This window comes from Gobius niger, assembly GCF_951799975.1.
Source record: "Gobius niger genome assembly, chromosome: 13".
Taxonomy (NCBI): Eukaryota; Metazoa; Chordata; class Actinopteri; order Gobiiformes; family Gobiidae; genus Gobius; species Gobius niger.
In genome coordinates this window covers 1,918,661-2,032,699 of record NC_136864.1, presented here as the reverse complement: position 1 = coordinate 2,032,699, position 114,039 = coordinate 1,918,661, and the positions used below count along the sequence as shown (strand labels likewise).

General features: G+C 44.1%; 3 protein-coding genes across 3 annotated transcripts; 2 read left to right on the top strand and 1 right to left on the bottom strand.

Moving 5' to 3' along the window:
* Positions 1 to 3,335: 3,335 nt before the first annotated feature.
* dnase2 (deoxyribonuclease II, lysosomal) lies at positions 3,336 to 14,278 on the top strand (the record flags this gene model as incomplete). Its single annotated transcript, XM_079570046.1, has 6 exons — positions 3,336 to 3,480; positions 5,906 to 6,113; positions 6,199 to 6,280; positions 6,568 to 6,732; positions 13,617 to 13,841; positions 13,917 to 14,278. The coding sequence occupies exons 1-6, from the start codon at positions 3,380 to 3,382 to the stop codon at positions 14,276 to 14,278; spliced, it is 1,143 nt and encodes a 380-aa protein (XP_079426172.1). The 5' UTR covers positions 3,336 to 3,379.
* A 5,629-nt stretch (positions 14,279 to 19,907) lies between these two features.
* rgl2 (ral guanine nucleotide dissociation stimulator-like 2) lies at positions 19,908 to 68,137 on the bottom strand. The gene is made up of 20 exons (XM_079569335.1): positions 67,818 to 68,137; positions 57,431 to 57,599; positions 43,843 to 43,887; positions 40,001 to 40,084; positions 39,077 to 39,240; positions 37,968 to 38,024; positions 37,670 to 37,851; positions 36,694 to 36,800; positions 36,288 to 36,503; positions 34,829 to 34,932; positions 33,503 to 33,587; positions 31,683 to 31,742; positions 30,613 to 30,699; positions 30,508 to 30,540; positions 26,737 to 26,858; positions 26,583 to 26,669; positions 23,059 to 23,152; positions 22,705 to 22,929; positions 22,060 to 22,174; positions 19,908 to 20,209 (listed from the first exon to the last, which is right to left on the bottom strand). The coding sequence occupies exons 2-20, from the start codon at positions 57,593 to 57,595 to the stop codon at positions 20,028 to 20,030; spliced, it is 2,214 nt and encodes a 737-aa protein (XP_079425461.1). The 5' UTR covers positions 57,596 to 57,599; positions 67,818 to 68,137; the 3' UTR covers positions 19,908 to 20,027.
* Positions 68,138 to 83,497: 15,360 nt separating this feature from the next.
* On the top strand, positions 83,498 to 108,283 carry phf1 (PHD finger protein 1). The gene is made up of 14 exons (XM_079569336.1): positions 83,498 to 83,651; positions 85,306 to 85,387; positions 87,170 to 87,256; positions 87,737 to 87,831; positions 88,053 to 88,201; positions 91,425 to 91,520; positions 92,365 to 92,433; positions 94,887 to 95,010; positions 97,237 to 97,304; positions 99,026 to 99,157; positions 99,406 to 99,484; positions 105,851 to 105,981; positions 106,050 to 106,136; positions 107,888 to 108,283. The coding sequence occupies exons 1-14, from the start codon at positions 83,574 to 83,576 to the stop codon at positions 108,219 to 108,221; spliced, it is 1,611 nt and encodes a 536-aa protein (XP_079425462.1). The 5' UTR covers positions 83,498 to 83,573; the 3' UTR covers positions 108,222 to 108,283.
* Positions 108,284 to 114,039: the final 5,756 nt, after the last annotated feature.

The following is a 114,039-nucleotide window of genomic DNA, read 5'->3' as shown; positions in this document are numbered from 1 at the left end:
TCATGCAGTTCTTATGTTTGAAGAGTTTCGTGGCGCTAGGCTAATGCAAGGCTAGTGCATGTCTATGGTATCAGCTAGCCTGCATTAAAAACAGTGTGACCCGCTCCACAGAGCACCTGAGGCAAATGAAGCCTAGGCATTAATCCAACCTGGGAGACTAATTTCAGCATCAACAAACCTCCAGCCAATGATCGCTTCCGTGAGGGCCACACCTCCACCTCAGCCCATCAGCGTCGGAGCCACACCTTCGCAGCAGCCAATCATCGCCCTCGGTCCCGCTTTTAAGCCTCCAGCAATCATGGATCATTCGCTTTCCAGCTGCGCTGCGACCCGCCTCCGCCCCTTCTCCACCTCTTCCGCCTTCGGCTTCTACCTGCTACATCTTCACGGGTCTCCACACCACCACCAGTGTCCAGGCCCCGGGGGAGACATCCCTAACTCTAGGCGTTCGTCCATTCGGACATCAATGCATACAGCGATGTCTACCCTGCAAAAAGTATTTAACTAGATCAGTAGAAACATCTCAATTTGAGCACAATAATCCAAATTGTAGTTGTTTTGTCTAGTTAAGATGTTGTTGGGCATTTGTCCTAGATTATTTCACTTGCTCTGAGATGTTTCTGACTCGTTTCGATACATTTCGTCCTTATTTCAGGTCATTTTCTTTGCCAATTGACGATATGGCTATGCTAGTTCCTCTGACCTGGACTTGTGAGCGCCAGTACTTCCTGTCTGTATTCTTTTCCTGGAATAACAATCATATTTTCTAAAGATTACGTTGTGGGCAGGGAGTTCCTGGTAGATGATCATTTACTGTGTGTTCAAATCTTAATGTAGGATGTAATGAGTTCAGAGGAGACACCTGTGATCATAAAGGATTGATAGTTTGTCTTTAAGGTACAGGCTAACATGCTATAACAATGGAATAAATATAAATACAGATAAAAAAAATAAAAAATGACAGTGGGACAAGATGGTTTATATGCAGATTAGTTTATATTTGAGGCGCTATTTCAAATTTTACAATGCATGAAATTAATGTTAGCCTTTAGCCTCAAGGCAAACTCACTGATCCTTATAAACATAGACGTTTCCTCCGCTGAAATATTCACACTGTGCAGCAACTCGTTCACCTGCAGGAAGTGATCATCTACCAGGAACTCACTGTCCACCACGGAATCTCTAGAAAATACGAAGATTCGAACGGGTCTAAGCTAATCTTAATGGAAATTAATACAAACAGGAAGTAGAAACACCCACAACTTCAGCTCAGAGGAACTAGCGTAGCCACATTGTGCAACAAGCCAATGGGGAAAGAAAATTGGTCTTATCTCATTGGCAGTTTCACTTTCTTATTTCAAGCGAGATTTACCCTAGAACTGGTCTGAAATGTCCTCAAACAAGCAAAGTAAACTGGGTCCGAGCAGGAAAAGTGTCTAAATGAGTGAAAACCGCTCAAAACAAGAAACATTTCCTCAATTCCAGTCTTTTAAGCCAATGCTTGATATTTACTTTTTGAACTGCCGGGGTCTGATCGGCAAAACAAAATACATGTCAATAAATCTTCCTAATTGCCGCTTTTGTCTGTCTGAGTCTATCCAGGTTGAACCAGACTAACCATATAAATGTCTGTGTCCATAGAATCATTTTAACCATTTTGCATTTACAATAACTTATATTTGAGCAGCATCAGCTTCGTGGTTGTATAAGCTACGCTGCGGCGGAGTGATCTGCGAGAAAATAGTCCCTCAAAATGCGATAATTCGTGTGATGCAGGTCAGTTATATTCCAAACATGATTCTTTATATGGTTAGTCCGGTGTTATAAGTGATTTGCCTCAGGTGCTCTGTGGGGCGGGTCACACTGTTTTTAATGCAGGCTAGCTGATACCATAGAGATGCACTAGCCTTGCACTAGCCTAGCGCCACGAAACTCTTCAAATATAAGAACTGCATGAATTACAAAAAAATGTCTCCAGGTATCAGCAACACTCTGGATAACGAGGATAACGAGGAAATGAGGCCCTATGTCAGAGATCCTGAAATATCCCTTTAAGGTCACACGAGGACGCGGCGTTTCTGCTGATGAGGCGTTTCCTTCATCACATGATCTGACACCGTTTCATCTGGTCAACACACAACATGCAGACGTCAGCGTGAGGGGGGGTTAAGTGTGTGTGTGTGTGTGTGTGTGTGTGGGGGGGGGGGGGGTCATGTGGTCACGTGTGGTTCTTTATAGGTGAGGATCGTGACTGAGTTTCATTGACCACAGGTAAAAACAAACACGAAAAAGCAATAAACCAATAAATAAACAGATAAAAAAAACAGCTACTTTCACAACAACAAAAGAATCCAGAGTCAAACCTGAGAAACATGGCGGATACATCATCAGTGAGGGCTTAAAGGGGGGGTATTCTGCAAAATGGACTTTTTCAAGCTTTCCATCATGTTATTCTGTCACTCCCTCATTAAAAACATGGCTGAAGTGTTGCCTTGGCACATTCTCGTATTTCTGAGTAATCTGTAAAAACTCTGATGGCGGCCATTTTAGGGATAGGTTTGCCTGAGTCCTCCTAGGAACGCCCCCACCTCCTGGAGACGCCTCCGAGCCGAGTGACCAACCACTGCTCCTCAGCAGAACCCCCTCCCCACTGATGCCACAGACAGCGTGTGGAGGGGGCGTGTCTAAAGGCTCAGAGGTTCTTAAAGCGACAGAGGCCTATTTCAAGACATTCACTACAGCCATTTTGAGAGAAACATTTTATACAAGGCAGTTCTTCTAATTTACTGCATTTACAGACCAACAGAAGGTTTGTCATCATTGTAGTGTGCTATAGACTGGTGCTGTGGGACTGAAAAAAGCACAATACCCCCTCTTTAAAGTCGGGGTCAGTCAAAGGAAGTACTCAGTTACATTTACTCAAGTTACTTTGAAGAAACTCTTGAAGTAGTTTTATCATATGACAGTATTTACTTTACTTGTACTCGAGTCTGTGCATGAGTTCAAAGTAACATCTTATACTTTGTTGTTTTTGGTTCAGAGTTTTTTTTTTTCATCCTTAAATGAACCAGCTTCATGAAGGAGGCGTCAGTTACAGAGAAGCACCATGACGTCACAGCGCACACCTCACGTGACCACAACAGGGAAGTGAAGCCACAATGAAAACAAGTTAGTTCCTGGTTTATTGGAGGAGGATCCGCGTCAGTTTTGCTCCGCGCGGACCCGCAGCTCCTGCTCGGCCTCGCGGAGTTTTTATTCCGACTTCTTTTCGGGTCAAAGTATCGCGTGACTCCGAAGTACCGACAGAAGTGACCGTAAGTGTTTCCTCCGTGTCCGTGTCGCGCCCTGGTCACGTGTTCAGACAAACTCTCTTCTGCAGATGTCGGAGCTGCTTCTTCTTCTGCTGCTGCTGCTGCTGCCACCAGGGGGCGCCACATCTCCCGTCAGCTGCTACAATGACCGCGGGGCCCCCGTGGACTGGTTAGTACTGTAGTCACGGGGCTCTTTACTGGAGCCGATCATTTTAAAGATTAATATAGATGTTAAAAACTCCAGCCAGAAAACTCACAGTATCCAAGACGCCGTCGATGAAAGGCACTTTTTAACCTCTTAACTCCCGCCTGAACCGAGAGGATCTTTTTCCTCATCACATTTTTTTTTCCATTATTTTTTTGTGGGTATTCAACTCATTTATGTAATTTTTTGTCATTTTTTTGTCCATTTTTTTCATTTTTTGGTCCAATTTTTTATCAAATTTTTATCACATTTTTGTCACATTTTTGTATTTTTTTTTGTCACATTTTGTCATTTTTTTTATCACATTTTTGACATTTTTTGTTTACATTTTTGTCATTTTTTGTCAAATTTTTATCAAACTTTAGTCACATTTTTGTCATTTTTTTATCACATTTTTGTCATTTTTTTTGTCATTTTTTGGTCAAATTTTTATCACATTTTTGTCACATTTTTGTAATTTTTTTTGATCACATTTTTGTCATTTTTTGTCACATTTTTGTCATTTTTTGATCACATTTTTGTCATTTTTTGTCACATTTTTGTCATTTTTTTATCACATTTTTGTCATTTTTTGTCAAATTTTAATCAATTTTTTGGTCACATTTTTGTCATTTTTTGTTCACATTTTTGTCATTTTTTTGTCATTTTTTTGTCAAATTTTTATCACATTTTTGTATTTTTTTTTGTCACATTTTGTCACATTTTTGTCATTTTTGTCATTTTTTGGTCAAATTTTTATCACATTTTTGTCACATTTTTGTCATTTTTCGTCCATTTTTTGTCAATTACTTGTGACATTTTTGCCACTTTTTGGTCAAAGTTTTCTCACTTTTTTGTCACATTTCCATCATTGTTTTCGTCTCAGTTTTGTCGCCATTTTCTCACCTTTTTTCCAGAAGCTTTTGGATTGGGGTAAAGCCAAACTGGAGAAAATGTGCTCGGTTCAGGTGGGAGTTAAGGGGTTAATAATGTAAATCATCTAAAATACTGTGTTTGTGATTCAAGTGTAATAAAAGAGGCTGTACTGATCACTTTTAGTGCCTTTAGCTTTGACTTTCGAGCAGAAGCTTCACTTGTGGCTCCGTTGTTGACCGGCCTTGGCGTAACCGAGGGCACGCTTGTTTTGGACGCCGCCCCCTCCCAGGAAGTTGCTGTGTGTTAATTCCAACAATTCCAAATAAAAACAGTAGCCTATACATTTTATAATATTACACTCCTCCTTTTTTTCTTGTAGAGATGGTCTGGTCTGGACTCTGCTACCTGGACAATTACAGGAGCTTCCTCTGGGGGCGCTGTTCAGTCCTCTGACACTAGGGCCGTCAGCATTATAATGCATTAACCTCTTAACTCCCGCCTGAACCGAGAGCATTTTCTCCAGTTCAGCTTTACCCAAATCCTGTAGGCCAGTGTAACGCCTCATTTGAAAGCTAAGACCTGCAAAACTAATTGATCTTTTTCCTCACGTCATCAGATTTTTTTTCATCACTTTTTTTGTTGGTCTCATTTTTGTCAAATTTTCATGACTTTTTCGTGACTTTTCGCATTTTTTTTGTCAAATTCTTATCACTTTTTTGTCCATTTTTTGTCACTTTTTCATAAATTTTGGGGATTTTTTTTGTCCCTTTTTTTCACATTTTCGTCAATATATTCAAATTTTTTTGTCAAATTCTTATCACTTTTTTGTCAATTTTTTGTCACTTTTTCGCCAATATATTCTAAATTTTTTGTCAAATTTTTCGTCAAATTTTTGTCATTTTTTGTCAAATTTTGTCATTTTTTTGTCCATTTTTTGTCACTTTTTCGTCAAAATTTTCTCACTTTTTTGTAAATTTTTTGTAAATTTTTGTCATTTTTTTGTACATTTTTTGTACGTTTTTTGTCACTTTTTCATCAATTTATGGGATTTTTTTTGTCAATTTTTTGTCCCTTTTTTTCACTTTTTCGTCAAATTATTCACATTTTTTTGTCAATTTTTTGTCAATTTTTGTCTTTTTTTTGTACATTTTTGTAAAAAAAATTCTCACTTTTTTCACATTTTCATCCTTGTTTTCGTCTCAGTTTTGTTGCCATTTTCACACCTTTTTTTCCAGAAGCTTTTGGATTGGGGTAAAGCTGGAGAACATGTGCTCGGTTCAGGTGGGAGTCAAGGGGTTAAGGCAGGACGATGTGTTCTGGTGTCTCCACAAAGTCCTCAGCTCATTTTCTGCTATATTAGATTTTGGATTTGTTATTACCAGAGTATCAGAGGAGGGAACAGCGCCCCCAGAGGAAGCTCCTGTAATTGTCCGGGGAGCAGATACCAGTGACACACAACACAAACCATGAAGGGCTTGTTCTGTGGGCGTGATTATTTGGAATAATTACTGACTGTACTGCAATTAATGCGCAGGTTCTATGTGTACAAACTGCCCCGTGCGGCCGGCGGGGGCCCGATGGCGCGGGGCCCGATGGCGGGGGGCCCGATGGCGGGGGGCCCGGAGGAGGGGCTGAGGTACCTGCTGCTGGAGCCGGGCAGCGAGGCCTGGGCAGACGGGGCAGTGAGCATCAACGACACGAGCGGAGCCGTGGGCAGGACGCTGGCACCGGTTTACTCTCAGGTATCAGAGGAAACGACAGGAACGATTGGAGGAAATACAAAGTCTGGATTTTATATTTGTGATTATTATAATATTGTTTTTTCAGAGCTCAGACGTGGCTTTTGTTTTTTACAACGACCAGAGTCCAGAGGAGCCGCGAGCGGGACGGTCCTCTGGACACACTAAAGGTACAAAACTACAGTAACTTACACAGTTATTATATTATATCTAAGGTTACAGACACTGCACTAATAACCAACTACAACAACATATACAGTGTGACACTCCCGCTTTGTAGGGGATTCACTACATCAGTGATAAAAACAAGAACACAGGGAGATACACACAGTAACTCTATTCACTGAGTCTGTTTCTCAACATGACCTGAACTCAATGAACACACTGCCCTCTCCCAACCTCCCTCCATCCTTCTCTCCTCTCTCTCCCCCCCCCCTCTCTCCCCCCTCCCTCTCAGGAGCGGTGGTGGTGAATAAAACCCAGGGCTTGTGGCTGGTCCACAGCACGCCTCACTTCCCTCCCCCGCGGGAGGCCGGACACTTCTCGTACCCGGACACTGGACTCGTCAACGGGCAGAACTTCCTGTGCGTCACCTTCCCCCTGGAGCGCTTCCTCGCCATCGGTAAAACGCCGCCGCCACACGAGACGCTACAGAGAGGAGTGTAACCATGACGACAGGGCAGCGTTTAGTCTGCGATAGTGCGGGACGACTTAGTGACTCGTGTTACCGAGATGACAGAGGACTCACCAGTGTTACGGCAACATTCGTGAGTCCTCTGGTGTCACCACTCAATGACTTTAATTATGCATTTTTTTCAAAAAGTTACTCAAGCACATGCTCAAAGAAATGAGCCGCATTAGACGGTTCTAACGCCCGACACAGTGTTGTTCCTCCTGCATTATAACGTCTAACGCGGCTCCTCGTTGTTTAATCCGCTTATACCAGGGTCCCACAAACGTAACATTTATAATCAATGTGTTTTTCATTGACTAAACTCACTAAATCTGCCAGACTACGGGACTATTTTGTGTGGGTTATTAGCCGGTCACTGAAGGCTGGTCTCAGAGCGAGTCATTCTCCGCAGCTATTACGAGGATCTCAGTCAGGCTCAACGACACAACATCAGCACAGAATCACAACACAACAGGACTAACCCGGAAACACTTTTCCCTGGAAGTAAACACCGATATGCGGAGCGACATCCCAGTGATTTAACTACCGGACTACGTGTGCGGTTATACCAAAATACCGTAAATGGTCTAATATCGGCCGGGGCCTTTATTTACTCCAGGGCATCTGGGACCAGGCCTTTATTGGAACCAGGCCACAATTAGAGACAGGCCTTTATTTCTCTTTCAGCAAAACTGACGACCAGGAAAACGAAGAAAAACGAGATTTGTGTCCATTTGCACCTAAAATAATAGGTTCATTTATTAATTAACATTTCAAACCCTCTCCCAGCGGCTGGAACATTGACGCCTTTTATTTTGTCGGGACAACAGGAAGTGTTTCGTTGCTGTTAGCGGAGCTTTGACATCAGTGTCACTGCAGGTTTCTGTTTCGTTTTTACCGCGGACCGGATTATTTGTTGTTATCTTGTGTAAAAGGCGAGTTTAGACGGAGCGTTTGTGTTTGTGATCGATCATGAGACTGACCCGAGAGAAGACGAGACGCTCGCGCTGATGGGAGGAGTTATTTTGAGGCGTGGGACTGACCTGCACACGGAGCAGCTGGACGTGCTTTGAAGACGCGATGGAGACTTTATTAAAACCCTGGAGGGTCACAACATGTGTTGTTTGTCCTGTTTCTACAAATAGAGATTGACAGACCACGTGATTGACGCGCATTGCATTGTGGGTACGAGTGGCGGCGAATTCAAAACAATACGTCTAGCGCTTGCTTTTCGCGCACCGATAGCCATTCATTCAGCGGCAAACTCCAAATAAACTTTTAAATGACAAAAAATAATAATGTACAAGACGAAGGACAACACCGCAGGCCCATACAAAGACAAACTTGACGAAAATGCGAAAAAACGGTACGAAGAAAAGGTGAAAGCAGTGAAAGGGCTAGATCCGTATGAACATAAAGAATGGACTAAAGACGTTAGCATACTACCGAACTTTCAACACGCACACATATATAATTATATGATTTTGAGTGTTAGTGCGTACACCCACGAAATATTTAGCAACTTCAAAGCCCTGCAACAGGCCCAGGTCCAGTTCACCGATGGATGGGTACAGGACCTCGAGATGTTTCGAGTGGACCATAAAACCATCGTGCGTTCGAAGGTAAGTTCACCAGTCAGTCGCTAATTATCCTCATGTACATCATAGACCTCCATAAAAAAAAATCAATAACATTTATATAGGTTATGTTTTGTAATGTCTTAATCAACATCACGGAATTACATGGCAATATCAAAGCAATAGCATGGTAAAAGAAAATTTAGTTGCTATGTATGGATATGTCTACAACGTTATTCTGTAGTTCTGTGAGGAATCCCTCAATTTAAGGTTCCAATTTATCTTATTTGATAAACTCTGCATACCCTCTCTACAGGAAATGCACATTCTTTTCCTATTAAAATCTAAAATAAAATCAAAGACTAACATGAGAATAACATTGTAGACACAGCCCCCTACATTTTTTGCAGCTATGTAATGATCTCCCATGCATAACTTCTAAAATAACAGAGTAAAATGTGTAGAAGAGCTGCAATGATATTCTTTAAATTGTTACTCAATTTGATAGCTCAATTTGAAATGAAAAGCACACAAGTGCATACCTTCTAGTGCAGATTTTACCTGTCATAGGCCCATTCAGTGTTGTTAGGTGTTTTGCTACTGTAGTACCTGATGGATAATTAACCTGTGATAAATTATGGCTCTATTACTACTCTATTTTCTGAAATATGTTTTTCTACATTGACTGTTTCAGGTGAATCACTCCATGCGCCTCAGCCAAAAGCCTCTTCTGCCCTGGGTGATCCTGAAATCTACTGGGGAGGTGGAGAGTGCCCATTGCACATGCATGGCTGGTGTGGCTGAGAAGTGTGTACATGTGGCAGCTCTCTTGTACAAAATTGACACTGCAGTGCGTCTACGAGGGAATGTCACACCCACAGATGTTCAGGCTTACTGGATAATGCCCTCAAATGTGAACAAAGTACAAGGAGTCCCAGGCCACACCATCGACTACACAACCAGTGCAGCAAGGAAACGGGCACTGGACCAGTCCATCAGTGAAGGACAAACTGAGAGCTCACCACCCAGCATCCGGACTCGCATTGGTGGCGGACCAATAAATAAGAGCACACTGGCAGAATTAAAACCTCTCACAGATATTATGCATGCACACAGGTCAGGACTCTGCTCTGTTATGGAGGAGTTCTGCCACCAGTATGCAGACCCTGTCCAGCCTCGTATCCTCCCGAAATCACTCCTCCGTCTCTATGACCCACAGATGAGGGGCAGTGAACTGTCTGCTCTTCTTCAGCACAGTGAGCATCTAAAACATCATGTTGCTGTGTCAGATGCAGAGGCAGAAGCACTTGAAGAGAAAACCAGGGAGCAGCACAAATCTGAATTCTGGCACACAGCACGAGCAGGAAGGATCACCGCATCAAACATGCACGCCGTCGTGTCCACCTCTATGGCCAAGCCTGCATTATCGACAGTGAAGAAGGTGTGTTATCCACAAAAGCAGCCACGTCAACTGTCGGACACTGAACCAGAGCCAATAAAATGGGGAAAAGTAAATGAAGACACCGCAAGAGAATGCTACATCTCACAGAGTAAGCTGCAGCACAGAGAACTCAAAGTGAAGAACTGTGGCTTCATCATCAACCCATCATTCCCTGAATTGGGTGCGACCCCTGATGCTCTTGTTAACTGTGAGTGCTGTGGAAAAGGCTGTGTGGAGATCAAGTGTCCATATAAGCACCGCGATCACGACCTTCTGCAGGCCTGTGAAGACAACAAGTTTTGTTTGCATTTAACAGATGGAATTGTGGAATTAAAGCAGACACACATGTACTATAAGCAAGTCCAAACACAAATCTTTGTTACTAATTCACAATTCTGTGATTTTGTTTTGTGGACAACCAAAACCTGTGTAATCACACGAGTCATGCCAGATGTGAACCTCTGGGGTAAACTTTTACCAGTGGCTCAGGATTTTTTTTACAACGTTGTTCTGCCTGAGCTTTTAGCCCATCATTACACTCATCCAGTGCCCAGTATTTCACAAGTAGAGCCTTCTGCAGAGCTTGCAGCCTCAATCAAAAGAAAGAAAAAAGCAAGTTGAGTAAATTTAGTTCTAGTAACAATCCTTTACATGGTTTTGATCATTGCAGGTCCAGTTTTATATTACTGTTTTTTGTTGTTTTAGAGAGAACCCAATTTTGCTCTGATGTTCCTTTGCCTTTTTCATTGCTGAAGTTAGGTTCAGAAATCTTTTTTGCTTTTACTTGAAGCAATTTAGTTAAGGTTGCAAATATGCTTCTTGTTCCTTTATTGAGCACTTTATTGCTTTAGCATGTTACCTATGTTGAGCATAATTGAAATTAATTTGGTGTTATATGTTTTTGAAATCAGTGTTGGGGAGAACACTTAGAAATTGTATGTAGTTGCTGAATACTGAATATTTGCCTTAAAATCTATTGTGTACTGTATTCTGATTACTTTGGATAATTTTAGAACATCACATTGATTGATTAAAAAAAAACTAGAAAAAAAACAAACAAATGTAGAATGATTGTTGTAAACACATGGAAGAAAGTCTTTCTGCAAATGCACAGGAGCATATCACAGCGTCATGTGACACGTGCAGTGTTTGTATAAACTGTGGCAAAAGGCGCTTTAGATCTTCATTTTACGAGGAAAAGGTTGTCATTAAAAGTTCTTCAGCTCTTAATACATGTATTAAGTTGTTTGTTCAGTTCATTGTATTACAACACGCTTTGATTCATTTTATTTGGCATACTTTATCATAATTTGATTCTGAATTTGTTGTCTCTATTTCCAAATGTTGCCACTTCATTCATGATACCATCTAGTCGTTACATCTTATATAAAAAAGAGCCAGCGTTAATTTCATTCTGCTTTATTTCCGGCTTTATGGAGCAAATGATCAATGATTAACAGAATTTCATACTGGACAGCCGATATTCATTGCTTCAATACAACACTCGGGCACATATTAGTGAGTGCACACGCAACAGTCACTATTTTATCTAACAGAGTCATGCCTTCACCCTCACAGGGCACCACTAAACATACACGTATAGTGTCATTTAGTATGGTGTACTTAGAGCGTATACAGCCAATTACCCGCTCGACATGGATCCTTACATGAGCTAGTTTTCGTGTCGCCTCCACATCTTTTGCTTCCAATTGACTGCGGCCCCGGGTAAATGCTGGGATTTTTAAAGTGGCACCCATTAGGGCAACACTCTCCTTAATATCAAATCCCCTGTCAGCGAGCACTATGTCTCCAGGTGATAGCTTTTGGAGAAAGCCAGATTTTTCAGCAATACGTTTGTCACTAGAACGCCCTCCCCATCCATTCGAAATAAAAGAGATGGTCCCTTGTGGTGTGATGCCTATGAGATATTTCATAGTGTACCTACTTTTGTAGTTGGAATATGTCTCTGCCTTGGCACGTAGATTTTGTGCTCGCTCTATAAAAAGTTCAAAACAGTCAATGATAACTGTGACACGGTCACCAAACATCTCAACATACTGGTGTGGCATGCTGGCCTGTATGCAATGTCTCATTGGCCAGTGCACCAAAGGGCTGAGGTGAGCATAAAGTACATGTATAGTATTGTTAAACACAGTGGATGTAGTTGTTCGGCTTATATCAAAGAGGTGTGCAATGTGCTCTAGAGGCAGATTCAGCCGTAAGCGCATGAGAGTCAACAAGAGCATCTGAAAATGAGAAATCTTTCGGTCTGTGTTTGGTAAGCTGGGACGAATTTGCATCAGCACACCCATTAGCAGAGCAAAAGATGGGAGCCCTGTGTAGAACTTCACTTTTGAGTCATTGTCTTTAAAAAATTCATCGTCCAGTTTCTTTTTGGACAGTTCCTCCTTCAATTTTCGGTTTTCTTCCTGCAGGTGCGCGATTTCCTTTAGCCTGAGCGAACACATCCTACATTCTTGCTGCTCCTCATCGTTGTTTGGACTGATCTGCTCTGGTTCCATTTCCACTGCAGTTTCAGCAATGTTTGTTGCTAAAAACACAAAACAAAATTGAAGACATTATTAGTTATGCATAAACAGACGACAAGGACCGTCTACAGGCAGCCTAAATGGGTTAAATATGATTTAATTAACAGGACTTGATATTAACATTGTACAAGTAATAAAACACTGGTATATTTGTACTTTGGATAGGAAACATGTTAACATGGCAAGCCACTTTGACCAGTGCAGTTTGAAAGTGCTAGGTTCTGATTTTGAAATACATTATTTAAAAACATAAGCATGAAGGCTAGCTACAGAGGCTATTGAGGAAAAAAGGTTTGTCAACTCAAGTAAATACAAAAGGCAAAGTAGAATAGCTTCAAGTAGAATAACAATACAGAGCAAAACATTTACCTGCATTATCCACCTCTGTTAGTGGTCCAGCGTTATGAAGAACTGATGATGGCAGTTTTTTTGCTCTTGCTCTCCCACTTAACCTGTCGAATCTCGCTGTGGTAGCTGCTTTAACTTCAGTATGGCCAAGGTTCAGAGAGGGTGCCCAGTCTGGATCGCATTGTAGCATTTTGTAGGCAGGTTTGCCTACAAACAACAAGGATTTAAGCCAACAAAACGTTCAGTTAACAAATACACAAATTATTAAACTAATCATGCAATAACTACAATAAATATTAACCTACCTTTGTGGAAATGCTTGGAGCACACCAACATGTGAGCGGGAGTGTTTTTGAAAGTAATATTTGGTCTCCGTATGGCTGCAATCCATGCTATCCGTCGCCTCTTTGTGACTTCAGAAACGTGGCTTGAGCAATTTTTCTTCCATGAGGGGATTCGATAAAACCCGATCTGTCCGTTTATTGGTCTCCCATGGCTGTCGTGCGACCGGCTATGGCAGTTAATAACACAACAACTTCTAGCCATTCTTTCTATACCTGCTTTTACGCCGTGTTTACTTGACGATAGCCTTCTGAGTCCGCGCGCTAGCCACTTCTACCTATAATCCTTTGCGGTTTTTAAGCGGAAGTGACGTAACATTTTCATTCTCTATAGTCAATCGGCCTCTGTCAGAGACCCGGCCGCTAATGGAATACAGGCCAGTATTAGAGAATTCACGGTAATGCACGGTTTGCACCCGCCAGCCAATCAGAATCGAGTATTCACCCAGACCATGGTATAAATGTAAAAGAAATGTTTCATGGTTCTAGATGACATATTTTAGTGTCAGTATCGAACACCGAGCTCACGTGTGTGTGTGTTTTTGTGTGTTTGTGTGTGTTTGTGTGTGTGTTTCAGGAGAGCAGCTGCAGATAAACCAGCCGCACGTGTTCGACTGCCGGGTCCCGGAGGCGCTGGCGTCGCTGCTGCCGACTCTGAGCGCGCTCTGCCACAAGCTCCGCCCCTCGCCCTTCACAGCCCCGCCCCCTCTGCCCGAGTCCGTGTCCAACCGCAGCGTGACCCTGAGCTCCGCCGGGGGCACGGAGTTCATCAGCTTCGCCAAAGGAGCCGCCTTCAGCGACGGTACGACCCCCCCACAGCGTCTTTACATCCACACGCCACACAAACTAACCCCCCCCCTCTCCCGTGTGCCCGCAGACCTGTACCACTCCTGGGTGGCGCCGGCGCTCGGGACGCCGCTCCTGGTGCAGTTCTGGGTGCGCTCCACGGGGGTGCTGCCCTCCGACTGCGCGGGCGCCTGGAGCGTCCTGAACATCCGGCGCCTCAGCCCCGCCGGCCACGCCTTCAGCACCAGCCTGGACCACTCCAAGTGGGCGGCCAGTCCGGGGGGGGCGCAGGCGGGCGGGGGCTGGGTCTGCGTGGGCGACATCAACCGGAACGAGGCGGAGGAGCGGCGCGGGGGGGGCACGGTGTGTCAGAGGGACCCCCGCGTGTGGAAGGCCTACAGGAGCGCCGCGCTGCAGTGCCAGGACTGTGGGGGGGGCACTACCACCTGCTGACTGTGGGGGGCACTACTACCTGCTGACTGTGGGGGGAGCACTACCACCTGCTGACTGTGGGGGGGGCACTACCACCTGCTGACTGTGGGGGGGGCACTACCACCTGCTGACTGTGGGGGGAGCACTACTACCTGCTGACTGTGGGGGGCACTACCACCTGCTGACTGTGGGGGGAGCACTACCACCTGCTGACTGTGGGGGGAGCACTACCACCTGCTGACTGTGGGGGGAGCACTACCACCTGCTGACTGTGGGGGGGGCACTACCACCTGCTGACTGTGGGGGGGGCACTATCACTGCTGACTGTGGGGGGAGCACTACTACCTGCTGACTGTGGGGGGCACTACCACCTGCTGACTGTGGGGGGAGCACTACCACCTGCTGACTGTGGGGGGAGCACTACCACCTGCTGACTGAGGGGGGAGCACTACCACCTGCTGACTGTGGGGGGGGCACTATCACTGCTGACTGTGGGGGGTGCACTACCACCTGCTGACTGTGGGGGGAGCACTACCACCTGCTGACTGTGGGGGGTGCACTACCACCTGCTGACTGTGGGGGGTGCACTACCACCTGCTGACTGTGGGGGGAGCACTACCACCTGCTGACTGTGGGGGGTGCACTACCACCTGCTGACTGTGGGGGGTGCACTACCACCTGCTGACTGTGGGGGGTGCACTACCACCTGCTGACTGTGTTATTGTTGCTTTTCTGTCACATTTTTTGTTGTGTTTTCATCCCCGTTTCCGTAATGTGACAAAAAATAACAAAAAATGACAAAAAAATGACAAAAAAGTGACAAAAATGTGACAAAAATGTGACAAAAATGTGATAAAAAATGTGATAAAAAAAATTAAAAAAAAATTGACAAAAAATTACAAAAATGTGAGAAAAATGTGATAAAAAATGTGACAAAAAATAACAAAAATGTGATAAAAAATGTACGAAAAAATGACAAAAATGTGACAAAAATTGGACAAAAATGTGACAAAAAATGTCAAAAATGTGATTAAAAAATGACAAAAAAATGACAAAAAAATGACAAAAAAATGACAAAAAAGTGACAAAAATGTGACAAAAATGTGACAAAAATGTGATAAAAAATGTGATAAAAAAAATTACAAAAAATTGACAAAAAATTACAAAAATGTGACAAAAATGTGATAAAAAATGTGACAAAAAATGACAAAAATGTGATAAAAAATGTACGAAAAAATGACAAAAATGTGACAAAAATTGGACAAAAATGTGACAAAAAATGTCAAAAATGTGATTAAAAAATGACAAAAAAAATGACAAAAAATTGACAAAATGTGACAAAAATGTGCCAAAAGTTGATGAAAAAATGACAAAAATGTGACAAAAAATGACCAAAAAATGCCTGACTGTGGGGGGTGCACTATCACTGCTGACTGTGTTATTGTTGCTTTTCTGTCACATTTTTTGTTGTGTTTTCATCCCCGTTTCCGTAATGTGACAAAAAATAACAAAAATTTGACAAAATAATGACAAAATAACGACAAAAAAATGACCAAAAAATGACAAAAAAATGACAAAAATGTGACAAAAATGTGACAAAAAATGTCAAAAATGTGATTAAAAAATGACAAAAAAATGACAAAAAATTGACAAAATGTGACAAAAATGTGACAAAAGTTGATGAAAAAATGACAAAAATGTGACAAAAAATGACCAAAAAATGCCTGACTGTGGGGGGTGCACTATCACTGCTGACTGTGTTATTGTTGCTTTTCTGTCACATTTTTTGTTGTGTTTTCATCCCCGTTTCCGTAATGTGACAAAAAATAACAAAAATTTGACAAAATAATGACAAAATAACGACAAAAAAATGACCAAAAAATGACAAAAAAATGACAAAAATGTGACAAAAATGTGACAAAAATGTGATAAAAAATGTGATAAAAAATGTGATAAAAAAATTACAAAAAATTGACAAAAAATTACAAAAATGTGACAAAAATGTGATAAAAAATGTGACAAAAAATGACAAAAATGTGATAAAAAATGTACGAAAAAATGACAAAAATGTGACAAAAATTGGACAAAAATGTGACAAAAAATGTCAAAAATGTGATTAAAAAATGACAAAAAATGACAAAAAAAATGACAAAAAATTGACAAAATGTGACAAAAATGTGCCAAAAGTTGATGAAAAAATGAAAAAAATGTGACAAAAAATGACCAAAAAATGCCTGACTGTGGGGGGTGCACTATCACTGCTATCTGTGTTATTGTTGCTTTTTTTAAATTTATGTTTATTTGAATAGGGACAAGTATGTCACATAATCTCATGTTACAAACTACAACATTTTAGCCAAAGCTAATTCTCAATGTCTTGTATTTTCTGGCACATTTTTTGTTGTGTTTTCATCCTCGTTTCCGTCACTATTTAGATACTTTTTTCAAGCAGCTTTCAGATTTGGGTAAAGCCACACTGGAGAACATGTGGGGGGGAATCAGCACAGGACTCGGGGCAGTTGTGTAAAATAAAAGGACATTTATTTCTGCAAAAATAAGAGCTTCTTTCTGTAGTGCATAAATAATCCGGAGACTCCACTGAAGTCCTCGCTCTGACCCGCCCACTCAGGCGGCCTCGGCCAATCACAGGCTTTCACAGGCACCGAGCCGTCCAGTCAGAGCTCACCGGACTCCGGCGTGACGAGGGTGGGACGCAGAGTCTGTGAAGCATCCAGATCTGTGACCTTTAACCTGGTCCAGACGACTGCTTCGAGAGCCGGAGGAGTTCATTTCGACATTCAGACAAATGGTGGAGGTAGATGTTCGGGCGACTGAAGAGCCTCAGGATCTTTGGGGACGGGATGATGATGATGATGATGATGATGATGAAGCGATATTTTAGCAAACCAGAAATATATCAAAATGTGCTGAAAACATTTACATTTAAAGATGCACCGATACCACTTTATCTAAAACCGATACGAGTACTTTGATTTAACCTCTTAACTCCCGCCTGAACCGAGAGTTTTCCTCACGTCATCAGATTTTTTTCCATCATTTTTTTGGGGGGGTATTCAACTCATTTTAGTAACTTTTTTTGTCATTTTTTGTCACATTTTTGTCATTTTTTCATCAATTTTTTTCATCACATTTTTGTCTTTTTTTTGGGTCATTTTTTGTCAAATATTTATCATATTTTTGTCATTTTTTTGTCATATTTTTGTCAATTTTTTTACCAAATTTTTGTCCTTTTTTTCCGTCAATTTTTTGTCACATTTTTGTCATTTTTTTGTTATTTTTTTAATCAAATTTATGTCATTTTTTTGGTCACATTTTGTCAAATTTTTATCACATTTTCATCAATTTTTCGTCACTTTTTTGTCACATTTATATTGTTTTCGTCTCAGTTTTTTTGCTATTTCCTCACCTTTTTTCCAGAAGCTTTTGGATTAGGGTAAAGCCAAACTGGAGAAAATGTGCTCGGTTCAGGTGGGAGTTAAGGGGTTAATCACTTGCCGATACCGATACGAGTACAAGGCATTTACTTCAACAAACTTTCTGAAGTGAATAGAGGGTTTATAGACTGACTTGGTTTGTAATTAGTTAATTTACTCATTTACATTTCCTTGAGTAAAGTCGCGACACTTTTAATTGAAGTTATATCAGAATTGACGCAATTTTTTATTTTTCATTCAATATAATTTATAATTTGTCTCTGTCCATCACAGACAGAAAAGCTCGTGTCCTAAAGCTCCTCAATGCCTGAGCTTTATTCATTTATGTGTTTTTATTTAACAATAGTATTGAGATGTTACTTTTTACTGCAGATAAATGGTCTCTTTTCTCCTTTACTTCAGCTCCGTGTGGATTTTCTCCTGTGTTTATAGAAACGTATCCAGTAGCTTCAGCATTTTGGCTCAATATAAACATGCTGTATCTCTTTATATTGGATTTTCAGAGGACTTTTTAGTCGATAGGTTAGTTTTTCAGATAAATAAGCCTCTGGGCATAAAACGGTGCCAGAATCGCCAAAACTGTTAGCTGCGAGTTAGCAACGTTAGCATCATTAGCCTGTATGTTGTAAACACTGCAGACATTTAGCTCTGGTTAAATCCAGCTCAGACTCTGGTTTAGGGAGCGTCGTCTGTAATAAAGTCAGCTCTATGTGGATTATTGTCTTTACACTAAAGAATTCTCCAGTTTGTTGTTATTTTCTCTCATTTTTAGGAGCGCCGGACACATGTCAGGGGGTATCGGGACCTCATGAATGAGCACGAGTATGAGTACAAGCCTGTGGTATCGGTGCATCCATATTTACATCGCTTCGTCACTCATATAGTCATTGGCCTGAACAGACAAAAGGCCATTTCCAATAATAGGCGGCGTTCACGATTTAGAATGTGATGATGTCATAATGTCAGGTGGAGGGCGGGGCCAATACAACTCTATGGGAGAAATGCAGTTTTTGTAAGAAATCTCCAAAACAAAAACAGACAAATATTCTTCCTCTTCAGTATTTGATCTGATCGGATTCACAAACCTGTGATATTATTTTATCTGAAAGTCTTTTCTATTGAACAACATCACGCTCATATTGTCACACATTGTCACCACTTTTTGACATTTTTCGGAGAAAATAATTGGACATTAGTTCACATGTGCCGAGAGAGCAGACAATGAACTGTGTGACAGTTTGTGTTTCATGTAATGACTGAGATATGAGCCAAAGAACAAAGACACAAAAATATGCATTTTGTCAGTTACCACCGTTACCATAGTTACCGTCAGCTGCTCCACCTCAATGTTAAACTATGGCTCTTTAGATTGTTGTGATGTCACGTGAACGCCACCTATTCCCCCCCCCATTTCTTTCTCCCATATTTCTCCCCAATCATTTGCCTTCACACTTTTTTTCCTCATTTGTTCCCATTTTTTTCCTCTCCAAACCCCCCCATATTTTGCCCCATTTTTTCTGTATTTTCCCCCCCCCAATTTCGCCCATAATTTCAGATTTTCTTAATTCTTTCCTGTTTTCTCACCCCTCCCCTTATTTTGCCATTTCTCCCAATTTTTTTCTTCCATTTTTACCCAGTCTTCCCCCATTTTTTTCTCTCAATTTGTCCCTTTTTTTAATTTCATTAGTACAATTTTCCCTCATTTCTTGACAACATCTTCCAAACAGCTGTTTCAGTGGTTCTCAACCTGGGGGTTGGGAGACAAATTTGGGGGTTCGCCAGATCATTCAGATAAAATATACATATTTTCATTAGCAAATAATCTAATATTTTATTGTAGCATTTGTTTTTTGCTATTTTACCAGACGGCCATTATTTGTCAGCAGTTTGATGATTTTTCATTTTAGCCGTTTGTTTTTTTTCTTTGTTTTTTAAGAATTATTTAGGCTAATTTCTCACGGCGTGACCCGGCGTGACGGCGGAATAATCAAAGGAAAAAGCGACAATAAAACACACAAACCAAAACAGCACAAACAGCACAAGTCACAAGAGTCACGTTTCTCTGAAGGTCTCCTCGTCTTCACGGCCGCCTGTGTCGCCCATTCTCTCCCATTTGTCTGAGAGAAATAAACTTCCTGCTTCATTTCAGCTTTTTAAAAACACTTTCTGAGTTCTAAAAAAGGACCGAGGCCCAGGTTTGAAACAGAAAAAGCCTGAACAAAGCAGAATATCGGACGTTTCCTTCGCCAAAGTCTCTTCCCTCGGTTGAAAGTGCAGTAGGAGAGGCCCCTCACTAGCGCCCCCCTGTGCCCGGGTCAGAACAGCGTCCGCACCAGGCGTCGCCCCTTGGCTTTGATCCGGGGGAAGGTGGCGCTGGTCTCCGTGCTGATTGGCTGAGAGCCCAGAGGCTTGGTCCCGCCCTTTTTCCTCAACAGGAAGTCCACGCTGGAGGAGGTCATGGCGTAGAAGACGTTTCCTGACGCCGGGATCAGCAGCTCTGAGAGGACGAGAGGAAGAGGAGGGGCTTAAGTCTGGTTAATCCAATCAGCTGGAGCTCCTGGAGAACCTTAGAGGAGGGGCTAAAGTCTGGTTAATCCAATCAGCTGGAGAACCTTAGAGGAGGGGCTAAAGTCTGGTTAATCCAATCAGCTGGAGCTCCTGGATAACCTTAGAGGAGGGGCTAAAGTCTGGTTAATCCAATCAGCTGGAGCTCCTGGAGAACCTTAGAGGAGGGGCTAAAGTCCGGTTAATCCAATCAGCTGGAGCTCCTGGAGAACCTTAGAGGAGGGGCTAAAGTCTGGTTAATCCAATCAACTGGAGCTCCTGGAGAACCTTAGAGGAGGGGCTAAAGTCTGGTTAATCCAATCAGCTGGAGAACCTTAGAGGAGGGGCTAAAGTCTGGTTGATCCAATGAGCTGGAGCTCCTGGAGAACCTTAGAGGAGGGGCTAAAGTCTGGTTAATCCAATCATTTTAAGCGCCTGGTGAACCTTAGAGGAGGGGCTAAAGTCTGGTTAATCCAATCAGCTGGAGCTCCTGGAGAACCTTAGAGGAGGGGCTTAAGTCTGGTTAATCCAATCAGCTGGAGCTCCTGGAGAACCTTAGAGGAGGGGCTAAAGTCTGGTTAATCCAATCATTTTAAGCGCCTGGTGAACCTTAGAGGAGGGGCTAAAGTCTGGTTAATCCAATCAGCTGGAGAACCTTAGAGGAGGGGCTAAAGTCTGGTTAATCCAATCATTTTAAGCGCCTGGTGAACCTTAGAGGAGGGGCTAAAGTCCGGTTAATCCAATCAGCTGGAGCTCCTGGAGAACCTTAGAGGAGGGGCTTAAGTCTGGTTAATCCAATCAGCTGGAGCTCCTGGAGAACCTTAGAGGAGGGGCTAAAGTCTGGTTGATCCAATCAGCTGGAGCTCACAATATATTTAATCATAATTTCAATAATGTTCATTTTTATCAAAAAGTCCTGATATATTATAACATGGGGACTGTATAAAGAAGGGGGGTCGGGGTGGAAACTATTCTTTTATTGCTGCTCACTGCCCCACAGAAACAATTACTTTAGACTTAAAGGGACTAGATGCAAGTTGGCCATGTTATACTCACTACTGCCACCTCAGGTCCTACGTGTAACTGCAGCTTTAGAGGCAGTTGTGGTGAACAGGTCTGAGCTCATTCTACACATTAGGACATGGCTGAAACATGTAGGAGGAGGAAAATACTTAGTTTCAACATTTTTAAACTCTATATTGTCCCTTTAATGGTTTACTCTTCACCATTTATATTTAGTGGTTCAGTGGTTAGCACATGTGCTTCACAGCTAGAAGGTCCCAGGTTCTATTCCCACCTGGACTCTCTGTGTGGAGTATCATGTTCTCCCTGTGTCTGCGTAGGTTTACTCCGGGTACTCCGGTTTCCCCCACCACTAAAACATGTACAATAGGTTCTCCTCTGACACCAGGACTGCCCTGAAAAACATTCTTAATCTCAGTGGGACTTTCCTGCTTAAATGGTCTCAACTTATAAAGCGCTTTTCCACCCACATTAGGCATTAAGGATCCACTCACCCATTCATACTCTCATTCATACACCAATGTACGCAGACACTGGGGGCAATGTGGGTGAAGTGTCTTGCCCAAGGACACAACGACAGTGTGCACTTTCAGGAGGTGGGATTCGAACCCCCGACCTTCCGATCATGAGACGACCCGCTCTACCATCTGCGCCACTGTCGCCCACTGTTGTTCTTATGCAACCATGAAGCACAGAGCCGCACTCTGATTGGCCGAGAGCCACCCGGGGGCGTGTCCCCTGCTCTCCAGTATCTCTTAAACGTGTGTGTTGTGGACGTACCTTTCCCGTCCGGCAGCAGCTGCAGCAGCTCGTATCCAGGCGCCTCAGTCGGGTCCTGGTTGTGTTTGTCTAAGGCACTGCTGATCACGGCCGGAGTCTTATCGTTACTGGTCACCTGCAGGACACCACACTGGTCACACACAACAAGTCACACACTGGTCACACACACTGGTCACACACACTGGTCACACATAACTGTACAGAATATGTCTTTACATTCAGGTTCTGACGCTGGTGGAAAGTGACTTAGTTCTTTCTGCTCAAATAAATTATACAAAATGTTTCTGGTTCTGTTTCTATGACTCATAATTTACTATATAAACAGAATTGTTCTCTATAAGTTCACTTTACAAACACTTTTAAGTCCTTTTAAGTCGATTCATATGGAGGACCGTGGCTGCCAAAACAATAAATATATACATAAATAAATAAATAAATTTAAAAAAGATACAATTTGCAAAGAAATGCATGCAATTATGAGAATAAGTGCATTTATTTCTGTATTTATTTATTTATATATTTATTTCTGTATATATTTATTGTTTTGGCAGCCACGGTCCTCCATAGCTTCATCCCTCACTAAAGAGCTGCTCTCGGCCCCGCCCCCCCTCCAGCCCCGCCCCCCCTCCAGAAGCACAGAAGTACCAGGATGCTGCGGTACAGGTTCCCGTCCTGCAGCTCCATGCGGATGCGGATGATGCGCATGTCGGCCCCCGAGCCCTGGGGGCCCCCGGGGGGGTTGTTCCCGCACGAGGCCGAGCGGCGGTGAGACTTGGCCGGAGAGGACGGGGTCAGCACGGCCGGGCCGGGGTCCGAGCAGGGCGGGGAGGAGTCCACGTCCAGGCAGGACACTGACGGGGAGCGCATGTGCTGCGGGACAGACGGGACAGACGGGACAGACGGGATCAGGTTTATCACTCAGGATCAGATCCACCACCACCACCACCACCACGCCCCCCCACAAACCCTCCTGCACGCTTCATCACTCAGGGGTCTTACCTTGGTGAGTTTGGTGAGCAGGTTGTTGACCGGGGAGGTGAAGTCGAACATGCTGTCGGAGTCGGCGGTCAGGCTGGAGCGGGAGCTGCTCAGGCTGAGGAAACACGTCATGGACACGTTTAAGCCACATGGATCCATCACTTTACTCAGATCAAATGCTGACTTTAGCTCTGCTGCTCGTGCTGTATTAGCCTACGGGTTTAATCGTGATCTTTCCAATTACTACGGTTTGTATCGGGCTGTTTATCCTCCAAACTCCATCTGCTCACGCTCACGCTGAAACGAGTGGAAACCACAAATAAAAAGCTGCTCCCGGCTCTGAAGAGTCATCGAAGCGACGCTGCTGAGCCGACCGTCAGAGCGGACGTGTGGCCAGTGTTGGAGGAAACGTATTATAAACAGTGACTTTAAAACGGTAATATGTTCTATATTAGAGAGTGTGAGGCGTTTGTACAACATTTTACTCTTTCAAAAATTAAGCTACTTTGAGTTTCTTTTGGCAAAACATAAACTGAAATTAGTCATAATGTCACAAAAGCTCAGTGATTCTGTGTAAGTCATTAGTAATTTTGCAACAATGATTACAAAAGTACAACAACTGTACATAATATACAAAATTTACAACTTTTTCATTAACTGAGGAATATTACATATTACACAAAATGATATTATATTCGTCATTGCAATTGAAGTAACTCGAGGTACAAGTGCATTTAAATGATTTGTATTGAAACGAAAAACTCCAAATAAAATGCACCAGATCCTGCTGGACACCAGTGTTCATTCTGACGACATATTTTTATTTAGTTTCAAGATGAAAATGTTTTTCAATTTTAATCAAGATTTACTTAAAAAAAAAAAAAAAAAACGTCAATTTTAGTCTTGTTTTAGTCGACTAAATTTAAAGGGGGGTATTATGCAAAATGGACTTTTTCAAGTTTTCCATCATGTTATTCTGTCATTCCCTCATTAAAAACATGCCTGAAGTGTTGCCTTGGCACATTCACGTATTTCTGAGTAATCTGTAAAAACTCTGATGGCGGCCATTTTAGGGATAGGTTTGCCTGAGTCCTCCTAGGAACGCCCCCACCTCCTGGAGACGCCTCCGAGCTTTCGTCACCAGCCGAGTAACCAACCACTGCTCCTCAGCAGAACCCCCTCCCCACTGATGCCACAGACAGCGTGTGGAGGGGGCGTGTCTAAAGGCTCAGAGGTTCTTAAAGAGACAGAGGCCTATTTCAAGACATTCACTACAGCCATTTTGAGAGAGACATTTTATACAAGGCAGTTATTCTAATTTACTGCATTTACAGACCAACAGAAGGTTCCGTCATCATTGTAGTGTGATATAGACTGGTGCTGTGGGACTGACAAAAGCAGAATACCCCCACTTTAAAACAAATTTAGTGGACTTTGCATTTATAGTATTCATTATAATCATGTTTAATCCTCTGCTTCACGGAGCTGCTCCTTTGACAGAGGATTTACATGTTACAGACGGTCAGTGGAAGTTTGGAAGGTTTTATCTCTCCTAAAATATTTAGTCTTATTTCAGTCGACTAAAATATCTGGACATTTTAGTCACAGTTTTAGTCTCATGAGAAACTTTTAATTTAGTTTAAATCACAAAAATATCACTTTGACTAAATTAAGACTAAACATTTTAGTCGGCGAGATTAACGCTGTCAGTGAATGAGATCTGCAAAACACGAGAACGAGGCAAAGGGAAGGAGCAGCAAATCTGTGACTGCACTTTTGTTCAGTGGTTTTATTACTATTTTCAGTTTATGTTTTGCCAAAAGTAACTCAATGCAACTCAGCAACATTTGTGAAACAGTAATAATGTAACACAAACATATTACAATTGTAGCTACTAATATAGAAAATATTTAAATTTTAAAGTAACTTTCCCAACACTGAGCCTTATGGTGACACCAGACATTTATTAAATGTATTTAATGATATTCTTCATATAAAGTCACTATAGCTGCTGTAAATAAAGTGCTGCTGAACAGAGTCGGTGCTTTTATTCTTGCCGTGTTGGACCAGAACCAGAACTCCCCGTGTGTTTGTGAAGCTTTGATACTAACACTGGAGTGGATTAGATCTAACTCTCCTCCACAGTCTGGTTTTACATCCTTAATAAATCACAATATTTATGATAAAGAACTCACTTCTGGAAAAAAGCTGTGAAAATAGCAACAAAACTGAGACGAAAACAATGATGGAAATGTGACAAAAAAGTGACGAAAAATTGATGAAAAAGTGGCAAAAATGTCACAAGAAATTTAAAAAAAAAAATGACAAAAATGTGACAAAAAAATGATAAAAAATTGATAAAAAATGGGGAAAAAATGACAAAAATGTGATAAAAATTTGACAAAGCATTTACAAAAATTGGACAGAAAATTACAAAAAAATTGCAAAAATTTGACAAAACTGTGATAAAAAAACTGACGAAAAAATGACAAAAATTAGACAAAAAAAAATTACGAAAATGTGATACAAATGTGACAAAAAATGTGACAAAAAATGTGACAAAAAATGTGACAAAAAATGACAAAAAAATGTGACAAAAAAGTTACAAAAATGAGTTGAATACCCAACAAAAAAGTGACGAAAAATTGATAAAAAAAGTGGCAAAAAAATGACAAAAATGTGACCAAAAAATGATAAAAATTTGATAAAAAATTGATGAAAAAATTATAAAAATGTGACAAAAAATGGAAAAAAATGAAAAAAAATGTGATAAAAATTTGTCAAAGCATTTACAAAAATTGGACAGAAAATTACAAAAAAATTGCAAAAATGTGACAAAACTGTGATAAAAAAATGACGAAAAAATGACAAAAATGAGACAAATTTTTTTTTACAAAAATGTGATAAAAATTTGACAAAAAATGACAAAAAAATGATTTTTAAAAATGTGACAAAAAAGTTACAAAAATGATTTGAATACCCGACAAAAAAGTGACGAAAATTGATAAAAAAGTGGCAAAAAATGACAAAAATGTGACAAAAAAATTATAAAAAATTGATAAAAAATTGATGAAAAAATTACAAAAATGTGACAAAAAATGACAAAAAAATTGCAAAAATGTGACAAAACTGTGATAAAAAAACAGACGAAAAAATGACAAAAATGTGATAAAAATTTGACAAAAAAATTGACAAAAAATTGACAAAAAAAATGATTTTAAAAAAATGTGACAAAAATGATTAAAAAAAATGTGACAAAAAAGTTACAAAAATGAGTTGAATACCCGACAAAAAAATTATGGAAAAAAAATCTGATGACATGAGGAAAAAGATCCTCTCGGTTCAGGCGGGAGTTAAGAGGTTAAACTGAATTGAACTTCTCACAGAGTCGGTGCTTTTATTGTTGCCGTGTTGGGCCAGAACCAGAACTCCCCGTGTGTTTGTGAAGCTTTGATACTAACACTGGAGTGGATTAGATCTAACTCTCCTCCACAGTCTGGTTTTACATCCTTAATAAATCACAATATTCATGATAAAGAACTCACTCCGAACACTGTGTGATGATGACGGTGGGCGTGGCTCCGCGAGAGCTGGGTTCACTCGGCGCTTCGATCTCATTGGAGAGTCTGTAACTGCAGCCACACTGGTCACACACGTGTATTCACTGAAACGTACAGATGACGTGTGTGGGATAGAAACCTGTCTGCCTCCGAGAGCGCGGGGACGCTGTGGTACCAGCGCTGGAACACCTGGTCCTTCACGAAAAAGCAGTTCTTACAGGACGACTGGAGGAGCCGGATCTGAGCCAGGACCTCGAACTCCTGCCCAGAGAGAGAGCGAGGTCAGAACGAGATCGAGGTCAGAACGAGACCGAGGTCAGAGAGAAACCGAGGTCAGAGAGAGACCGAGGTCAGAACGAGAGCGAGGTCAGAACGAGAGCGAGGTCAGAGAGAAACCGAGGTCAGAGAGAGACCGAGGTCAGAACGAGAGCGAGGTCAGAACGAGAGCGAGGTCAGAGAGAGAGCGAGGTCAGAACGAGAGCGAGGTCAGAACGAGACCGAGGTCAGAACGAGAGCGAGGTCAGAACGAGACCGAGGTCAGAACGAGAGCGAGGTCAGAACGAGACCGAGGTCAGAGAGAGACCGAGGTCAGAACGAGACCGAGGTCAGAACGAGACCGAGGTCAGAACGAGAGCGAGGTCAGAACGAGACCGAGGTCAGAACGAGAGCGAGGTCAGAACGAGACCGAGGTCAGAGAGAGACCGAGGTCAGAACGAGACCGAGGTCAGAACGAGACCGAGGTCAGAACGAGAGCGAGGTCAGAACGAGACCGAGGTCAGAACGAGAGCGAGGTCAGAACGAGAGCGAGGTCAGAGAGAAACCGAGGTCAGAGAGAGACCGAGGTCAGAACGAGACCGAGGTCAGAACGAGAGCGAGGTCAGAACGAGACCGAGGTCAGAACGAGAGCGAGGTCAGAGAGAGAGCGAGGTCAGAACGAGAGCGAGGTCAGAACGAGAGCGAGGTCAGAACGAGAGCGAGGTCAGAACGAGAGCGAGGTCAGAGAGAAACCGAGGTCAGAGAGAGACCGAGGTCAGAACGAGAGCGAGGTCAGAACGAGAGCGAGGTCAGAGAGAGAGCGAGGTCAGAACGAGAGCGAGGTCAGAACGAGACCGAGGTCAGAACGAGAGCGAGGTCAGAACGAGACCGAGGTCAGAACGAGAGCGAGGTCAGAACGAGACCGAGGTCAGAGAGAGACCGAGGTCAGAACGAGACCGAGGTCAGAACGAGACCGAGGTCAGAACGAGAGCGAGGTCAGAACGAGACCGAGGTCAGAACGAGAGCGAGGTCAGAACGAGACCGAGGTCAGAGAGAGACCGAGGTCAGAACGAGACCGAGGTCAGAACGAGACCGAGGTCAGAACGAGAGCGAGGTCAGAACGAGACCGAGGTCAGAACGAGAGCGAGGTCAGAACGAGAGCGAGGTCAGAGAGAAACCGAGGTCAGAGAGAGACCGAGGTCAGAACGAGACCGAGGTCAGAACGAGAGCGAGGTCAGAACGAGACCGAGGTCAGAACGAGAGCGAGGTCAGAGAGAGAGCGAGGTCAGAACGAGAGCGAGGTCAGAACGAGAGCGAGGTCAGAACGAGAGCGAGGTCAGAACGAGAGCGAGGTCAGAACGAGAGCGAGGTCAGAACGAGAGCGAGGTCAGAACGAGACCGAGGTCAGAACGAGAGCGAGGTCAGAACGAGACCGAGGTCAGAACGAGAGCGAGGTCAGAACGAGACCGAGGTCAGAACGAGAGCGAGGTCAGAACGAGACCGAGGTCAGAACGAGAGCGAGGTCAGAACGAGACCGAGGTCAGAGAGAGACCGAGGTCAGAACGAGAGCGAGGTCAGAACGAGACCGAGGTCAGAACGAGAGCGAGGTCAGAACGAGAGCGAGGTCAGAACGAGAGCGAGGTCAGAACGAGACCGAGGTCAGAGAGAGAGCGAGGTCAGAACGAGACCGAGGTCAGAGAGAGACCGAGGTCAGAACGAGAGCGAGGTCAGAACGAGACCGAGGTCAGAGAGAAACCGAGGTCAGAACGAGACCGAGGTCAGAACGAGAGCGAGGTCAGAACGAGAGCGAGGTCAGAACGAGAGCGAGGTCAGAACGAGAGCGAGGTCAGAGAGAGAGCGAGGTCAGAACGAGACCGAGGTCAGAACGAGACCGAGGTCAGAACGAGAGCGAGGTCAGAACGAGAGCGAGGTCAGAACGAGAGCGAGGTCAGAACGAGAGCGAGGTCAGAGAGAAACCGAGGTCAGAACGAGACCGAGGTCAGAACGAGACCGAGGTCAGAACGAGAGCGAGGTCAGAACGAGAGCGAGGTCAGAGAGAGAGCGAGGTCAGAACGAGAGCGAGGTCAGAACGAGAGCGAGGTCAGAACGAGAGCGAGGTCAGAACAAGAGCGAGGTCAGAACGAGAGCGAGGTCAGAACGAGAGCGAGGTCAGAACGAGACCGAGGTCAGAACGAGAGCGAGGTCAGAACGAGACCGAGGTCAGAACGAGAGCGAGGTCAGAACGAGACCGAGGTCAGAGAGAGACCGAGGTCAGAACGAGACCGAGGTCAGAACGAGACCGAGGTCAGAACGAGACCGAGGTCAGAACGAGAGCGAGGTCAGAACGAGACCGAGGTCAGAACGAGAGCGAGGTCAGAACGAGACCGAGGTCAGAACGAGACCGAGGTCAGAGAGAGAGCGAGGTCAGAACGAGACCGAGGTCAGAGAGAGACCGAGGTCAGAGAGAGACCGAGGTCAGAGAGAAACCGAGGTCAGAACGAGACCGAGGTCAGAACGAGACCGAGGTCAGAACGAGACCGAGGTCAGAACGAGACCTCCCAGAACACTGTGTTTACCGTAAATGCTCTAATATATATTATTTACTCCAGGGCATCTGGGACCAGGCCTTTATTGGAACCAGGCCACAATTAGAGACAGGCCTTTATTTCTATTTGAGCAAAACGGACGACCAGGAAAACGAAGAAAAACAACATTTGTGTCCATTTGCACCTAAAATATTAGGTTCATTTATTAATTAACATTTCAAACCCTCTCCCAGCGGCTGGAACATTGACGCCTTTTATTTTGTCGGGACAACAGGAAGTGTTTCGTTGCTGTTAGCGGAACATTGGCGCAGTAATCGTCACTTTACTGCGGAGATGCCAAACTACTCCTGGTATTACTACGCCTTACAATATAGTCCCCCCTTTTATCCGCTTAGAAAATCCACATTGTTTAACTTTGTGCAATTATACTTTGTAGTGTAACACTTCACGTAACCATATTTAAATAGGGAAAACGTGGAAGAGCTTGGTAGTTTCTATCTTGACCTGTTTTGGAGCTATAGAGGAGAGAGGGAGAGGCTAAATGCTAACGCCGTCTGCGCTGTGTTTACGTGACTGAAGGCATGGGGGAAGATCAGACAGGTCCTAAAGAACTCGTCAAAGCTCAGGTAAGAACATATCTCAGTATGGAAAAACGGTGGCCTGTTCCTTTAAGAGAATAATGACTTGTTCCTTTGGTGATAAGATGTTTTATCTGATCTGAGACCAGACCAAATCTACTCAAACTTTAGATTGAATCTCTTAATTCAAGTAGGTTTCTGTCATTTCTTCCTTAAAATGATTATTATTTTTCCAGTGCACTTTCTACAAATGCCAGAGTTGTGCATAATATGACCTAATTGGGTGTATTAACAGTATTTCTCACATTTAACCCTAAAAATGTTAAAGTACTTTCTGATTTGTGTCATAATGTTTCTCAAAATCATCTTGAGGGCCAGAGGTTCTGTGCTGGAGGGCCGGATTAGGCACGTGGGCCTGACGTTGCCCACCCCTGCTTTACAGTAACATCCGATCACAAAGGCCCCGATTTGGTTCCCCTCCGAGCGCTCAGTGGGGACATCGTGCAGTCTCAAAATGAAAGTCAAACTCACCCGTCTCCTCTTGTCGAAGTTCACGTATCCATTCTGTGATGGAGACACAGCGTTAGGTCGGACGTGACGAGTGTGGGGGAGGGGTGTGAGCGGGAGCGGACTCACCTCCAGCCGGTCCTTCACCGCCGTGTCCAGCATCGTGAGGTCGGTCAGGAAGAGCCCCAGGTACGGCACCGTTCCCTGGGCAGAGGACTGGACAACACGGCCCCGGTCAGTCACACAGTCACACAATTACTGAAGGACTGCGCTCGTTAAAGCTGATTAACCCCTTAACTCCCACCTGAACCGAGCACTTTAACTCCAGTATGGCTTTACCCCAGGAAAAAGACGGTGAAAATAGCAACAAAACAGACGAAAACAATGATGGAAATGTGACAAAAAAGTGACGAAAAATTTATGAATAAGTGGCAAAAATGTCACAAGAAATTGGCAAAAAAATAACAAAAAAATAACAAAAAAATGACGAAAAATGTGACAAAAAATGACCAAAAAATTGACAAAAAAATTGACGAAAAAATGACAAAAATGTGACAAAAAATGAAAACAGGCAAAAATTTGACAAAAATGTGACAATTTTTTTTTTAAATTGTATTTAAAAAATTGATGAAAAAATGAAATAAAAATGAAAAAAAAAGGTGACCAAAATGACCAAAATATAACAAAAAATGGACAATAAAAAATGACAAAAATGTGACAAAAAAGATACAAAATTTATTAAAAAATTGATGAAAAAATGACAAAAATTTGACAAAAAATGACATTTTTTGTTACAAAAACTACAAAAAAGTGACAAAAATGACAAAAATGTTAAAAAAAAATTACGAAAAAATGAAAAAAAAAAAATAATGAAAAAAAATATATTTTAAAAATGTGACAAAAATGTGATAAAAAATTGACGAAAAAATGACAAAAAAGTTACAAAAGTGAGTTGAATACCCAACAAAAAAATGAGGAAAAAGATCCTCTCGGTTCAGGCGGGAGTTAAGAGGTTAAACTGAACTGAACTCACATTTGTAGGTGTAACTTCTGACAGCTTTTATTCTGTCTGTTTATATTGTCGTTAAATCAAGAATCTGATCTAGTTTTTTTATTGTGAGAGCGAAACATTCATGGTCCTTCAGCTCATCTAATGTTTGCCTCTAAATTACAGAGTCAGTCGTCGGTGCTTCACTTACTTTGGAAGTAAACTTGTTGTTCAGTCTGTTGTCGAGGTTTGCAAACTTGGATGTGCCTTCCTGCAAAATAAAAGAGGTTTTTACACGGCCTGTTTCCCAAAGCCCAGATGCCCAGAGTTTCAGGGCCTGGAGACTCGAGGGGGAGACTCGAGGGGGAGACTCGAGGGGGAGGCTCGAGGGGGAGGCTCGAGGGGGAGACTCGAGGGGGAGACTCGAGGGGGGGACTCGAGGGGGAGGCTCGAGGGGGAGACTCGAGGGGGGGACTCGAGGGGGGGACTCGAGGGGGAGGCTCGAGGGGGAGACTCGAGGGGGAGACTCGAGGGGGAGACTCGAGGGGGAGACTCGAGGGGGGGACTCGAGGGGGAGGCTCGAGGGGGAGACTCGAGGGGGGGACTCGAGGGGGGGACTCGAGGGGGAGGCTCGAGGGGGAGACTCGAGGGGGAGACTCGAGGGGGAGACTCGAGGGGGGGACTCGAGGGGGAGGCTCGAGGGGGAGACTCGAGGGGGGGACTCGAGGGGGGGACTCGAGGGGGAGGCTCGAGGGGGAGACTCGAGGGGGAGACTCGAGGGGGAGACTCGAGGGGGGGACTCGAGGGGGGGACTCGAGGGGGAGGCTCGAGGGGGAGACTCGAGGGGGAGACTCGAGGGGGAGACTCGAGGGGGGGACTCGAGGGGGGGACTCGAGGGGGAGACTCGAGGGGGAGACTCGAGGGGGAGACTCGAGGGGGAGACTCGAGTGGTCACAGAGATGGGAAAACGAACAGTGGCATGGAGACTTTAAATCTGTCTCTTTTCACATTTCAATCCAGTTCACCTTAACCTCTAAACTCCCGCCTGAACCGAGAGCTTTTTCTCCAGTTCAGCTTTACCCAAATCCTGTAGGCCAGTGTAACGCCTCATTTGAAAGCTAAGACCTACAAAACTCATCACGTCATCAGATTTTGTTTCCATCATGTTTTGGGGGGGGGGGGGGGTTTCAACTAATTTTTGTAACTTTAAAAAAAAAAAATGTTTGTCAAATAGTACATTTTTTGCCACTTTTTGTCACATGTTCATCATTTTTTTGTCAATTTTTTGTGAATTTTTCATCATTTTTTGTCACTTTCTGTCATTTTTTGTCAATTTTTTTGTCAATTTTTTGTCACATTTTTGCCTCTTTTTCATCATTTTTTCGTCAATTTTTTGTAATTTTTTTAGCATTTTTTGTCATTTTCTGACACTTTTTTTGTCATTTTTTGTCAATTTTTTTGTCAGTTTTTTGTCAGTTTCTGACACTTTTTTTTGTCATTTTTTGTCATTTTTTTGTCATTTTTTTGTCAATTTTTTGTCAGTTTTTTGTCAATTTTTTTGGTCATTTTTTGTGACTTTTTGCCTCTTTTTCATCATTTTTTCGTCCATTTTTTGTAAATTTTTTATCATTTTTTTTTCACTTTCTGACACTTTTTTTTGTCAATTTTTGACACTTTTTTATCAAATAGTACATTTTTTGTCACTTTTTGTCACATTTTTTGTCACATTTTTGCCACTTTCATAATTTTTTTGTCCATTTCTTGTCAGTTTTCTGTCAGTTTTTTGTCTAAGTTTTCTCACTTTTTTGTCACATCTTCATCATTGTTTTCGTCTCAGTTCTGTCACTATTTTCACACCTTTTTTCCAGGAGCTTTTGGATTGGGGTAAAGCCAAACTAGAGAAAATGGGCTCGGTTCAGGTGGGAGTTAAGGGGTTAAAGAGACTCTTCACCCTGACTCCACACTCCTCACTCTAAGCCCACACTCCTCACTCTAACCCCACACTCCTCACTCTAAGCCCACACTCCTCACCTCCTTGAGAAGCTCTCGGCTCTGGGAGTAGTTGTCCTTGTCGGAGAAGATCTCTGCCAGCTCCTCGTACTTCCTCACAGACTCTCTGTCCCCAACAGCACAAACACAAACACAAACACAAACACAAACACAAACACAAACACAAACACAAACACAAACACACACACAAACGTCATTTCAACAAAACCACAGACACAGAGACCTGGTATTCATGGTGCGTTCCAGGTAACCGGTAAATCAAACTGGTAATTACAACCTGTAAACTCTGAAACCTGAAGATGCTACGAGTTCGTATACGAGATGAAGACAGTAACGGCGCCCCCCAGTGGAGGAGCAGCTCATGATAAAACAGTAACAAAACCACTGCGATATGTGATATGTCGTATGTTTTTAATTATATCTGGTTTGGAGAAACTTTCATAACACGTTAGCATCGCATGAGCTAGCTGTTGTAGCATTAGCCGTTTTGCTACATACGAGTTTAATCACCTGGAACCATTAGAGTCTTTCTGTTGATGTTTTCTGTTCTGCTTTTATCTAAAGCACTTTGGTCTGCCAAGTGATAACCTCTAAACTCCCGCCTGAACCGAGAGGATCTTTTTCCTCACATCATCAGATTTTTTCCCCATAAGTTTTTTGTTGGGTATTCAACTCATTTTTGTAACTTTATTTGTCATTTTTTTGTCACATTTTTGTCATTTTTTTGTCATTTTTTTGTCCATTTTTTTTCAAATTTGGGTCCTTTTTTTGTTATATTTTGTCAAATTTTGTCCATTTCTCGTGACATTTTTGTGACATTTTTGACACTTTTTCATCCATTTCTGATGGATGAAAAAGTGGCAAAAATGTCACAAAAATGTCACAAGAAATTGACAAAAAATGACAAAAAATATGACAAAAATGTGATAAAAATTTGACAAAAAAATTACCAAAATGTAACAAAAAACGACAAAAATGTGATGAAAAATTGACGAAAAATTAGAAAAAAAAATAGACAAATGTGACAAAAAATGTCAAAAAAATGACAAAAAATGTGACCAAAATGTGATAAAAAATGTGACAAAAAATGACCCAAAAAATGACAAATAAAGTTACTAAAATGAGTTGAATACCCAACAGTCTGATGACGTGAGGAAAAAGATCCTCTCGGTTCAGGCAGGAGTTAAGAGGTTAAAAGATGCTGTTGCTCTAAGGCCATTTTGTCACTAAAGTGATATTTTTCTGGCTAAAAGGAACTGCAGGCTGTAGATGTGCATAATGATTCTGTGTCATTAATACACTGTGACTGTCTGAGGAGGGGGGGAAGTGTCTTGCCCAAAGGCACACCTGTCAGTGTGCTGCCAGCTCCTCCTCAGTCTGTGGATGGGGTTGCTCTGCAGCGCCGACACGATGGCGTACAGCGAGGAGAAGTTCTTCCTCGCGCGGCACTCCTGTCACACACACGGGGAGTTAAAGAGTCATAACACACACACACACTGGTACTGCTGTCTTAGTGAGGACACTCATAGATGTAATGTATTACCCTGACCAGGGACGTGCACAGATAGAGCCCAGGTGGTGCTCAAGCACCTGCCCCTTTGCCGTGTGCCCTTATAAGTGCCCTTCTCAAGACCTGTTTTTTTTCTCCCCAATATTAATTATTATTTCTTTTATTGTTGCTAGATATTTGCCCTACTGAGCCAACTGCCCTACTGTGCTGAAAATACAGTTTTAATGTTCAGCAACTTCATATCACGCTTCATTCCTCCTCCGCCTCTCGAGCCGGGGCGGCGCTGACGCTCCTGATCCCAGAAGGGCAGCTGTGCTGTCCCCGTGTTTCCCCTGTTTGAGACGATGGTGCAGCCCATCTCTGTGAGACGCGGGAGTAAAGTAAACTGAGTAAATTCAATAACTTTATGAACGAGCCGGAGCGACATGACTGGATTATTAAGGGGAAAGGAAACGAAAGGGCCGTCAGTGCGAGGACGTCAGCGCTGCGCGTGTCGAGACCGTCAGGACAAAGTCACCGGTAACAAGTCAGTAACTTTAGCAGTTCTGTTTTGTCGCGCTATAAAATGTTCTGAAAATGAGCTGTAGGGCCTGGGCTGAGCGTAGACCAGGTCCAGAGCAGTGTGAGCTGAGCTGACAGAGGAGAGAGGAGGAGAGAGAAGGGTGAGGAGGAGAGAGAAGGTGAGGAGGTGCCTGGGTTCTGGGCACTGTTGTCTGTGGGAGGAGCACAGGATTATTGTTATTTAAGGTATTTTTTGACATGGACAAAGCAATGATATTGACAAGTCAGATGTTTTAAGTGTAGGCTATAGTACCTTTGCATCATTCATTTGTATTTGTGCTAGACTTAAGTGCAGAGCCTTGTGATAGTCTTACATCGTCCTCTAAAGAACATCTAGTTTATCTTTAGGTCCACATAATTGGACATTTTATATTGCCGTCTTAATCAATGGTCTTTTAGTGTCACTAGTTACAGAAAAATCACCTTTTTTTTTCGGCGGTTGTGCCCTTTTGTCTTGGTTGAGCACCTGCCCCTCAAAATGTCTGTGCACGCCACTGACCCTGACCCTAAGGTTAAGGCCTAACCTTAAAGCTAACCCTGATCTAAACCCAATAAAACCACATCTTGACCCGCAAACAGTCCTTCAAATAAGTGAGGACCACCCAAAATGTCCCCTCTTTACAAAAGTCCTCACTCTGTTGGTTAAAAACTCAAACTGGTCCTCACAGTGTCGTAATTACAAGCACACACACACACACACACACACACACCTCACACACACACACACACACACACCTCCGCCACGCTGATCCACTTCTCCAGCAGGCGCGCCCTCTGGTGGCTGCGCAGGCGCGTGTTCCACAGGCAGGAGGCCAGCACGGTGGTGGCCAGTCTGTTGAACTGTCGGACCGTGGCCCGGACTGACCAGCACTGGCCCTCGCGGCCCTTCTTATCCCGCTGGGACCACAGCGAGCCCAGGCAGTGGTAGGGCACCAGGCGCACAAACAGCTTCTGCCAGAGACACAGAGTCAGAAAACTGATTCTTCAGAGGAGGAGGAGGAGGAGAGGAGAGGAGGAGGAGGAGAGAGTTCAATAAAGCACTGATAGTTTTGAAGTTGCTGACAAAGCCTGTCCAAAACCATCCGTGTAAGAGGAAGCAGAGCTGCTGAGGGTTAGCATTAGCCGTTAGCATCAGACTCACGGTCTCGATGCGCGTCAGCTGCTCGGCGACGACCGCGGTGGGGAAGGCGAGGATCAGGGTGGGCTCAAACTTGTCGTCGTCCGGCGACGGGCTCTGGGCCGAGTCGTCTGTGGAGCACGGACATGTTTGACCGCTGGGATCAGAGGTTTGGACAAGGAGGTCTTTAACCTCTTAACTCCCGCCTGAACCGAGAGCATCCTTTTCCTCACGTCATCACATTTTTTTTCCATCATTTTTTTGTTGGGTATTCAACTCATTTTTGTAACTTTTTTTTGTCATTTTTTTGGTAATTTTTTGTCATTTTATGTCAATTTTTTCACATTTTTTGTCACATTTTTATCACATTTTTGTAATTTTTTTGTCACATTTTTGTTATTTTTTTTGTCACATTTTTATGACATTTTAGGTCATTTTTTGGTGAAATTTTTGTAACTTTTTTGTCATTTTTTGTCACAGTTTTGTGATTTTTTTGTAATTTTTTAATCATTTTTTGTCACATTTTTATAATTTTTTTGTCATTTTTTTGTCATTTTTTGTCATTTTAAGTCAATTTTTTCACATTTTTTGGTCACATTTTTATAACTTTTTTGTCATTTTTTGTCACATTTTTGTGATTTTTTTGTAATTTTTTAATCATTTTTTGTCACATTTTTGTAATTTTTTTCAATTTTTTTTGTCAATTTTTTTTGTAATTTTTTTGTCATTTTTTTGTCTATTTTTGTCACATTTTTGTCATTTTTTGTGATTTTTTTGTCTCATTTTATCACATTTTTGTCATTGTTTTTCGTCACTTTTTTGTCACATTTCCATCATTGTTTTCGTCTCAGTTTTGTTGCTATTTTCACACCTTTTCTCCAGAAGCTTTTGGATTGGGGTAAAGCCAAACTGGAGAAAACGTGCTCGGTTCAGGTGGGAGTTAAGGGGTGAATAATCTGCCCTTGTCCTGAAGCCTCCCTCTCCGCAGTGGGACTCGTACCTGGGCGTGTGGGGGGCAGCAGGCTCCTCTCGCTCAGGTCCTCCGCCACCCGCAGGAGTCGGGCCCTCAGCTCCGGGCCCGGCAGCAGAGGGGCCAGGCGCAGCAGGCGGGACGGCTCCTGCAGACCGGAGAAGTCCTCGGGATACTCGGTCAGCCAGGTGGTGAAGACGCTGCTCACTGCCCTGACGGCGCCGGACAGAAATAAAATCCGAAAATTGGTTGTGGGAATGTGGGAAAAAAGCCCCTTGAGGTTCGGTTTCCGCTGTGGTTAAAACTGAAAAGGTTAATGGTAACTCACCTGTTGAAGGCCTGTCTGATGGGGCTGTTCTCACCACTGCCTGGGGGGTCCTCCAGCCTGCACACAGCTCACCGTCACACAGAGAAGCAACAACAACTTCCTGTGCCCAAAGTGTCTGGATGTAAATGCTGGACCCGTTAAACAATTCACCTCCATTAACCTCTTACCACCCGCCTGAACCGAATGCATTCTGTCCTCTTTAGCTGTTATATAGGCCTGTGGAACACCTCATTTGAAAGCTAAGACCCACAAAACTGATCTTTTTCCTCACGTTGTTGCTGTGTTGTGTAAACTTTTTCAAGTTTTTTTTTCTTTCTTTTTTTTCAATTTTTGTCACATTTTTGTTGAATTTTTGTTGAATTTTTGTTGAATTTTTGTTGAATTTTTGTTGAATTTTTGTCATTTTTTGTTGAATTTTTGTTGAATTTTTGTTGAATTTTTGTCACATTTTTGTCACATTTTTGTTGAATTTTTGTCATATTTTTGTTGAATTTTTGTCACATTTTTGTTGATTTTTTGTCATTTTTTGTTGAATTTTTGTCACATTTTTGTTGAATTTTTGTCATATTTTTGTTGAATTTTTGTCATTTTTTGTTGAATTTTTGTCACATTTTTGTTGAATTTTTGTCGCATTTTTGTTGAATTTTTGTCACATTTTTGTTGAATTTTTGTCACATTTTTGTTGATTTTTTGTCATTTTTTGTTGAATTTTTGTCACATTTTTGTTGAATTTTTGTTGAATTTTTGTCATATTTTTGTTGAATTTTTGTCATATTTTTGTTGAATTTTTGTCATATTTTTGTTGAATTTTTGTCATATTTTTGTTGAATTTTTGTCACATTTTTGTTGAATTTTTGTCATATTTTTGTTGAATTTTTGTCATATTTTTGTTGAATTTTTGTTGATTTTTTGTTGATTTTTTGTCATTTTTTGTTGAGTTTACATCCTTGTTTTCTTCTCATTTTTTGTGGCTTTTTTGGTGCTTTTTTCCCAAGAAGCTTTTTGATCAAGAAGCTGGGAAGAAAATGGGATCCGTTCAGGTGGGAGTTAAGAGGTTAAACACCTCCCTCCCCTTCTCAGTGATATGTGTGTGGTCAGTGAGGTGGTACCGGTCCGTGAGGATGTCCAGGACTCTCTGGGTGGAGATGAAGGAGCGGTAGGTGCAGAGGAAGATGGCGATGAAGGACGAGTCTCCGGTGACGAAGCAGTGGAGCAGGTGGAGCACCAGCTTCTCATCGGTCCCGGCCTTTACCACCTGAGACCTGGCTCTGGTCTGCACAAAGACAAAAGACAAAAAAGTGACCAAAAAATGACAAAAAATGTGACAAAAAATGTGACAAAAAATGACAAAAAAGTGACGAAAAAATGACAAAAAATGACAAAAAATAACCAAAAAAATGCTGCAAAAAATTGTTAAAAAAAAGACAAAAAAAATGACAAAAAAGTGACAAAAAATGACAAAAAATGGATGAAAAAAAGACAAAAAAAGACAAAAAATGACCCAAAAAAATGCGGCAAAAAATGGATAAAAAATGACCCAAAAAATTACTAAAAATGTGAAAAAAACAACAAAAAATGACAAAAAAATAACAAAAAATGACAAAAAATTGATAAAAAACAACAAAAAATGACAAAAAATAACAAAAAATGACAAAAAAATTATAAAAAAACGACAAAAAATGACTAAAAAAATGACTAAAAAATTGATTAAAAAAAGGACAAAAAAGTAACAAAATGAGTTGAAACCCCCCGCCCAAAAAAAGATGGAAAAAAATCTGACGACGTGAGGAAAAAGATGCATTTACATGAGTTTTGTAGATCTTAGCTTTCAAATGAGGTGTTACACTGGCCTACAGGATTTGGGTAAAGCTGAACTGGAGAAAATGCTCTCGGTTCAGGCGGGAGTTAAGAGGTTAAACCACAGACTCACAGACGCTTCACTGGGAACTCGAAACAATCAAAACTGAAACTCACGGGTTTTAATAAAAATCACCGAACAATCACAACTCTCCAAATGAAAAACAGGGTCTTACCCGGGGGCTGTAGGGGGCGCTCTGCTGCGTCTTCTCCACCACCGAGTAGATGATTCCATCGTCCTCCTCCTCCACCACCGTCGACTGGCAATGAGACAACAGCACAGTTAAACCTGATGCCCTGCAGGCTCCGCACAGTGAAGAACAAAACCAACATGACGAACAAACCCAGAGACAAAGGGCAGCCCTGTCTGAACCAAACAGCTGAAGTTATAATACTTTTATCAGTCTTCAAACAGTGAAATAACTCTGCAGTCCAGTATATACGGATATTTAAAGAGTGGATGATTTTTGTAGGTATTTGGTAATATAATCAAACTGCACACTTTACAACGTGAAAAGACCTGGAATCACAAAAGAACATGGACACTTAATAGTGAAGTGACGTTCATGACTGAGCGGTTTGAACCAGATCTCAATCAATTTTGATTTCAGTCAGTTTTACCCAGAATTCCCCTGAACAAACACAAGACTCAGCCCAACGGCGGAGCCACAAGTGAACGCCTCTAAAGCTAAAGGAAATGAAAATGATTTGTCAGAGTTCCCGCCTGCTGCATTATAAAATCCTTCGGGACAGTAATAAAGTTGAACCTTGAACCTGTTTTTATTGGATTTGATTCACAAACACGCTTTAATATATATTTATATTAAAGCAACCTAAAAGTCCAGTGATCTTTGTTGAATATTTTGATATAACTGATCATTGATCTGTAACATCATGACAAGATAATAATATTAAATGGAGAAAAGAGAGAAAGACACTTTTAAGAAAGTCTCCATATGGGTTAATATCGGATATCGGCAGATCCTCAAACCCTCAGTATCGGGATCGGTGCATCTCTAATTTTGTCTTTATTTCAGATTCATTTCCTTTCCAATGGGGTAAAACTGCACTTGTCCGTTTGACTTTCTTATGTTGAGATGAACCTAAGAACCAGTGAAAACCGCTCAAACCTGGATTCACATGATCAGTTCTTACTTTAAACTGATGCTGATGTTTTACTTTCTGTATCTGTGTTTTAGTTTAGCATCAATATCATTTATTATTCTAAATAATGAGGCTGAGAGTTTCCCTGTGGAATCAAACACCATCGATTCAGTTCAGTTAAAACGCCGATAAACTCCCTCGTCATTAATTATGAACAGGCGTCTCAGACACGCGGCCCGGGGGCCAAATGCGGCCCGCGAGGTAATGACTTATGTAGCAAGACGAGCGGTGATGGCGACTTAAAAACAATATCAGACAAAATAAACAACTGTTAACATAAATATTGACACTGGAGAGAAGCTCCTTCAGGCAAAGCAGGTTTGTTTATGATGGACACAGGCAGAGTCCAGGCTTAGCAAACATACACGTTTTATTTACTGTATATTTCGTTTCAATAAATGATTTTCTGTATTGGTTGTTAAAGGTTCAGTTGGTCCACAGGTTTACACTTTCACAGACATTTCATGTACGACCACAAACTGCAGTGAGTGAACCACGAAAGACAAGGCAACAACATACAGGACAGGCCCGTCATGGCACCAGCGCGGGCCAGACCACCGTCTGCCACAGGGCACAACACACGGGGGGGCACAACAAACGGGGGGGGCACAACACACGGGGGGGGCACAACACACGGGGGGGGCACAACAAACGGGGGGGGCACAGCACATGGGGGGCACAACACACGGGGGGGCCATGACAGCAGACGCACACCCTCCCTGCCCATGGAGCATCTGGGGCTACATCGTGGAACAGTTACCATGCGGAGCTTTTTTTTTTAATTGAAAAATATACAAAATTAACATAAACAAGGCTCGAGGCTCAGGTGTGCAAGGCTTCAGTTTCCAGTGTAAACAAAAATACAGAAAAATATAAAAATAAATAGTTTTACAGTGCAAATTCATTACATAGAACTTTGGTCTTCAGGCAATAATTCAAGGAGGTCACATAAGAGGACATTAGTGATTCAAATACAACAAGTACCACGCGGAGCTGTCCGGAAGAGCGAGGAACGCACCGACACCGGCGGGACCAGGAAGTGAGTGACGTCACAGAACGAAGGAGTGAGTGCATTGCACTTATGTACCCGCGGCGCCACCAGCTGGCGGGAGGAGGTGCAACAGGTGCCATGCCACACTTATTTATATTATTTACGGCCCGTCGGTAAATTGCATTAAACACGTTAGAACTACATTTCCCATGATGCACCGCGCGGTAGCGTCAACGCTGCTGCGGACGCGAGAATGACAACATCAGACGGGGAAGGAGACGCGGCGCTGCTGCAGACGACTTAACAACTTTATTCAACAGAGAAACAGACTGAGAGAGAGGAGCTTCTGAACCAGGAGGAGACTCAGAACATGAGGAGAAACTTCAGTTGTTCATCTAAACATGTGCTGGAAAAGTTAGAGCAGCAGCAGAAAGACAAAAAACACCTTTACCAGATTTACCTTTAGGACTTTGCAAAGCGAACACTTTGTATTAGTGTTTAAAAGGACACACCAGTAAAGTGAGGAGCCTTTTCTCTCAGAGCTGCATTATCAGGTCAGTGAATTTAACCTTTATGACACATGTGAACACATGATCCATAGTTACAACTACAGAATATGGAAACGTATAGAAATACTGCAAATAATTACAGCAACATTGACAGCATGACCTTCCACCAGAGCCCCAGTTAACGGGGATTGTGTGCTCCCAAAATGTAGAAAATCTTTTGGACAGTGGAGCTTCTCCTTCAGAGGGGCTGTACTGTGGAACTCTCTCCCTACGGCTCTGAAACTGCAGACGGACGTCACCATCTTCACCAGAGGCTTAAGCAGTGGCTCAAATCGGCCCAAAGGTGTTCACATGTGTAAAATGTGCCTTATCTAGTTTAATAATCTGTTTTATTGTAACCGTGTTTAATAATGTGTTGTATTTTTAAATCCTAAAAGCCCCCTACGGACAGGTGTTGAAAATGAGCACATGTGCTTTAACACTTTAAACAATGCATCTGGTTCGTCCAATGTAATTGCTATGTCCATGTTAAATAAATAAATAAATGAAAATAAAATAAAAAAAGCCCCATCAATTCAAGGTCAGAGGTCAGTGACTCCACATTATTTACATGAGGTGAATCTGAGCTGATCTCAGACACTCCAGAGTCTGGACAAGAGTCCGAGTCAACACATTCATGGATGTGTTTATTATATGACGGGTCATTGAAAATGAACACAGTAAAAATGTGTTTAAAACAAGTTTGAAGCTGATGTTTTTGCTGGTGCTCATGATCTGCTCCAGCCCCTGCTCGGGCTTTTCTTCACTACATTAAAATGACATTTGTTGTACATTGTGGAAACTGGCCCTGACTGAAACATCACTGATGCTGAACCAAAATGGGATTCATTACAAAAAAACTAATTGTCTAAGTCTGTGATTTCAAATGTAGAAGCTCAGCAAATGTTTGGCTGATTGGAAACCTCGAGAAGCTTAAACATGTGCAGATGTACAGTCTGTTTAAGTTATAATATAGCAAACAATAAAAAGTTGCTAAATCATAATTGTTTAATATAAAAGGCTTCGTCTGTTGCCCCCGACCAACACTGGGTTTTTGGCCCCGGGTCCAGATGAGTTTGAGACGCCTGATAATGAAAGACTCGTCAGAGAAGCTTCACGTTTTCAGCTCGTTTTAGGGCCTCATCGTGTGGACTTTACATTTGACTCTGTTAGAAGAAAGTGCAATATTCACATAAAAACCACTGAAGCTAAATATACATGTTCACTTCCTGGTTTTGTTTTTAAAAGCTGTAGATTGAGTGTGAAACGACACCATGGGGCGTGGATGTGGTTAAGTGTGAGCGTGTGGTCGTACCAGGTCCAGGGGGCAGTACCACGTGGTCTTCATGGGGGAGTCCGTCTGTGGAAAAACACACGCCGGGTCAGTCACAGACGGGTTAAACCACTTCCTGAAGCCTCTGTGACGCTGCTGTGACATTAAACACGGAGTGACTGTTTTCCGGTGACTCTTTTATGTGAGAGTAATAGAATACAGTTACTTTCCTGAAAGTACATGGCAGCCGTCGCCCGTTACATTTAAGATTCATATTGCACAACATTATTAACCTCTTAACTCCCGCCTGAACCGAGAGGATCTTTTTCCTCACGTCATCAGATTATTTTTTTTTCCATCATTTTTTTGTTGGGTATTCAACTCATTTTTGTAACTTTTTCTGTCATTTTTTTGTAATTTTTTTTATCACATTTTTGTAATTTTTTTTGGTCACATTATTTATTTATTTTTAAATCAAATTATTGTCTTTTTTTTTTGAATTTTTGTCAAATTTTTACCACATTTGGTCAAATTTTTGTCATTTTTTGTTAGCCTGGCTAACACCAGACTAAAATCACAAGTGATATTTAGTCTGGGGACCACCAATTCATTTTCTCGTAGGAGAGGTGTGGTTTACGATCGTCCATACTCGTTTATTGGGCGATACGAAAAAGAAAAAAAAAGTCTCATGCGTCTGCACGTAGCCATGGCCAATCGTATCATCGTATGAGATGACGTATGACGTACCCGCTGTAAACTTTTGAATATAAACTATTTAGAACAAGGTCTAAAGCTTGATCAAAAAATACCATCGTGTCTGCTGCTGTCATGTTGGATCCGTAAATAAACTTTTTTTTTTTTATCCGTAAATAAACTACAAGCTTCCATATATCGAATAGCGCGTCATCGTCTTGCCGTCCCTCCTCGCTCTGTGATTGGTTCCCAAATCCACCGGAGATGTCGGCCATGGTCCCCAGGCTGTTGTGCAGTTCGAAATAATTCGAGCGCACACAGCAGCATGGTGTCAGCCAGGTTAATTTTTTGTCACATTTTTGTCATTTGTTTGTCATTTTTTTGTCATCTTTTTTTTGTCACATTTTCATCAATTTTCTGTCAATTTCTTGTGACATTTTTGCCACTTTTTCATCATTGTTTTCGTCTCAGTTTTGTTGCTATTTTCCAGAAGCTTTTGGATTGGGGTAAAGCCAAAGAAAATGTGTTCGGTTCAGGTGGGAGTGAAGGAGTTAAAGCTGAAATAACCTGTGAAAAGTAATATTATGATGTTCATGTTCAGGGGCGGATCTAGAGGGGTGGCACGGGGTAAGTAAAGGTCTTGCCCCCCCCCCAGCCAGGTTTTGTCCTTGTCTGTAACTGTAGCCATCAGCCAAGTACCAACTCCTGAGGCCCCAAGATGATGCTTTTATCCTTGATTTCTTTTCTAGATCCGCCCCTGTTCATGAGTGTGAATCCTGCAGCTGAAAATGCAGAGAGAAGTTAAACCTTTTATTACAATGATTTTTCATGAACATGTTTAAACCACATAAAGTAATGTCCACGTGGTCCTCTGGGGGAAACATGGGAAACTCCCCGACTTCTGCACCTGACTTGGAAATCAGATGATTTGTTTTATTATCGTCTAAAGCAGGGGTGCCCAAAGTGGGAAACAATTCTGTTGACACTTTCAAAATAATCTAATGTAGCATTTTCTTTGAGTTAACGAATGAGGTAAAGTTACTGTAGGTTCTGTAGATACAGGTGTGTTTTTTTGCACTAAATTGCTACAATTGTTGATTTTGTTTTAATAAAATTAGTCTTTTGCCGTAGTTACCATTTGTTTTAATATAGCATGTTATTTGCATGATAATAAGCTGCACTAACACACTTCATATAGAATGATTTTTTTTTACACATGTGTCCACACTGGTCAATGAGCCGCTCTGTCCACAAACGTTACACAGTTACAAACGCATTTAAAGAACCTTCAGCCACTGGAAATAAACATAAACAAAATGGTGGCTATAGGTGTGTTTACATTTATAAAAGTATTGCATTATATTATTCTCTAGACCTGCTGCAGCGGCTCCTCCGTGTTCAGCAGCGACTCAAACATTTAATCTTCATTTTAGTCAAAGCGATATTTTTGTGAACTAAATTGGACTAAAACATGAAACTAAAACTATGACTGACTTTATTTGGTCGGGACAGTGCAGGTTAATGAACATACATGGGTCTCATGCATGTAAACAAGCCACACCAGACTGTAGAACAAAGACTCCAACCAAGACCCAGACCTGAACCAAGACTCGAACCAAGCCCCAGACCAAGACCTGAACCAAGACCCAGACCATAACCAAGACCCGAACCAAGACCCAGACCATAACCAAGACCTGAACCAAGATCAAGACCCAGAGCGAGCGTCAATGTTTTCATCTGCAGGGATAAATCTTATTCATCCTGGCCTATTGTACATGTTTTTAGTGGTATAAAGCCTACGCAGACACGGGGAGAACATGCAAACTCCACACAGAAAGGCTCTGTCCAGGTGGAAATCGAACCCGGGACCTTCCATGCCCCAAGACTAAATAAAAAGACACATTAAAAAAAGAATCATTATTAACCCCTTAACTCCCACCTGAACCGAGCACATTTTCTCCAGTTTGGCTTTACCCCAATCCAAAAGCTTCTGGAAAAAAGGTGTGAAAATAGCAACAAAACTGAGACGAAAACAATGATGGAAATGTGACAAAAAAGTGAGAAAACATTGACAAAAAAGTGACAAAAAAAGGACAAAAAATTGACAAAAAATTGACAAAAAATTGACAAAAAAATGACAAAAAATGATGAAAAAGTGGTGAAAATGTCACAAAATGTCACAAAAAACAGACAAAAAATGACAAAAAATGATGAAATAATGATGAAAAATGGACAAAAAAATGACAAAAAAATTGACCAAAAGGACAAATGTGACAAAAAGTGACAAAAAATTTACAAAAAAGTTACAAAATGAGTTGAAAACCCCCCAAAAAATGATGGAAAAAAAATCTGATGACGTGAGGAAAAAGATCCATTTGGATGAGTTTTATAGATCTTAGCTTTCAAATGAGCTGTTACACTGGCCTACAGGATTTGGGTAAAGCTGACCTGGAGAAAATGCTCTCGGTTCAGGCGGGAGTTAAGAGGTTAAAAGGGGATTTTGTTGTTGTCGTTGTCCCAAACCCTGATGGTCAGCAGGAAAAGCCCTCTCCGCCAAAAAGTGACAAAAATTCAACAAAAAAAGTGACAAAAATTCTACAAAAATGTGGCAAAAACTCAACCAAAAAGTGACAAAAATTCAACCAAAAAGTGACAAAAATTCAACAAAAAAGTGACAAAAACTCAACCAAAAAGTGACAAAAATTCAACAAAAAAGTGACAAAAATTCAACCAAAAAGTGACAAAAACTCAACAAAAAAGTGACAAAAATTCAACCAAAAACTGACAAAAATTCAACAAAAAACTGACAAAAAATCAACAAAAATGTCACAAAAAAGAAAAAAAAGAAAAGGTGACACAACACAGCAACAACGCGAGGAAAAATATCAGTTTTGTGGGTCTTAGCTTTCAAATGAGGTGTTACACAGACCTATAGAATGACCAAAGAGGACAGAATGCATTTGGGTTAGGATGGTCCTGATGGTCAGCAGGAAAAGCCCTCGCCGCCGCAGCCACGTAAACGCCGCGGCGCCCGTCGCTGGAGCCCGAAGCGTCCGTCCTAAACCAGTTCCTCAGGCCTGGTCCTGGACCTGCTGCGACATGTGCAGCTGCTACTGGCCTCTGCACGGCCCCACCCTCTGCACTCAAACCCTGCAGATCCTCCTCACCTCTCCTCCCGCGGGGCCCCCTCCTGCGCCCGCCGCTGCCCGCCGCTGCCCCGCGCCCGTCGGCCCTCAGCTCGGCCGCGCTGTGGCGAGCTGTGGCGAGCAGTTCCGTTCGGTCGCTGTCGTCTAACAGCGCTCAGGGGAACAGAAAAACAAACCTGAAGAGAGAGATAAGGGAGAGCGAGAGGGAGAGCGCAGGCCTGGCCCCTCCCCCACAGCGCTCCAAGCCCCGCCCACTGAAACAGGATCGCTCAGGTGCACCCACAGGTAACACAACACCGGGCGCCGTGGCAACAGGAGCAAAGTCCCGTAAACACCGCGGCTTCTGCAGTCCCTCAGCGTCAGTGCAAAGGCTGCAGGACAAAACATGTACAATAGGATGAACGAGTGTGTTTGAGAGAGTGCATGAGGACAACGGGTTGTTCATTAACCTGTCCCGACACAATAAAGCAATAAACTAAACGAATATACACAGGGCACAAGTAAAGACAAAGGGACTAAAGTTTAGGCCGTTTTCGTTCCACTCTTTAACCCCTTAACTCCCGCCTGAACCGAGCACATTTTCTCCAGTTTGGCTTTACCCCAATCCAAAAGCTTCTGGAAAAAAGCCACAAAACAGCCACAAAAAATGAGAAGAAAACAAGGATGTAAACGCAACAAAAATGTGACAAAAATGTGACAAAAATTCAACAAAAATGTGACAAAAATTCAACAAAAATGTGACAAAAAATCAACAAAAATGTGCCAAAAATTCAACAAAAAGTGACAAAAATTCAACAAAAATGTGACAAAAATTCAAAACAAAAATGTGACAAAAATTCAACAAAAAGTGACAAAAATTCAACAAAAATGTGACAAAAACTCAACAAAAATGTGACAAAAACTCAACAAAAAGTGACAAAAATTCAACAAAAATGTGACAAAAATTCAACAAAAATGTGACAAAAATTCAACAAAAAGTGACAAAAATTCAACAAAAATGTGACAAAAATTCAACAAAAACGTGACAAAAATTCAACAAAAACGTGACAAAAATTCAACAAAAATGTGACAAAAATTCAACAAAAATGTGACAAAAATTCAACAAAAATGTGACAAAAATTCAACAAAAATGTGACAAAAATTCAACAAAAATGTGACAAAAATTCAACAAAAAAGTGACAAAAATTCAACAAAAATGTGACAAAAATTCAACAAAAATGTGACAAAAATTCAACAAAAATGTGACAAAAATTCAACAAAAATGTGACAAAAATTCAACAAAAATGTGACAAAAATTCAACAAAAATTCAACAAAAAATCTACAAAAATTCAACAAAAATTCAACAAAAATTCAACAAAAATTCAACAAAAATGTGACAAAAAGTGACAAAAATTCAACAAAAATTCAACAAAAATTCAACAAAAATTCAACAAAAATTCAACAAAAAGTGACAAAAAACAAAAAAAAGTGACAAAAACTCAACAAAAAATGAAGAAAACTCAACAAAAAGTGACAAAAATTCAACAAAAATGTGACAAAAATTCAACAAAAATGTCACAAAAACTGAACAAAAATGTCACAAAAATGTTTAAAAAAAAAGAAAAGAAAAAAAAACATACAAAAGGTGACAAAATGTTAACCTGCTCTGTCCTGATACAATAAAGCAATAAACTAAACGAATATACACAGGGCACAAGTAAAGACAAAGGGACTAAAGTTCAGGTCGTTTTCCACTCATTAACCACATCATGTTGAGTTAATGAAATGTGATTAATCCTCATATTCAGTCAGTTTAACACTTCAAACCTCTGTAATCACCACACATATACATGCATGTACTTTTATATTTATAACCTATTTTACACTTTTTACAGTGAAAACTACATCCTGACTAAACTAAATCACTTAAAGGTCCTATATCAGCAAATCGACTTTTTGGAGCTTTCAAACATGTTGTTGCTGTTTCCTTCCTTAATTTATAAAACAGTATTTCTCAGTATTTCTGTTGTAAGAAAGAAACAAAGAAAAAATAAATAAAAAGGAAGTGCCTGAGGCGTCTGTGCTGCCCCTGAGGAGTAAACAAACACACTGTGGAGAAGGAGCTCTTTCTAACCTACTCTGGACACGCCTGTTCTGTGTGTTAGCGTGTGTGTGTGTGTGTGTGTGTTAGCTTGTGTGTTAGCGCGGGTGTTAGCATGTGTGTTAGCGTGTGTGCTAGAGTGTGTGTTAGCGTGTGTGTTAGCATGTGTGTTAGCATGTGTGTTAGCGTGTGTGTTAGCATGTGTGTTAGCATGTGTGTTAGCGCGTGTGTGTTAGCGCGGGTGCTAGCATGTGTGTTAGCGTGTGTGTTAGCGTGTGTGTTAGCGCGTGTGTGTTAGCGCGGGTGCTAGCATGTGTGTTAGCATGTGTTAGCGTGTGTGTTAGCGCGTGTGTTAGCGCATGTGTGTTAGCGCGGGTGCTAGCATGTGTGTTAGCGTGTGTGTTAGCGCGTGTGTGTTAGCGCGGGTGCTAACATGTGTGTTAGCGTGTGTTAGCGTGTATGTTAGCGCGTGGGTGTTAGCGTGTGTGCTAGCATGTGTGTTAGCGTGTGTGTTAGCGTGTGTTAGCGCGTGTGCTAGCGCGGGTGTTAGCGCGGGTTTTAGTGTGTGTTAGTGCGTGTGTGTGTGTTACCGTGTGTATTAGCGTGTGTGTTAGCATGTGTATTAGCGCGTGTGTTAGCGCGCGTGTTAGCGTGTGTGTTAGCATGTGTGCTAGCATGTGTGTTAGCGTGTGTGCTAGCATGTGTGTTAGCGTGTGTTAGCGTGTGTGCTAGCATGTGTGTTAGCGTGTGTTAGCGTGCTTGTTAGCATGTGTGTTAGCATGTGTTAGCGTGTTAGCGTGTGTGTTAGCCATTTATGAAGCTGTGTTGCAGATGTCAACTCCTTATAACTGCATCATGAAGTAACTTCTCTTATTGCTGTGATATTTATATTTCTTTTACTGCTAAAGTTGTATGAGCAGCGAGAGGGGGCGGAGTCAACTGAATCAAAGCGTTGTGTCTTCCGGGTTTGAAAAATACCCCCAGAAAATACTTATATAAAAAAATAACAAAAATAGTACTCCATAGTGGTAGAGGAACAATATATCATATCGATGCCTTTACTTTACTTTGAGATGGATAAAATATCAGGATACAGATAAATAAAAGTTGACATTTGTGTGTGTTTGACCTTGTCGTGACCCGGCGGCTGCATCACTGGTTATTTTGACGCCTTGACTTTCGGTCACAATGGCCTCTAATGCGGATCAGCCCCGCCCTGGGCCATTAAACCCCCCCTGCTCCCACAGACTCTGAGACTTACACCAGCAGAGCGGAGAGATCTGAGTTCTACATTTGACCTGAGCTCGACCCCTCGTTCTGAAGTGAATATAAACGTATCTGATCTTTCTGTAAACGGTTTGATCCTCCGTCCCTGCAGGAAATGCTTCAGCTTCTTCAGGAGGAAGCGTCGCCCTGTTGTTGTGAAATAAAACAACATTTCGTAACAAACTGTCGTCACGTTTTGTGCTAAATCTGGAAACTTCACATCATATTTCAACACTTCATAAAACACGGCCTCAGATTTACTGCAGCAAAATGTGGTTTCATAACAAAGAGGAGAAGATTTTACATAATACGGCTCTCGACACCCACTGGAGATGCATTAGTGACATCAGAGGCAGGTTCTTTATGGAGAAACTGGCCTGATGTTTAGCAGAAGCTTTATGAAGTCCAAGAAGTCACCAGACAGGTCCAGGATAACGTTATGGAGAAGTTTAAAGCTGGGTTAGGTTAGAAAAACATCTGTCTGTGAACAGCTTAACCCCTTAACTCCCACCTGAACGGATCCCGTTTTCTCCAGTTTGACTTTACCCTAATCAAAAAGATTCTTGGGAAAAACACCAAAACAGCCACAAAAAATGAGAAGAAAACAAGGATGTAAACGCGACAAAAATGTGACAAAAACGCAACAAAAATGTGACAAAAATTAAACAAAAATGTGACAAAAATTCAACAAAAATGTGACAAAAAATCAACAAAAATGTGACAAAAATGCAACAAAAATGTGACAAAAAATTCAACAAAAATGTGACAAAAATTCAACAAAAATGTGACAAAAACTCAACAAAAATGTGACAAAAATTCAACAAAAATGTAACAAAAACTCAACAAAAATGTGACAAAAATTCAACAAAAATGTGACAAAAAATCATCAAAAATGTGACAAAAATTCAACAAAAATGTGACAAAAACTCAACAAAAATGTGACAAAAATTCAACAAAAATGTGACAAAAATTCAACAAAAAGTGAAAAAATTAAACAAAAATGTGACAAAAATTCAACAAAAATGTGACAAAAATTCAACAAAAATGTGACAAAAATTCAACAAAAATGTAACAAAAACTCAACAAAAATGTGACAAAAATTCAACAAAAAGTGAAAAAAATTCAACAAAAATGTGACAAAAAATCAACAAAAACGTGACAAAAAATCAACAAAAACGTGACAAAAATTCAACAAAAATGTGACAAAAACTCAACAAAAATTTGACTAAAATAAAAAAAATACAAAAAACACAAAAGGTGACACAACACAGCAACAACGCGAGGAAAAAGATCAGTTTTGTGGGTCTTAGCTTTCAAATGAGGTGTTACACAGGCCTATATAATGGCCAAAGAGGACAGAAGGCAGATATCTTAAGTTTTCTACGATGTATGGAGTATTACTACAAAGTTGCGGGATGTGCAGTAATATCCGCAAAAGAAAAAAGCCTTCATGAAAAACACTGGTCCAGAGTGGGTATCTAGGAGAGATATGTGATTTTGTTGTTTTTATTTTTTATCTGTATAAAATGCAAAGCACTCCATTAGAAATGCATCTGATGATTTTTCGGTTTTGTCCGTTTGTACGGCAACTACTACTTATTTACCAGTAGTTATAATTTCCCCCCTTTCCCCGGTTAATATATTTCAAAATGTAGTCTGAATGTTTTTTGTATTTTCTTCTTTTTTTTTGTTTTTTTTTGTTTTTATGCTTTGTTAATGTCAATTGTCCTGTCCTGTCATGTATGGTTTTAAGTTGGAAAAAAAAAACACTCACACAACATAAAGAGAAGTGAAAGCTGTAAAGTCGAGGGTCAGCGTATTATGGGATTGAAACAAACACATTCATCTTAAAATCATGAATGCGGTCAGATACAGACAGTCGCTCACACTCAGAGCTCATGAAAACAATCGACATTTCAGGGCGGATCTTTTTCCTCACGTTAGCAGATTTTTTTCCATCATTTTTTAATATAATATATATATATATATTTTATATATATACATAAAGCACCAGGTCTGGCAGGAGAACAGCGGCTCAGGTGCTTGGAGAGCCCCCCCTCCCCTGTTCAAATGTGCCCCCCCACCTCCGAATCGCTTCTGACGCCAGTGAGCGGTATATCGCAAAACCGCGGGAATGTGTTGATTACCGCCCGCGGAATGAAAAAATCCAAACCGGCACAGCCCTAACGACAGCAGGTTAACAAAACAAGGGCACCGCGATAAATGTGGTTTGTGAGAGACAGCGCGAGGATTCAGTGGTTCAGATCTGAGCCCAGTGAGGATCTCGCATCTCTGTCCCGCTGTATTCGCCGTCACACGGATTACCATGACAGGGCCCTTCTCGCTCTCTCACTCTCCTCCCTTTTCCACCAGGCTGGTGCCGGTGCTGGTTCTGGGCCAGTTCCAGTTTCAGAACCGGCTCTTTCGTTTTCCACTGAAAAAAACTCTGGCTCTTGGTTCCAATATCTGGTGCCGGTTGGGAACCAATTAAAAGCTGGACCAAGAAACGGGCACCAGTGATGTCAGCGGCTGGGGGCGTGGCTCTCTCCTCCAACAAACAATCAATATTAGTTAGTTTGTGCTTGTAACTTTCTGGAGAAGCCGAAACAGTCTCTGTGGAGGAAACTGTTGTTTTGCTTTATGCTCTTCAGCTAAAACAAGAGTTAGAAAGAAGAAATCAAAATGTTAACGGCTGCTGTGACTGAAACATAAACTTATTTTTCTGTATTTTATAACCAGATGTGACTGTAGTAAGATGTTACTATACATGTTTTATGTTGACTTCCCAAAGCGTTGCTATGACAATAGGCACAGCTCTCATTTTGGTGGAAAACCAAGTCAGTCTGGAACCAACCCGGCACCAGAACCAGCTCTGAACCAGCACCTTGGTGGAAAAGCCCGCTCTGTTCCTGCTCTTCCTCAGGGTTTTCCTCATGAGTGTCGGGAGCGATTTCTAAAAGGATGAGCCCGAAAGCGGCTAAAACCTTCCCCCCGACGCGGCCCTGGAGACGCGTGTTCTCGCCGAGCCCGTGATGTCGCCCGTGATGTCGCCCGTGATGTCGCCCGTGATGTCGCCCGTGACGTCGCCCGTGATGTCGCCCGTGACGTCGCCCGTGATGTCGCCCGTGACGTCGCCCGTGATGTCGCCCGTGATGTGACGTCGCCCGTGATGTCGCCCGTGATGTTGCCCGTGACGTCGCTCGTGATGTCGCCCGTGATGTCGCCCGTGACGTCGCCCGTGATGTCGCCCGTGATGTCGCCCGTGATGTCGCCCGTGATGTCGCCCGTGACGTCGCCCGTGATGTCGCCCGTGACGTCGCCCGTGACGTCGCCCGTGATGTCGCCCGTGATGTCGCCCGTGATGTTGCCCGTGATGTCGCCCGTGATGTCGCCCGTGACGTCGCCCGTGACGTCGCCCGTGATGTCGCCCGTGACGTCGCCCGTGATGTCGCCCGTGATGTCGCCCGTGATGTTGCCCGTGATGTTGCCCGTGACGTCGCCCGTGATGTCGCCCGTGATGTCGCCCGTGACGTCGCCCGTGATGTCGCCCGTGATGTTGCCCGTGATGTCGCCCGTGACGTCGCCCGTGATGTCGCCCGTGACGTCGCCCGTGATGTCGCCCGTGATGTCGCCCGTGATGTTGCCCGTGATGTTGCCCGTGACGTCGCCCGTGATGTTGCCCGTGATGTCGCCCGTGATGTTGCCCGTGACGTCGCCCGTGATGTTGCCCGTGATGTCGCCCGTGACGTCGCCCGTGACGTCGCCCGTGACGTCGCCCGTGATGTCGCCCGTGATGTTGCCCGTGATGTCGCCCGTGATGTCGCCCGTGATGTTGCCCGTGATGTCGCCCGTGATGTCGCCCGTGATGTTGCCCGTGATGTCGCCCGTGATGTCGCCCGTGATGTTGCCCGTGACGTCGCCCGTGATGTCGCCCGTGATGTCGCCCGTGACGTCGCCCGTGATGTCGCCCGTGATGTTGCCCGTGATGTCGCCCGTGACGTCGCCCGTGACGTCGCCCGTGATGTTGCCCGTGACGTCGCCCGTGACGTCGCCCGTGATGTCGCCCGTGATGTCGCCCGTGATGTCGCCCGTGACGTCGCCCGTGATGTCGCCCGTGACGTCGCCCGTGATGTTGCCCGTGATGTCGCCCGTGACGTCGCCCGTGATGTCGCCCGTGATGTCGCCCGTGATGTCGCCCGTGATGTCGCCCGTGATGTCGCCCGTGATGTCGCCCGTGATGTCGCCCGTGATGTTGCCCGTGATGTCGCCCGTGATGTCGCCCGTGATGTTGCCCGTGATGTCGCCCGTGACGTCGCCCGTGATGTCGCCCGTGATGTCGCCCGTGATGTCGCCCGTGATGTCGCCCGTGATGTCGCCCGTGATGTCGCCCGTGATGTCGCCCGTGATGTCGCCCGTGACGTCGCCCGTGATGTCGCCCGTGATGTCGCCCGTGACGTCGCCCGTGATGTCGCCCGTGACGTCACCTGTGATGTCGCCCGTGACGTCGCCCGTGATGTCGCCCGTGACGTCGCCCGTGATGTCGCCCGTGACGTCGCCCGTGATGTCGCCCGTGATGTGACGTCGCCCGTGATGTCGCCCGTGATGTCGCCCGTGACGTCGCCCGTGATGTCGCCCGTGATGTCGCCCGTGATGTCGCCCGTGACGTCGCCCGTGATGTCGCCCGTGACGTCGCCCGTGATGTCGCCCGTGATGTGACGTCGCCCGTGACGTCGCCCGTGATGTCGCCCGTGACGTCGCCCGTGATGTCGCCCGTGATGTCGCCCGTGATGTCGCCCGTGATGTCGCCCGTGATGTCGCCCGTGATGTCGCCCGTGATGTCGCCCGTGATGTCGCTCGTGATGTCACCTGTGATGGCGCCCGTGGAGCCTGTGGGAGCTCCTCACTTCCTGCTAAAGGAACTGGACGGTGCAGGAAGAGCTCACAAACACAGGAAGCTCTCACTCATTCTCACACTTCCACACACACAACACACACAACACCCAACGCCAACGCCACCAGCACAAAGTGTTCCTGCCTCATGCCCTGGTGATGACTCGCCTTTCAAACCTTTGGGATAAATATCTATGTAGAGATATCAGTTTGAAAGGTTTCCAGCAAATTACTGACATACATATGAGGAGGAAATATAGGTATCGCTTTATATTCAGAGGTGCTCATTCAGTGGTAATAAGGCATTAATAAACATTATTACTGCCTCAGAAATATCCCAAATATCGACCCGATACGTGACATCATCACAAAAAGCAGTTTTTGCCGCTGGAACATCTGCACGTGTTGCAGAAGAGTTCAGTTGCTCTGAGCAGAGCCTTGACATTTCAGCCTGATATCGTGGCTCTGTTTCCTCACTGAATAAGAGCCGCGGGGGAGACAGAGCCACTGCAGTCAATAATAATAATGTTAATAAGTTTAGCTAGCAGCTAACTTACACAACTACACCATAAGTAACATATACAAAAAAGTCGTTTTTCACATTTTTCTGATAAAAATACAGGGTACATACACTAAAATGGCCACAATTTTTTTTCGCGATATTTCCAGCAGAGCAGACCCTCCAATTATTGGTCCTTAGGGTCAAAGTTAAGAGAAAAAACACAAATAAAACATATATCAGACCTTGTCAGGTTCAACCCAATTTAAAGAGCTTTTAAGAGTTTGGGTCCCTGACTAATAAGAACTGACCCGGCAGAGCCAGAGCTCCACATGGTGGTGTTGGTGCACCAACCCCCCCCCCGGGGCTGTATCTACCCGGGACCTTCTCTCTGTGAAGCTCGAGTGCTAACCACCGTGCCGTCGGTGCTTTAGCCTCAGCCGTGGCCCCCCCTTTGTTTTGTTATAAATATATTCCTCCTCTGTCATCGCAGCACATTCAGCCTCAGTCTGGAGGAAATAACGTCCGTATATATAAACTCACTCGTCTCACTCGTTATAACACCATCATTACGATCACGTTACTCTCTGTGAAATGTGCTGTATAAACATGACCTGCCTATAGGCGGCGCTACAGCTCACACTTGACACTTAAAGGAAAAATCTATGTGATTTTCTCCTTCATCTCGTCCAGTTTTCTTTCTCCTGTTAAAACGAGCTCTTTCTTCTCGTTCTCTGTAACGGCTCAAGCTGAAGGACTATTTACAGACCCGGCTGTTTAAAGGACACACCTCTTCCTTCCTCTTCTCTCTCCGGCCGCTCTGTCTCTCCTTCCTCTGGAGGCGAGTGATTAACTGTTGTGACTGGACCATTATAACTGTTCTGTATTTACTATTCAAACATTTACTATGACGTTAAAAGACAAGGATGAAAACCCTCTTTCTCCCGTCTCTCCTTCTCTTTGTAATGAATTCGTCTGCAGCGACGTCGATATCGAGGTCGATGTCGTGTCTGTATCTTGATGCTGATTGGGTGACGGCGGCTGCAGACTCTCACCTGTGCGCTCTCCTCTTCCACCGCGCTCTCCTCTTCCGCCGCGCTCCGTCCTGATTGGCTGCCGGGGGCGTCCGGCGACAGCGGCCTGTAGCCAATGAGAGGCACCGTGTATGACTCCACCCCCGGGAGGTCGGAGCCGCCGGTGAACAGGTTCCTGGGCAACATGGGGCTCCTGAAGACAAACGGAGAGACAGTTTCTTTTATATTTCTATATTGATATTCAGTATCGGTATCGGCAGCCGATCCAGGTCTTTTGAAATGATCGGATCGGATTTAATGACTGGATCAGGTCAGATCACCCAAAAGACTGTCCTGAATCTGCAGCGGCTCCGGCAGCAGGTTCACCACAGCGCTGCTATCGCTAATGCTATCGCTAATGCTAGCGCTAATGCTATCGCTAATGCTATCGCTAATGCTATCGCGCATGCTATCGCTAATGGTATCACTAATGCTATCGCTAATGCTATCGTGCATGCCATCGCTAATGCTATCGCTAATGCTATCGCTAATACTATCGTTAATGCTATTGCTAATGCTATCGTGCATGCCATCGCTAATGCTATCGCTAATGCTATTGTTAATGCTATCGCTAATGCTGTCGCGCATGCAATCGCTAATGGTATCACTAATGCTATCGCTAATGGTATCACTAATGCTTTCGCTAATGCTATCCCTAATGCTTTTGCTAATCCTCACACTAATGCTATCACTAATGCTATCGCGCATGCTATCGCTAATGCTATCACTAATGCTATCACTAATGCTATCGCTAATCCTCTCACTAATCCTCTCGCTAATGCTATCGCTAATGCTATCACTAATGCTATCACTAATGCTATCGCTAATCCTCTCACTAATCCTCACACTAATGCTATCGCGCATGCTATCGCTAATGCTATCACTAATGCTATCACTAATGCTAACGCTCATCCTCTCGCTAATGCTATCGCGCATGCTATCGCTAATGCTATCACTAATGCTATCACTAATGCTATCGCTCATCCTCTCGCTAATGCTATCGCGCATGCTATCGCTAATGCTATCACTAATGCTATCGCTAATCCTCTCACTAATCCTCTCGCTAATGATATCGCTAATGCTATCGCTAATGCTATCGCTAATGCTATCACTAATGCTATCACTAATCCTCTCGCTAATGCTATCGCTAATGCTATCGCTAATGCTTTCGCTAACCCTCTCGCTAATGCTATCCATAGTAATGCTAATGACGCTAACGACGCTAACTGTGAAGAGTGAAGGCTACAGTACGGCAGAAGTGTGACATATTTCACAGTATTCATAAACTGTTCTGTGGTTTCTTTATCATGTTTATGTGATAAGATGATGTTTAATGTCCATCACATGAGTATCTGTGACTCAGACCCATGAAAAGCCCAAACTTTAACGTGATTTAGCATTTAGCATGTAACTCGGAGGACACTTTTAGACGCTAATTTGTATCTAAAATTAATTATTCAAAAGTCTGTACGTTTATTAATGATTTCTAACGAGGCTTTGGCCCCTCCCCTAAATGTGGTCGATGGATCGACAAAAGCTGAAAACATCTGAATCGTTCATAGTTTGAGATGTTTGGTGGCTAATGCTAACGGCTATAGGGAAAATACACTGAGGAGGCGAATGGAACCTGGAAAGTATACCGGAGTAGCTTCTTTGCTAACTGTCCGCATGCGTAAGGCTTGAATGACGCTTCTCTACTTACGTTGTGAAGAGCCGTATAATAATGTGTAATAACGTGTACCTTGTACATACACCATGAAATAATGTGTATTAGTACTTTGGAGGTACATAAAGTAAGTTAGTTCTTCTCTTGTTCTGTTGTTGTACAAAAATTGCCAAGGACTCTGTTTTTGTAAGGTTTGCACTTCGGCATCTTGTGGAACTGGTGAATGAATGAATGCGTTTTTATTTTTCTTGTCTGTTTTTATGTATCTGTTTTTGTGTATCTTGTGCTGCAAAACTAATTACCACATCGGGGACATGAAATAAAGTGAAGTGAAGTAATAATAATAACATAACTCGAACCCTAAGCCCCAACCTTAGCTCACCTTAGCCAACCTTAGCTCATCTTAGCTCACCTTAGCTCACCTTAGCTCACCTTAGCCAACCTTAGCAAACCTTAGCTAACCTTAGCTAACCTTACCTAACCTTACCTAACCTTACCTAACCTTAGCTCACCTTAGCTCACCTTAGCTCACCTTAGCTAACCTTAGCTAACCTTACCTAACCTTACCTAACCTTAGCAAACCTTAGCTAACCTTAGCAAACCTTACCTAACCTTAGCTAACCTTACCTAACCTTACCTAACCTTAGCAAACCTTAGCTAACCTTAGCAAACCTTACCTAACCTTAGCTAACCTTACCTAACCTTAGCTCACCTTAGCTAACCTTACCTAACCTTAGCAAACCTTAGCTAACCTTAGCTAACCTTACCTAACCTTACCTAACCTTAGCAAACCTTAGCTAACCTTAGCAAACCTTACCTAACCTTAGCTAACCTTACCTAACCTTAGCTAACCTTAGCTAACCTTACCTAACCTTAGCTAACCTTACCTAACCTTAGCAAACCTTAGCTAACCTTACCTAACCTTACCTAACCTTAGCAAACCTTACCTAACCTTAGCTCACCTTACCTAACCTTACCTAACCTTAGCAAACCTTACCTAACCTTAGCTCACCTTAGCTAACCTTACCTAACCTTAGCAAACCTTAGCTAACCTTAGCTAACCTTACCTAACCTTACCTAACCTTAGCAAACCTTAGCTAACCTTAGCAAACCTTACCTAACCTTAGCTAACCTTACCTAACCTTAGCTAACCTTAGCTAACCTTACCTAACCTTACCTAACCTTACCTAACCTTAGCAAACCTTAGCTAACCTTAGCTAACCTTACCTAACCTTACCTAACCTTAGCAAACCTTAGCTAACCTTACCTAACCTTAGCAAACCTTAGCTAACCTTACCTAACCTTACCTAACCTTAGCAAACCTTAGCTAACCTTAGCTAACCTTACCTAACCTTACCTAACCTTAGCAAACCTTAGCTAACCTTAGCAAACCTTACCTAACCTTAGCTAACCTTACCTAACCTTAGCTAACCTTAGCTAACCTTACCTAACCTTACCTAACCTTACCTAACCTTACCTAACCTTAGCTAACCTTAGCTAACCTTACCTAACCTTACCTAACCTTAGCAAACCTTAGCTAACCTTACCTAACCTTAGCAAACCTTAGCTAACCTTACCTAACCTTACCTAACCTTAGCAAACCTTAGCTAACCTTACCTAACCTTACCTAACCTTAGCAAACCTTACCTAACCTTAGCTAACCTTACCTAACCTTAGCTAACCTTACCTAACCTTACCTAACCTTACCTAACCTTACCTAACCTTAGCAAACCTTAGCTAACCTTAGCTAACCTTAGCTAACCTTACCTAACCTTTGCAAACCTTACCTAACCTTACCTAACCTTAGCAAACCTTAGCTAACCTTAGCTAACCTTAGCTAACCTTACCTAACCTTACCTAACCTTAGCTAACCTTAGCTAACCTTAGCTAACCTTAGCTAACCTTAGCTAACCTTACCTAACCTTACCTAACCTTAGCAAACCTTAGCTAACCTTAGCAAACCTTACCTAACCTTAGCAAACCTTAGCTAACCTTAGCTAACCTTAGCTAACCTTACCTAACCTTACCTAACCTTACCTAACCTTAGCTAACCTTAGCTAACCTTACCTAACCTTACCTAACCTTACCTAACCTTACCTAACCTTAGCTAACCTTAGCTAACCTTACCTAACCTTACCTAACCTTAGCAAACCTTAGCTAACCTTACCTAACCTTAGCAAACCTTAGCTAACCTTACCTAACCTTACCTAACCTTAGCAAACCTTAGCTAACCTTACCTAACCTTACCTAACCTTAGCAAACCTTACCTAACCTTAGCTAACCTTACCTAACCTTAGCTAACCTTACCTAACCTTACCTAACCTTACCTAACCTTACCTAACCTTAGCAAACCTTAGCTAACCTTAGCTAACCTTAGCTAACCTTACCTAACCTTAGCAAACCTTAGCTAACCTTACCTAACCTTAGCAAACCTTAGCTAACCTTAGCTAACCTTAGCTAACCTTACCTAACCTTACCTAACCTTAGCTAACCTTAGCTAACCTTAGCTAACCTTAGCTAACCTTACCTAACCTTACCTAACCTTAGCAAACCTTAGCTAACCTTAGCAAACCTTACCTAACCTTAGCTAACCTTACCTAACCTTAGCTCACCTTAGCCAACCTTAGCAAACCTTAGATCACCTTAGCAAACCTTAGCTAACCTTAGCAAACCTTACCTAACCTTAGCTCACCTTAGCTAACCTGAAAGCATCTGAATCGTTCATAGTTTGAGATGTTTGGTGGCTAATGCTAACGGCTATAGGGAAAATACACTGAGGAGGCTAATGGAACCTGAAAAGTATACTGGAGTAGCTTCTTTGCTAACTGTCTGCATGCGTAGGATTGAATGACGCTTCTCCTTTTTATTTCTATGGCTAATGATATTGCTAATGCTATAGCTAATGCTATCGCTCATGCTATTGCTCATGCTATCGCTAAAACAGAATAATGGCAGAGAAAAGATCCTTGTTTCCTTTGCAGTTTTCACTCTGCAGAATCGATGAGCGCGCTCTCATAGGTACGAACTATAGCATCGCTAAAATGTCTTCTTTTTCGGTCCCCAATAGTGTCAGGACAAAAGGAAACGAAGCCGTGTGCACAAAGACAAACACGTGAAGGTCAGAAAGACAAACCCGTGTTCAACAATGACTTCACGAGGCCAAAAGGTTTAAAGGAAAGTCCATTAGAGCGAGGAACTTCTGGAGCCTGACCCACTTCCTGTTTGGCTTCAGGAAGCAGGAAGCTGTAATTCTGTGGGCCTGAGTCCGGTTTGTTCAGTCGAGCGAGGCTCATTTGCCTGAAACATTGGCCCTGGTCCCGGAGCAGAGACATTTGCATATCTCTGTCCCCTTTGCACCAGCGCCGGCCCGGGCAGAGGCGTCGCCACCGAACGGGGGGTGGAGGCGGGGCCAGACTCCACTGAGGCCCCGTTTGTCCAGGTTTATTCACATCGTTTCAGAGTCAGCACTAGCGTCAGATCGATGGTGGAGGGGGCGGACGTGAGCGGCTGATCGGTTTAAAAAGTCACGTATCGCAGCGTCTGCAAACTGCGGGAAACAGGCTCAAAACTGATCAATATCAACTGTAAAGAAATGACATCGTTAAAGCAAATTCTACAACTGCTCCGTCAGTTTAACCCGTCAACTCCCACCTGAACCGAGCACATTTTCTCCAGTTTGGCTTTACCCCAATCAGAAAGCTTCTGGAAAAAAGGTGGGAAAATAGCGACAAAACTGAGACAAAAACAATGATGAAGATGTGACATAAAAGTGACGAAGAAATGACAAAAAATGTGACAAAAAAAGGACAAAAGATGTGACAAAAACATCACAAAAAAATGACCCAAAAAAATCCCTGTCTACACGACCGTCGATTTTCCAAAAATTAAAATATTAAGAGTTTAGCGTCAGCGCAAAAGCGAATCAGCGATGTAGCAATTCGTGACCATAAAATGTTTGATTTCAATCCAAAAAGAAGACTTGATGTTGAAGAAAAGGCAAAGGTACAAGGCTGTGACATCATTCACTTCCTGACTATAGAAACTCCGTATCCCAAGAACCATTGCCACATCGCGCCCGCTGGTCAAGGCAACCAGGTTTTCAGCAAACACGGCCAGTTTCTGTTACTTTGCAGACATAAGATCTATATTATTTCACTGTTAAACAATCTGAATCTGCTAATGGGAATGAAAATGATGGTGGTTCGTTTAGTTGGATCGTTGGGAACAGTTTTTTGATCCATCTGACGTTTTTCTTACTCTCAGTGTTAGATCTGGATAAAACGTCAACTCTCCGCCTGCATTATGTTTGAATACATTGTTTATAATATGTTTTCTACATTACAATATATAAACACGTGTGGGAACGTGAAGCTCCACCAATCAAAAGCCTCGTAGTAGATCATGGGACTCCCGAGCATCCTGGGTAATGTAGTTCTAGGACGAAGGCTCGCAGTTAAACTAGATGGATCTCAGACGTGCTTTTTTCACCTGCGTCTGACTTTGCGGTCGCTTTAGAACCACAGAGCTGGATTCAGCCCGAGAGTTAAAGACTTTATTCCAAATCAATACGGTCTCAAAGCAAGGGGGGAGTTTTACTTACGGACCGGAGAGGAGGCGGGACTGTGGAGCTCTATAACGTGTACCTTGTACATACACCATGAAATAAGTAAGGATTAAACAACGAGGAGCCGTCCATTAGACGGTTATAATGCACGACGCGGAGTCAAGAACACCACGACGCGCAGCGGAGTGGTGTTACTCCGCGAAGTTATTTACCTTTTACGCTGTTTAACCTGAAGCTAGCTAGCTAGCTCAACCAGCTCAACTGTTTATGGAAACAGCTGCGGTGGAGTCGCTCACACCTGGGCCCCCCCAACTGAAACTTTTATGTTTGACTTTACTAATCCAGACAAATATGCTTCAATGCAGGATCATTTTATGTACGCCTGAAAATGATGAATAGCCTTAACCGTTTCCAATAGAAATGTAAAGCTCATATGTTATTAACAGTAGCTAACCTAGCTGCTCACTCTCCTCTACAAACATTTAGCAAACACTAAATCCATCTCATACGTTCTTGTCAGTCACTAATTACGCCTTTATCTGATTCAGCTGTGTCATGCGTTGCTATGGCGACGCCACAGCGGAGTGACATCCCAGTGATTTAACTACCGGACTACGTGTGCGGTTACACCAAAATAATGCACCAGCCAATCAGAATCCAGTATTCACCCAGACCATGGTGTAATATGTATTAGTACTTTGGTACTAATGTAATAACAACGTAACTCGAACCCGAAACCCTATCCTTAGCTCACCTTAGCAGCAGAGACATTGATGACATGAGGATGGTTTGAGTTTTGCTCATCATGATCAGAAGGAACAGTAAATGTGATCCAGAGTGAGTGTTTGAGCTGCAGGTCCTGCCCTGACCCTCAGGCTCTGAGCTCGTGTTACATTAAACCTCCACAATACTAATACTCATTACTCCATTGTGTATGTACTTTAGATATTATATAACACAGTGTTACGTATCTGTCATTACACTGTAGTAAAAGTACTAAGTATCAAGAGAATAAAGTAAGACCGAGACTTTACGTCAAATAACTGTGTCCCTCTGTGTCCTCACACAGCTGTCCCTCTGTGTCCTCACACACCTGTCCCTCTGTGTCCTCACACAGCTGTCCCTCTGTGTCCTCTGTGTCCTCACACACCTGTCCCTCTGTGTCCTCACACATCTGTCCCTCTGTGTCCTCACACACCTGTCCCTCTGTGTCCTCACACATCTGTCCCTCTGTGTCCTCACACACCTGTCCCTCTGTGTCCTCACACAGCTGTCCCTCTGTGTCCTCACACATCTGTCCCTCTGTGTCCTCACACATCTGTCCCTCTGTGTCCTCACACAGCTGTCCCTCTGTGTCCTCTGTGTCCTCACACACCTGTCCCTCTGTGTCCTCACACACCTGTCCCTCTGTGTCCTCACACACCTGTCCCTCTGTGTCCTCACACACCTGTCCCTCTGTGACCTCACACACCTGTCCCTCTGTGTCCTCACACAGCTGTCCCTCTGTGTCCCTCTGTGTCCTCACACATCTGTCCCTCTGTGTCCCTCTGTGTCCTCACACACCTGTCCCTCTGTGTCCTCACACAGCTGTCCCTCTGTGTCCTCACACACCTGTCCCTCTGTGTCCTCACACACCTGTCCCTCTGTGTCCTCACACACCTGTCCCTCTGTGTCCTCACACACCTGTCCCTCTGTGTCCTCACACACCTGTCCCTCTGTGTCCTCACACACCTGTCCCTCTGTGTCCTCACACACCTGTCCCTCTGTGACCTCACACATCTGTCCCTCTGTGTCCCTCTGTGTCCTCACACATCTGTCCCTCTGTGTCCCTCTGTGTCCTCACACACCTGTCCCTCTGTGTCCTCACACATCTGTCCCTCTGTGTCCCTCTGCGTCTCACACATCTGTCCCTCTGTGACCTCACACATCTGTCCCTCACACACCTGTCCCTCTGTGTCCTCACACATCTGTCCCTCTGTGTCCTCACACATCTGTCCCTCACACACCTGTCCCTCTGTGTCCTCACACATCTGTCCCTCTGTGACCTCACACATCTGTCCCTCACACACCTGTCCCTCTGTGTCCTCACACATCTGTCCCTCTGTGTCCTCACACATCTGTCCCTCACACACCTGTCCCTCTGTGTCCTCACACATCTGTCCCTCTGTGTCCTCACACATCTGTCCCTCACACACCTGTCCCTCTGTGTCCTCACACATCTGTCCCTCTGTGTCCTCACACATCTGTCCCTCACACACCTGTCCCTCTGTGTCCTCACACATCTGTCCCTCACACACCTGTCCCTCTGTGTCCTCACACACCTGTCCCTCTGTGTCCTCACACATCTGTCCCTCACACACCTGTCCCTCTGTGTCCTCACACATCTGTCCCTCTGTGACCTCACACATCTGTCCCTCACACACCTGTCCCTCTGTGTCCTCACACATCTGTCCCTCACACACCTGTCCCTCTGTGTCCTCACACATCTGTCCCTCACACACCAGTCCCTCTGTGTCCTCACACATCTGTCCCTCTGTGACCTCACACATCTGTCCCTCACACACCAGTCCCTCTGTGTCCTCACACAGCTGTCCCTCTGTGTCCTCTGTGTCCTCACACACCTGTCCCTCTGTGTCCTCACACATCTGTCCCTCTGTGTCCTCACACACCTGTCCCTCTGTGTCCTCACACATCTGTCCCTCTGTGTCCTCACACACCTGTCCCTCTGTGTCCTCACACATCTGTCCCTCTGTGTCCTCACACATCTGTCCCTCACACACCTGTCCCTCTGTGTCCTCACACATCTGTCCCTCTGTGTCCTCACACATCTGTCCCTCACACACCTGTCCCTCTGTGTCCTCACACACCTGTCCCTCTGTGTCCTCACACACCTGTCCCTCTGTGTCCTCACACACCTGTCCCTCTGTGTCCTCACACATCTGTCCCTCTGTGACCTCACACATCTGTCCCTCACACACCTGTCCCTCTGTGTCCTCACACATCTGTCCCTCTGTGTCCTCACACATCTGTCCCTCTGTGACCTCACACATCTGTCCCTCACACACCTGTCCCTCTGTGTCCTCACACACCTGTCCCTCTGTGTCCTTCATCCAACTCTTTTAGATTCACACAGTTCGGCTTTACTCAAATCTGAAAGCTCGTCGGGTCTGAAGTGCCGTCATGCACGAGCTCAATACAGAAGCTGCAGTTACGCGCATGACCTGAGGTGGCAGTAGTGAGCATAAAATGGCCAACTTGCACGTAGCCCCTTTAAGGTGAGGGCCGGGTTAAGCTGACGGACATGTCTGACGTCTCACTCTCATGACCTGTGATTGGTCGATGCACCAACTCACCTACGGAAAAAAAACACTGCCCCCGGAACACTGTCGCCGCGTTTTTGTCTCGTTTTTTAAGTGTTTTTGTCGCTTTCGTGTCACTTTTTTATCGCTTTTTTGTTACGTTTTTGTCGCTTTCTGTTGCGTTTTTGTCACTTTTTTAAATGACTGTTTCGCCACGTTTTTGTCGCTTTCGTGTCACTTTTTCATCGCTTTTTTGTGGCGTTTTTGTCGCTTTCTGTTGCGTTTTTGTCACTTTTTTAAATGACTGTTTCGTCACGTTTTCGTCACGTTTTTGTCGCTTTCATGTCACTTTTTTATCGCTTTTTTGTTACGTTTTTGTCGCTTTGTGTCGCGTTTTCGTCACTTTTTAAATGGCTGTTTCGTCACGCTTTCATCGCGTTTCTGTCGCGTTTTCGTCACGTTTTTTTTGTTGTCGATATTTTTTTTTTTTTTTTTTTTTCCTTTTCGATTTGGATAAAGCAGCCTGGGTGAATGTGCTCGGTTCCGGCGGGGGTTAAGGGGTTTTAATCCTTACATTGTTTCCACACTGTGTCCTAACTTTCCGGATTAGAGCGCGTTATGTTGCGTCCTGTTTGCGTCCGTAGCGAAGGAAACGCTGTCGAAGTTTTAATTCCTCACGTCCCGCCGCATCACATGACGTGTCCCAGGTGCGCACCCCCCCCCCCCCCTCCCCCCCAGCCCCGGGAGCTGCCGCTGCTGCTCACCGGGACCGGGAAAGTTCCGTGAAAGCAAAGCGTGAAGCAGACGTGAAACCGACACGGCGTCATGAGGAAGCAGAACTCACCGGCGGGTCCTGGTCCTGGTCAGGGCGCTGGCTGCCGGGCGCGCGGACGGACTGGCCGCTGGGGGGGTGGGGGGTGGGATCCTGGGTGGGGGTCAGCGGTGCTGGTGCGACGCCGTCGGCTCCATCGGAGGCACGTCTCCGGAGAAGCAGGGCTCTCCTCCGCCGGCCCTGTCCCCGCTATCGCCGGCCGCAGATCCGCTGTGCCGGCCGCTGATAGAGCGCTGTGCTCCGGCTGTGGCCCCCTCCCTGGCGCGGTGACGTCACAGGTCCCGTCTGTTTGCACTGCGCGCTTTGGTAACCGTCTCTATCTCTCTTTCTCTCTCCTCACTCTCTCTCTCCCTCTCTCCTCCCCTTTTTCTCCCTCTCCCCTTCCTCTCTCTCACTCTCCCTCTCTCTTCCTCTCTCTCTCTCCTCTCTCTATATCCCTCTCCCCTCCCCTTTCTCTCCCCTCTCTCACTCTCCCTCTCTCTCTTCCTCGCTCTCTCTTCCCCTTTCTCTCCCCTCTCTCACTCTCCCTCTCTCTCTTCCTCGCTCTCTCTTCCCCTTTCTCTCCCCTCTCTCACTCTCCCTCTCTCTCTCCCTCTCTTTCTCTCTCTCCCCACTCTCTCTCCCTCTCTCACTCTCCCTCTCTCTCCCCCTCTCTCTTCCTTTCTCTCTCCCCTCTCTCACTCTCCCTCTCTCTCTTCCTCTCTCTCTCTCTCCTCTCTCTCCCCTCTCTCACTCTCCCTCTCTCTCTCTCTCTCCCCGCTCTCTCTCCCTCTCTCACTCTCCCTCTCTCTCTCCCTCTCTCACTCTCCCTCTCTCTCTCCCCGCTCTCTCTCTCTTCCTTTCTCTCTCCCCTCTCTCACTCTCTCTCTCTTCCTCGCTCTCTCTTCCCCTTTCTCTCTCCCTCTCTCTCCCCTCTCTCACTCTCTCTCTCTCCCCCTCTCTCTCTTTCTCTCCCCCTCTCTCTCACTCTCTCTCTCTTCCTCGCTCTCTCTTCCCCTTTCTCTCTCCCTCTCTCTCCCCTCTCTCACTCTCTCTCTCTCCCCCTCTCTCTCTTTCTCTCTCCCCTCTCTCTCCCCTCTCTCTCTCCCTCTCTCTCTCTTCCTCGCTCTCTCTTCCCCTTTCTCTCCCCTCTCTCACTCTCCCTCTCTCTCTCCCTCTCTCTTCCTTTCTCTCTCCCCTCTCTCTCTCTTCCTCGCTCTCCCCTCTCTCTCTCCCCTCTCTCTAACGGTCTCTAACACTGAGCCCATTCACACAGGGCCCTCAGTCTTTTCCATCCGCAGAGTTGGATCCAGAGCAGCAAAATATTGACTTAAGTAAAAAAAAGAACATGTGACTTGAGTGTGAGTAAGTGAGGAACTGTTTCGGTTTATTGTTGTGACAGAAATATGAGAACCAAAACATGAATTAATGTTAAAATCCTGATAAAACCATGTCAAAGGGAATCATTATGAGGAGGAAACTGAACATGTGTTTGGTTCTTTATTGTGAACTCACTGATGAACTTGCGGGTGAGTTTTCCTGCATTTCTGTGACTCTGAAGAGAAACGCTGTGAGTTGAGAAAAACACAGAAATAAACTGTCCCTGTGAAGAAATGAGAAGATACAAATATGTTCGGAAAGTGGTTCAGTGGCTTCATCTTCATTGTTTGTAATAAATAACAGTTAAATGGGGGGTATTCTGCAAAATGGTCTTTTTCAAGCTTTACATCATGGTATTATGTCATTCCCTCATTAAAAACATGGCTGAAGTGTTGCCTTGGCACATTCACGTATTTCTGAGTAATCTGTAAAAACTCTGATGGCGGCCATTTTAGGGATAGGTTTGCCTGAGTCCTCCTAGGAACGCCCCCACCTCCTGGAGACGCCTCCGAGCTTTCGTCACCAGCCGAGTAACCAACCACTGCTCCTCAGCAGAGCCCCCTCCCCACTGATGCCACAGACAGCGTGTGGAGGGGGCGTGTCTAAAGGCTCAGAGGTTCTTAAAGAGACAGAGGCCTATTTCAAGACATTCACTACAGCCATTTTGAGAGAGACATTTTATACAAGGCAGTTATTCTAATTTACTGCATTTACAGACCAGCAGAAGGTTTGTCATCATTGTAGTGTGATATAGACTGGTGCTATGTGGCTGAAAAAAGCAGAACACCCCCTCTTTAAAAGGCCTTTAAAGATTTAGGCCAAGCGTCACAGCTACTTTATTTATTTTTACACACATAAGAAACAGACAGTTCTGCCACAGATTAGTTGAAAAAGTAATTATTACAGATTCCTGATTCCTTTAAAAGTAACTGTAATAGATCCTCTACAGCCTCCTCTGAAGGAGCCGCTCCTCTACAGTCCCATGCAGTGGGTGGGAGGAGATGATGGAGGTGAGAGCCGCCTTAAAGCAGTACTAAGTAACTCTTCCCCCTAGAGGCCATAAGCGCAACTGCAGGTGTCGTAGCAAGTTACGATTTTTTAACTTATTAATTGTCTTGGAGAGTAAATACTACGCTGACAGGAAAGGTGAAGGGAGAGAGGGTTACTGTGCGTCCAGTTATACAATGGAAATATTTTTTTTCCCTCAAACTTGGCTGTAAATACTGTTTAAAGTGACGTTAGCCCACAGTTAGCTTTGCCCGTTAGCATGTTAGCTTCTTCTTCGTGATTTCATTAGTGTGTATTGCTTTCTCCGCACCGGTGGCAGTCAAGTTGCAAACATGGTTTTCTGGCCAGAGACACCAGGGGGCGATGAAAGACCCTCCAATCATCCCATAAACACTTGTATCACCCCCACAGGGACTACGGGGAGGATTTATTAAGGTAAATAAGTTACTTAGTACTGCTTTAATCAATGGGAGCTGGAGACCGGGGGCCGAAGCCTGGGGGCCGGCCATAGTCAAGGGCCTCTCAGAATGGAGGGAAAAAAAGAAAAGGTGATTGGTTGGTTTTCATGTCCGTCACTTCACGTGTGGCCCGTGTGAGAGGATTGTGCGGCTCCTGTACCTGGAGTCGGCCCCGCCCTGGCCCAGAGGGAAACATGCAGGAGCAGGGTTAGGGTTTTTGTGGGATCTAGGGTTAGCATTAGGGTTTGTGCTGAGGGGGGGTGGGGGCCTATAGGGGCCTATGGGTACACAAGGTGGGCTGTCCCTCAGAGCTGACTCTCCTGACCAGCTCGTTCAGCCTGTTCTTCTTTGTTTGCACATGTTCCTGTTTCTTTAGAGCTGATTCAGGAGATTTCCCCAACAAAGGCTCATCTTCTGTATTTAAAATCCTTCTCATTTCCTCCAGTCCGAACAAGACCAGATTAAGTCTGGAATGATTCACGACAAAAACAAACAAACGCGGAGAAGGTTCGACCTGCCGAAGGAGCCAGGCCGTGGCCCCGTGTCGCCCTCTGGCGGCGGAGGCGGCGCAGCGCGGTCCTGCGGGGCCATTTTGAGCTGAGGCAGAACTTCCTCCAGAGCGCGTGAGGATGTGTTTTATTGTGACACCGCGCAGCCCCGGGCGCAGAGCAGAGCTGGCGGGTCTGTGAGTGTGTGTGAAGGCGTCAGGCACCGGGGCACACACCGGGGGGGCACCGGGACACACACCGGGGCGCAGAGCAGAGCTGGCGGGTCTGTGAGTGTGTGTGAAGGCGTCAGGCACCGGAGCACACCAGGGCACACACCGGGGGGGCACCGGGGAGAGAGGCTCATCTGAACAGGGAGGAGGAGAGCCGGTCTGAGGGTTTGTGGAGACGCTTTATAACAGTTCAAATGTAACAATGTCCACTTCTCTGGTAACAAAGCCGCATTTTGGAATAACTTAGTCCTTAACTTAGTACTTTCAGGGGCGGACTGGGACTGAAAAACAGCCCTGGACTCTGGCCCAAATTAGCGTAAATGCGACACTTCCACAAATAACCGAGCACATTCTCTCCAGTTTGGCTTTGCCCCAGTCCAAAAGCTTCAGGAAAAAAGGTGAGAAAATAGCAACAAAACTGAGACGAAAACAATGATGGAAATGTGACAAAAAATGAAAAAAAAATGATTAAAAAATGGACGAAAAAATGAAAAAAAATTGATAAAAAATTGACAAAAAATGACAAAAATTTGACAAAAAATGACAAAAATTTGATTCAAAAATGTGACAAAAAATGACAAAAATGTGACAAAAAATGAAAAAAAATGTGACAAAAAAAAAAAAAATTACTAAAAAATGACAAAAAATTGATAAAAATGTGACAAAAAATTTACGAAAAAATGACAAAAATGTGACCAAAAATGAAAAAAAAATTACTAAAAAATGAAAAAAATAAAATAAATATTTGACAAAAAATTGACCAAAAAATGACAAAAATGTGACGAAAAAATGACAAAAAATTGACAAAAAATGAAAAAAAAATTACTAAAAAATGACAAAAAATTTATAAAAATTTGACAAAAAAATTACGAAAAAATGACAAAAATGTGACAAAAAATGACAAAAATTTGATAAAAAATGGATGAAAAAATGACAAAAATGTGACAAAAAAGTTACAAAATGAGTTGAACACCCAACAAAAAAATGATGGGAAAAAAATCTGATGCCGTGAGGAAAAAGATCCTCTCGGTTCAGGCGGGAGTTAAGAGGTTAAAGGGGCTAGATGCAAGTTAGTCCTTTTATACTCACTACTGCCCCCTCAGGTCATACGTGTAACTGCAGCTTTAGAGGCAGTTGTGGTGAACAGGTCATGAGGACATGGAGGAACATGTCGGGGGAGGAAAATACTTTTAAGTAACATTTTTAAACTCCTTTTAGCCCCTTTTACCGAGAGCATTTTCTCCAGTTCGGCTTTACCCAAATCCAAAAGCTTCTTGACTGGAGAGCGACACTGTAGCGCCTCATTTGAAAGATAACTTTTTGTTTGTTTTTGTTTGTTTTTGCTGCTTTTTCATTACTTTTTTGTCACTTTTTCTTTTGTTTTGTCACTTTTTTGTTGCTTTTCCAGCACATTCTTGTTCTCGGATGCTTTTCTTTTAAGCTTGTAGATTTGGGTAAAGCTGGGTTGTGCCCGGGGGTAAGGGTATAAGGTAAAGTGAGGGGCCGGACCGGGGGCCTTAGAGCCAGTGGCCCTTCTGTTGCTCTTCCAGAATACAGGACATATGGCCAGTCCGCCCCTGGTTCAAATGTAACAATGTCCACTTCTCTGGTAACAAAGCCACATTCTGGAATAACTGAGTCACTTTGGAATAACTGAGTCACTTTGGAATAACTGAGTCACTTTGGAATAACTTGTAGCTTAATGCGCTAAAATACATGAATAAGTTTAGAATAAACCCAAACCATCCCGAACCTTAGACTCACAGATCTGCACATGGACCGGCTTCTGTCATGTCGTGATTAAGAGTTTTTATGTTTAATGTTTAAGGCCCTTCTGACACTTGTCTCTCTCTGTCAGGACTAAACTGGGACTAAACCAGCAGAAAACTAGGTCTAAACCAGGTCTAAACCAGGTCTAAACCAGGTCTAAACCAGGTCTAAACCAGGTCTAAACCAGGACTAAACCAGGTCTAAACCAGGACTAAACCAGGTCTAAACCAGGTCTAAACCAGGTCTAAACCAGGTCTAAACCAGGACTAAACCAGGTCTAAACCAGGTCTAAACCAGGTCTAAACCAGGACTAAAGCAGGTCTAAACCAGGGGTAAACCAGGTCTAAACCAGGTCTAAACCAGGTCTAAACCAGGTCTAAACCAGGTCTAAACCAGGTCTAAACCAGGGGTAAACCAGGTCTAAACCAGGTCTAAACCAGGACTAAACCAGGTCTAAACCAGGTCTTAACCAGGACTAAACCAGGACTAAAGCAGGTCTAAACCAGGACTAAACCAGGTCTAAACCAAGTCTAAACCAGGACTAAAGCAGGTCTAAACCAGGACTAAACCAGGTCTAAACCAAGTCTAAACCAGGTCTAAACCAGGTCTAAACCAGGACTAAACCAGGTCTAAACCAGGTCTAAACCAGGACTAAACCAGGACTAAAGCAGGTCTAAACCAGGACTAAACCAGGTCTTAACCAGGACTAAACCAGGACTAAAGCAGGTCTAAACCAGGACTAAACCAGGTCTTAACCAGGACTAAACCAGGACTAAAGCAGGTCTAAACCAGGACTAAACCAGGTCTAAACCAGGTCTTAACCAGGACTAAACCAGGTCTAAACCAGGTCTAAACCAGGACTAAACCAGGTCTAAACCAGGTCTAAACCAGGACTAAACCAGGTCTAAACCTGGACTAAACCAGGACTAAACCAGGTCTAAACCAGGTCTAAACCAGGACTAAACCAGGACTAAACCAGGTCTAAACCTGGACTAAACCAGGACTAAACCAGGACTAAACCAGGTCTAAACCAGGACTAAACCAGGTCTAAACCAAGTCTAAACCAGGACTAAACCAGGTCTAAACCAGGACTAAACCAGGACTAAACCAGGACTAAACCAGGTCTAAACCAGGTCTAAACCAGGACTAAACCAGGTCTAAACCAGGACTAAACCAGGACTAAACCAGGACTAAACCAGGACTAAACCAGGACTAAACCAGGTCTAAACCAGGACTAAACCAGGACTAAACCAGGACTAAACCAGGTCTAAACCAGGACTAAACCAGGACTAAAACAGGACTAAACCAGGTCTAAACCAGGTCTAAACCAGGACTAAACCAGGTCTAAACCAGGACTAAACCAGGACTAAACCAGGACTAAACCAGGTCTAAACCAGGACTAAACCAGGACTAAACCAGGACTAAACCAGGTCTAAACCAGGTCTAAACCAGGACTAAACCAGGTCTAAACCAGGTCTAAACCAAGTCTAAACCAGGACTAAACCAGGTCTAAACCAGGACTAAACCAGGACTAAACCAGGACTAAACCAGGTCTAAACCAGGTCTAAACCAGGACTAAACCAGGTCTAAACCAGGACTAAACCAGGTCTAAACCAGGTCTAAACCAGGTCTAAACCAGGACTAAACCAGGTCTAAAACCAGGACTAAACCAGGACTAAACCAAGTCTAAACCAGGACTAAAGCAGGTCTAAAGCAGGTCTAAACCAGGTCTAAACCAGGTCTAAACCAAGTCTAAACCAGGACTAAACCAGACTAAACCAGGACTAAACCAGGTCTAAACCAGGACTAAACCAGGACTAAACCAAGTCTAAACCAGGACTAAAGCAGGTCTAAAGCAGGTCTAAACCAGGTCTAAACCAGGTCTAAACCAAGTCTAAACCAGGACTAAACCAGGTCTAAACCAGGACTAAACCAGGTCTAAACCAGGTCTAAACCAAGTCTAAACCAGGACTAAACCAGGTCTAAACCAGGTCTAAACCAAGTCTAAACCAGGACTAAACCAGGTCTAAACCAGGTCTAAACCAGGACTAAACCAGGTCTAAACCAGGACTAAACCAGGTCTAAACCAGGTCTAAACCAGGTCTAAACCAGGTCTAAACCAGGACTAAACCAGGTCTAAACCAGGTCTAAACCAGGACTAAACCAGGTCTAAACCAGGTCTAAACCAGGACTAAACCAGGACTAAACCAGGTCTAAACCAGGACTAAACCAGGACTAAACCAGGTCTAAACCAGGTCTAAACCAGGTCTAAACCAGGACTAAACCAGGACTAAACCAGGTCTAAACCAGGTCTAAACCAAGTCTAAACCAGGACTAAACCAGGACTAAACCAGGACTAAACCAAGTCTAAACCAAGTCTAAACCAAGTCTAAACCAGGACTAAACCAGGTCTAAACCAGGTCTAAACCAGGACTAAAGCAGGTCTAAACCAGGACTAAACCAGGTCTAAACCAGGTCTAAACCAGGACTAAACCAGGTCTAAACCAGGTCTAAACCAAGTCTAAACCAAGTCTAAACCAGGACTAAACCAGGTCTAAACCAGGTCTAAACCAAGTCTAAACCAGGACTAAACCAAGTCTAAACCAGGACTAAACCAGGACTAAAGCAGGTCTAAACCAGGACTAAACCAGGTCTAAACCAGGACTAAAGCAGGACTAAACCAGGACTAAACCGGGACTAAACCAGGACTAAACCAGGACTAAACCAGGTCTAAACCAGGACTAAAGCAGGACTAAACCAGGACTAAACCGGGACTAAACCAGGACTAAACCAGGTCTAAACCAGGTCTAAACCAGGACTAAACCAGGACTAAACCAGGTCTAAACCAGGTTTAAACCAAGTCTAAACCAGGACTAAACCAAGTCTAAACCAGGACTAAACCAGGACTAAAGCAGGACTAAACCAGGACTAAACCAAGTCTAAACCAAGTCTAAACCAAGTCTAAACCAGGACTAAACCAAGTCTAAACCAAGTCTAAACCAGGACTAAACCAGGTCTAAACCAGGTCTAAACCAGGACTAAAGCAGGTCTAAACCAGGACTAAACCAGGTCTAAACCAGGTCTAAACCAGGACTAAACCAGGTCTAAACCAGGTCTAAACCAAGTCTAAACCAAGTCTAAACCAGGACTAAACCAGGTCTAAACCAGGTCTAAACCAAGTCTAAACCAGGACTAAACCAAGTCTAAACCAGGACTAAACCAGGACTAAAGCAGGTCTAAACCAGGACTAAACCAGGTCTAAACCAGGACTAAAGCAGGACTAAACCAGGACTAAACCGGGACTAAACCAGGACTAAACCAGGACTAAACCAGGTCTAAACCAGGACTAAAGCAGGACTAAACCAGGACTAAACCGGGACTAAACCAGGACTAAACCAGGTCTAAACCAGGTCTAAACCAGGACTAAACCAGGACTAAACCAGGTCTAAACCAGGTTTAAACCAAGTCTAAACCAGGACTAAACCAAGTCTAAACCAGGACTAAACCAGGACTAAAGCAGGACTAAACCAGGACTAAACCAAGTCTAAACCAAGTCTAAACCAAGTCTAAACCAGGACTAAACCAGGTCTAAACCAGGTCTAAACCAGGACTAAAGCAGGTCTAAACCAGGACTAAACCAGGTCTAAACCAGGTCTAAACCAGGACTAAACCAGGTCTAAACCAGGTCTAAACCAAGTCTAAACCAAGTCTAAACCAGGACTAAACCAGGTCTAAACCAGGTCTAAACCAAGTCTAAACCAGGACTAAACCAAGTCTAAACCAGGACTAAACCAGGACTAAAGCAGGTCTAAACCAAGTCTAAACCAAGTCTAAACCAGGTCTAAACCAGGTCTAAACCAGGTCTAAACCAGGACTAAACCAGGTCTAAACCAGGACTAAAGCAGGACTAAACCAGGACTAAACCGGGACTAAACCAGGACTAAACCAGGACTAAACCAGGTCTAAACCAGGACTAAAGCAGGACTAAACCAGGACTAAACCGGGACTAAACCAGGACTAAACCAGGTCTAAACCAGGTCTAAACCAGGACTAAACCAGGACTAAACCAGGTCTAAACCAGGTCTAAACCAAGTCTAAACCAGGACTAAACCAAGTCTAAACCAGGTCTAAACCAGGTCTAAACCAAGTCTAAACCAGGTCTAAACCAAGTCTAAACCAGGACTAAACCAGGACTAAACCAGGTCTAAACCAGGACTAAACCAGGACTAAACCAGGACTAAACCAGGACTAAACCAGGACTAAACCAGGTCTAAACCAGGTCTAAACCAGGTCTAAACCAGGACTAAAGCAGGTCTAAACCAGGACTAAACCAGGTCTAAACCAGGTCTAAACCAGGTCTAAACCGGGACTAAACCAGGACTAAACCAGGACTAAACCAGGTCTAAACCAGGACTAAACCAGGACTAAACCAGGACTAAACCAGGTCTAAACCAGGACTAAACCGGGACTAAACCAGGACTAAACCAGGTCTAAACCAGGTCTAAACCAGGACTAAACCAGGACTAAACCAGGACTAAACCAGGACTAAACCAGGTCTAAACCAGGACTAAACCAGGACTAAACCAGGACTAAACCAGGTCTAAACCAGGACTAAAGCAGGACTAAACCAGGACTAAACCGGGACTAAACCAGGACTAAACCAGGTCTAAACCAGGTCTAAACCAGGACTAAACCAGGACTAAACCAGGACTAAACCAGGACTAAAGCAGGACTAAACCAGGACTAAACCGGGACTAAACCAGGACTAAACCAGGTCTAAACCAGGTCTAAACCAGGACTAAACCAGGACTAAAGCAGGACTAAACCAGGACTAAACCGGGACTAAACTAGGACTAAACCAGGTCTAAACCAAGTCTAAACCAGGTCTAAACCAAGTCTAAACCAGGACTAAACCAGGACTAAAGCAGGTCTAAACCAGGACTAAACCAAGTCTAAACCAGGACTAAACCAGGACTAAAGCAGGTCTAAACCAGGACTAAACCAGGTCTAAACCAGGACTAAACCAGGACTAAACCAGGACTAAACCAGGACTAAACCAGGACTAAACCAGGTCTAAACCAGGACTAAACCAGGACTAAACCAGGTCTAAACCAGGTCTAAACCAGGACTAAACCAGGACTAAAGCAGGACTAAACCAGGACTAAACCGGGACTAAACTAGGACTAAACCAGGTCTAAACCAAGTCTAAACCAGGTCTAAACCAAGTCTAAACCAGGACTAAACCGGGACTAAACCAGGTCTAAACCAGGTCTAAACCAAGTCTAAACCAGGTCTAAACCAGGACTAAACCAAGTCTAAACCAGGACTAAACCAGGACTAAAGCAGGTCTAAACCAGGACTAAACCAGGTCTAAACCAGGACTAAACCAGGACTAAACCAGGACTAAACCAGGACTAAACCAGGTCTAAACCAGGTCTAAACCAGGACTAAAGCAGGACTAAACCAGGACTAAACCAGGTCTAAACCAGGTCTAAACCAGGACTAAACCAGGACTAAACCAGGTCTAAACCAGGTCTAAACCAAGTCTAAACCAGGACTAAACCAAGTCTAAACCAGGACTAAACCAGGACTAAAGCAGGACTAAACCAGGTCTAAACCAGGACTAAACCAGGTCTAAACCAGGACTAAACCAGGACTAAACCAGGACTAAACCAGGTCTAAACCAGGACTAAACCAGGACTAAAGCAGGTCTAAACCAAGTCTAAACCAAGTCTAAACCAGGTCTAAACCAGGACTAAACCAGGACTAAACCAGGTCTAAACCAGGTCTAAACCAGGTCTAAACCAGGACTAAACCAGGTCTAAACCAGGACTAAACCAGGTCTAAACCAGGACTAAACCAGGTCTAAACCAGGACTAAACCAGGACTAAACCAGGACTAAACCAGGACTAAACCAGGACTAAACCAGGTCTAAACCAGGACTAAACCAGGACTAAACCAGGACTAAACCAGGTCTAAACCAGGTCTAAACCAGGTCTAAACCAAGTCTAAACCAAGTCTAAACCAGGACTAAACCAGGTCTAAACCAGGTCTAAACCAGGTCTAAACCAGGTCTAAACCAGGACTAAACCAGGACTAAACCAGGACTAAACCAGGTCTAAACCAGGTCTAAACCAGGTCTAAACCAAGTCTAAACCAAGTCTAAACCAGGACTAAACCAGGTCTAAACCAGGTCTAAACCAGGACTAAACCAGGACTAAACCAGGTCTAAACCAGGTCTAAACCGGGTCTAAACCAGGACTAAACCAGGACTAAACCAGGACTAAACCAGGACTAAACCATGAGGGAAACATGTCAAAAGTAAGGACTGAAAGAGGTCTTAACCAGGTCTAAACCAGGTCTAAACCGGGTCTAAACCAGGTCTAAACCAGGACTAAACCAGGACTAAACCATGAGGGAAACATGTCAAAAGTAAGGACTGAAAGAGGTCTTAACCAGGACTAAACCAGGTCTAAACCGGGTCTAAACCGGGTCTAAACCAGGACTAAACCGGGGGTAAGCAGGGCTCAATCAGAAATAAACCAGGACTAAACCAGGTCTAAACCAGGACTAAACCAGGTCTAAACCAGGTCTAAACCAGGTCTAAACCAGGACTAAACCGGGACTAAACCAGGACTAAAGCAGGTCTAAACCAGGTCTAAACCAGGACTAAACCAGGACTAAAGCAGGTCTAAACCAGGTCTAAACCAGGACTAAACCAGGACTAAACCAGGACTAAACCATGAGGGAAACATGTCAAAAGTAAGGACTGAAAGAGGTCTTAACCAGGACTAAAGCAGGTCTAAACCAGGTCTAAACCAGGACTAAACCAGGACTAAACCAGGACTAAACCATGAGGGAAACATGTCAAAAGTAAGGACTGAAAGAGGTCTTAACCAGGACTAAACCAGGACTAAACCAGGTCTAAACCGGGTCTAAACCGGGTCTAAACCAGGACTAAACCGGGGGTAAGCAGGGCTCAATCAGAAATAAACCAGGACTAAACCAGGTCTAAACCAGGTCTAAACCAGGACTAAACCAGGTCTAAACCATGAGGGAAACATGTCAAACGTAAGGACTGAAAGAGGTCTTAACCAGGACTAAACCAGGCCTAAACCAGGACTAAACCAGGTCTAAACCCAAGAAGAAGCAGCTGCTTTAGTCGCCTTTAAATGTCGCTCAAAATCGTGATTTAAAGTATAGAAAATGGCGTCATGAAGGAGTCGTCCGTCTCTATTGAAGGTTCTTGAGTCTCCTTATGTCGAACCTTTCGCCGCTCATCCACAAGGCTTCATCAGTGCATAAGACCATGATAAAGACCACAGGGAGGCCGGGAGATCAGCTGAGAACTACACAGATGTTTACCAGGTGAGAGCAGCTGTTAATAAAGGGGAGGGGCCTGTGGTCTTTATCCAGTCTGCGGGCTGAGCTTCAGGGCACCACTGATGAAGCCTTTTGGATGAGAGGCGAAACGTTGGACACTTCAGCTGCAGAAGAAGACTCAAGAACCTTCAATGAAGATAAAGAAAACTGTGATTTTTCCCCCGTATCGCCCTCGTTTTAGAGCAGGGTCGGCAAGTTTGCGTCATGGAGGGACGATTTTTATCATATCCAAACACAGAGGGCCGACCTCACCAGTGTCGCCTGGTCCGGCCCCGAGACCCGCCATTACCTTAATGACGAGCTGCGACGCAAATGAAACTGTCATTTGTCACATATGGTATAAAATATTGTATTTACCACATGTTTTTATTGAACAAGCCGTAGATTTGCTTTTAAGACTGAAATTATGATCAAAACAACCCAATGATATTAATTTTAACAGACTCCGGTGTGTTTCCGTGTAGTTTCAGTTCCCTACAGGCTCACGACCCACGTTTGAGTCCCCGACCCACCAGTTGAGAATCACTGTTATACATTATACATGACCGAGTGGGATGTTCTGCAAAGACATTTAAAAAATACACTATAAGAAGACACTGCGGCTGTATCCGAATGTCCACACTATTCACTATATAGTCACTATATAGTGACTATATAGTGACTATATAGTGGTCACATGTTGTCAGGGTGTCCGAATGTCCGGAGAGAAAAAAGTAGTGCACTCGAAATTTCCCACAATGCATCTGGAAAAGCAGTGAGCATCGATGGTCAGTAAACAGGTCAATATAGACCACAATGCATTGCGAGAGTGGGAGAAGAGCCTGACAGAGACAGGTCTGTGAACTAAACACGACTGAAGTAAATCAGCTGTTTCAGTCGAGTGTTTGTGTTTCTCATGAATAAACGACCTAAATATAAACGGTTACGGTGAAAAGATGCTAACGTTAGCCGCTAACCTTTAGCTGGAGCTGTTAAATGACCGGTAGCTTCATGCTAACGTTAGCCGCTAACCTTTAGCTTGAGCTGTTAAATGACCGACAGCTTCATGCTAACATTAGCTGCTAACCTTTAGCTTGAGCTGTTAAATGACCGACAGCTTCCTCTCGAATAATCCAAGCCATTCATGTAAAATCCATATGAAGTAAAAGCGTATCTGCCTGAGTTCAGGAATGTGACGTCATATCGCTAAGCATTATGGGATTAGCAGCAATTGTAAACTAATGGAGATTTTAAAAGTAAAAATACTGGAGTCGTTCCACGGCTTTTTTCTCCACTCTTTATACTGTTTTTAGCTAATGTTAGTCTATGGAAATGTATGCTAGCAGCTGCAAAGATGGCGGAGCTCCATGGTAACTGTGGACATTCCCGAACTCTATTAATCCATAAATATTCCACTGTCTCTGAGTTTGGTTTTATCACAGAAATACTTTATTCCTGGAGTTTATTGAACTTTTAGCAGATCTGCTGGTGTTCGGACACCGGGCTCTGACCGACTTTCGGCGTCTCTGAGCTCACGCTGGGGTGATTTTTTTCTTTTTTTTTTCCTTTTTTTTTTGATGAGAGTAACGCCTGTAAAAGTGCCAAAACAGTCGTTCTGTTTCATAAAATAAATGTTTGTAACAATAAATAAATTCAGATCCAAAAAAACAACAACACATTTCTGCAGCCGCAGCGCCTGACGTCACGCAGCTCGGAGAAAGTCGTGGCTTGTGTCCGAATCTCCAACAGAATCAGTGACTATATAGTCACTATATAGTCACTATATAGTGACTATATAGTGACTATATAGTCACTATATAGTCACTATATAGTGACTATATAGTCACTATATAGTCGACTATATAGTGCGGGCCTATGTAGTGAATGAGGGGTTGGGACGAGGGTGGACATTCGGATACAGCCAATGTCTCGCATTTTTAGATACTTTAACAGTTATTCGCTCCCTTATTTGCATAGTAATATTTCTCAAAATCCTATTGGGGGCCGGTGGTTCTGTGCTGGAGGGCCGGATTTGGCCCCCGGGCCTGACGTTGCCCAGCCCTGTTTTAGAGGCTTAAGGTCAATAAACTGTACATGTGTTATAAATGATGAATGAAGTGTCGCCTCATGAACTCATCATTTCATTGATTCTATTTCAGGACCAGCCGCATGTTTTTCAAAGACAAACGTTTATCCCAAAATGCGTCGTGCGTTGATGACGGAGCGCGCGCGGTGTGATCCGTGTGTTCAGGTGAAAATGTTACTCCAGCTGTTACATAATGCGGTGTTGTTACCGCGCGCGGCCTCGCGGGCTCAGAGCGAGTCCCGGAGGAGCGGCTGCCGCGCGGTCTAATGAGGCGGGACGCGCTCATTAGCCCCTAATTGCCGCGCGCCGTGGGTCCGTGTGAGCGGTGCGTCCAGGGGCCCCGCGCGGCTGTGAGTGCGGGTGAGGGTTCCTTTTACCCCCGCGGACCCCCCCCCCCCCTTTCTCACTCCTCACTCCGCCGCCGTTTTATGTCTGCGTCACAACAAGTCTGCGCGGCGGCGGCGATGGCGTCTCCGGCGGCCTGACTCCGCTTCCCTGTCATCAGCATCAATAGGCCGCGGGGGGGCGGGAGGGGAACGGCACCGATCAAAGCGACATGACGAAACACCGTCATGCGGAGGGACGGACGGACAGACGCCCGCCCCTCCCCGCGCGCAGACACAGGCTGACTGACACAGACGCACCGCTGGATGGACGCGCTCCGGAACATACGTGCACGGCACCAGCTCCCCGGGAGATGAAGGCTTTGTGACCCGCCTCGGAGCGACAGGTAACGGGGGGGCTCACGGCACCGCGGCGCGCTGACGGGGCTCCATCGCGGCGGGAACACACCTCCTCCCCGCCGGCCTTACACGGAGCTGCCAGCGCCGCCATGCGTCTGCAAGTTTGAGCGGAGCGGAGGAGGAGGGTGGGGGGGGGAGCGGGAGCGGGGGGGTTGGATTCAGGGGGGGGGAGCGGAGTGTCCGGATGTCAACAGTCTGTGCTCGTTTGTCTCTGTGTCTGCGGCGCGGAGCGTGACCGCCTGCCCCGCTCTGTGTGCAGGATGGGCGCAGTGAGCGAAGGGGAGGACGTGCTCGCGCGATGGACCGACGGGCTGCTGTACCTCGGCAACGTCAAGAGAGTAAGTGCGCGCACGTGACCGGGGTGACCACCTGTCCGCGAGGGGTGGTCGCGCCGCGCGGTTTTACGTCAAGTGTTTTTGCTCCGAACGTGGCGAGTTTTCAGCTCAGAAAAGTGTGAGGCACAATGTTTGACGGAGCGGTACAGGGCCGTGAACTCAGCGCGTGGGGCCCCCGGGGGCAGGTTTCATATGGGCCCCCGCACCTCCACGTTTTCACTTGTTTTAACCTCTTACCACCCGCCTGAACCCAATGCATTCTGTCCTCTTTGGCTATAGGCCTGTGTAACACCTCATTTGAAAGCTAAGACCCACAAAACTGATCTTTTCCTCACGTTTTTGCTGTGTTGTGTCACCTTTTGTATGTTTTTTTTTCTTTTCTTTTTTTATTGAATTTTTGTCATTTTTTTGTCACATTTTTGTTGAATTTTTGTCATTTTTTTGTTGAATTTTTGTCACATTTTTGTTGAATTTTTGTCACATTTTTGTTGAATTTTTGTCACTTTTTTGTTAAATTTTTGTCACTTTTTTGTTGAATTTTTGTCACATTTTTGTTGAATTTTTGTCACATTTTTGTTGAATTTTTGTCATTTTTTTGTTGATTTTTTGTCATTTTTTTGTTGAATTTTTGTCACATTTTTGTTGAATTTTTGTCACATTTTTGTTGAATTTTTGTCACTTTTTTGTTAAATTTTTGTCATTTTTTTGTTGATTTTTTGTCACATTTTTGTTGAATTTTTATCACTTTTTTGTCACATTTTTGTTGAATTTTTGTCACATATTTGTCACATCTTTGTTGCGTTTACATCCTTGTTTTCTCTCGTTATGTTTTTTGTGGCTGTTTTGGCGCTTTTTTCCCAAGAAGCTTTCTGATTAGGGTAAAGCCAAACTGGATCCGTTCAGGTGGGAGTTAAGAGGTTGAAAGAACATGGCTCCTTCATCCCCACTGGTCACTGGGGCCCACAGGTGACAGAGCGGTCTATACACACCTGCATTTCAGGGTTAGCAATTTCAGTTCACTGGTAAACAGGGCCGGATCCAGGGGGTGGCAGGTTTTGTCCGTGTTTGTCTAAATTCTAGTCTAGTCGTCAACCTGGCACTTTTTAAATGTTTTGTTTCAAGTTACAATCTTCAAATCCTGATTTATTTAACTTTTTTTTTTTTTTGCCTGTATGACCAGTGTGTACAAGAATTATAACAACTTCATAGCTCAATAAGAAGCCAGATCTCAAGATACATTTTTTTTTTTTTTTTTTTTTTTTTTTTTACTAAAGTTTAAATTTTACCTGAGTAAGAAACCTCATACTTTTATTATGGACAAATATACGATTATAACAAAAACATTTCCTTGTTATCGAGCAAAACCTGCGCACAAAATATTCAACATTGTAAAACGTGTTGCCACCCCAGAAATCATCCTGTGACCCCGTTTGCCCCCCCCCCCACATGACTCTTCCCCCTGACTCTCCCCCCTGACTCTCTCTCTTCTCTCCCCCCCTGACTCTCTCTCTTCTCTTCTCTCCCCTCTCTCTCTTCTCTCCCCCCCTGACTCCCCCCCCCCCCTGACTCTCCCCTCTCTCCCCCGACTCTCTCCCCCCTGACTCTCCCCCCTGACTCTCCCCCCCCCCTGACTCTCCCCCCCCCTCTCTCTCTGCAGGTGGACGGGTTGAAGCAGTGCTGCCTGGTTCGCTTTGAGGACAACTCTGAGTTCTGGGTGCTGCGTAAAGACATCCACACCTGTAAGAATCTGTCTCTTCCCTGTAGACGTGTCCAGATCAGGGCCTGACCGATATATCGGCCGAATCCGAACCTGAAGGAGAGTGGAGTTTACGAAAGGCCTTTTATTGAAATTAACTTAAATAAATGTCAGGGGGATAAAGGTCCTTTCCCATGGAGGTCTGGGTCTGATTCAGAATCAGATTCAGATTCAGATTCAGATTCAGATTCAGATTCAGATTCAGATTCAGATTCAGATTTTGATTCTGATTCTGATTCTGATTCTGGGCCTGGCTCTGATTCTGAGAAGCACATTTATTCTGCTAGTATTGATTGGAACGGATCATTTCCATAGATATAATATAATAAAGATGAGCGAGTCCCATTCAGCCCCATTCATTGAAAAAGGTTCCTGAGTCCTGTTTCTTAACCCCTTAACTCCCACCTGAGCCGAGCACATTTTCTAGTGGTCACACCGCCTTTGCTCTGCCCAATCCCGTCAGACCTTGGAAGCTCAGCAGGGAAGGGCCTGGTCGGTGCTTGGATGGGAGACCGTTTAGTAACACCAGGAAGCCTAGCGAATGTAATGAGTGAGTGAGTGGTTGGTGGTGGTCGGAGGGGCCGATGGCGCAGACTGGTTGCCTCGCTTCCGTCAGTCTACCCCAGGGCAGCTGTGGCTACAATAGTAGCTTACCACCACCGGGTTTGGAGTGAACAAATAGTGCAATGTAAAGTGTCTTTGAGTGTCCAGAAAAGTGCTATATAAAACCGATGCATTATTATTGTTATTCTCCAGTTTGGCTTTACCCCAATCCAAAAGCTTCTGGAAAAAAGGTGTGAAAATAGCAACAAAACTGAGACGAAAACAATGATGGAAATGTGACAAAAAAGTGAGAAAACATTGATGAAAAAGTGGCAAAAATGAGACAAAAAAAAAAAAAAAAATGTCGCAAAAAAATTACCAAAATGTAACAAAAATTTGATTAAAAAAATTGAAGAAAACTGAAAAAAAAAATGTGACAAAAAATGTGACAAAAATGAGTTGAATCCCCAACAAAAAAATTATGGAAAAAAAATCTGATGACATGAGGAAAAAGATCCTCTTGGTTCAGGCGGGAGTTAAGAGGTTAAAAGGGCAAAAAGGCGGGAAGCCCTGCACTCGAGGAGGGGGCGGAGCCTCCACGGAAGCATTTTCAGTGCATTGACTGGCTCCAGAGCCTGTCAATCAAGCTCTGGAGTCAGTCTATGTACTGAAAATGCTTCCACATTTCGGGCTGATAAACAAAAACCAGTGTGGTTAAAAATGTTTCCCCTCCCCCAACGTGGTCACATGGGTCACATGGGTCACATGGGTCACATGGGTCACATGGGTCACATGGGTCACATGGGTCACATGGGTCACATGGGTCACATGGGTCACATGGGTCACGGCGATTTTTAGACAAAGAAAAACTCTGGAGCCAGACTTTGAAGCCGTTCTTGGGACGTTCCCATCAGAATCAATGCTCCCAAGTGTCTCGTCGCCCCTTGGCCACCAGGGGGCGGTGTTACAGCAATGTCAGCTCCCACCATGAGGACCATAGAGGAGCATGTTCCTCACCCATTGAACATTTCTCATCAGAAAAAACATATGACAAATGGAGGCTGTTATAATGTTTATTATTACCTTCATAACACTGTAGCTCAGAAACAAACGACTTTTCCAGAGGAGAAACTAAACCAGTAACTTCTAAAGTAAAAGCCTCCTGGTGTGAAGCTGAAGAAGTGGCTTCTGGGAGATGAATGACCTTCTGCTCTGTCCACAGTCGCTGCAGAGGGGGAGGACGTGTGCTGCGTCTGCGATGGTCCAGCTCTCAAAGAGCCGCTCATCACCTGCCTCAAGTGTCGTCACGGTGAGTCCACCCTGTGGTCCTGCTCGTCCACCGTGTGGTCCTGCTCGTCCACCGTGTGGTCCTGCTCGTCCACCCTGTGGTCCTGCTGGTCCACCCTGTGGTCCTGCTCGTCCACCCTGTGGTCCTGCTCGTCCACCCTGTGGTCCTGCTCGTCCACCCTGTGGTCCTGCTTGTCCACCGTGTGGTCCTGCTCGTCCACCCTGTGGTCCTGCTCGTCCACCCTGTGGTCCTGCTCGTCCACCCTGTGGTCCTGCTCGTCCACCCTGTGGTCCTGCTGGTCCTGCTCTTCCCTGGAGACACAGAGACGCCGTTAGATCACAGACCTGTTTGGTATCCACGTGTAGCAGGAAAGGCTGTCATCCAAACATGGTCATTTCCTTTGTGTGCGGTTAAGATCTCGCTTCTTCACAAACTAACGAGGATCCAGAGTCCCCCGTGTGAATGATGGTGGTACCATTTGCCATGTGCTTGTGTTCCCAGGGTACCACGTGGCCTGTCACTCTCCTCCTGTGGAGCCCGAGGCGGAGCCCGACTCCTGGATCTGCCGCCACTGCGTGTTCGCCGTCGCCACCAAGGTGAGCTCCATCTGCTGGTGCGTTCAGGGAAGTGCACCCTGTGCCGTCCAGCTCCAGTCCTGCTCTATGTTCCTGTTCAAAAGCAGGAACATCTGGACCTTTACTAACAGATCTGTAAACGAGGAACATCTGGACCTTTACTAACAGTAACCCTAACCCGGCTGAAGGGAATAGAAGATGATTATACACAATAATAATAATAATACTGTGTGTTTTCTCAGAGGGGGGGGGCCCTGAAGCGCGGACGCTTCGCTCGCCTCATGCAGTACATGAAGCTGCGTCTGCCCTATCAGCTCTCAGCGCTGGACTGGGACCCCCAGCACCTGACCAATCAGCAGCAGTGCTACTGCTACTGCGCCGGCCCCGGAGAGTGAGTGTGGGGCCGGGGGGGGGCCACGGGGGGGCCCCGGTGCAGATGTTTGAGGACCTGGTGTAGATGTTTGAGGACCCGGTGCAGATGTTTGAGGACCTGGGATGTTTGTGGACCTGGTGCAGATGTTTGTGGACGCGGTGCAGATGTTTGAGGACCCGGTGCAGATGTTTGAGGACCTGGTGCAGATGTTTGAGGACCTGGTGCAGATGTTTGAGGACCCGGTGTAGATGTTTGAGGACCCGGTGTAGATGTTTGAGGACCCGGTGCAGATGTTTGAGGACCCGGTGCAGATGTTTGTGATCCCGGTGTAGATGTTTGTGGACCCGGTGCAGATGTTTGTGATCCCGGTGCAGATGTTTGTGATCCCGGTGTAGATGTTTGAGGACCCGGTGCAGATGTTTGTGATCCCGGTGTAGATGTTTGAGGACCCGGTGCAGATGTTTGAGGACCCGGTGCAGATGTTTGTGATCCCGGTGTAGATGTTTGAGGACCCGGTGCAGATGTTTGTGATCCCGGTGTAGATGTTTGTGGACCCGGTGCAGATGTTTGAGGACTCGGTGCAGATGTTTGAGGACCTGGTGTAGATGTTTGAGGACCTGGTGCAGATGTTTGAGGACCTGGTGCAGATGTTTGAGGACCTGGTGCAGATGTTTGAGGACCCGGTGCAGATGTTTGAGGACCTGGTGTAGATGTTTGAGGACCTGGTGTAGATGTTTGAGGACCCGGTGCAGATGTTTGAGGACTCGGTGCAGATGTTTGAGGACCTGGTGTAGATGTTTGTGACCCTGGTGCAGATGTTTGTGGACCTGGTGCAGATGTTTGAGGACTCGGTGCAGATGTTTGAGGACCCGGTGCAGATGTTTGTGGACCCGGTGCAGATGTTTGTGGACCTGGTGCAGATGTTTGAGGACCCGGTGCAGATGTTTGAGGACCCGGTGTAGATGTTTGAGGACCCGGTGCAGATGTTTGAGGACCTGGTGTAGATGTTTGAGGACCCGGTGTAGATGTTTGAGGACCTGGTGCAGATGTTTGAGGACCCGGTGTAGATGTTTGAGGACTCGGTGCAGATGTTTGAGGACCTGGTGTAGATGTTTGAGGACCTGGTGTAGATGTTTGAGGACTCGGTGCAGATGTTTGAGGACCCGGTGCAGATGTTTGAGGACCCGGTGCAGATGTTTGAGGACTCGGTGCAGATGTTTGAGGACCTGGTGCAGATGTTTGAGGACTCGGTGCAGATGTTTGAGGACTCGGTGCAGATGTTTGTGGACTTGGTGCAGATGTTTGAGGACCCGGTGCAGATGTTTGAGGACCCGGTGCAGATGTTTGTGGACCCGGTGCAGATGTTTGTGGACTTGGTGCAGATGTTTGAGGACCCGGTGCAGATGTTTGAGGACCTGGTGTAGATGTTTGAGGACCCGGTGCAGATGTTTGAGGACCTGGTGCAGATGTTTGTGGACCCGGTGCAGATGTTTGTGGACTTGGTGCAGATGTTTGAGGACCCGGTGCAGATGTTTGAGGACCTGGTGTAGATGTTTGAGGACCCGGTGCAGATGTTTGAGGACCTGGTGCAGATGTTTGAGGACCCGGTGCAGATGTTTGTGACCCGGTGCAGATGTTTGAGGACCTGGTGCAGATGTTTGAGGACCCGGTGCAGATGTTTGAGGACCTGGTGTAGATGTTTGAGGACCTGGTGTAGATGTTTGAGGACCTGGTGCAGATGTTTGAGGACCCGGTGCAGATGTTTGAGGACCCGGTGCAGATGTTTGAGGACCCGGTGCAGATGTTTGAGGACCCGGTGCAGATGTTTGTGACTCCGGTGTAGATGTTTGAGGACCCGGTGCTGATGTTTGAGGACCCGGTGCAGATGTTTGAGGACCCGGTGCAGATGTTTGAGGACCTGGTGCAGATGTTTGTGGACCCGGTGCAGATGTTTGTGGACTTGGTGCAGATGTTTGAGGACCCGGTGCAGATGTTTGAGGACCTGGTGTAGATGTTTGAGGACCCGGTGCAGATGTTTGAGGACCCGGTGCAGATGTTTGTGACCCGGTGCAGATGTTTGAGGACCCGGTGCAAATGTTTGAGGACCTGGTGCAGATGTTTGTGGACCCGGTGCAGATGTTTCAGGACCTGGTGCAGATGTTTGAGGACCTGGTGCAGATGTTTGAGGACCTGGTGTAGATGTTTGAGGACCTGGTGCAGATGTTTGAGGACCTGGTGCAGATGTTTGAGGACCTGGTGCAGATGTTTGAGGACCTGGTGCAGATGTTTGAGGACCTGGTGTAGATGTTTGAGGACCCGGTGCAGATGTTTGAGGACCCGGTGCAGATGTTTGAGGACCCGGTGCAGATGTTTGTGACCCCGGTGCAGATGTTTGTGGACCCGGTGCAGATGTTTGATGTTGATGTTTGTGACCCCAGTGCAGATGTTTGTGACCCCAGTGCAGATGTTTGAGGACCCGGTGCAGATGTTTGTGGACCCGGTGCAGATGTTTGAGGACCCGGTGCAGATGTTTGAGGACCTGGTGTAGATGTTTGAGGACCTGGTGCAGATGTTTGAGGACCCGGTGCAGATGTTTGAGGACCTGGTGCAGATGTTTGTGACTCCGGTGTAGATGTTTGAGGACCCGGTGCAGATGTTTGTGACCCCGGTGCAGATGTTTGTGGACCCGGTGCAGATGTTTGATGTTGATGTTTGTGACCCCAGTGCAGATGTTTGTGACCCCAGTGCAGATGTTTGAGGACCCGGTGCAGATGTTTGTGGACCCGGTGCAGATGTTTGAGGACCCGGTGCAGATGTTTGAGGACCTGGTGTAGATGTTTGAGGACCTGGTGCAGATGTTTGAGGACCCGGTGCAGATGTTTGAGGACCTGGTGCAGATGTTTGTGACTCCGGTGTAGATGTTTGAGGACCTGGTGCAGATGTTTGTGACTCCGGTGTAGATGTTTGAGGACCTGGTGCAGATGTTTGTGACTCCGGTGTAGATGTTTGAGGACCTGGTGCAGATGTTTGAGGACCCGGTGCAGATGTTTGAGGACCCGGTGCAGATGTTTGAGGACTCGGTGCAGATGTTTGAGGACCTGGTGCAGATGTTTGAGGACTCGGTGCAGATGTTTGAGGACCTGGTGCAGATGTTTGAGGACCTGGTGCAGATGTTTGAGGACTCGGTGCAGATGTTTGAGGACCCGGTGCAGATGTTTGAGGTGATTCTGTCTCTGTGCAGGTGGAATCTGAAGATGCTCCAGTGTGCGCGATGTGGACAGTGGTTCCACGAGGCCTGCACCCAGTGTCTGAGCAAACCCCTGCTCTACGGAGACAGGTACCACACGCAGAGACAGGTTCCACACACAGAGACAGGTACCACACACAGAGACAGGTACCACACACAGAGACAGGTACCACACACAGGTACCACACAGAGACAGGTACCACACACAGGTACCACACACAGAGACAGGTACCACACAGAGACAGGTACCACACACAGAGACAGGTACCACACACAGAGACAGGTACCACACACAGGTACCACACACAGAGACAGGTACCACACACAGAGACAGGTTCCACACACAGAGACAGGTACCACACGCAGAGACAGGTTCCACACACAGAGACAGGTACCACACACAGGTACCACACACAGGTACCACACACAGAGACAGGTACCACACACAGGTACCACACACAGAGACAGGTACCACACAGAGACAGGTACCACACGCAGAGACAGGTTCCACACACAGAGACAGGTACCACACGCAGAGACAGGTTCCACACACAGAGACAGGTACCACACACAGGTACCACACACAGGTACCACACACAGGTACCACACACAGAGACAGGTACCACACACAGGTACCACACACAGAGACAGGTTCCACACACAGAGACAGGTTCCACACACAGGTACCACACGCAGAGACAGGGAACACACACAGAGACAGGTACCACACACAGAGACAGGTACCACACACAGAGACAGGTACCACACACAGGTACCACACACAGGTACCACACACAGGTACCACATACACAGAGACAGGTTCCACACACAGAGACAGGTACCACACGCAGGTTCCACACACAGAGACAGGTTCCACACGCAGAGACAGGTACCACATACACAGAAGTGTGTAACTTTGTGTTGTTGGTCTCAGGTTCTATCAGTTCGAGTGCTCCGTCTGCACCAAAGGCCCGGAGACGATCCAGAGACTCCCCATGACCTGGTGAGGCTCAGCACCAACAGAATATACAGAATATACAGAATACACAGTATATACAGAATATACAGTACAGTATACAGTACAATATATACTTACACAAAACGAGCGGCAAACATCTGAATTTACATGGCTTTGTCGCTGAAAAAGATAATTTTTCTGAACAGACGACAGATATATTCCCACATTTTCCAATTTTTTCCCCCATATTTCCCTCTTTTTTTCTCATTTTTTCCTTGATATTTTCCTTTTTTCCCCCATACTTTCCAATTTTTTCTCCACATTTCGTGACGTTGGAGATAAACCTGATATTGTAAATCTAAATATCTTCCCAGAAGATGTTTGGATCTTGTAGACAGTATAGCTCTACCCTCATTTCTCCTCAGGGTCCTCTCTTTCTAACCTGCTCCTCCTGGTTCTCCTCAGTGTCCTCTCTTTCTAACCTGCTCCTCCTGGTTCTCCTCAGTGTCCTCTCTCTCTAACCTGCTCCTCCTGGTTCTCCACAGTGTCCTCTCTCTCTAACCTGAGGTGCTCCTCCTGGTTCTCCACAGTGTCCTCTCTCTCTAACCTGCTCCTCCTGGTTCTCCACAGTGTCCTCTCTTTCTAACCTGCTCCTCCTGGTTCTCCACAGGGTCCTCTCTTTCTAACCTGCTCCTCCTGGTTCTCCTCAGTGTCCTCTCTCTCTAACCTGCTCCTCCTGGTTCTCCTCAGGGTCCTCTCTTTCTAACCTGTCCCTCCTGGTTCTCCTCAGGGTCCTCTCTCTCTAACCTGAGGTGTTTCTCCTGGTTCTCCACAGTGTCCTCTCTTTCTAACCTGCTCCTCCTGGTTCTCCTCAGGGTCCTCTCTTTCTAACCTGCTCCTCCTGGTTCTCCACAGGGTCCTCTCTCTCTAACCTGCTCCTCCTGGTTCTCCACAGTGTCCTCTCTCTCTAACCTGCTCCTCCTGGTTCTCCTCGGTGTCCTCTCTCTCTAACCTGCTCCTCCTGGTTCTCCACAGGGTCCTCTCTCTCTAACCTGCTCCTCCTGGTTCTCCACAGTGTCCTCTCTCTCTAACCTGCTCCTCCTGGTTCTCCTCGGTGTCCTCTCTCTCTAACCTGCTCCTCCTGGTTCTCCTCGGTGTCCTCTCTCTCTAACCTGCTCCTCCTGGTTCTCCTCAGTGTCCTCTCTTTCTAACCTGCTCCTCCTGGTTCTCCTCAGGGTCCTCTCTTTCTAACCTGTCCCTCCTGGTTCTCCTCAGTGTCCTCTCTTTCTAACCTGCTCCTCCTGGTTCTCCACAGTGTCCTCTCTCTCTAACCTGCTCCTCCTGGTTCTCCTCAGTGTCCTCTCTTTCTAACCTGTTCCTCCTGGTTCTCCTCAGGATCCTCTCTTTCTAACCTGCTCCTCCTGGTTCTCCTCAGGGTCCTCTCTTTCTAACCTGCTCCTCCTGGTTCTCCACAGTGTCCTCTCTCTCTAACCTGCTCCTCCTGGTTCTCCTCAGGGTCCTCTCTCTTTCTAACCTGCTCCTCCTGGTTCTCCTCAGTGTCCTCTCTCTCTAACCTGCTCCTCCTGGTTCTCCACAGTGTCCTCTCTTTCTAACCTGCTCCTCCTGGTTCTCCTCAGGGTCCTCTCTCTCTAACCTGCTCCTCCTGGTTCTCCTCAGTGTCCTCTCTCTTTCTAACCTGCTCCTCCTGGTTCTCCTCAGGGTCCTCTCTTTCTAACCTGCTCCTCCTGGTTCTCCTCAGTGTCCTCTCTCTTTCTAACCTGCTCCTCCTGGTTCTCCTCAGTGTCCTCTCTTTCTAACCTGCTCCTCCTGGTTCTCCACAGTGTCCTCTCTCTCTAACCTGCTCCTCCTGGTTCTCCTCAGTGTCCTCTCTCTCTAACCTGCTCCTCCTGGTTCTCCTCACTGTCCTCTCTTTCTAACCTGTTCCTCCTGGTTCTCCTCAGTGTCCTCTCTTTCTAACCTGCTCCTCCTGGTTCTCCTCAGTGTCCTCTCTCTCTCTAACCTGCTCCTCCTGGTTCTCCTCAGGGTCCTCTCTCTCTAACCTGCTCCTCCTGGTTCTCCTCACTGTCCTCTCTTTCTAACCTGCTCCTCCTGGTTCTCCTCAGTGTCCTCTCTCTCTAACCTGAGGTGTTTCTCCTGGTTCTCCTCAGGGTCCTCTCTCTCTAACCTGCTCCTCCTGGTTCTCCTCAGTGTCCTCTCTTTCTAACCTGCTCCTCCTGGTTCTCCTCAGTGTCCTCTCTCTCTAACCTGCTCCTCCTGGTTCTCCTCAGTGTCCTCTCTTTCTAACCTGAGGTGTTCCTCCTGGTTCTCCACAGTGTCCTCTCTTTCTAACCTGCTCCTCCTGGTTCTTCTCAGTGTCCTCTCTTTCTAACCTGCTCCTCCTGGTTCTCCTCAGTGTCCTCTCTTTCTAACCTGCTCCTCCTGGTTCTCCCCAGGGTCCTCTCTCTCTAACCTGAGGTGTTTCTCCTGGTTCTCCTCAGGGTGGACCTGGCTCACCTCGTGCTGTACCACTTGTCTCTCTGCTGTAAGAGGAAGTACTTCGACTTCGACCACGAGATCTTGTCCTTCGCCAACGAGAACTGGGAGTGTCTCCTGCCGGGCGCGGTACGTCCCACACACGCCCTCGACCCCTGAAGCCCCAGTGCGGCTTTACCCAAATCTAAAAGGCTCAAAACAGCAACGAAAACGCAACAAAAAGAGGCAGAAGAGACAAAAACAGGAAGGAAAAGCAACAATAACACTGTAAAAAAGCAAAAATACTGCAAAAACTCTTCAAAAAAATGATTTAGGGCGTTAATGTTAATCTATAGTTTATGTCGTGTCCTCAAGGTGTCGGAAATATTCAAAACATGTTTTCTTTTCAGTGACAGACTGCTCCCATATTCTTTTTTCCTCATATCCTCCCTCTTTTTTCCCTAATATTTTCCCATAATATGGGAAAATATTAGGGAAAATATTTGGCGGGAAAATGGGGAATGAAAAGGAACATATTATGTTCCTTTTCATTCCCCATTTTCCCGCCAAATATTTTCCCAATTTCCCCCCATGTGTTCCGCTTTTTTCCTTGATATTTCCCCATTTTTTCCTCATATATTCCCCATTTTTCCCCCAAAATATTTCCCCCCATATGTTCCGCTTTTTTTCCTTGATATTTCCCCATATGTTCCTCTTTTTTCCCTAATATTTTCCCCATTTGTTCCTTTTTATTCCCCATTTTTCCCCCAAATATTTTCCCATTTTCCCCCCATATGTTCCGTTTTTTTTCTAACTTTTTCCTTAATATTTTCCAATTTTTCCCCCCCATTCTTTCCTCTTTATTCCCCATTTTTCCCCCAAATATTTTCCAATTTTTTCCCCCATATGTTCCTCTTTTTTTCCTTGATATTTCCCCATTTATTCCTTATTTTCTCCCATTTTTCCCTCAAATATTTTCCCATTTTCCCCCCATATATTCTGCTTGTTTTCTAATTTTTTTCTCCCATATGTTCCTCTTTATTTCCTTGATATTTCCCCATTTGTTCCTTTTTATTCCCCCATTTTCCCCCATATGTTCCGCTTTTTCTTCTAATTTTTTCCTTGATGTTTTCCAATTTTTTTCCCCATTTGTTCCTTTTTATTCCCCATTTTTCCCTAAAATATTTTCCCATTTTCCCCCATATATTTTTTTTCTAATTTCCTCCTTAATATTTTCCAATTTTTTCCCCATTTGTTCCTTTTTTTCCCCCTATTTTTTGCCCCTAATATTTTCCCATTTTCCCCCTATATGTTCCGCTTTTTTTTTCTATTTTTTTCCTTGATATTTCCCCATTTGTTCCTTTTTATTCCCCAGTTTTTCCCCAAATATTTTCCCATTTTCCCCCTTATGTTCCTCTTTTTTTCTAATTTTTTCCTTGATATTTTCCAATTTTTTCCCCATATGTTCCTCTTTTTTTCCTTGATATTTTCCCATTTGTTCCTTTTTATTCCCCATTTTTCCCCAAAATATTTTCCCATTTTCCCCCCAAATTTTCAAAATTTTTCCTTGATATTTTCCCATATCGTTAGCCACATAGTATAACTGCCTAAGTCATTTTGTATTGTTAAAATGGCAATAAGAGATAAACAAACCTCTTAACTCCCACCTAAACGGATCCTATTTTCTCCAGTTTGGCTTTACCCTAATCAAAAAAGCTGCTTGGGAAAAAAGCACCAAAACGGCCACAAAAAATGAGAAGAAAACAAGGATGTAAATGCAACAAAAATGTCACAAAAATTCAACAAAAATGTGATAAAATTAAACAAAAAATGACAAAAATTCAACAAAAATTCAACAAAAACTCAACAAAAACTCAACCAAAAAATGACAAAAATTTAACAAAAAATCAACAAAAATTTGACAAAAAAATTAACAAAAATGTGACAAAAAATTGACAAAAACTCAACCAAAAAAGTGTCAAAAACTCAGCAAAAATGTGACCAAAATAAAAAATAAAAAAGGTGACACAACACAGCAACAACGCAAGGAAAGAGATCAGTTTTGTGGGTCTTAGCTTTCAAATGAGGTGTTACACAGACCTATATAATAACCAAAGAGGACATTTGGTTCAGGCGGGTGGTAAGAGGTTAAGAACATTAATTATATGTACAGTTTGAGCGATGGCAAAGTGATAAAGTTGGAGCTAGATTCTACTTCTGTCGGTCATCGCTCTGAGTAAAAAACAAATCAAAGTGAATCGTGAATGGAATCTTTGAGGCTCCAGCCCTGGTGTCAGATCCAGATTTGCCTCCATGTTTCCAGTAATGAACAGTCGTCTCTCAGTGACTCAGTGTTTTCTGTCACTTCTGTCTCAGCTGTCGGACACGGCGAGGCCCGAGCGCTGCCACAACCTGCTGGACGCGCTCAACGCCCACAAGGACAGGTACGACTCAGTCTCACTACGCCGTCAGTGTAGAGCTCCTACAAGGACAGGTACGACTCACACAGCACCACACGGGGTCAGTGTAGAGCTGCTACAAGGACAGGTACGACTCACACATCACCACACGGGGTCAGTGTAGAGCTGCTACAAGGACAGGTACGACTCACACAACAGTCTCACTACGGCGTCAGTGTAGAGCTGCTACAAGGACAGGTACGACTCACACAACAGTCTCACTACGGCGTCAGTGTAGAGCTGCTACAAGGACAGGTACGACTCACACAACAGTCTCACTACGGCGTCAGTGTAGAGCTCCTACAAGGACAGGTACGACTCACACATCACCACACGGCGTCAGTGTAGAGCCGCTACAAGGACAGGTACGACTCACACATCACCACACGGGGTCAGTGTAGAGCTGCTACAAGGACAGGTACGACTCACACATCACCACACGGGGTCAGTGTAGAGCTGCTACAAGGACAGGTACGACTCACACAACAGTCTCACTACGGCGTCAGTGTAGAGCTGCTACAAGGACAGGTACGACTCACACAACAGTCTCACTACGGCGTCAGTGTAGAGCTCCTACAAGGACAGGTACGACTCACACATCACCACACGGCGTCAGTGTAGAGCCGCTACAAGGACAGGTACGACTCACACATCACCACACGGCGTCAGTGTAGAGCTCCCAAAAAATGAGGAAAAAAGAGGATCATATGGGGAAAAAGGGAAAATATTAGGGGCAAAAATGGGGAATAAAAAAGGGAAACAAATGGGGAAAAAAGAGGGAAGATATGAGGAAAAAAGAGGAAGATATGGGGAGAAAAAGGGAAAATATTAGGGGGGGAAATGGGGAAAAAAGAGGAACATATGGAAAATATCAAGGAATAAAAATGAGGAAAAAAGAGTAATATATGGGGGGAAAAGGGAAAATATTAGGGGCAAAAATGGGGAATGAAAAGGGGAACAAATGGGGAAAATATTCGGGAAATAATGGGGAAAAAAGAGGGAAAAAGGGGAAATATTAGGGGGGAAAATGGGGAAAAAAGAGGAACATGGAAAATATCAAGCAAAAAAATGAAGAAAAAAAGAGTAATATATGAGGGGAAAATGGGGAATAAAAAAGGGAAACAAATGGGGAAAAAAGAGGGAAGATATGAGGAAAAAAGAGGAATATATGGAAAATATCAAGGAATAAAAATGAGGAAAAAAGAGTAATATATGGGGGAGAAAGGGAAAATATTAGGGGGGAAAATGGGGAAAATATTGGGGAAATAATGGGGAAAAAAGAGGGAAGATATGAGGAAAAAAGAGGAACATATGGGGGAAAAAGGGAAAATATTAGGGGAACAAATGGGGAAAATATTGGGGAAATAATGGGAAAAAAGAGGAATATATGGGGGAGAAAGGGAAAATATTAGGGGGGAAAATGGGGAAAATATTGGGGAAATAATGGGGAAAAAAGAGGGAAGATATGAGGAAAAAAGAGGAACATATGGAAAATATCAAGGAACAAAAATGAGGAAAAAAGAGGATCATATGGGGGGAAAAGGGAAAGTATTGGGGGGAAAAATGGGGAAAAAGAGGAACATATGGAAAATATCAAGGAAAACCAGGACAGCACTGCCCCCTTCAGGAGCACACGTGCAGGCGCACACACTAAGAAACCTGATGAAATCCGTGGTCCGTGTTTTTAAAAGCCTCATGAATCGCAGGTTTGTGTCGGGGAAGGAGATCAAGAAGAAGAAGTGCCTGTTCGGACTGCAGGTGCGAGCCCCGCCCCCTCTGGCCACAGACTCCGCCCCCGTCATCACTGAGGCGCCGGTCAGCATCGGCCACCGCAAAAGGTCAGGCCCGGTTTGGACTCAGCGTCCGGCTCATGTTCTGTAAATACACGACCAGTGTGACCAATTATTTCCCCCATTTTTTCACCGTTATTCCCTCCCTATTTTGAAGATGAACCCGATGTTGTAAATGTGCAGATCCTCCAACATTCTTTGTTCTGTTTTCTGGTTCTAGACGACAGATATTTTAGTTCACAGGTAACGTTTCCGGCGCTCTGTTCTGAACTGGTGCTCGTGTTCTCCTCCCACAGCCCTCTGTCAGTGCCCTGTCCCAAAAGAGTGGGGGCGCTAGAGGCACGAAAACCCAAGAAACGGCTCCCGGAGACTCAGGTCAGTGCGGACTCAGATACACCTGTGCTCAGTGAGAGAGAGAGGAAGGAACATCGTCATCAGGTCATTATCAGGTCATTATGAGGTCATTATGAGGTCACTGTGAGGTCATTATGAGGTCACTGTGAGGTCATTATGAGGTCACTATGAGGTCACTGTGAGGTCACTGTGAGGTCACTATGAGGTCACTATGAGGTCACTATGAGGTCATTATGAGGTCACTATGAGGTCATTATGAGGTCACTATGAGGTCATTATGAGGTCACTATGAGGTCATTATGAGGTCATTATGAGGTCACTGTGAGGTCACTGTGAGGTCACTATGAGGTCATTATGAGGTCACTATGAGGTCACTGTGAGGTCATTATGAGGTCATTATGAGGTCATTATGAGGTTTCTGTGAGGTCACTGTGAGGTCATTATGAGGTCATTATGAGGTCATTATGAGGTCACTGTGAGGTCATTATGAGGTCATTATGAGGTCATTATGAGGTCATTATGACGTCACTGTGAGGTCATTATGAGGTCATTATGAGGTCATTATGAGGTCATTATGAGGTCACTGTGAGGTCATTATGAGGTCATTATGAGGTCATTATGAGGTCATTATGAGGTCATTATGAGGTTTCTGTGAGGTCACTGTGAGGTCATTATGAGGTCATTATGAGGTCATTATGAGGTCATTATGAGGTTTCTGTGAGGTCACTGTGAGGTCATTATGAGGTCATTATGAGGTCATTATGAGGTCATTATGAGGTCATTATGAGGTCATTATGAGGTCATTATGCAGTCGCCACGTGATTGACACACTTTTGTTTTTGTCACACTGCCGTCGTGTCGCGTTGTTGATGCACAAACAGGACATTTTACCACACAGGCAGAGACAAATGGTCAGATCAACAAAGCCGCCGCGCCACGACTGGGATCTGCTGAATCCAGATGTGGTGAAGAAAACACATGTTCTGTGGTCAAGTCTCTGACGCTCAAAGAGACCGAGGGAAAGTTTGTTTGGAGGAAAAGAGCAGCTGATAAAGAGAATCGATAGTCTGTCTGTGCCCAACACACTGTTAAAGCAGTACTAAGTAACGTGTTTACCTTAATCTATCCTCTCCGTAGTTCCTGTGGGGGAGATACAAGTGTTTATGGGATGATTGGAGGGTCTTTCATCTCCCCCTGGTGTCTCTGACCAGAAAATCATGTTTGCAACTTGACTGCCACCGGTGCGGAGAAAGCAATACACACTAATGGAATCACGAAGAAGAAGCTAACATGCTAACGGGCAAAGCTAACTGCGGGCTAACGTCACTTTAAACAGTATTTACAGCCAAGTTTGAGTGAAAAAAAATATTTCCATTGTATAATTGGATGCACAGTAACCCTCTCTCCCTTCGCCTTTCCTGTCAGCGTAGTATTTACTCTCCAAGACAATTAATAAGTTAAAAAATCGTAACTTGCTACGACACCTGCAGTTGCACTTATGGCCTCTAGGGGGAAGATATACTTAGTACTGCTTTAACACTAAATATGCAACAATGACCTGCGTGTGTTCTTTTAGTCGTGATGAATGGATGAATCCCGTGTTGGAGAGAAGCGCCCGTGACGCTCCCGCTCTCGTGTGGATGCGGCTTCACGTTTGTCTCGTGCTGCAGGTCCAACGTGAGGCTCTGGGTTCAGGCTCGATCGATTCATTCATGGCCATTATTCGAGCGTAACTTAACCTCTTAACTCCCGGCTGAACCGAGAGGATCTTTTTCTTCACGTCATCAGATTTTTTTTTCTTGTTGGGTATTCAACTCATTTTTGTAGCTTTTTTGTGATATTTTTTTGTCATTTTTTATCACATTTTTGTCACATTTTTGTCATTTTTTAATCAATTTTTTTGTAATTTTTTCGTCGATTTTTTATCACATTTTTGTCATTTTTTCGTCCATTTTTTGTCAATTTCTTGTGACATTTTTGTGACATTTTTGCCACTTTTTCATACATTTTTCGTCACTTTTTTGTCACATCTTCACCCTTGTTTTCGTCTCAGTTTTGTTGCTATTTTCTCACCTTTTTTCCAGAAGCTTTTGGATTGGGGTAAAGCCAAACTGGAGAAAATGTGCTCGGTTCAGGTGGGAGGTAAGGGGTTAAGTGATTTCTGTAATATAAAGAACTGAGACGCGCACACAGACGTGAGCCATGGCAGCGGTTCCCACAGTGCCTCCTGGGGGTCCTCAGGGGGCACTGTGGGGGCCTCATGAGATGTAGAGAATAAGGGGCCGTGATGTCCCAGACTTTGGGAATGGCTGAGCTGTAGGAATCAACTTGAGAGCACCAGATGACAGGAGCCGGAGTTCTATTATTCCTTTTTCTATGTTTTGTGTGTTGTTTCTATTTTTTTTTTTACGTTGAATATGAATCTTCAAGAGTAAATCTGGTTTGAAATACACAGATCTGGGAATAATCTGTGATCAATCCTGATGAACTGAAATACTGACCAAACAAAAGTGATCTTTACCTGGATGTAACTCTTAACCTCTTAACTCCCACCTGAACGGATCCCATTGTCTCCAGTTTGGCTTTACCCTAATCAAAAAGATTCTTCAGGAAAAAGCACCAAAACAGCCACAAAAAATGAGAAGAAAACAAGGATGTGAACGCAACAAAAATGTGACAAAAATTCAACAAACATGTGACAAAAATTCAACAAAATGTGACAAAAATTCAACGAAAATGTGAAAAAAATAAATAAATAAAAGAATGAAAAAAAAAACATGACTCAACACAGCAACAACGCAAGGAAAAAGATCTGTTTTGTGGGTCTTAGCTTTCAAATGAGGCGTTACACAGGCCTATATAACAGCCAAAGAGGATAGAATGCATTCAGTTTAGGCGGGTGGTAAGAGGTCAAACTTCATCTCAGCGATTTCCTGGTGATTGACAGGAAACAGTAAACAAGTGTTTGGTGTTCAGACGAAAGAGCAGAAGAAAACTGTAAATCATCTTTAATGTTTTGGAAGCAGCTGCTCAGACGGTTCCTCTTTCGAACAGAAAAGCGAAGCATCTGGATCGGCTGCAGTTGATCAGGCCTAGGTTCCTCCACACAGGTTCTTCCCTCAGGTTCTTCCAAGACGACAGTGCCAGGAGTCACGGGGCTGACATTGTGAAAGGGCGGATCAGGGAGTCCTTATCTGAACCCACTGAGACTCTTTGAGATGTGCTGTGCTGGCTTCGCACCGTGGTCCCTCTCTCCCATCATCAACACAAGTTCTTGGTGCAGAATGAAACACACAGAATCACCTCCACTTCCTCCTCTCCTCTGGACGTCCAGAGCTCGTCTCGCTCCACATTTCCGTGCGAGCGGCTGGTTCACCCTCGTCACACCGGCGCAGAACCCCCTCACACTCTCTTCAAACGAAACAAAAAAACAAAAAATGACAAAAATTCAACAAAAATTCAACAACAATGTGACAAAAACTCAACAAAAAAATGACAAAAATTCAACAAAAATTCAACAAAAAGTGACAAAAATTCAACAAAAATTCAACAAAAATTCAACAAAAATTCAACAAAAATTCAACAGAAATTCAACAAAAAAATGACAAAAATTCAACAAAAATTCAACAAAAACTCAACAAAAACTCAACAAAAAAGTGACAAAAATTCAACAAAAATTCAACAAAAATTCAACAAAAATTCAACAGAAATTCAACAAAAAAGTGACAAAAATTCAACAAAAATTCAACAAAAAAATGACAAAAATTCAACAAAAACTCAACAAAAAAGTGACAAAAATTCAACAGAAATGTGGCAAAATAAAAAAAATAAAACAAAAAAAAGGTGACACAACAACGCCTATATATAACAGGCCTATATAATGGCCAAAGAGTGACAAAAAGTGACAAAAAGCTATTGGGATGTGCTGTGCTGGCTTTGCACCGTGGTCCCTCTCTCCCATCATCAACACAAGTTCTTGGTGCAGAATGAAACACACAGAATCACCTCCACTTCCTCCTCTCCTGTGAACGTCCAGAGCTCGTCTCGCTCCACATTTCCATATGAGCGGCTGGTTCACCCTCGTCACACCGGCGCAGAACCCCCTCACACTCTCTTCAAACACTCGCCTATTTTTACCCGGCGTCCTCCTCCTCCCACTGAGCAGCAGTATTTATCCGAGCGCTGCGGCTGCCTTCACCACCGACTGCAGCCTCCGTCCTTCAGCGGCGCCTCACCTGCGCCTCAGAGACACGAGGAGCAGGAGGAACGATCACATGGAGAGATCTTTAAAATCGCCATGACGCAGATTTATCAAACATTCACCTGCAGCGTCTCATTAAAAACAACAGGGCACCAAGACTCACCACATTTCTCATATCATTCTTTCTTAATAAGGACTAATAAGTGCTTTGTAAAGTTCATGTAAAACATTACTGGTCATTTGAAAGCTAAGACCTACAGAATTGATCGTAACTTCTCTGTCACGTTGTCGCCGCATTTGTCACATTTTTCAGCATGTTTTTATCCTCGTTTTTTTCCAATATTTTGGCGTTTTTTTCAAGATGTGAAAATGTGCTCGGTTCAGGTGGAGGTTATGGGGTTAACATGAACGTCCTGAGTCTCCCTGGTCTCTCTTTGGTCTCCCTTTGGTCTCTCTCTGGTCTCTCTTTCTCGTCTCTCTCTGGTCTCTCTCTCTGGCCTCTCTCTGGTCTCTCTCTGGACTCTCTCTGGTCTCTCTTTCTCGTCTCTCTCTGGTCTCTCTTTCTCGTCTCTCTCTGGTCTCTCTTTCTCGTCTCTCTCTGGTCTCTCTTTCTCGTCTCTCTCTGGTCTCTCTTTGGTCTCTCTCTGGACTCTCTGGTCTCTCTCTGGTCTCTCTCTGGTCTCTCTCTGGTCTCTCTCTGGTCTCTCTCTGGTCTCTCTCTGGTCTCTCTCTCTGGACTCTCTCTCGTCTCTGGTCTCTCATCTCTCTGGTCTCTCTCTGGTCTCTCTTTCTCGTCTCTCTCTGGTCTCTCTTTGGTCTCTCTCTGGACTCTCTGGTCTCTCTTTGGTCTCTCTCTGGACTCTCTGGTCTCTCTCTGGTCTCTCTCTGGTCTCTCTCTGGTCTCTCTCTGGTCTCTCTCTGGTCTCTCTCTGGACTCTCTCTGGTCTCTCTCTGGTCTCTCTCTGGTCTCTCTCTAGTCTCTCTCTGGTCTCTCATCTCCCTGGTCTCCCTGGTCTCTCTCTGGTCTCTCTCTGGTCTCTGGTCTCTCATCTCCCTGGTCTCTCTGGTCTCTCTCGTCTCTCTGGTCTCTGGTCTCTAGTCTCTGTGGTTTCTCTGGTGACATGTCCAGTACCTGTTCTCCGCACGAGCCTCGGGAGCCGGGCCAAAGCCCAGTGGGTGGGGCTGGTCCAGGTGGCAGTGGCAGCCTGACAGCAGCGTGTTGGCACCGCGTCCTTCAGAGCCAGAGGGTCAGGTCTGAAACGAGAGGGACTCACAGTAAATACAGTCTCATATTTAAGTCCGAGGGTGAAGGAACTTTGTGTTTCTTAACACAAATCAGGTTTGTGTGAACAGAAGTGTACGTAGATCGTGGTGTGAACGACGGCTTAAGTGACGCAGCTGTAGCACTGTGAGCCTGCGCCACGGGGGGGCGGGGCTTATAAAAAGAGGTCGACTGAGAGCCGCCTTTGTTTTGTCCATTTTTTTGTCAAATTTTTGTCATTTTTTGTCACTTTTTTGTCATTTTTTTGTCACTTTTTTGTCATTTTTTTGTCCATTTTTCGTCACTTTTTTGTCATTTTTTTGGCAATTTTTTGTCCATTTTTGTCCATTTTTTGGTCATTTTTTGGTCATTTTTTGTCCATTTTTTTGTCCATTTTCTGTTCATTTTATGTCATTTTTTTGTCAATTTTTCGTCACTTTTTTGTCAATTTTTGTCCATTTTTTTTGTTGATTTTTAGTCTTTTTTGTCCATTTTTTGTCATTTGTTTGTCATTTTTTCTGTCATTTTTTTGTCATTTTTTTTGTCATTTTTTTGTCCATTTTCTGTTCAGTTTTTGTCGTTTTTTTGTCCATTTTATATATTTTATTTTTCGTCACTTTTTGGTCAATGTTTTCTCACCTTTTTGTCATATCTTCATCATTGTTTTCGTCTCAGTTTTGTTGCTATTTTCTCACCTTTTTTCCAGAAGCTTTTGGATTGGGGTAAAGCCAAACTGGAGAAAACGTGCTCGGTTCAGGTGGGGGTTAAGGGGTTAAACTCCCAGGTACCAGAGAAAATGTCCGTGGTAAAGTTTGACCTGGATGTGGTCCAAAACCTCTGCTCTGCTGCTAATGCTAACGCTAACGCTAACGCCTCCCGTTATAAACTGTAGACTCACATTCCTGCCTCGCTTGTGCCTCTGCAGCCCTGCCCCCCCTGCTCCCCCTGCCCTCCTCCCATGGGCGCCGACCACATAGACCTGATGCCCTGTTGCCACGGTTACATGGGAGGGGCCGGCCTCTACAACAGGAAGTCGGATCAGAGCTACAGCCCCAGGTAAACATTTAGATCAAGAGAGCAGCGTATTTCATATTTTTGTGTATTTAATGTGTTTTCCTCCACAGCCCCCCGCCCAAAAAGATGTTCGCCTTTTACCACAACTCCTACAACGGCAGCGTGGGGCTCTCGCGGAACCTGCATTACTACAACAGGTCTGTGGTTTCTCTCTAAATGTGCTCGATGGGTCACAGCAGCTGAAAACATCTGGATTGTTCATAATCTGCGATGACGTCAACAACCTTTGAAATAAAAGTTGGAAAAATGTGAAAGTCGACGCTGCAAAGCTCTATAAACACCAAGACACCACGACAGTGTTTCCTTAACTCTGCGAAAGGAGGGAAACAGCGCCCCCAATTTGACGCTGGTGGCCAAAAAGTGAACTGCATCCATATTTACCATTGAGAATGAATGGGAGAGTTGGTGTTACCCATACGCAATTCAAAAGGCGGGCCAAAACAGAATTGGGCACCCCTGACTTAGGCGATTGACTCTAACTTCAAATCATAACAATCTGTTTCGATCCAGCTCGCCAAAATAAAAGCACCATCTTATTCATTCGTTCAACTTTCTCTCTGCAGAACTATTAACAGACAAAACACTTTAAATGTGTGTATTTCATTATATTCTTGTGATGTTGTGAATCCCTGCTGAACTCATCAAAGAGACGAGCTGTGCTTTTATTTTGGCGAGCTGGATCGAAACAGGAAGTCACTTCTTGGGCAGCGTTGTTATGATTTGAAGTTACAGGCTGTGTCCAAATGTCCACCCTCGTCCCTCATTCACTACATAGGCCGATTCGGACACAAGACACGACTGTCTCCGCGCTGCGTGACGTCACGCGCGCTGCGGCTGCAGATATGTTTTTTTATTTTTTATCTGAATTTATTTATTGTTACAAACGTAAACAGAACGACTGTTTCAGCACTTTTACAGGCGTTTTATTTGACATTTAAATTAAAATTAAAACTCATCACAAAAAAAAAATCACCCCAGCGTTAAAAGACAGAGCCCGGTGTCCGAACACCAGCAGATTCAGTGACTACATCTGATAAAAGTTCAATAAACTCCAGGAATAAAGTATTTCTGTGATAAAAAACAAACTCAGAGACAGTGGAATATTTATGGATTAATACGAGTCAGATACTTTATATAAACATGGATTTTACATGAATGACTTGGATTATTCGAGAGGAAGCTATCGCTAAAGGTTAGCAGCTAACGTTAGCATCTTTTCACCGTAGCCGTTTATATTTAGGTCGTTTATTCCTGAGAAACACAAACACTCGACTGAAACAGCTGATTTACTTCAGTCGTGTTTAGTTCACAGACCTGTCTCTGTCAGGCTCTTCTCCCACTCTCGCAATGCATTGTGGTCTATATTGACCCGTTTAGTGACCATCGATGCTCACTACTTTTCCAGATGCATTGTGGGAAATTTCGAGTGGACGACTTTTTTCTCTCTGGACATTCGGACACCCCTACAACATGTGATATATATATATATATATATAGTGACTATATAGTGACTATATAGTGACTATATAGTGACTATATAGTCACTATATAGTGACTATATAGTGACTATATAGTGACTATATAGTGACTATATAGGGAACAGTGCGGACCTTCGGACACGGCCACAGAGTCAATTATGCTACGTGGTTAACGATATATGAGCCTGATGATAAACATTAGGATAAAACACCTGTTCTAATCTGCATGGTGACGCAGCGGTTAGCACTTCATAGCTAGATGGTCCCTGGTTCGATTCCCGGCCATGTCCTAATGTGTAGACTGAGCTCAGACCTGGTTAATGTAGAACCTGCAGTAACGCGTCTGACCTGAGGTGGCAGTAGTGAGTATGAAATGACCATCTCGCCCCTTTAATGTGTTCCCTCGCCAGCGTGGAGGAGCCCCACAGGACGCCGGTGCACTGCCCGTCGTACCCGCCGCCCCCCAGCGCCGCCCCCCAGTGCCACACCATGTACCAGCAACACCCGCACCACCACCAGCCACCAGAGGGCAGCAGACCCCCGCCCGCCCCCGCCCCGTGCCACGACCTGCCGCTGTACCAGGGCGCGGCGGGCAGAGGACTGGGCGGGGCGGGGGGCGGGGCCACGGACGACGAGGGCTGGGGAGGGGGCGGGGGCGAGGCCGTGCGGATCCTGGCGCGACGCATCACTCCGGACGGGAAAGTGCAATACCTGGTGGAGTGGGAGAAGATGGGTCTGTACTGAGCCCCGCCCCCTCGCCCGCAGGACGGTCCCGGGTTCGAGGCCCCCCCAGACACGGGACACTGGGGCCTGAAACCTGCCCGGTCCTCAAAGCTAACCAAGGAAGAAGCTCCTGACTGTTTGCCCTCGTGGCCGTGAAGTTTCCTTCAGGGACAGGATACAGACGGGGGCAACATCCTGGCGCTTTGTGAGGCCCCGCCCCCTCTGGGTGAAACCTGATCCTTCTACTCTACGGCGGTTCATACGACATCTCCAAATAACATTAGAGCTGCAGGTCTAAAGCCGGGGAAGCAACGTCAGGCCCGGGGGCCAAAACCGGCCCTCCATCTTAGAACCTCTGGCCCTCAAGATGACTTTAAAGCAGGTGGTTCTCAACCTGGGGGTCGCGAGACAAATTTGGGGGGGGTCGCCAGATCATTTAGATAAAGAGCAAATAATCTGATATTTTATTGTAGCATGTGTTTACCAGAGGGACATTATTTGTTTGTAGTTTGATGGATTTCATTTTAGCCATTTTTTTTTTTAACCCCTTAACTCCCGCCTGAACCGAGCACATTTTCTCCAGTTTGGCTTTACCCCAATCCAAAAGCTTCTGGAAAAAAGCTGTTGTGAAAATAGCAACAAAACTGAGACGAAAACAGGGAGGGAAATGTGACAAAAAAGTGACAAAAAGGTCACAAGAAATTGACAAGAAATTGAAGAAAATGTGACAAAAAATGACAAAAATGTGACAAAAAATGTGACAAAAAATGACAAAAAATGACAAAAAATGACAAAAAATGTGACAAAAAATGGGACAAAAATGTGACAAAAAATGACAAAAATTTGACAAAAAATGACAAAAATGTGACAAAAAATGACAAAAAATGTGACAAAAAAATGACAAAAAATGGGACAAAAAATGGGACAAAAATGTGACAAAAAATGACAAAAATTTGACAAAAAATGACAAAAATGTGACAAAAAATGTGACAAAAAATGTGACAAAAAATGACAAAAATTGACAAAAAAAATTACAAAAATGTGATAAAAAATGGACGGAAAAAAGGACAAAAATGTGATTTAAATTTGACAAAGAAATGACAAAAATGTGACAAAAAATGACAAAAAGTTACGAAAATGAGTTGAAAACCCAACAAAAAAATGATGGAAAAAAAATGTGATGACGTGAGGAAAAAGATCCTCTCGGTTCAGGCGGGAGTTAAGAGGTTAAGAATTATGTCGGCGACTATTTCTATTTCTCACGGTGTGACCCGAGCGGGGGTCACAAATCCCTTTTATTGTTAAAATGGGGGTTGCGGCGCCAAAAGGTTGAGAACCACTGCTTTAAAGGGACATTTCAGGATTTTTGACACAGGGCCTCATTTCCTAGTTATCCAGAGTGTTGCTGATTTCTGGAGATTTTGTTTTTATTCAGTTCTTATAATTGAAGAGTTTCGTGATGCTAGGCTAGTGCTAGGCTAGTGCATGTCTATGGTAACTAGTAGCCTGCATTCAAACCCTCTTCTAAATCATGGGCTCGTCCTCCACACGTTGCCATGTCTGATTTGTAGAAGCTCCGTTGTGAATTCACAAACTAATGTAGATCCGGTAACCGAGCAGATCACTCCGCCGCTGCGTCGCTACAACCAGGAAGCTGATCAAATATAAGTTATTTTAAAACATTAACTCCCACCTGAACCGAGCACATTTTCTCCAGTTTGGCTTTACCCCAATCCAAAAGCTTCTGGAAAAAAGGGGTGAAAATAGCAACAAAACTGAGACGAAAACAATGATGGAAATGTGTCAAAAAAGTGAGAAAATATTGACAAAAAAGTGACGAAAAATTTATGAAAAAGTGGCAAAAAATGTCACAAGAAATAAACAGAAAATGGAGGAAAAAATGACCAAAAAATGTGGCAAAAATGTGGCAAAAAATGACCAAAATTTGATGAAAAATCAACAAAGAAATAAAAATAAATTGACAAAAAAATAAAAAAATGTGACAAAAATGTGACAAAAATGAGTTGAATACCCAACCAAAAAATGAAGGAAAAAAACCTGATGACGTGAGGAAAAAGATCCTCTCGGTTCAGGCGGGAGTTAAGAGGTTAAACATTATTCAGTCGACACAGACGTGTATATGGTTAGTCTGGTGTTATAAGTGATTTGCCTCAGGTGCTCTGTGGGTCAGACTGTTTTTAATGCAGGCTACTAGTTACCATAGACATGCACTAGCCTAGCACTAGCCTAGCGCCGCTAAACTCTTCAAATATAAGAACTGCATGAATAAAAAATAAAAAAAATCTCCAGAAATCAGCAACACTCTGGATAACTAGGAAATGAGGCCCTCTGTCAAAAATCCTGAAATATCCCTTTAAGGAATAATTTTATACAAATCAAATAACCCTTCACCAAGTGTGTTGGTCACTTTTCTGTTACTCTTTTCTTCTAATTTTCATCCTTGGTTTTGTCTTATTTTTGTCGTTCTTTTGACAATGTTTTCAAGAAGCTTTTAGATTTGAGTAAAGCCAAACTGGAAAAATGTGCTCGGTTCAGGTGGGGGTTAAGAGGTTAAAATACAAAGTGATGCTTTACTTTGGCCCACAGCCGGCCCTTTTCCAAATCCAACCTGCCCCCCTGGTCTAAAGAAAACCAGCCTTCAGTCCCAGAGCTGGATCACAGGTCAAAGTTCAAAGCTGTGGTGACGGTGGAGAAACACAGAGGGAGACAGATCTGTTAACCTCTTAACTCCCACCTGAACAGAGCACATTTTCTCCAGTTTGGCTTTACCCCAATCAAAAAGCTTCTTGGGACAAAAGCACCAAAACAGCCACAAAAAGTGAAAAGAAAACAAGGATGTAAACGCAACAAAAATGTGACAAAAATTCAACAAAAATGTGACAAAAATTCAACAAAAAAAATGACAAAAATGTGACAAAAATGTGACAAAAATTCAACAAAAATATGACAAAAATTCAACAAAAATGTGACAAAAATTCAACAAAAATGTTACAAAAATTCAACAAAAATGTGACAAAAATTCAACAAAAATGTGACAAAAATTCAACAAAAATTCAACAAAAAATCCACAAAAATGTGATACAAAATCAACAAAAATTCAACAAAAAAAGACAAAAATTCAACTGAAATGTGACAAAAATTCAACAAAAATGTCACAAAAATTCAACAAAAATTCAACAAAAAATCAACAAAAATGTGATACAAAATCAACAAAAATTCAACAAAAAAAGACAAAAATTCAACTAAAATGTGACAAAAACTCAACAAAAATGTGACAAAATTTCAACAAAAATGTCACAAAATTTCAACAAATGTCACACAAAAAAAAAAAAACATACAAAAGGTGACACAACACGGCAACAACGCGAGGAAAAAGATCACTTTTGTGGGTCTTAGCTTTCAACTGAGCTGTTCCACAGGCCTATATAACGGCCAAAGACGACAGAAGGCATTTGGTTCAGGCGGGTGGTACGAGGTTAAACCCCAAAGCTTTTCCTAACGTGCGACTTGTTGCCGCTCCCGTTTCACCCACAGGGGGCGCCGTCCTGCCCCGACGCGCAGATGTTGCTCCTGACGCGCAGACGTTGCCCCTGACGCGCAGACTCTCGGAGCCGACTGGACTCGGTCGTTCCAGTTTGTTTGACGCTCGTTTTTTCTGGATCCCCGGAGAGACCGAACCTCATCGCCCGGAAACCCTTTTGTTTTCGTTCTGTCTCTGTTCATTCTTTGGGAAAAAACATGTTGAAAAGATGTTTTTTTGCTTTTCCACACTTGATCCGACGTTTTGTTCTATTGAATCTACTTAAAGTTTTCAAATCTAAACGTTGTGAATCTGTTTTTCTGAAGAGCCAGATCGTGACCTCTGACCCTGAACCTCCTCCTCTTCACAGCAGCAGGAAAAACACGTCCTTTCTAATGTAGCCCTTCCTTTTCAGAGGTCGACCGATATATCGACCGGCCGATATCGCTCTGATAAAGCGCCGATATCTCCGGACCCGATCGAGACTTCCTGTTCCTGCTTCGAGCTCAGTCAGAGCTTTAAAAACGACTTCCTCGACTTCGGCCTCAGGGAACTGAGAAACATCGCGCTGAAAATCACTCACAGCTTCGTACGTCTCGGATCCTATTTTATATGTTTTATGTTGTAGCCATTAAAGCGCCCCCTGCTGTCACAGATCAGCACTTTCACAGTTTAGAAGCTTCAACCCTATAAAGAAGCAGATTTATGTTAGGGCAGGAAAAACAACTTGCAAGGCCGTGGGAACCCAGGGTGCTGAGGGCGCTGCAGCACCCCCTGGTGGATAGTTTGTGAACTGCAGACAATATTAACCCCTTAACTCCCGCCTGAACCGAGCACATTTTCTCCAGCTTTACCCCCAGTACAAAAGCTTCTGGAAAAAGGTGTGAAAATAGCGACAAAACTGAGACGAAAACAATGATGAAAATGTGAGAAAACATTGACGAGAAAGTGACAAAAAAATGTACAAAAATTTGACAAAAAAGTGAGAACAATTTGACGAAAAATTGCACACAAAAAAAGGACGAAAAAGGGAGAAGAATTTGACAAAAAAATGCGAATAATTTGAAGAAAAAGTGACAAAAAATCAACAAAAATGTGACAAAAATGTGACAAAAATTCAACAAAAATTCAACAATAATTCAACAAAAATTCAACAAAAATTCAACAAAAAATGACAAAAATTCAACAGAAATGTGACAAAAAATCAACAAAAATGTGACAAAAATTCAACAAAAAAATGACCAAAATAAAATAAAAAAACATAAAAAAGGTGACACAACACAGCAACGTGAGGAAAAAGATCAGAGAAAAATTTGACGAAAAATTGCAAAAAAAAGGACGTAAAAGGGATAAGAATTTGACAAAAAAATGCGAATAATTTGAAGAAAAAGTTACAAAAAATTCAACAAAAATGTGACAAAAATGTGACAAAAATTCAACAAAAAATGACAAAAATTCAACAAAAATGTGACCAAAATAAAATTAAAAAAAAAAACATAAAAAAGGTGACACAACACAGCAACAACGTGAGGAAAAAGATCAGAGAAATATTTGACGAAAAAATGATAAGAATTCGACAAAAAAATGTGAATAATTTGAAGAAAAAGTTACAAAAAATTCAACAAAAATGTGACAAAAATGAGTCGACTGCCCAACACAAAAAGTGATGAAAAAAAATCTGACGTGAGGAAAAAGATCAATTTAGTTTTGTAGATCTTTCAAATGAGGCGTTACACTGGCCTACAGGATTTGGGTAAAGCTGAACTGGAGAAAACGCTCTCGGTTCAGGCGGGAGTTAAGAGGTTAATAAACAGGATTTATCACAGAAAAAGTATTTTGGGGGTAAATGTTGTCCCTCAGCGCCCCCTAACTTAAACATCCTCCCACGGCTCTGGCAACTTGAATCCAAATATGGTCATTTCCTTTGAGGGAGAGAAAGTTTTAAGTTTGAATTTTATTTTGAACATTTTTTTCGGAGGGAAAAATCTGAACAGTTTTGAACTTTTCAAAAAAAAAAAATAGTTTTGGAATTTTTTTGAAAAGTTTGGATTTTTTTTGTCACATTTTTGAAAAATGTTGGAATATTTGGGGAAAATTTGGGAAAAATGTTTGGATCTCGGACCTTGGCTGTGTCGCTCTTTGGTAACACTTTATTTTACACCTTCATACATTTGACCAAACTAAATCCAGTACAATGTAATGTGCTCTGTTACAACGTGTAATACCTATGCAGTACTTACACAATGGAATAATGTGTACTAGTATTTATGGTCAGAGTTTGGGTCTTATGTCGTTTTA

Excerpts from the sequence above, each read along its gene's own strand:
- rgl2 (XM_079569335.1), bottom strand. The coding sequence starts at position 57,595 with ATGTTGCCCAGGAACCTGTTCACCGGCGGCTCCGACCTCCCGGGGGTG. Across the intron at positions 38,025-39,076 it reads CTGGACATCCTCACGGACCG|GCTGGAGGACCCCCCAGGCA; the intron begins GTACCACCTCAC and ends AGCTGTGTGCAG. Across the intron at positions 37,852-37,967 it reads ATCAGACAGGCCTTCAACAG|GGCAGTGAGCAGCGTCTTCA; the intron begins GTGAGTTACCAT and ends CGGCGCCGTCAG.
- phf1 (XM_079569336.1), top strand. The coding sequence starts at position 83,574 with ATGGGCGCAGTGAGCGAAGGGGAGGACGTGCTCGCGCGATGGACCGAC. Across the intron at positions 88,202-91,424 it reads TACTGCGCCGGCCCCGGAGA|GTGGAATCTGAAGATGCTCC; the intron begins GTGAGTGTGGGG and ends GTCTCTGTGCAG. Across the intron at positions 95,011-97,236 it reads AGTGTCTCCTGCCGGGCGCG|CTGTCGGACACGGCGAGGCC; the intron begins GTACGTCCCACA and ends CTTCTGTCTCAG.